This window comes from Amblyomma maculatum, chromosome 10 (genome assembly GCF_055883805.1).
Source record: "Amblyomma maculatum isolate TAMU_Amacu chromosome 10, ASM5588380v1, whole genome shotgun sequence".
NCBI classification, from domain to species: domain Eukaryota; kingdom Metazoa; phylum Arthropoda; class Arachnida; order Ixodida; family Ixodidae; genus Amblyomma; species Amblyomma maculatum.
The window spans coordinates 7,675,481-7,785,125 of NC_139353.1; the positions used below are offsets into that span (position 1 = coordinate 7,675,481).

Consider the following 109,645-nt stretch of genomic DNA (forward strand, 5'->3'; position numbering starts at 1 on the left):
TGCTTTGGTACCCGTATTATGCCCTCGCTAATTCTTCCAGATGGATCCTATCGTCATCGATTCAGTGGGTGTCATGAAGCTGATACAAGGTTTGAAAATTTTTTACTGCTGTGACGTGGATGAGATTAATTCAAAACTTTTGAAATACACTGAAGTATATTCGTCGATCATTTTGGCAAATATTTTTACGCAGTCTTTACAGCACAGCGCGCCACCACAGGAGTGGAAGGTGGGCAAGGTGGTACCGCTTTTCAAGTCAGGTAACACTCGTTCTTCCCTTAACTCTGAACCAATTTCATTAACTAGTATCCCTTGCAAATTATTAGAACACATAATATATTCCAACCTCATATCCTTCCTCAAATCAAATTAATTTTTCTCTCCATGTTCTCCTCTGTTTTACTTCCTGGATGCCTTTTACATGCTTTATCTGCCTTATGGTACACATGTGTCTTGTTGCTGCACCCCACTAGCCCAAAGGCGGCGCAAATACCTGCACTTAAAGCAAATGTGTGCACCCATCGAGACGCCCCACCTCCCTCTTGTTCACCACCCACCCTGGTTGTCGATTGCTTGTTTCCCCCTTTATTGTACGCGCATCCGCTTCGTTGTTGTGTTTGCCCCCTTTTTTTGTTCGCGTGGCGGAAAAATGCCCCTAGGTTTTCTGTTTTTTTTTTTCTTTTGCCCCTCTTGCCGATTTTTTCCTTCATTTTCTCTTTCTCTGCCTTCTGTCGCTGTCATTGCAATACATTTAAGAAGGTGCCTGAGCGCAATGTAAACCATTGTAAGAAAGGTCGTGCTACGACCGAAACGTCTAAATAAATGTTTCAAGTTTTTCAATGTGGCTCTTTGAACATACTACTTTTAATCAGTTGCCTTGAAAACATTTAATATCGCTAATATATATATATATATATATATATATATATATATATATATATATATATATATATATATATAAGTATATATATACTTACGGTAATAGTATCCGGTTCACCACTCAAATTTGCTGGTCAGACATCCTGTCGCAGATTGCAGAAATTGGTGTCGGCAAGTGGAAAAGGAAATGACAATGATATTGTCAAGCTCCCACCGCGTAGAGCACCGCGGGATTTGTAGGAGATGATAGAGGGAACAGATTTTCGTTGTTGCTACTGCACTTATAAAAGGACTACGCCTAAATTTCCGGCAAGAGATAATTATTTCCAGAAGTACGTGGTTGAGATTATAGCAGTAGCTTTGTGTTTGTTGACCGAACCAGTATGCAAACAATTTACTTCACAGCGCGATTCTGCCTTCAAATGAGCTCACAAGAAATCCGACGAACAGTTGAGAAACTCCAAATGCGTCGAACATTATACACATGAAATATATTTATCAGAATGCTCAATCGCAGTAAAAGAAATTGAAGGTTGCTGCTTGACGCAAAACGTGTCTCATTATATATACAGTCAACAAGAAGATCAGCATAAAGCATAAGCATTTATGACGACTGCTCGTCATTCGCATGCTCAAGTACAACTCGACGAAAACAACAAAACTCGGAGATAATATTTATTTAGTTCATTTAAAGGTCTCAGCTACAAGAAAGTTTACCTTGTGTTCCAGCCCATCGGGCTGGATCAGTGGTTAGGGAGCTCACCCACTGAAACCGAGCACATCGGATGAATCCCGGCCGCAGCGGCCGCTTTTCAATTGACGCGAAAAGCAAGGCACTCGTGCACTATGCGATGTTAGTGCACATTGAACAACGCCAGGTGGTTGAAATTTTCGGCGTTCATCGCCCCGGCGTCTCTCATACCCGAGTCACTTTTTTTGTAGGAACGTTAAACGCTTACAAAGCAAAGCAAAGAAAACTTATTGAAATAGTGGAGGTCAAAAGAAGATGGATGAAGAGTAGCTGGCACATGATAGTCGGAAATGTATGTTTTCATTATTCAGAAACATTATATGCGGCAGTGCCACCATTGCTACTTTCCGACGAAGCTCTGTATTCAGGTCTTTGGGAAACGTCATGAAGATGTTTTAATCACTGATAGTTAACAACTGACGCATCGAACATCATTCTGTGTCGCTAACAGCAGCCGCTAGGCGGCTGATATTCACGAAGCTCGTGCGCCCGCTGGAAGAGGTTGACGCTCTACTTCGAGCGATGACCGGGCGCACGTCGACGAGAACGGGATGGTCGTCGCTAAACATGCCATCGGCATGACGCGAATTCAGAGTTACGGGATCAGGTTGCGGCGACATCGAAGTCACACAATCATGCTGTGTCTTCACGGAGGGGTCTTCTGGGCCTCAATTGAGTTGTTCAGCGTCCTACTTCCCTAGGGTCACCGCCTTCAGTTCTCCCGGCCTGGACTTAACGACTGCCGCCTGTAGGTGCATCGGTAAAACTACGTAAGAGCGCACAAGAGTGGACGACTTTGAGCAGCCGGTCGGCGACTTTGAGGGTGCAGCTAAGATTTCTTCGACTTCAGGAGTGCATTCTCCAATCCAGGAAACCTGGGATTCACGTGAACAGCTCCGAAGCTAGATTTCAAGGCACGGCAACAACAATGCAGGTGACCAGGTTCTCCGCTCTACTAAGAGACAGGCCGTTGGCGACGAGTGCGCCAGATTACTGCCCTCCGGTACGCTGGTTTCATGGCAAGGCACTGCTGAGATGGCCGCTTGTAGGAGAGTGGCGGAAAGGCGAACGGTGGCTGCAATTCGAACGGGAGATTTTTCAGATTAGGTGGGAAGTGCACAAGGGCTTGTACATAAAACCTTTGCCCAAGAACATACATCCAATACATCACGAGGACCACAGGAAGTCAAGAGCCAAAGCTTTACAGGCTAAATACGGGAAGTACAACGGGGCAGTCTATGTAGATGTCCCCAAGTATAAGGACAAGAACGCATAGAGGAAGCGGCGATAGCACTAGCTATTACTGGTAGTAATGCTGACCTGAACTTCAGCGATTCAAAAACAGCCATCCGAAATTTGACGAGGAGTAGAATATCTGTCACAGCGGCGCGATTGCTGAATCGCGCCACGGGGCGAGGGACTACGGAGGCATAAATTGTCTAGGTACCTGCACACTCTGGGAACCCTGGGAAAGACACAACTCACATGAATGCTCGAGGTTTCGTCAGCCGAGTAGGTGAGCCGGACGTTCTGGGAAGGTCCACGAGAGATGGGCTGGTATCCTTTCATGACATCACTAATCATATCAAACTTGAGTGGAGGATTTACCCACCCCCGGACAAGCAATTGGTCAAGGTGCAGGAATGCGTCTGGCGACGATTACAGACTAGATGTTTCTTCAACCCATACGTGTTGAGCAAAATCTACCCGGACATTCAGCCGGAGTGCAAATTGTCAGGAATTGGCAACCTATGACCACATATTATGGAGCTGCAGCATAGCACCGCCACCGGCGGATATTATGCGTGATCCTTCCCTAGAGCAGTGGGAGGCCGTGTTGGCTAGCTCAGACCCGGTCGTCCAGACCAGGGCCGTGGAGCGGGCCACCCAGGTCGCCGTCAGCCGTGGCTTGATGGCCATCTAACACGGAATCGTCCACATATGCTCTCTGACGAAAATAAAGTTTTTCCATCCATCCATCCATGCGCGGGAGGCACCGAGGGCGGTCGGAGAACGGCTGCATAACTGGGGCGTGGCTCTGGCACCAGCAGGGGTGGCGAAAACGCCTGTCGGATTACCTCGCGCACGACTACAGTGTTAGCGGCGGCAGCTGGATCAGGTGAGGCAGATTGCAGCTTCAGAATTTCCTCATGAACTTGCTTGACAGTTCGGCTCACGTAAAGATGCACAAAGAGGCGGAGCTATTGATTGGCGAAAGATGCATAGAGAAGCGGAGCTATATTGACGGGTCGTACATATGACCTCCTCGCGTTGTTACCATTGCTGCAAGGCTTCCTTGAAGATGGTAGCCTCAGTTATGAAGGCTGCAACGATTTGGAGGATGCAGAAGGGGGGGGGGGGGGGGGGGGGGGACCGCGAACTAAATTATATCGAAGCCTTGTTCGTTCCTCCACCACCAGAGTGGCACAGCAGCCAAGGCAGCAAAATATTTCGACAAGCGTATAATACTGTATGTGCCATCACTTATAGTAACGAATCAAGGCACCACATCCTTAAAACGTCAAGTTGGGCTAGTTGGTAATTTCTTGTTGGAATTACCACTTCAGGGGCTATTTGGTGCTGCATAATACCCAGAAATGTGGCGCCACAAACACAAACACATGCGAAGAGACACCACACACTCGCACGCTACCGACTGTAATATGTATCTGAACACACTTCCTCTTCACCACTCCTCTTCTTCGACACCAAGTACATCTTCTCATCATCCTCTTCTTTGTCAAGGAGATAGCGGCACTTTCTTCCCCGCAGAACATAAAACATCGTCCAAGCATGGCAGTCACCATTTCTACACTCATGTACATCTCCACACACCTCTGCTTTGCCCAGCAGCTAATACCACGCTGGAGAGTCAAAACGTCCACCACATAGTCACACACTAACAACCAACCACCACACATGCGCAGTAGGACATGTCCATCCAAAACACATCACTTGTGAAGTCCTATGTAGAAAAGACTAACCTGCCAACATGTCTACGAAGCAAAGAAGTACATGAGAATGAGAAATATAATGTACTTGAGGGAAAAAGGATCAATAAACAAGCATGGCCACAATACTTGAGCGGTGTCTAAGAATAACAGCTTTAGGCCCGATAATAAAGTAGTTAGAGTGGCGCACTGCCTGCAAAAGGTGGCAGGTAGGTATAAGGTGCCATTTGTGTTTTCTGCGCCTAAGAAAACTGGGTGGGTTGTGTGCATTAATAGGGAGGAGAAAGAAAGCACAATGCGATAAGAAGTATGTAAAGAGTTTTATTAAATGTGTGGTGGGAGTAATTTACGAGATATACTGACGTGCGGTAAAGTATACATAGGGCAAACTGGAAGATATATCAATGATAGAAAAAAGGGAACATGACAAGTCCATAGAAAATGGGAAGGGGTCAAATTTACCCCTGCACTGTCAGAAGTGTAAGTGTGAGGCATTGTTTAGCAGGCTCAATATTTTAGGGAAGAGTCGGGATAAGATGGCGCGCGAAATTTAAAAGGCGTTCTGGATACAGAAGAAAGAAGGCAGATGAATTAATGAAGCCTCGCTGAGTTTACATAGAAAGGAATTTACTTTTATTGAGGAATCTTCTTGAGTAATGCAAAGAATCGAGTTTATTATCGGGCCTAAAGCTGTTGTTTTTAGACACCTCTCATGTATAGTGGCCATGTATGTTTATTGATCCTTTTTTTCCCTCAAGTACATGTACTTCTCATTCTGATGTACTTCGTTGCTTAGTAGACATGTTGGCAGGTTAGTTTTTTCATTACATAGGGACTTCACAAGCGATGTGTTTTGTATAGACATGTCCTACTGCCCATGTGTGGTGGTTGGTTGTTAGTGTGTGACTATGTGACTATGTGGTGGACTTTGTGACTGTCCAGCGTGGTATTAGCTGCTGGGCAAAGCAGACGTGTGTGGAGATGTACGTGAGTGTAGAATTGGTGACTGCCATGCTTGGACGATGTTTATGTTCTGCGGGGAATAAAGTGCCGCTATCTCCTTGGCAAAAAAAGAGGATGATGAGAAGCTGTACTTGGGTGTAGAAGAGGAGTGGTGAAGAGGAAGTGTGTTCAGATCCATATTACAGTTGGTAGTGTGCGCTTGTGTTGTCTCTTCGCATGTCTTTGAGTTTGTTGCGCCACATTTCTGGGTAGTATGCAGCGGTAAAGCGCTCGGCTGGGTATCCAAGAGATGGAGGTTCGATTCCTCGATGCAGACTATTTTTTTTTTTTCAATGAGCAGGAGTCGCGCACCTCTTAAGCGTTTCTAAGCAACACCGGCAGAGCTTTGCGAGGAGGCTGCGCAGCTGGCCTTGGCTGTGACGCCACGCGCGTGCGCAGAACTAGGCTACGTTATAGCGTTCTAGAATTGAGAAGTGCGCCGTCTGCCACCGAAGAGCTGGTCGTTTCAGCGATGACAGGATAGAGGGCACTGCGCGTAAGAGGAGCGCATGAGCGCTGAGCAAACAGCTTGGTGAACTGCTTCCGTCACCGCTAGTTCTTTAGACCCTGAAGGCCCGCAACAATGCATTGTGCCGCTTTAGCTCCCACACGCTTGTTTAAATGTAATAAACCGATTCTGGGTATAAATAAATGAGCTGGTTCCCTATAAAAGCGGCTTTCGTCAGGGCCCACATTAAAATAACTATTCAACAGCCCCTGACATAATTTCCGTCTCCAAGCAGTCTTCACATATCTCCATTTACATGTGGCGCAAATAATTAAAGTACGCTAGCCTAGCCTAAAACACCCTGCATTGGTTTTTCAGTCCACGAGAGCGTCGATGGGGGACCGCAGTCAAGCCCGCATAAACCGGTGCATCCGATAATAAATACCTATGTAATCATAGATATACGCTAGATTATCCTCATTGGATCTCCCGTTAACGTTTGAGAAATAAAGTACCGAATATGCTCTGGATATTTCTTACTGTTGCTTGTCAATTCGTCGGCAATCAGTACCTAACTCGACACCAGAAAAGCAGTCTTAAATACAATCCTGCATAGTCACGGTATGTTCTTGGATTCCTATCAGATTGAAATTATGACGGCACAGTTTGTTTTCAACACGTGATTCTCCCCAAGCCATTTCTGTGGGAGAACAAAGCCCTCGGATGTATGTGTCTGGCCGCTTATACATAAGTTGATACATATAAACAGGCAGTTGTATAAAACAAACACAAAACAATTAGCGGAAGCTCATACAAATTCACGAAATCCACAGCACACGACTTCAAAAACCAGCAGGGTAAACAATTCGCGACTTAAGTGAATATAAATAAATAGATCAAGAATAGGCTACCAACATATGAAATGCTACAGAATTATATGAAAATGTCACTGAACTAAGAGCACGTGAATGAGTTAAGTTGCTAAATTTTAAATCACACAAGACGCGGACAAGGTCATTGAATAGAGCCCACAAACACAATTATTTGCACCTCTTCAGTTTAGTGACTACTAGAAAAAATGGAATCTGACTTGGAAGTAGAACTTCACTATGCGAAGCGACATTTCTCTATCACGGGTAGGACATCCAGGTTCGGCAACCTCTGCGCTCTGAAATAAGAAAAAACAACGCGAAATCACGGATGCTGTTTGCATTAATCACCTCCAGCATGTTTACGACCTTTGTAAGCTCCGCAGACGGGTAAAAAAAGATCTCCGTTATCGAAGTTTGAAATGAATTCATTTTCTTCGTTTGATTTGCTCGAAATAAAATACGCAGAGCAAGTACTGCACTTTGATTTGTGCTTGAACTTTCAAGCCACATATACTGCAATATAATATAGTGACGTACTTATGAGCATCTGGAAGAAGGGCATTCAATGTAGCTTCGACATTCCCGAACCTTTCCTCGTGAACCAAGCGGTCAAGCTCATTAATCGGAAAGAGCGCGCAGTGAGTAAAAAAGCAAAAAAAAAAAAAAAGAACGACAAAAAGAGCGTTCAGTAGGGCGGTGAGCATGCTATCTGCTGACATGTGTTATCCTGCTTGACCAACCATCAAAAACATATCATAGTACGACAGAGAAGCAATGTGATGCAACAAAATTACCGCACGACACGAGCCACAGAAGCAGACGCCCCGAACCTACTCTGCGGCGCGCGCGCTTCTAACGCGCTCCAGTAAACTTTAGTGAGGGGCTTTCCGCTCCAGCGACTGACAGCGCCACCTACGCGTTTCATCGCTCCGGCGACCCCCTGGCTCCCATTACCGCGCACTGAAGACGGCACAAACCTCGGTCGCGCCATACGGCATACGCGAAGCTCGCCTCCGACCCTCGTAGTGAAGCTTATCTCTTCGAAACCGCATTTTAAGCAGGGCGCAAGAAAGCACGCGTGGCCTATATGGGCAGCGTGCCTAATTTGGCATTTCAGGGTCCAAGAGCCAGGGGTTTCACATCGCCCTCCAAACTCAATGCTGATTCCCAATCCCAAGTTGGCGACGCCTACCAACTCGACGATGTCATGTGATGTCGCAACGTCTCACAACCGGACGATAAGACAATGTTCACCCATACCACAAGAAGGCTAAATTGGGCAAGTTGGCAGAAAAGAAGGGAAACACACACGAGCGCTTTCTCACAACTAAATTACTTTGGAAACCATCACAAAATATATTGATTGCTTGATTTCTTGACCGAATTTCTAGAATTATCGCTCCATTTTGGGAATAGGCATGTATGTTGGGGTTACCACTCTAGATTCCTAAACCTTTACTGCATTTTCAGATAGATAGATAGATAGATAGATAGATAGATAGATAGATAGATAGATAGATAGATAGATAGATAGATAGATAGATAGATAGATAGATAGATAGATAGATAGATAGATAGATAGATAGATAGATAGATAGATAGATAGATAGATAGATAGATAGATAGATAGATAGATAGATGGATGGATGGATGGATGGATGGATGGATGGATGGATGGATGGATGGATGGATGGATGGATGGATGGATGGATGGATGGATGGATGGATGGATGGATGGATAGATAGATAGATAGATAGATAGATAGATAGATAGATAGATAGATAGATAGATAGATAGATAGATAGATAGATAGATGGATGGATGGATGGATGGATGGATGGATGGATGGATGATGGATGGATGGATGGATGGATGGATGGATGGATGGATGGATGGATGGATGGATGGATGGATGGATGGATGGATAGATAGATAGATAGATAGATAGATAGATAGATAGATAGATAGATAGATAGATAGATAGATAGATAGATAGATAGATAGATAGATAGATAGATAGATAGATAGATAGATAGATAGATAGATAGATAGATAGATAGATAGATAGATAGATAGATAGATAGATAGATAGATAGATAGATAGATAGATAGATAGATAGATAGATAGATAGATAGATAGATAGATAGATAGATAGATAGATAGATAGATAGATAGATAGATAGATAGATAGATAGATAGATAGATAGATAGATAGATAGATAGATAGATAGATAGATAGATAGATAGATAGATAGATAGATAGATAGATAGATAGATAGATAGATAGATAGATAGATAGATAGATAGATAGATAGATAGATAGATAGATAGATAGATAGATAGATAGATAGATAGATAGATAGATAGATAGATAGATAGATAGATAGATAGATAGATAGATAGATAGATAGATAGATAGATAGATAGATAGATAGATAGATAGATAGATAGATAGATAGATAGATAGATAGATAGATAGATAGATAGATAGATAGATAGATAGATAGATAGATAGATAGATAGATAGATAGATAGATAGATAGATAGATAGATAGATAGATAGATAGATAGATAGATAGATAGATAGATAGATAGATAGATAGATAGATAGATAGATAGATAGATAGATAGATAGATAGATAGATAGATAGATAGATAGATAGATAGATAGATAGATAGATAGATAGATAGATAGATAGATAGATAGATAGATAACATGTCATCCCACTCATATGCGCGTCTAGCAAACAGAGTGCTATGTTTTGTGCTTCATGGTGCCACAAACAACTACAAAATACCACGTGCTTAATATTTTACCAGACAGCTGGGTGGAACGGACTTGCTTGCGTGGACGAAAGAGGAAGTAGGATTTGTGGAATCATATGGATTCATTATTGTCCGCATCGGAACAAACAACTACTCTGCTAGCACGACAATGTTCAAGCACTTGGGCAACGGATCCCTCTCTACGATAGTGGAACACCCTCTTAATACAGATCGAATTCGAAGTTTCAACCTATGCCACATGCTCAAGAATGTTCGTAGCCACTTTCTCGAGCCTGAGCTTACGGATGGCAAAGGTGTCGGCAAGTTTGTGCAAAAGCACTGTGAGTACTAAAAACATTACTGGGAAATCGGCAAGGAATTTGACCAGAAAGCATGTGTATCCCTGAAACCTAGAGAATATGAACGTGCTGCGGGCTGTGCAGATATTCCCACCCCAAGTGATTGCAGCCCTGGAACACCTTCAAGGAAACTCGCACGGTGACCATGCTCTCTATATTTTCAAGAAGGCAAGCTCTTCGTTCACTTCATGAAAGTTATAAAAAAATTGGTTTGATATTCATGATACAATTTACACTGGAAGTGGTGAAAAGCTGCCGATTTCTAAAGAAGGGGAGAATCGTTTGACGTGGCTTGAAAATGGATTCTCGAGCAGCATGACCAACATCACTCAATCAAACACGTTTATTTCACATCAATGATGCAATGGGCGAGTACAAAATGCCTATGTGAGGCTTGACGGCGGTCCCCGCCGAAAACAGCAGCCTCAATGCGCACTAAATAACCAAAATTGCACAAGGCTATAGCACACGGTATGTTTGTGACGTATCTAAAAATAAACACAAAGCACGCACTACTCGTAAACAAATACACGTATTTAACGCATCAAAACTTCAGTTCGAGAGGGAAGGCACTACAGCGAGGGAATAATACATTATTAAAGCTTTAAATTTTCTTTGGTAACTCTATTAGAAATGAGACCATGCTTGCTTTCGTTCCCAAAAGCTGCGACATTCTTGATTAATTATTGTTTCGTCGCTTAATGTTATTCTACTTTCCTAGGCTTTCACTTTTACACCCTGACCAATTCCTCCAATTAATATGCGCCGCGTCCACTGAGGACAAGGACGACGATGACCGTTATTTGAACAAAGAGGGCAGCCAGTTCCGAAAGCAATAACGAGGACGAAGTATTTCTCTCGGCTCTTGACGATCCTCGCTGACGTGTTTCTCACCTATGGGTGAGTGTTCTGCGTTTTAATTCATAGAGGAACAGTTCAATCTTGCTTTTAATGGAACCTGATGTATCGCGACAGAAACCTGGATCATAGCATACTGCCCTTTACAAAAATATCTACATGGTGTGCGAAGAAATCTCTTTCGTCTATTAGCGTTCCCTGCACCGAACTGCTCTCTCTTCGCGCAGTTAAATTTTTTACCTAACAAAAAGCACCACCGAGCATCAAAGAGTAGATCAACCTTGAGAAGGCACGTTCTGTGATATGCCTTGGGAGGATGTTTTTCTCCCTTACACTGCCCCGACGGAACCTGCGCCCAAGACGGCTTAACTCATGATGAGGCAAGAGGCAGGAACGAGCGTATGGAAATCGCACGAACTTGCTTCCCCTCCCCTCCTCCTAAAGAAATTACAAACACACCGGTAAATCCTTTTCTAGAATACGTTTCTTACTGATCACTTTCTGTGTGATTTTGACTCGTAGCGTTGCATATGCCTGAAGTGCTTCCCGAGACTGTGAGTGTTCTATGAGCAGTACATTTTACCTGCAATGGCGGGTTTACTTCGTGTTTGAACTACCTGGATGTTTTCCGTTCTTGCTGTGTGCTCTGTGCTAAGCCATTATTGCACTTTCTATTCAAAGCCCGCTCAGTTGTTTAGGGTAACTGAGTGATTGAATAAATAAATAAACAATGCGAAAGGGATTTCGTCACTCGAAAAAAGCTTTAAGCGATTGTACTTCTGAAAACAATAGCCTCTTTGAGCCCGTATTGAGCTTCTTAGGTATTCGTTGTACTGATCACATCTGTTCTTCAAACTATATATATTAAAGGGGGCATGAAACGGCTAGAAAGGTCGCTGACAAACGTTTTCAATGTGTAGAATAAATGCTTCCGAGCATTCGTTCAAAGTAAAAGTCATCGGAAAAAATCCAGCGATTTATTATTAATTTTTAAAAACAGCGTTTTTTGAAATTCGAGGGCTGCGCCATATACGCGTGGCGGCAAGATTTGGGACTATTCTGCCGTGATTACCTACGTCACCAGTAACAGAGTGACAGGCCACGACAGGCTGCCATTGGCTGCAGCCGCGACGCCCTCTACGTCACTGACACACTTCCGGTAGCTGCGAAAGTCGTCTGCTCGAGTGCTGCAATGCATGCGTGAGCCCGAGCTTGGCGCTTCGGTTCGCGATGTGACCGAAAAGATGGTGGCGTCCGACTGAAAGTGCGAGTCGGTGCAGGAGTGCGAAAAGAGCACTAGCTGGTCCGATTTAACACCGTAACGATTAAATAGGCATTATCAACCTTTATGTACCGACCGACGGGGCAGCAGCGTACCGTAGTCCCGTCTCGTCTTTGCCGCATCGACCATTTGTGCGGCGTGTTAATAATTAAATGGAACGTGCTTCAAAAAAAGGTGTACCCCCCGCTTCATCGCGAAAGTACACAAATTCGCACCGCTCAAGTGCAGCATCCGATACCGCCAGGCGCGGGCGCTGCGGCCGACGGCACTCAGATCGTGCGCTGCTCCCTGCTCGTCACTAGGCCTTGTTTCGTTTGCACCGCAGCCACGGCGGACGGCATTTTAGAATCGTCCGCTTCGCTGCGTCTCTAGTGTAGTCGCTCGCCTGCTCCTGTGCACGATTCTTGTGTGCGTAGCTTCGGAAAACAGTGACAACCTCCGCTGCCGAACTGCATGTGGCGAGCTGCTTTGCTCATGTTTGCGCCGTTGTTTCTGGATCGGCCGATGCGTACACATGAGATAAAACACGCGTGCACGTTACGCATTGGCACTTCCCAAACTATGTGCGTCCGACTGAAAGTGCGCGTCGGTGCAGCAGTGCGAAAAGAGCACGCTGGTCCGATTCAACACCGTACCGATTAAAAAGGCTGCATCAACCTTCGTGTAAATGAAACGTGCGTCAAAAAAGGTCTGTCCTCAGCTTCATCGCGAAAGTACACAAATTCGCACCGCTTATGTGCAGCACCGGGTGTCGCCAGGTTACCGCAGAGATGCCATCCGCGGGCGCCGCGACCGACGGCACTCCGATCGTGCGCTGCTCCCTGGTCGTCGCTAGGCCTTATTTGCGTCGAAGCCACGGCGGACGGCGTTTTGGAATCACCCGCTTCGCTGCGTCTCTAGCGTAGCCGCTCGCATGCTCATGTGCGCGATTCTTGCGTGTCGGTGCGAAAATCAGTGACAACCTGCGCTGCCGAACTGAATGTGCCGAGCTGCTTTGCTGATGTTTTGCGCCGTCGATTCTGGCTCGGACGATGCGTACACATGAAATAAACACGCGTGCACGTTGCGCATTGGCACTTCCTAAACGATGTGCGAAAGAACGTAAAAAAAAAAGAAAAAAAAAAGACACTACACTATCCTTTTTGTTAATCTCAATTTTAAGATTCGCGGACGAATAATTCGTGCTCACCTGTCATCCGATATATCCAAACTCGGTAGCGATCATCAGTCCGTGCTCTCGTCGGTGATACGTCGTATACATTCCATTCGTTATGCACAAGAGATGCCTCTCGCCGACCACAATGAAAGCAGCTCCGGTCTAAAAGCAATGACGACATATGTTTGCACGCGGGCAACTCACACGCTCGATCGTCTGCCAGCATCCGTGCAGAGTCGATGCTATCGCGTCAACTCCGCGAGGGGTCACCGGCCGCCGTTGGTCAAACCGCAGAAGACGGTACCAAAGAGACTGACCCAGGCAGCGCGAGAGAAGAAAGCGGTCTTGTAGAAAGCCGTGCTCGGCAGGAGTGCACGCTAATTAGCGCTGAAAGGGGCAGGGATATGAAGGAAAGTGCTCCCTCCGCGGCGGCCGCCGGTATGTGTGGACTCCCACCTGCAGGTATGCGCTCGCGAACGACCCAAGTCGTTCGGGCTGCTGTCGCACACAATTTCGAGAGGTCAAGAAACTGAAGACACCGGCGGCCGAGGAAGACAGCAGACAAGGTTGAAAGCTATGCAAACGCAGACGGGACGGGAAAGGCAGAGACCGTGGATGCATGGGCGACGCTCGGGGGAAAACAGGCGCGACGACCGGAAGTCTGAGAACCGAGCGTCACCCGATGACGCTTCGTGGGCGGGGCTAGTCAACACTAGGTGGTGTTGGACTAGCGGGGCGGAGTTCCCGAGCTGTTTTCTTCGTTTTTTTTTTTTCTGGTGTCTCGGAGTGTTGAGTTGAGGGGAGCGAGGAGGAGCGCCATTTTTAATCGCCGATATCTCTGGTGTTAATGAAGCTAGCTAAAAAATTCTTGCGGTGAATTGACCTGTGAGGGAGTACCTATCTCTCGACCGATTTGCTTTACCCCGTTTTAGGCATTGCATGACCCCTTTAACGCGGAACGTTAAAGTGCTTGTTCCGAGAAAAAAAAAAAAAAAAGCCTGCGGGGTCAGGCGTCCGTAAGAAATAAGGCGTTTTATATTCTTAAAATCAAGTGAACAAATCAGAAAATCACAATACTTACCTGTTTGCCGTACAGGTTTTTTGCAATAGAGTAATTCAGAATATATATATATATATATATATATATATATATATATATATATATATATATATATATATATATATATATATATATATATATATATATATATATATATATATATATATTTCCGTTTTTTCCAGTGTTGAAGATCAAGCAGGCATTGTGCGTGCTGAGTGAACCGGCTAGGCTTGTTGACCCAAGCGTGTTACAGGAGGGCCTAGAGAATGCGTTGCGGCGTGTGTGTCGTACTAGCATATGTATGAGTACTGCGGTGGCATGCAGTAAAATAATATAGAAAGAAAAGTATGGAAAAGATGCTATCAAGCTTGATTCTTAAGGCGAACATTAACAGATTTTCAAGCTTTTCCATAAATGTATAACCACAGATCAACGCAGACACCCGCTATGGACACAGACCTCAGTTTCATTAAGCGCCAGAATTCGTAGTCAGGCAACATTGATTCATCACATGCATTGCTACAGACACGACATCGGTTCACGTAGGCAAAGAAAGAGCGACATTGATATATTTGTGAGACACGTTGTAGGTTATTGTGAACTTTTATTCGGCGCAAAAAAAGCTTGTACATTTTATTTCTTCTCAAAGGAACAAGCAAAAGCAACTTTTGCTCCTTGTTTATTGCGCTGTAATCGACGGTTTTTCGCGAGAGCCTTATACCAGCTGGACAGCCTAGGAGCCGAGCTTGTGTTATTCACGTGTGCACCAAAGGGGGCCATGTGATTTTGATTAGCCCAGCTACGTCCGATGGTGACTGGTAAAGGGAACTGTATTTCGATCAAAGAGAACTAAAAAAAATAGGAGTTTCAAATCCTAACACTAGGTTTAGGAATGAAATCTTTTTTTAAAAGTGTGTATACCCTTTAATACCAGCCAATAAAAGTGGGAATTTGCAATTTTGTGGCATTATTTGGGGACTAGCGATGCCGTTGCAATCGCTTGTTTCGGTTGATGAACTTTAAATAACGCCTGGTCAAATAAACTCTTTTTTACCTGCATTCTCTGCCTTATTTATTTTCTTTACTTAGATCTGACCACCGCACCAGGATTCGATTGCGGCTTCTTGTGGTTGAAACGCCACCCCTTTCAGACGTATATGTTACTCGACAACATATACAGCTCGTTCGGTCGCAAAGGCGTCGCTGTCACTGCACCCCATGCTTGAGAAAAGCCTGTCGCCACAAATATGCTTATGGCTTCGTGTGAAAACTGTCAGGAGGAGGAAGAGGAAGAAAAGTTTAATTTTATATTTCCTTATCTCCCTGAGTGGAGCCTTCAGTTCAGGGCTCCTTGTGCCACCTCGATCCTGCAGGCCCGCCAGAGCAGTTGTCGCTGGTCTTGAGGGTTGGTGCTAATGAAGCGGTCTCAGCAAAGAATAAATGCGTGTCAGTCCATAATACCATTGGTCACTGCAATTTTCTCGGACAGCTCGAGTAGCCGGCGTTGTTCGGTCGGCTTCATGCGAGACAAGGTATCTTCTCAAGAGAAGAGGGTGGGGTAAGTTATGGATGAAATGCCGCCGGGTGCATTTGGGCAAGCCCAAACAAAATGATATAGTGTAGGTCGATGTTGTTGGCCGGTGGGGCATTTTATTGGGTAGCGTGTATGGAAGAACGAATGTTTGTGGTACAGATTCGTATACGTATGTGTCTGCAGTTGACGCCATGCCACAGCTTCGGCCTTGGTGAGCATTGAGTGCGGCGGTGGCAGTGTCCTTCTCTGTATGGTAATATAATGTAATGTGAGTGTAAGACTGCAAAACTGAAACTGGTGTCCTCTGTATCTGCTTATTTACATGACGAAAAAGGTAGGAACAGCAAAATGGCGAGAGTTAAGAGTTCGTAGCAAAAACGCGTCTGAATGAGCCGTTTACCCAGGGCTCAGAGCATCATTTCGTGCTCTGCACCGTCCTTAAATTCCCTTATGTCCAGCCTCTCTCCGAAGATGCTGACCAATCAATTCCAGGGCACATCCTTCAGGTATCGGCAACCAATCGAACACATCACCGCATTTATGGTCTGTTGCACTGACTGTTCCAGTATTGTTTCATCGGGCGTGGTCACTTGTGTAGAGCGTGGAAAAGGCGAGGAGGTAAACTCCGCTTTTTCTGCAAAGATCTGCCATGAAGGTGCAGGCGTGTTTCCCTCTCAGAAGCACACGTATACGAGCGGCGCCAAGGAGACGGCTCCCAGCACCGTCAGGCTTCCAACTCTTTCCTGAGGTTCCTCGTAGAAGCCTCTAGTGCCGTAATCCCCAGGCTCCATTTTTCTCACGAACGTCTGCGGACGGGTCACTCCGATCGTCCATCGCTGACAATGGGCACCCCTCGACGGGAAGGGTTAACAGTCGAACGAAGCGTGGGAAAACAATTCGATCCGTTTTTCACGGAACGGTGTTTCTTTTTATTTTTCTTGAAGTACACTTCGTCAGACGAAACGTCGCCAACTTGGCAGTTATACGGTCACAACAACGTCTTAACGCTACATCTAGCGTTTTCCCTTCTATAGCTCTCTGCGTCTCCACGTTTCAGCCCCATAGGGGAGTACCGCTAAGATGCAACCGTTGTATACTTTCCTTTTGAGCGATACTGGGAAGCTGCTACTCATGACCAGCGAGTACTTTCCAGATGCGCTTCATCCCAATCTTATTCTCCTTGTTATTTTTCCTTCGTGGTCAAAATCTGTGGTTGGTACTTGTCCTGAGTAGACGTATTTTCCTACTAATTTCTGTGCTTCGCTAATTATTGCGAACTTCGGTTCCTTTCAGGTGCGTCGAACATTACCTTGGTCTTCTACATATTAATTTTTGGACTAACCGTTTTGCTTTTTCTCTATAGGTCAGCAATCATTCCTTCCAATTCGTCCCCTTAGTTACCTAATAGTGCAATGTCATCGGCAAATCACAAATTACGGAAGCATTCTCCGTCAACCTTTATCTCCAACAGCTTCCATTTCAAGACTCTGAATACTAGCTCTCAGCAACCTGTTAATAGTAGTGAAAAGATCATCTTTACTTGTCCAACATCTTTCTTTTGAAAACCTTTTTTGATGTTCTTCATCGAGAACTATAGTTGCAGTGCAGCCTCTATAGATATATTCTAGTTCTTTCACATGTGACTCATTTGGAGCATGATTTCGCAATGTCGGCGTGAGTGCTGAGCCTTCTACTGAGTCAAATGATTTCTCGTATTGAATGAATGCATTATATGTAGTTATGTTCAGACTAATTCTACCACCTGATTGATAGCATGAATATGATCGAAGGTAGAGTGCCCTTTTCGAAAACCTACTTTATTCAAACTGCAAAAAAAGACAGGAAAAAGGCAAGGAGACAACACGGTTGTCTTCTGGTTTTCGCCCATTTAAGCTTCTTGAATTTTTGTTGATTAAAGTCTAAGGTTGCCTGATTCTATTAGCAATTACCTTAGTGAATAATTTGTAGGTAACGGTTAGTGAACTTATTGGTCTGTAATTCTTCAAATCCTTAGTATCCCCTTTCTTATGAACTAATACAATGTTAGCGTTCTTTCAACTTTCCGGTACCATCGATGTGTGGGCAATTGTATGACTTCTAACTTATGCCATTCATTCCAAGTATAGTGTTAAACGCGATGTGAGGCAGATAATCGGCCTCTGTTTCCATAAAATTCAAACCAACCTATTGAGTTTAACACTTTGCCAAACTCTGTGCTACTCTTTCAATGCCGGTAATTCTCGGAATGAAAAGCCGATGTTAACGAACGCAATCGCCAATACCCTAGGACGAGGCTTAAGCGTCGTTCTACTTTTTTTTTTTCATTTTCTTCCAGTGGGAAACGCTCTTTTTGATTACGTTAGATTAGTTATCACCTCATTTCACTGCTGCATAAAGAGACTGCTTAGATATTCGCAATGTCTAAGGAGTCAGAAATCAACCATTTTATTTCCACTGGATCTTTTTGTACAAAAATATGTGCGGATTTTTTAATTTCCAATGGAAAATCGTACGGTCGTTAATAAGGCCTTGACCTCAAGTTTGGATTGCGATTCGGAACGATGTTTGCCTATGGGTGGCAATAAAAGGGGAGGAGGTATTTTATCCTTGAAACAAAAGTCCACTTTTGAACGTAAATGGTTGGTTGGTTGGTTTGTGGGGTTTAACGTCCCAAAGCGACTCAGGCTATGAGAATCTACTGGTGAACGGCAGAATCGCACACTCCCCTCTATGCTACCAGCAAAAGCTAGAGCAATGTGGTACAGCTGGCTCAAAGAAGTGCGCCCAAACTGCGTAAAAGTGCCTTTTCTACTTGCGACAGCTCCCAAACAATGATCTGCGCCTTTTTCTGCCAAATCAATTCAGGGAGCCGGAGACTCCACCCAGTGCCAACGTGGCACCGAAACGCATGGTTCCGAGAGCTACTTTCAGTCGCCGTGGCGTCAATGCGGGAGCTAGAAAGCCCATCACTGTCCATACTAGAGCCCTTTTCTCTCCAAGCTCCGCTGAATCTGTGTAACAACTGGCTGATTTGTTTTTGTTTCACATAGATACACAGCCCTATGAAAAAGCCTTGAGGGGGAAAAACAAATTTATTCTCTTTAATGCAATTATAGAATTGGGGCCTTGCATCCATAGGCTTCGGTTGCTACGTCTACATCTTATGTATCACATAAAGTTCTGCAAGAGCATCAGTACCAGAAACGCGAGTAAATTTCTCATATGAAGATCTTGTTGAGCTCTTTTTTTTTTTCGCTCACAGCTTCCTACGGCAAATCCGAGTTCCAGACCACTGCGTCGGCTTTCCACCGTGAGTATTGCGACATTTCAGCAATAATGAATAAACTAAATGTCTGAAAAGTTGGCCTTCTTATTAAGCCGAAAGCCTTTAACGGCTTATACTGTCGGCCACTATTCTGCCGCACTTCCGTCACACTTTAGCTAATGTGACGTCACATCCGGTTAGACGCCAATTTCGAAAATTTAGTCAGTAGGAGTCTGGCCAATCAAACTGACGAGGTCATCGACGAAACTCACTAATTTAGTAGTAATTATATGATAAAATTAAATTATCAATAATTAGTGAATAATTAGCAATTAATTTAAAGAATATATACACCTGCAATCGAACATCTATACCTTGGATTCAGAGCCGAGCGCTATAACTAACTGCGCCATGCCCGGGATCGTGAAATGTTGATCATAATTCGCTTTGTCTATCGTGAGGATGATAGTATCGATGACAATGACGCTGCAATTAGTGATAACGAAAGTGATGACAAAAGTGATGATAATCACGATACATTTAGTTGATATTTAGAGCAAACTTGATGCACCATGTGCACCAGTAATGCTCAGGCTTTCGCATTTCTGCAGTGTAGATCCCAGAGTGCTCTCAGAATTTCGGCTTTTTCATGAAATTGTAGAATTGGGGAATTGCATGCATAGGATTCAATAGTTAGGGCTACATCTTAAAATTCTACGAGAAATCACGGAAGTCATTCTCTGTGAAATATACAATAGACGAGTTGCAAAACCTACAAGTTAGCTTCCCTGTGAGGCAGACATTCCTGCACAATGGCGGCATAGACTTACTTTGGAATAATAGTTGGGAGCAGCGCTGGCACAGCGACTGGCGGCAGAGTAACTCCCGCACCCCTTGCCCATTCGTCACAGCATTCCGCACGTGGGTCGCCAATTCTAAAACTACTTTCCTCACCCAGTGTGGCAGTGCTCTCCCTTCGTTTATGCCCGCGTCAAGAATGTCCGAAAACCTGTTCTCGCACAATGGCCTGTGCGACGGGGACTGCATCCGAAGCTGCGTGGACTGTAGTAGATGCATGCACTGGACCTAACTATTGCCGCGGAGTCAGGTTCTACCGCCATTGTGCATGAATTTCTGCCTCACAGGGAAGCTGACTTGTAGGTTTTGCAACTCGTCTATCGGGCTCTCGACCTGCCGGTCAACACCGAACCAGCGCCTATTTTCCCTGGGGATGGTGAACACATTTATTAATGAGCCGAGAGAGGCACACAAGACTGTTTAAAACGCTGTCGTCGCCGCCTCCTCGCTCGACTAGAGCTCTTACATATCCCAATACAGTGGAGATAGGCCTTGCACGTACGCCCTCTTCCGCCCAACATGACACGAGAAGACCATAGTGGCAGACGCCCCGAACTGGTGGAAGCCTTGGCTCGCCACTACGGACACAAACAGGTAGTGTTCTAGTGGACGCCTCCGGCCCGCGCCATGGAGGCTGGTAAACAGCCGCGGTCTTCCACCAAAACACTGTAGTAAACGGGCTTACCTTCCGTGCACACATTACACACGCAGAAAAGGTTGCATTCGCGCTAGCCGCCGCAGATCAGGACTAGCAGGTCATCACAACCGACTGGAGGGGTGCCTGCCGCAATATCGAGCAGGAGCACATACTATACTTCGGCAGCAAAATTTTGAAAAACAGCGACTATTTCGGTATCTCCACGCATCGAACGATTATCTGGACTCCGGCTCACACTGACCTCGAAGGAAACGAAACGGCCGAAGCGGCCGGCCGCGCGCTCACGTTCCGGAAACCAACTTCGTCCCCACCGATCCCGACTGGCCGGGGAGGTGACCTTGCTCGGCTGCTCTGACCACACGGTGCAAAGAGCCTTGCCGATTGGGCCAGGGCCGCGGCTCACACCAATGGTCTCCCGTATGAGGGAGCCCACCTAGTAATTGTTAAGGACGTCCCCTTAAGGACCTCTGCCGTACCCTCCCTGTATATAAAATAAACGTTTTTCATTCATTCATACATCTCATGTATCACGTAAACATCTGCAAGAACATTAGTACCACATAGGCGAGTAAATTTGTCTCTCATGTGAAGATCTTGCTGAGCTCTTTTCTTTTTCGCCCACAGCTTCCTACGGCAAATCCGAGTTCCAGACCGCTGCGTCGGCTTTCCACCGTGAGCATTGCGACATTTGCAGCAATAACGCTTAAACTAAATGTCTGTAAAGTTGGTCTTCTTATTTTACTTAGTCCTGCCATCTCACTGGCTCGTGAACTATAGCTGTAAACATCTTTTTATTTGTGTTAATGCAGTGCGACTGTCTTGAATTCAATTCCAAGGGACACATTTTAAAGTGATGTAGGTGGCTTTCTCGGGCAAACTATGCAATGTGCCACCATCAGAAAGATTTTGCTGGGTTCGATCAATATTTTGACGGTTTCGAGGTCTGTTTCGGCACACCTGTTGTTTTTAATATTTATTCAATTCAATTCAGTTTATTTCCATCAAAGCGGCAGACCCTCGAACAAAAGTAAAAACACTTCACTTGTCAAGGTTCAAGCCCCTGTGTACAAGCCATACAGAAGTCGTACAATACAGCATACAGCGGTCGTAAATGCTTACATAAGCAGTGCATAATCTGCAGAAAAACCTTCTATAGAAAAAAAAATAAATGTGCAAGGACATTGCATGAACTGAAGTAAACATAATAAAATAAGAAAGCTACATTTGCATGTTAAAAAATTGCTTAATCAGTGTAAAGAACACAATACATATATACAGGATGTACAAAAAAAAAGAAAAAAAAGTGCATCATCATTATAAAATTATTAACTCTTATGATGCAAAAAGAAAAAATTTCAACGTTGACCTACTAACGTTTTCTACATTTATATTGTGAGTATGGAGATAATTAAGCAATGATGGAAGTGAAAATTTCAACGTTTGACGGCTAAAGGTTGTCCAAAGAAAAGGAACTTTCCAAATTTCTGGTGACCGGGATGTAGACCTACATTCCCATTAACTTAAAATTGCAATTGATATGATAAGGGCCTCATCGTTATGCAGATCTTGCTTGTATCTTCTGGCCAAGGTTAAAGAGTAAAGATTATTTATGGAAAGTATTTTAAACTCCGTGAAAAGGCTCTGGTGTGTGTATTTGTTTCTACACCTGCAATAAGTTGAACGGCATTGGCATTACCGCAGTACTTGCAGTTTGCGTGGTGCTTTCTACAGATGAGTGCATTTTGTGCGGAAACCGTCTTTTCAGTTTATCAGGTGCGACCAAGTAACAGCTTTACTAAGATGCTTGCTTGGTGTGCCCAATCGCAAACGAGCATTGAAAAATTCCAGGGGGCAATTAAGTCTCCTTACGTGCGATTATGCGAATTCCGAGGAAAGGCTGACAAGAACCAGCACACCCCTCATCCTGTCTGCCCATAGGTTGCCATGGTGACGCTCGCCTCTTATCCACATCATCCAGGTGCAGTGACGATTAATTAGGTGGCAAATTAATTGGCAAATTGCTACATATGATCCTTCAACAATTAGCGGATAATAAGGTTTCATCACATTAGTATTACTTAATTAGCAATTAGTGGTTAACTATCACAGGATGATACTTTCTGGTCGCGGAGATTGCACACACCGCCCATGAGCCACGAATGGCTTTCGCCTCAGGATGGTTTTAGCAAATTACAACCAAGACAAAACCAATTCCATTTGTGTTCGGTATTGATATCAGAATTACAAGACCATGAATATTTCAGCCTGTGGATTTTTCTGCCGTCAAGGAAAAATCGCATAATCACACCGAACAAATCACATAATGTAGATCATTGCTTCTGTAAAATATTTTTGAAGCTAAAGCTTTATTACGATATCTCATGCCACCATCGCTCACGTTTAGGTTTTCAACTTCAAGTGATCTTGACAGACACTGCGCTTTCTTTTCTTATAGACCAATTTACAATGGAAGCGAAAGCTGATTTATTTATAGGAAGGGAAAGGCGCGGTAACTGTCTCACTTGATTTCTGTGGAGACCGCAACCGCACCGTAAGGGAAGGGAGGAAGATGTTAGTGAAAGTGGAAAGGAAGAAAGAGGAGCCGTAGTGGAGGGCTACGGAGCAATTTCGACCACCTGGGGATCTTTAACGTGCGCTGACATCGCACAGCACGCGGACGCCTCTTCGTTTGTGTGCTGTGCGATGTCAGCGCTTCACTACACTCGTTACAGCAGATCTTCGTGTGACACTAAACTTGCCTTTCAAGTGACCTTGGCCTAATTAAGTGTGGACGCCCACAGATTCGTGGTGCTCATCCAAATGTATACTGCGCCTTCCTTTCCCCAAAACCTAAATTAAACGGACACCTCTTCGTTTCACCTCCATCGAAACGCAGCCGACCGCGGCTGCGTTTCGATGGAGGTGAAACGAAGAGGCGTCCGTGTGCTGTACGATGTCAGTTGTGGTGGTGATATCTTTCCGCTTTCGCTCCCACCTTCCTCTTCCCTTACGGCCCGGATCCGGTATCCACAGAAACAAGTCTGAAAGATACTGCACTATTCTCTTCCTGTGAACCGGTTATTATAATAAACGGAGAGGCAGCCTTGAGTTGTGCAACGTCCGCGCACGAAGACCCAGAGGTGGCCAAATTAATCCTTAACCTTCCACTACGAGACCTCCTTCCGCTTCCACTCCCATCTTCTTTCTCTCAGGTCTGATTGACACTGCGCCTTTCTTTCCTTATAAAACTGATTTATTTATAGGAAGGGAAAGGCACGGTAACTGTCTTGTTTCCTGTGGACACCTCAACTGCGCCGTAAGGGAGGGGAGGAAGGGGGAGTGAAAGTGGAAAGAGAGAAAGAGGGGCCGTAGTGGAGGGCTACGGAGTAATTTCGACCACCTGGGGATCTTTAACGTGCGCTGACATCGCACAGCACACGGACGCCTGTTCGTTTCGCCTCCATCGAAACGCAGTCGCCGAGGTCGGGTTCGAACCCGGGTACTCCGGCACAGTAGTCGGGCGTCTTACCACTGCACCACCCCGGTGGGGCTTTCCTTATAAACCAATGTACAATATACAAAAAAAATTTGAAAGGGTTTAGCATGGCTTGAGCTTGATAGAGCGAAAGCCGTGAGCGTTGCAGCGATAGCCTCTTTAATAATACCCGCTTTTCAATCCGCAGTTTATTTTCATAATATTTATTTAAATTAGTTTTTGAGAAAACAAATGGGCCTTATACTTTTTAGTGGACACCATGGAATTTTTTTTTCGTATTTTTTTTTCGTTGTGCACCTTCAGTAGCATTCATTTATTATAGCGGCTCTTATAGTTCAACTTCCTTAAAACTTCTGAAGAATCGGTATTGCTTATTATAACTTCTATATTTTATGTATCAAGTCAGCGCGTGTTAAATCTCTTAAATGCCTAGTTGTGACGCCATTTATCTTTTTCTTTTATATTTTCAGCAACCAGCTTCGGTAAGCAAATAAAGGCACCTATTGCGGTTATTTCTTGAAGCAGTAAAGCCAGCAATCAAGGTTAAGCTCTTCTGCATACGCATATGATTTCGCATATTATCTGCATACGCATACGCATATGATTTCGTAACAATAAAACGAACTGACAAAAAACGGAAGGGGGGGGGGTATTCAATTATACCTTGAATCTAGTTATACGGATGAAAGCTCTCTTAAGCACGGTTTTGCGTGGTATAGCAAGGCTGTTCACGGTTTACCGGTTTTAGGGGAATGCTCAAGTTTTGCTTTGAGATTAAACGCAATAGCGCCGTTAACAACACTATTTTTCTATTCCGCTATTCCGCTATTTTGTTACACCTTTTGTTTAAGTTGTTTTGTTTTTGGGTATGATGGCATAGCGTTTGTTTCTGCCGAAAAAAAAAACAATTCACTTTTCTGCAGACACCTACACCCAATTAGGTCAAAGTTACACCGACCTTTCTTTCCGCTGTTCCTCAATTGTTAAAGTTGCTTCTGGATGAAACGTAGGAGCAGCAAATCTTCACTCTAAGTCATTTCGCCCCATCTCAAAGCCATTCGAACCCAGCTCGAGGTCATTCGGACCTAGCGAGGAGAAATACACACAGAGTAGTATAGATTACGGTCTAAAAGAAGTGTCCATTGCGAGTGATATTGTACACTAAACAATGCGGTTTTTTTTTTTCCTATGACTTATCGCGGAGGAATTGGAAAAATGTACTGCAGAACCTTGCCAATGAGATTAACAGGTGTTTAAGTCGGCGTCAGCTGGGTTGGGCCAAGACCATTACCTCGATTTAAGATTGGTTTAGAAAGGTGTCAACAGCCTTTGTTGTGTATCTCGTAAGGACGCTTCTCGTCTTCCCCGCATTTGTTTGCTGAATATCTTAATGGGGCTTCGAATCTGGTGGACTTGACCGTCATATATATCGTAAGAGAGTATTCACAGCACCCACCCACCCCGTTAGATAACTTTCTGCGTGACGCTCGCAGTATCCTAGGATGTTTCATAAACCGCCTCTATGGTGGAGGTTGGCGCTGGCGAATACACTAAAGGATAGGTTACACGCGAACATTAAAAAACAATACTAAACAGCCTTCACCGTAGCTTAGCGGTCGAGTACCGGAAGCGAAAATAGGATGTCATTAGTTAGGACACACAGCGGCATGTGGTAGTTTTTATTTGTTTCTTCAACTATTACTTCACGATTCTTTATTACTTCACATTCATCACAAGCAACAAATTCTTCTATGCGTTTCTCTGCTCAGTGGCTGTTGGCTGAATTTGCTGGCTGCTAAACTTTGATAAGGCGTCTCGCGTCTTCATAGAAAGGATTTAATTTTCTTTTCAGCAACAACCGGACTAACAGGACTGCAAAGTAAGTGCTTCGGAAAGTCCACTAGCATGAACAACTTCTTTCCGGAGCCTTTATTCAATTGAATTTTTATTAAGGAAGCTTCTCTTGGCCGTTTCAACCTCCTCCCAGTTGCGCTAGAAAAGAAACAATGGCAGGGGAGCTGATGAAAAACTTCCTTTCTTTCTATGAGTGTACTGTCCTACTCATGAAAAAACCAAAGGAAGGAAATCAAATAGGCTCATACTGGCGAAGTGTCGACCAATATTGAAGGATTTTTCTATCTGTGAACGAATACCGGTCAACGGGTAAGCGAGAGTGTAGGTAGTGGAATGGGAGCTGGTCGTCAGCGTTTGTGGCTTCATAGCTGCTAACAAATGCAGTCATGGGACATGAGATTTGATCCCTGGTCGAATTTATGTGGTTTGTTTCTACCTATTCTCTTTTATTTATTTCCAGCGTTTGGTGCATGCTACGCCTATAAGTATTGGACGACTGGTTGCTTCACCCGCACACATAAATACGTTACACGAAGAACACGCGAGTTTTAAGGAGCTTCCAAAAAGAGGGGTAACTTTAGAGTGCCGATGTATAGCTGCTTGATGTGCAAAAGGTATTTACGTGATACGTTCATTGAATTTTTTGCTTTTTTACGATGTTCGTTACTATGGCGGTTCAAAGCTGAAATCACGCTGTTTAGCCTTCGGTGTGCTTTGCAGAGAAAGAGGTTGGTGTGCTTTTCCGGTGAAGGGCAATTTTGCAGTTTATATTCAACAAGATCCCTCAGTCCTAGTCTGACGACTTCCAGCTGGTCGGGGACCACTAAATATAATCGGCATGAGAAAGCGAGGAAAGGCGATAATTAATGCGGTGGAGAATGACGCTTTCATCCGCCGGGGCCGGCTTCAAAATGTTCTACCGCATTTAAAGAGCGCTGCACCTTGTCTCGCCCCTTGGCATTGTCCACAGCTGCTCTCGTCGCCTCCTATGCATGTTTTGTCTTGATGACATGGCATGTGATGATAATCATCACATGCCATTACTATAAGACAGTAACTGAAGAAATAGTGCTAGTTTGAATGTGCGGCATATCATTAGCAGAACTATCACATAGAACTGGTTTGTTCTTCTGTCTTGCCAGCTGAACCATTCGGTAAGCAAATTTTTTCTTACGTTTTTATCTTCTTTCGGGAATAGAGACATCCATAAGTATTGACTAAAATGAGCGTTTTAAACTCATTTATACTATGAGCTAATTTGGCATTTTACTGAAAATAATTATTCACTACTTAAGGGAAGACCATTATGTATTTTTTTTTTTTGCGCAATGAACTAATTTCTTCTTTCTTGCTTACCCCAGTATAGATTATTTGGGCCCGTGTTTTAAGCAATTTGTTCCGGGTTCAACTTCTAAGCTAATTTAGTCACCCTGTCAAATGCAGAGGGTGGTCTGTCAGCGCTGCGCACATCGCTGTCTCCCAGCCCGATGCACAAAACGTGACCGTACATTTGCAAAACATTTCGATAAAGCTTTTTGCTAAACAATTTGCGCAAAGTAACTAAAGCGTTCAGTGCAACTTTTTCATTTACGCTTTGTTGGCATTCGGTAATAAAACGTAAATGCTGCAGAGTACTTTCCGCGCTCTCAGTCAGATGGAGCTTTGTAATGCCTCGCGCCAAATTTGCTGCTCTATTATACCAGGTCTGACAAATGCCCTATGACGCCAAATGATTTGATTGAGGAGCTGGTAGAATAATAAGGACGACATTCATCTCTCTATCTCAGTCCACTTTAAAGGGCTGAAGCCTCATTTTGGCAATTGTCTTCGGCAGCTTTCGCACGCAATCATTAACTGCACCGTCGTTACCTATTTTCTCTCTTGGGTAATTTTATTTAACTTCCCTCAAACATAATATAAAGCGTTATGGCCTTACTTGGTTAGTCTTCCTAATTTTCGTTTCATTCTTTATGTCACGCTTTTTTACGCACAATCCTCTTATGTAAAGTGTAGTAATAAACTGCGATTTGATCGCTTGGTTTCGCTGATGTCTCTCCCAGATGTCTGCCTATAGCTGTACAGAGAAATATGCTTGATATGAATTGTCAGACATATTAAGCTAACACTTAAATCTTGTTCTTAGTCAACCACCCAGCAAAGAGGCTAGCGTCAAGGAAACCCGAAGAGGTTTTTTTTTTTTTCTTTTACCAGGAATTATTTACTTGGAAGTGAGGAATTTGAATAGGTTTGTATTTATGGAAAATAATGCAAGGCTTATCAGATGTCCCGTTGACTTATCACGTGTCACCAAAAGCCTTGAGTGCTTTGCACTAGCCTTCAGTCCAGTTTAGAACATGGAACCATTAGAAGTGCGCTTATGAATAATTAGGCAACAATATGCATGACTTATATTTTACGATGACCCTCCCCTCTTCCTTTCACCAACCAGCACAAGAGTAAGTAAATCGATCATTTTTCATGCATGTTCTGTCTGGCAAAGACAGCGTGGCTTCTTCACTCGACAGTCGATTTTATAAGCTTAGGCGCATAAAGAAGCACATAATAATATATTCCATGGATATTTACACTCTGGCCTGCAATCTGTAGTACACAAGGCGGCCCTGCTATCAGTTTACAGAAATTGCGCTTGCACGTAATGATCTCAACTAATCGCTATATGGCTTGCTAAAAAACTCTTAACAAGCTTCTGCAAAAAGAATCAAGTGTAGCACTACTTGAAATAACAGAGGAGCAGAGTAAATAAAGGTTACCGTGAATGTTTTATATTTCACACGTGAAATTAAGATCTTCGACTGGACATGCCCCTCAGTATTTGGCCCTTCTGAATAGAGCAATTTCGTAACTTGTAAACAATGAATGCTATTTAATTTTGTTGAAGTTGGAGATGAAGTTGAAAGTTTATTTTTGCATCAAAAAAACAAGGTACAATAAGGCATCTGTAAATAAAGGTACAATAAAGGTTATCCTAAAGCAGAAATGCATTGGCCATTAAAGAGGTAATTGATCTTAGTTGGAGAGCTTAGAGAGTTACAACAATTCTAAAAAGACTATAACATATAAGAGGCAAACATAATGAGATGTATAGCTGTTCTTTTGTGCCGGAATTAAGCTTCCCGTTGCAGTTGTTTTTAATGAGGTGTGAGTTAGCTCATCTGAATATTAAGTGTTTATTTTTGTAGATACGCCGTAAAGTACCTGCCCTACTGCTGAATTCTAGACTTGTTGCACGTTTTAAAGGCAGGATTTCTAGACAGCGCTGACTCGATACCTTCTTATGTAACAAACAAGGCTCCATCTACCATTTACCTTAAACTGAATTAAATTCAATAGAATGATAAGTGATTTGGAAGAGTCGTTCCTTTCTTGTCAAATTTTTTTTCCTGAATATTCGAAAGCTAGGTAATGCGAATAGTAGCGTGTGCTATTGTTCTCTAATGCAATGACTGCCAATTTTTCTTGCTCCCACCCTACCAAGGTAATTTTCTTTTGCATCCTTGACAAACTGAGATCAACATCAATTATTCTCTCAAAGGTGTCACTCCGTTCTCTTCTAACGCCGGCACGACGTAAAAGAGATATTCAATGGCGCATTGCTGAGATTTAGCGCCGCCTGAACTCGAGAAAACTGAAACCAGCCTTACACTGATGCTGCTAAACCAAATGTGACGTCACGAAGGTCATCAGTTCTAAAAGGATCATAATCACAGTTACTCTACAGATAATATTAATGTACGCCGAAATTGCGCCTCCAAGCATCATCTCCGACGCGAGTATTTCTTCAGGATAACGAAAAACCTCCCAACTATTAGGCGTGCACGCTGCTAATCTCTGCCCACTTGTCGTGCGCTTGCAGAACCGGCACCCCAGTATGGCAATGGTGGACCTTGGTCCTCTGCGCACTTCTCGTCATGCTCACCCTAGTCACCGCCATCGGGATCGCACTCGTACCGCCCAGAGGAGGTGAGGAAAATCAGCTCTCCTCTGACCTTTATAGGGCGTTGTTCTCGACGAGTGTTTTTTTTTTTTTTTTTTCCTGCCGGCGCTCAGTTTTTATCACGGTGAGGACCACTTTGAAATCAATATCATGCAAGCATCATAAACTTCTGTGGATTCGCGATGCCTGTAGGGCAATGTGAAGCACAGTAATCCTCTTGGTACCTAAGGAGCTGTACGGGAATCGTGCACGCGAGGTTGTACAGTTTTAACACCGTAGCGTTAAATGTCCCATTCAGCAAAAATCTTGCGTCGGCGTTATTGTTGTGAACGAAAATTGACGAGCATGGGACTGGCAGGCGTTAGCTGGCAGGAGACACGGCCGCTCATTGACTGCTAAAATGGGGTTGCTTGACGTTACACATTTGGCAAGAGCTACCAGCTCAGGCCTCTCCTTTCATATGGGAGGGTGATATCAGAATCAGCCTGCCAGTACCCTCACATTCACGCTATCTCTAGGCCATACGTCTGCGTTAAAGTGGGCCTTTATATGTGAGCTGGTAGATTACGCTACTGCGTCATACCCTTAAAGGCGAAGCTTAAGTGTTCCCCATATATATTTTACTCTTCTTGAGGTAACAGCGCGGAACGTGGACGGGAGCACAAGATTAGAAGACGACACAACGAGCGCTGTCACACACAGTTAGCGCTCGTTGTGTCGTCTTCTAATCTTGTGCTCCCGTCCACATTCCGCGCTGTTACCGCAAGATGCATAACCAACATGCCCAAGCTGCTATTCTAGCTAACTACATTTTATTCTTAATCGTTAGGAGTGTCAGCTCTTAATAGGTTGTTCTTCAGCATTGCTCAGTAACGCACCCATACCACGTTTGGCAGGTGACAAAGTAAATAATGCAAAATCACGCTCACCACATTTACCGGAGGCACGACGGGTGCCTACCGGCTTGGGAGGTTATCGCGAAATCGGGGAACGGCAATTTCGCCATGACCTCAAGAGGATGGCCGATGGAATAACACAGAATGACACTATAGCCGAATTATTCTCTTTTAACTAGCTTGTAGGTATGCGCAACCTGATAGCGCTGAAACGTTAAGGACCAAGTGGGTGGCTGTAGTGTCCAATGTGTGGCTTAAGTGAGAGCTTTGATACGCGCCACTGTAGGGCGGCTATCAAAAGGATCAACTCGGAAAGTGACTACAGTGCAACGAGGATGTGGTTTGTGGTGTGAGGCGATGTATGGGCCACTACAGCGTTACTACCGCCCCATGAAACTGGATGTTTTTTACCAAATAGGAAGGTGCAGTCAATGCAAGATCAGAGAAATGCCGATAACGAATGGGTCTGCCAGAGGAAAAAACCAATGTGTCTACGTTGCCAAGGAAAGAGAAGATTATGACGTGTTACTTCATAAAGATGCGGAGGATTTATGCTAACCAATGTTTCTATATAAGACGTGCGTGTTAAATTCCTTTGCTATGAAAGAAGTTCTTTTCAGGGCAGCGCTGGACAAGCTCATGTACACATCTGCATGCCTGCGTGAAAGCGCTAAAACAGAATGTGTGTGTGAAAAATTTGTTTTACTTCATAGCACAGCTAACGCTCTCGCATATTCCCATTATACCATTATACGCTCAGCCATCCTTGTAATGTATTGGACGCATTTTGGCGCTAAACTTGCAGCAGCAAAAACTCATAATTTTGTAAACATTACCTGTGATATCGACACTCGTTCACTGTGTGCCGTGCTTTATAGTCACTCTACTGTGCTTTGCTTTTCGTCCTTTCAAGGAGGACGCTTTCGTTCTTGTTTCAAAATCGACAGCGTAATAACTCAGTTTCCCTTCACTGTAATGGGGTTCTAATGTCAACTTTATTTTAAATACTTGATGACGGCAACACTCAGTAAACCCGCACCAAATTTGTCTCGTCCTTCTTCGAGGCTCAATAAAAGAAGTACTGATATTTTAAAAAATCCGCCTACAATGTTCCTATTATATTTTCCTTCTAGGTGTACATATATCCCATATATTTTGAAAGACGCAATTTTCATTATTCCCACATCAACTGCGCACTGCACACTAGTGTCTGGCTTATTTTGTTTCCTAAAGTTATTAGAGTTGATATTGTGCATGCTTGAGAAACTCTTTAAGTACCCCTTCCTTCTCTTGCCTTTGAAATAATCGTCTATAATGCAGAAAGCGTTTTCCTACTTAAAGCCCTTTTTTCCCCGCTTGATATGCTGCAACCACTGACAGCGTGTATATATATATATATATATATATATATATATATATATATATATATATATATATATATATATGTGTGTGTGTGTGTGTGTGTGTGTGTGTGTGTGTGTGTGTGTGTGTGTGTGTGTGTGTGTGTGTGTGTGTGTGTGTGTGTGTGTGTGTGTGTGTGTGTGTGTGTGTGTGTGTGTGTGTGTGTGTGTGTGTGTGTGTGTGTGTGTGTGTGTGTGTGTGTGTGTGTGAGTGTGTGTGTGTGTGTGTGTGTGTGTGTGTGTGTGTGTGTGTGTGTGTGTGTGTGTGTGTGTGTGTGTGTGTGTGTGTGTGTGTGTGTGTGTGTGTGTGTGTGTGTGTGTGTGTGTGTGTGTGTGTGTGTGTGTGTGTGTGTGTGTGTGTGTGTGTGTGTGTGTGTGTGTGTGTGTGTGTGTGTGTGTGTGTGTGTGTTATTTAATAGTGCGCTACTCTACTCGCTATATGCCATAACCATGACTGTGCACTGTCTAAAAAAACGGCGCCTCTTATTCCATCTCGCCACACCTAAATATTCCGTGCATTCATTTTTTGTTGTCTTGCATGCATCTGTTACGCGCGATATGAGTGGATATAAGAAATATAACTCAAGACCCGTATAGGTGCTACGTCTCTCATTTTCGTGCCGTTGCGTCTTCGTTCAGTGCTGGAAAACATGGACAAGCTTCGAAGTGATAGTTTCGATGAAAGTCGCTGTCTCAGAACGTTCCAACCACAGGAAGAGAGTCTACTGAATAAAATACCCATCCATGTCGTATACATATCCTATTCTACAGGCCATGACGCCCTCTTGATTCTCTCGTTGACATCTCAGATAGAGACGGTGATGACGACGATGATGGGGATTTCAAGGTGCCAGATAGACCTGGTGGAGGGCCCCCGGTCAACCCTGTACTCTACATCAAAGTGACTGCGGCTCCTAGGCCCTCTCGGCAGCAAGTGGTGCACCGTGGTACGTTATTTCTTCTTGTAGCGTCCCAAACCCTTCGCTCTTCCTTTTCTTTCTTCTATATTTTCTCTTCTGTCTGCACGAGGCAGACAGAATCCAAGGCGAACCAACGCGTCCCTGAAGTCTTCAACTCGGTACGGTCGAGCCTTCACATCACCATGCATGAAAACAGTATTAAGCACAATGCGCCCGGTTGGCAAACTTGGCAGAATCACCTGATACTCGTCAGCCGAAGCGTCACAAAACCTGCTTCCGCGGCCGGCTTGGGCCGCAAACGCCGCTCCGCCGGAGCTCATGCTTCTGCGTCCGTACACGCCGGTGGCCGGAAGTAGAAGTTCGATGCTTGAAAGCGGTACAAAAGCGCTTCTAGTGAATGCGGTGTTGCCTTAGAAACGTGCCGTAGAACGTTATACTGCGGTGTATATCGGTAATTATGAGCATGTTACTTACAGAAGTCGCAGTTACACGAGTAGCGAAGTACGTTTCCGCTACATTTCTTCTGCGCTCTGCGCACATGCAGAGCCATCTTGCGGCAAACACAGAAGAACCCCTCCTCGCAATATGCGGCGCTGCCCCGACACGTGGCGCGCCACTCGCCCCTGACGTTTCGCCGTGCACCCTCACGGGTTGTAGAATCAAGGTCTTTCCTTTCTTTAGATCACTATCTTCGCTCACCCGCTTCTCCCCTTCGGGCCGCGCGGGTACCGGTTCGAGAATGCCCCAATACCCTTGCGTTTAAGTTTTCTCGCTCTCTCCCCTTCCAACATCCAGCATGCGTCACTCGAACAGTGGTGTTTAGGCGACGCGGCTCCTCTTTCCGCTCACAGCGCGATTGCTAGGTGCAGCGTCTGATGCCGGACGCCTCTGACATGATCGCTGCGCCGTAGCGCTTCTGTTGGGAAAGCGTCCCTGCGATGTGTGCCGAGCTGCTTCCGAGGAATCATGCTTCTGCGTGGTGCTCCCAAGGGAGGTAGAGGACGATCCCATCAAGGCGTCAGCCCCATGATCGCGTCCGCCTTCATGGCGCGTCGCTGCCCGGCTTTCTCCCTTCGAAACACCGAGTTCTTTGTGCAATAACGCTATCGCGTTCCACTCTTGAAGCCGAAGCTTAAGCGTCCTCCAAATTTTTAAATCAGGTAATATAGCTTAGTTTGCTTGACATTGATCAAAGCTGTGGTGAGATAGGCGATATTTGGCAACTGTGTTTGGTTGTGTGCTGACCATTCAAAAGCAGCTCGGCGTAGCCAGGATATCAGTGGCACTCGTGACTACCGTAGTTAAAACACAGCTCGCAATCGCTATGATTTGACCACAGGCTTATCTGAATGGCAAAAGCTTAGAAAAAAACACCAGCAAGCAAGTCGGGAACAGGTAGCAGACATCTGCATCAGATATTTTTCATTCAACGCGATCGCGTAGGTCTTTAAAGATGACTGAAGCGTGCCAATAAATATTACAGCGTGAAGCTGCAGGTATTAATGTTTAAGGAGCTTCTCTTAAGAACAACAGTGAGGTCCGAAAAGCAGCCATACCAAAGACGGTAAAAAAATAACTTTTCGCTGACATAAACAGCGTTACAGGTAAGAGTTTTTTGGCTCTCAATACACCAGGGTTCCCATTCCCCCCCTCCCCCCCCCCCGTTCACCCGGAATATATTAGTCTTCGCCATTAAGGCAGCCGGGCAGCAGCATCATCAAGCCAGCAGAGAAAAGCACGGGGCCCTCTCCCAGCCAACCGGTGTCTCCCTTTTCGATAAACTGCACTCGCAGGGGGGAGGAGGGTGGGGGATGCGAGTTTGGAGGTTCAAGCCACGTCAGCTCTGCACCCTTCACTCTTCCTTCATTCTATCCTCCCCCAACAAATTAATGACGGTGTGCACAGCCGCTGGAACTTTATTTACAGTGTGGCTCGCGTTCGAACAGCGCTTATCGCTTTGAGGAGGGTGCTGGGTCGTTGCAGTGAAAAAGAGCGGAATAGAGACTGGGATGTGGCCGTGTTCGTTCAGTGCCTACATATGAGAAACCATGAGGCGATCAAGCCGCAGCCTCCTGATAATCCAGACATGCCAGTCAGCCTGATACGCTAAGCTGCGAAGATTCAATTTTATAATCAGCACGTCTAACGGGGTCTTCTTTCTTCGCAGTGTGTACTACGAGCAACTCCTCTGATACACGATTCTTCCCCGAGGACGGCCTGTGCGACTTCCTATTCTACACTTCGCTGGAGATGACGGCCACCACGAACGACTTTAGCATGCAGTCTCAATATCACTTGCAGCCTTTCATTCAACAGGCGCAGGCCGCTACGAACACTCGATATGGAATGTCCATCGATCTCAGGTTGGTTTAAAACCCATGCAACACTAATCTAGGGTCGAAATGCCAAATTTTCAGGGTGACTATTAGCAGGGCTCTCAAGTGCGCATGGCTGAACTAGTTCAATTGGGCCCCAATTTTTAGCCTTTTTTCTGAAGCCATGTGCAAGCTCCTCTTCTAAGCTTCACCATCAGACTGTTCCCGAAATAGAATCGACCATGAAAGTAACTTCCCCAGGATGTCTTTATTCATCGTGGAAAAAGAAATGGGGAGATAGCGTTAACCTGCTTAACCTTAGGGCAGTCATAAGGTGCCTTCGAAAGAGTGCAAGGAGCGATACACCTTGACATATTTCCATTCTACCTACATCCTCTTTATTTTCAGACGTTGATGATCTCATTACCCCGATTGCCCACCGTCAATACGTGCCCATGTTGTGTGGAAAACTACGTACTGAAACGTCCTGCCTTGCCTTAATTCCAAACTTTCAGTCACCCATTAACTTTGATTGTCTAGTAGGCCAAGTTGTGGAGGCGTAACTAAAAGGCAATCGAAATGCTGTTCCCTGTAGGAGGTGATGGAGGTAAACTCTAAATCAACCCAATACCTGGTTCCTGGGCATGTTAGCTACAATGCCCTTTTCATCGCTGGTGCACGGAGACGAGAGAGGCAGTTAACGAACAATCAACACTATGAGCATGCATGTGACAGAGCACCCAAATCGCGTATGCACTACGCAGACTGTTGGCCGATGTCAACATGACGGCAGCATCAGACGAAATCGTCTAGTGGCCACAAAAATTCGAGGATCGCAGATCTCGCAGTCGGCTATAGCCATCCCCGTTTGCCGGACTATAGCCTCCTATAATATCCTTCCCGGTCACGGGCGCCGAGATCAAAGGATACCAACCGTCGCGTTCAATGCCACGGTGGAAGACAAAAAAGTTCTCCGTCGGCGCGCCAGCGCTGCGGTTAGATAGCGGCCACTAGTGTGCGCCGATGGTGGTAGCACGTTTTTTAGGCTGCTATGTTTTCCGCCTATTCTCCTGGCGTTGCTACGTGGCAGTGACACGCGGGAGGTAATTTCGCATCCTCTGACAGCAGTAAAGTTATGCAACATACAAATATGCCTATGTTATACATATTGAAACGCTTATCGCGACGCAGTTAGGAATTTTTCTGCCATTTACTGTAAAAATCGCCTAATGTCCGAACACGAAGGCAAGCGCCGTGTGCTCGAGCAGCAATTTAGACGGCACTGAAGGAGCCTCCTGTGGTATGCAGCCTCGTCTGACAAAGAACCGTTTAATGACTTCGTGTCGCCGACACCGATTCGTCGTTGTATGATCGGCCGTTTAGCTGACAGATGAATGGCGAGGTCCACGGACCAATTCGCACATTTCCTTCGAATGCAACAAGACGGACACGTTGATCCTCTCTACTGATTTTGTGCATTTGGACATTGCAAGAACAACGTAGTTATGAGCTCGCCGGAAATAAGTGCTTTGTAAGGATCGCCCCTTAGATCCACTGCTTCCTTACCCAACACAAGTGACCGATGCTAGAAGAGCAAACTGATCCGAAATGAATAATTATTCCTTGTGCGCTGAGTTGTTAACACTGTATGCAGTCGCTGCTCAGATTAACACGAATATATACATGATAAGGGATCCCGAAAATGTAGCGCGACTAGCATTTATCCTGTATTTATCCCGAGACGGCTTAATCTATAGCGTCCACTTCTCAAAACTGCTCCAGTAGTCCATCCCTAGACATCACCGCCCTCGCGATCAGAGGTAGCCACCTCTGAGGTAGGAGCTCTGTGCCACCACATAAATTTTAAGCACAACTTATAGTCTTCGACTTGGCGGTGATAGCCCATTTGACCGTATCAGGCACGTTCATTCCGGTAATTTCTGGCCGAATGAGATAAATTTTGTTAAGGCTTTTTTCTTTCAGTCAGGCTCATTCAGGACCCAAACATTCGACGCTATAGCCAAACGGGCAGGCTGATGAACATGTTCAATGGCTAACAGAGGGAAAGTAACACAGAAGCAGAAGAACAACAGGACGAGCGCTGTTTGACCTGCCAAAATTCGAAAGCAGAACCTCTGCAGCGCCGATGGGTTATACTTGTGTACTGCTCCACTGACACGACTGCACGTGCCAGCAGGCGGTTCTCAAATAAGGCTCAAGCGTGCTGCGTTCACAAAATTCAGCGCCGTTCATGAAACGATTTTAATCAGCAAGCAGGGCTCCGTGGTTTGTGTGTGTGTGTGTGTGTGTGTGTGTGTGTGTGTGTGTGTGTGTGTGTGTGTGTGTGTGTGTGTGTGTGTGTGTGTGTGTGTGTGTGTGTGTGTGTGTGTGTGTGTGTGTGTGTGTGTGTGTGTGTGTGTGTGTGTGTGTGTGTGTGTGTGTGTGTGTGTGTGTGTGTGTGTGTGTGTGTGTGTGTGTGTGTGTGTGTGTGTGTGTGTGTGTGTGTGTGTGTGTGTGTGTGTGTGTGTGTGTGTGTGTGTGTGTGTGTGTGCGTGCGTGCGTGCGTGCGTGCGTGCGTGCGTGCGTGTGTGCGTGTGTGTGTGTGTGTGTGTGTGTGTGTGTGTGTGTGTGTGTGTGTGTGTGTGTGTGTGCGCGTGCGTGCGTGTGTGTGTGAGTGCTCGAGGTACGCATGGGTGTCTCTTCAACATCATACAGAGATAAGAACAAGGGATGCCCATTTATCATATCCGTCCCTACCGCTCCTGCACCCATTAACTTCACGTACCACATGTTACAATTGCTTTCTGGGGATTCTTGAAAATACTTTTGACTTTTTTTTACTTATTATTGCGGTTTTTGAAAAGCGATATTAGGGCGCGCCCCATACAAATACCGCTAAATCCTTCACTACATTTAATGGCAATGAAACTTCGGTTTAAGTTTCAGATAGGGATAGGGAGAGGAGCAGCCACTAGGTACGCCCTTGCCAGTCTGATGACATCAGAGTGATGCGGCTGCTGCTACTCTACCGCGGCCACCGGAGCGAAAAAATGTCTAAATATGCCTTTGAATAATGATAGTACCTTGGTGGTGCTCTGAATTGCAATGAATTTCGGGGTAGAGACAAGCAGCCAATTTAGCGTGGGATCAGACCTTGGAGATAGAATTTATATGGCAATAAATGCGTGGCATTCTTGTCGTGTTATGCATTACCTCATAGAAATGGGTTCTTCCGTGTGCCTGAGGCATGTTGTGCAGAAATCTGCGGCAGCCCAAGTGTCCTTGAAGGACTGTGCCAGGTATTAATACGCCGCCTGGTTGCAGCAATTGTAACTCGCGACTGCGCATCTCGATTCCTTGGTGTGGTTGTTTGGTCTGTTAAATACCTTATATTCGTCAGACCAGCTATCAGTTTCAGTGAGTGTGTAGTTCCAATTCAGCAAGCAATAAACAACCAGGACTGACCTTCACTTGAAATGACTTTTTTATGATTCCTCTGTTCTGTATATGTTTTAAACCAAAGCCTTTCTTGTCCCATGAGTAGTGTATACAAGAAGTCTCCTACAAAGTGTTAGCTAAAAATTCGTGGCACGATCTGACATTTAGCAAAAAAAAAAAAAAAAACATGCCACCGCCAGTAATCAAACTACCATCCATCCGCTCCTAAGCCAAGCGCAGAAAACGACTACGCAATGTCGACTGGGTAAAAACGCGTTTGTAATTCCCCTTTTATATCATAAGGACGCCAAAGGGCACTCAGAGAAAGGTTAAAAGTTACAAGAAGAAAAAAAAAATAATGTACTGAAATTCAAAAAACCCGTCCTAGATTATAGCTTATGACAGGCAACAAAAATGCTTCAAAATATGCGCATGCAAAATGCAAAATAAAGAAACTGAATATGTTAGACAGATGCGTTGCGCAATCGCAGGAGGTTGACACAAACCGCCACAGTACAGCAGTGTCGTGCATTATCATCGTCATCATTATCAACAGCCAGACTGTACCCACTGAAGGACGAGGGCCTCTCTCATATTCCTCCAATTAACCCGGTCTTGTGCTAGCTGCATCCCCTTGACCCCTGCGAACTTCTTAACCCCATCCGCCCACCTAAATTTCTACCGCTCCCTGCTACGCTTTCCTTTCTCTGTAATCCAATTTGTTACCCTAAGCGATGATCGGTTATCGTCTCTTCCCACTACATGCCATGCCCATGCCCATTTCTTCTTCTTAATTTCCACTAGAACGCAAATTAACTCGAGTTATTTCTCTGAACCGTTCTTTACGCTTCCTGTCTTGATTTTACACCTACTATTTTTCGTTCCATAGCCCTATGTATTGTCCCCCACTTAAGTAGAACCCTTTTCGTTAGCCTCCACGTTTCAGCCAAATAGGTGGGCACAGGTAAGCGGCAGCACTTGTATACCTTCCTCTTGAGCGATACCGGTATGCTGCTAGTCGTAATCTGCAAGTACGTGCAAAATGCGCTCCACCCCAAACTTATTCTCCTAGTTATTTCCCTCTCATCATCCGGATCAGTGGTTGCTCCTGTCCTAGGTAGACATATTCGCCTACCACTTCCAGTGCTTCGCTACCTATTGTAAACTGCTATTCCTTCCCGAGGCTGTTGAGCATTACCTTTGTCTTCTGCATACTTTTTCTTTCTAGGACATAAACCATTCTTTGCAGTTCATCCCTTGAGTTACTTAGCAGAGCAATGTCATCAACGAATCGCAGATTGCTGAGATATTCTCCATCAACCCTTATTCCTAACGGCTCCCATTCCAAGTATTTGATTACTTTCTCTAAGCAAGCTATGAGTCGAAGTCGTGCATCAGGGAGCAGCGAAAAAGTGGAAGAGAGAAAGACTTTCACCTTTCCAGATTTTAAGCATTCTTATGAGCAATATTGTAATTTTTCTTTCCCACAGTGACGTGTTGCCTATAAGCTTCAGTTGTTGTTTCAATACTTTCTAGTTTCAGTGGTACTTTTTCACTCACCTTATTGCATTCAAAAGTTATGACTTGCACGAAGCTATCCCTCGTTCTTTTCGAGAATAGCAGCTTGGGCATGTTGGTTATGCATCTTGAGTTAACAGCGCAGAACGTGGACGGGAGCACAAGATTAGAAAACGACACAACGAGCGCTGACTTTCAACAAGGTTGTTGAAAGTCAGCGCTTGTTGTGTCCTCTTCTAATCTTGTGCTCCTGTCCACGTTCCGCGCGGTTATCTCAAGGTTGTTTTCGACTTTAGCATCCACATTCACATGTGGATTTCCGTCTTCCTTTTAGGCGTTGATCGCATCTCCAGTCCCCGCTTATTTTTCATTCTCGTGGTATCATTGCACCAAAATCGAACCTTAGGAGAGTGGTGCTCTGTAATAACACCTAATGAGAGCGCGACCTACAGTCGCAAAGAAAAATATTTGTTTAGATCAGGAGTTTTCTCATAATAAGCGTGTACATACCATACTATGTGTACTTTAAGTATTGCACGTTACTTTCCCGGATGATGAAAATGAGACAAAATCAAGGCAGACCGATTTCAACTATCAGAGTTGAAGGAGGTGCTGTCGAGCTGATTTTCGTTACTCATGAAGCCTCAACATCCAAACGAAATAGGTCACAAGAATGTTATTTTACAGAGTTGTGACATAGCTACTTAACTAGCCAGTTTGCTCCTGAACTTTACTTTGCTTCTCCACTGGCTGGACATAATGTGCGGACATATGTGATTGAGTGATTATGTGTTCTCTGCGGCGAAGACATGCAGTTGGCTCGTAAAAACCAAAGTGACTAACCTCTGATCTGGTTGCCACAAAATCTCATGAACAATAGGAGAAAGGAATTCAACTATAATGCACTTTTCTTTTCTTCAGTGTTATCGAAGAATAGAGCCCAGTCAAAAGTGAACTTCTCTGCGTACACTGCGTAGTTTTCTGCTATCTTCACAATCCCAAAGAAACAGCTGAAAGCCCTTGCTAAATGTATTTCGTTCTTATGAGAGTCAAATTAGTCGGCATTTCGTATTCATTCTTCACGATCGGATGTAACTATAACATGCCATCGTTCCAAACTTCTTCACGGGCATGTAAGGAACAAGTATACAACACGCCTGTACAGTCGCCTTCATTACCTGCACCATTCTCCGCAGGGTGGCACGTAGACAGTACAATCAGCCCCGATGTTCTCACATTCTTGACATTTGGCACGAATTTGCTTTGTAGGTGGGCGGGCTCTGGGCGGGATAAGGGTAGATGGAGAATACCTCAGTAATCTGCGATTTGCTGATGACATTGCTTTGCTAAGTAACTCGGGGGATGAACTGCAAATATTGATTGATGACCTGGACAGGAAAAGTAGAAAGGTAGGCTTAAAAATCAATATGCAGAAGACTAAGGTAATGTTCAACAGCCTCGGGAAGGAACAGCCGTTTAAGTTAGGTAGCGAAGCACTGGAAGTAGTAGGCGAATATGTCTACTTAGGACAGGTAGTAACTGTAGATCCGCACCATGAAAAGAAAATAACAGTAAGAATAAGATTGGGATGGAGCGCATTTGGCAAGCACTCGCAGATTATGACTAGCAGCTTGCCGGTATCGCTCAAGAGGAAAGTATACAACAGTTGCATCTTGCCTGTACTCACCTATGGGGCTGAAACGTGGAGGCTAACCAAGAGAGTTCTATTTAAGTTGAGGACAACCCAGAGGGCTATGGAACGAAAAATGGTAGGGGTAACATTAAGAGATAGAAAGCGTGCAGAGTGGGTCAGAGAAATAACTCAAGTTACCGACATTCTAGTGAAAATTATGAAGAAGAAATGGACATGGGCAGGACATGTAGTGTGAAGAGAGGATAACCGATGGTCGCTGAGGGTAACAAACTGGATTCCAAGGGAAGGAAAGCGTAGCAGGGGGCGGCAGAAAGTTAGGTGGGCGGATGAGATTAAGAAGTTCGCAGGGGTCAAGTGGATGCCGCTAGCACAGAACCGGGTTAAGAGGAGAAATATGGGAGAGGCCTTCGCCCTGCAGTGGGTATAATCAGGCTGATGATGATGATGATGATGATGATGATGATGATGATGATGATGATGATGATGGGCTCTGGGAAATACTCCGGGAGGCAGTTGAAGTTCCTCTCCATGACGCGGAGCAAACATTTTAAAGCACCTAGTTGCCATGTCACAACCATATCTTCAATTTTCATTTGCCCACGCAAACAATGCCACTCGCTTCGAGTCGCTTTTCTCAGTGAGGCACTTGCAGAGAGTGACATGAAAAGCAGAAAATTGATCCCAGGGATACAGCACTTTCTCACCTTTTGCGCCATTCTTTGTCAATATCTAGCAAAATATCGCAAGTTTCTTCGTTTTTCCTATATGCGGGTGACGCCCCAAAGGCAGAGCAGGCCCCACCTAGCACATCATACCAGCACAACACAGGGCAGGTGGTGAAAGAATTTCAAGCGTGCTAGTAGATTTTCACGCTCGGAGAATGTGTAAGCATGCCAAATTTCGTGAAATGCCCAGCAAAACTTTGCAAGTCACCAATGATTTGTACATCTTCAAATAAAGTTAGACATCAATCAGGTCGAATTCGGTAGAAGTCAACTGTTGAGGGGTCCAGGGCGACCAAATTTTGAGGGTGGTCCACGTACATTTAGATGTCATGACTGAGTTGATCTTACTCAAACCAAGTTTGAGTTTGATACCAATATTTCGTGCTCGGATTAGGTTAATCATCAGTTTTGGTCAATTTCTGACAAAATGAAATTTTGACGTCCAGGAAAAAAATTTTGAGTGTGCGTGGAGGCACTTTCTCTAATGCTTTCTGCGGACGCGTTCAACAGACTCCTGTTGTGGACATTCTTTTTTTGCACCTTGAGCCAATTGGCACCCACGCATTAAAACAGTGCGGACTGGCCACGACACAACGGCAGCCGTCTACGCTGCTGGCTACTAAATGCCCTCAAAATGTACGCATCGCCAGAACACTGCCGCAGGAATCAGCGCACAAAGCTTCCTCACAGAGTTACGGCGGAGTGTCCCGACCAGAAACGTACTGAAATCGTACGTTTTGCGACAGTCTACCATAATTAGTGTTTTAGCTCGATGCTATCTATTTCAATATTTCTTGGACCCATTGTTACGGTGCGAACAGAGGCTTTCTTGGGTGGAAGCTCGGTGTTGGAACATTATGGTCGAAATCTTTGAGAATCGGAAATCTGAGGATATGAAGCTGTGCATTCGTCCTCGATGTGAACATTCGTACATTCCTGTGGATTTCAAGAGAATGTGATGCGTTTACGCCACTGTCAGGCTGTGTCTGTACACAAGGAGCGTAGCATGCGACACTTCGTGCCCAGCCATCGCGATAATTAAGGTGGACTAATTGTAAACATTAGTAACCACAGCTGAACTGAAGGCTTTATTCCCAGTTCAACGAACACTTGTAAAAGCTGCCGAAGAAACGATGCGAACAAGCTTTAGTATTTACCATAAAACTGCAAAACCTGTAAAAAATATATAAAAAAAATTCTGTGTTGGCGTTCCTTCACTTGGAGTCTGGTCCTTAAACTGCGCAATCACAGTCAATTCGTAAACGCAAAGCGCAGTGCACACGCCGACGGGTTGTGAACATTTCAAATAGGCCGCGCCATTCAAAACTCTGGCTGTTTGTTTAGATTGATCATCAGATGGTGTATTTTGAACCTATCTGACCACAACAACAGCGCATGTTTTCATCAGCTGTAGTTTGAATAAATACTAAGGCTCTTGTGTCTTGCAACATTGCAGGAGATCTCTCAACGAGTCGCTATAATTTCTGAATTTGTCACATTAAGAAAGATTTGAACAGATCGCAAAAAAATATATAAAAATTGTTTACCATCTCTACGCTTAGCCTCAGGGTGTGTATTTCTCTATGTTTTTAAACTCGGGTGCAAGAAACGTTTTATTTGCAGTTACTCCGTAGATGCATTTCACAGGCGAAAAATCGAGCCCTGTCATTTTCTGCTGCCAATATTATTTTCACTTTCTACAGGGACGTGAAAAGACTGATGACACAACTTGCTACACCGGAGGGCATAGCAGATTACGAAAGTTATTGGAGCGTCAACATTGCCGACTGGGGATTCTTGACAGTCAATGAATTCCAGTCGGAAGCGCAGTACAGTGATGTCATGGACGCGCTGAAAATTCTAAAGGTTCGTGCATCTAGTTCAAAGCTACGACCAAGATCAGCGCAGTGTTTCCACGTGATAGTACGCAACTCAGGTGGCAAATCTATGAGGCAATTTATGCCCCAACGCACTGAAATTTATAATAAGCCATTAGGAGGATGCAGAGTAGATGTGCGTGACGTAACTTTTACAGCTGCATATTATACCTCTGATCCTATTCTAGTTACGCAGTACGAAGGATTAATTGACACTTCACTGCTGTTCAGCGAGTCCTCCTGAAGCAATCGTCATGTTGTAATTTTAAAAATATAAAGCACGCCATTTTTTGTGCTTTCAGTCGAACTACTTCAGCCCAAATTGTAGCTACTATGCCGTAGCGTACTGGCCTTATTGTGCTGAAACGCCATCGCCATACCCTAGTTTTGAGAGGGAGCTTTCAAGGGCGAGTTAAAGACGTGGCGCTGGCTTGCGGCAACCATAAGAACTCCGAAACATTATAAGTATCGGCCAAGACAGACGGCGACTCCATATTCTATTGCAGAATTCCCGTTTACGTCGATTCCTTAATAGGGAAGCACCCCGGACTCCCACAAGTCGCGGTCGGGTCGTACTTCTAGAGACAATAGAGACAGCTCTATTACAATTGTTACGTTAACAAAATCCAATGGTGCAACATTTCGTGACATTCTTGTCGCTCTTTTGCATCTCAATGCATCTCAATGCATCTCAATGCAAGAATGCATCTCAAAACCTCTACGTTTTTGTGATGCATTCTTCTCCGTATCACAAATAACAGCCAGTTGGTAGCGACAGCATCATCGGTGTGAACGTCTTACTTTAACCTATTGTGTGTGTGTTGTATTTGTGTATAACTATGTAGCGCCAGAGGCCTTCGGAGTTGTTTGTTTGCCAGGAAAAGCCACAATTGTTGCTGATATATTTCTTTCGAATTTGAGGAAGTATTTTTGTCCGCCGCTTTGATTGAAACAGTTTTCCCCACATAGGTAGGCTGATGATATGGTACAAATCATGATGTAAACGTGGACTCCTTGATTGGTGCCGCACGGCGAGTGGTAAGCTCCACAGCAGCCAAGTTTCCGCTGGCCGGACCCGTGGCCTCGTTTACATCCTATTCCCGAGCTGTGCAGCGATGTCCTTTCGGCAAACGCCGGTCTGCGATTCAGCGGCCTCTGCAACCAAAGAGCGTGGAATTCTTTTTAGAGGAGAGGTTGCTTGAATAGCAGAACACCAAGAATGTCCGAGCACCGACGAGTGGACAGTGTCAGCAGCAAGCAGAGTTTGGTTTGAGGTCGCTGACGCCGCCAACCCACCGTCACGGTATTTGAGTGAAGTGTGCTACTATGAGCGTCTTTCGATGGTAACAAGTAATAAAGGAATTGTAGAAGGGATTGCGGAGCAAAAGAAAAAAAAACAAGTTCTGTTCAAGATTCCTACACCGCGCCAAGTTGGTTTTCAGCGGACCTATAATATCCGGTATATATCTCATATGGGTGTGATCGGTCGTGTACAAAATGTAAACAGGTTTATACGGGAGCGGTATAACGCTCGAAACGGACGTATTCCGGTATGAAGCTTATGCAGACAGATCATGTCCGGCATGTAAGTCAATCCGGATGTACCAGTCCGCAATGAAGCTAACAACAGAAAGACCATTTTCAGGATACATCTCAAACGGGAGATGCGGATCTGGTATGGACCTAAGACCGGGCAGACCGCTCCGGTGGAGCTCATATACCGCACAGACCATGTCCGGTTTAGTTTCACGCCAACCGAACGAACCCATCCTTTATGCAAATGATACCGGACAAAGTAGCTTCTGAACTCAAGCCAGACCGATTGTAATCATCAACCAGAATGACCATGCCGGAGCATGATCCTGCGTTAAATAGGCATAAAACATACACAATATACGTTACAAATTTTCTATAGATATGGTCGGGGTACACAACTTTTCACAAACACGTCGAACCAATGAAGCAATAGACCTTTCCAATAATTACACCGCGCCAGCGAGCGGCCGCGCTAAGCCCGCTGGGAAAACGGAGCGCCGCTGCGCTCACGTCTTTCCAACTCTGCCGGCCTTCACGCGAACCTTTCTCTGCCATCTCGGCGTCATTGCTGCGCTGCTCCTTTCCGCTGTTGTCTGTTATGTTGTGCCCACGGTTCCTTTGCATCGCTTTTCACGGTTGGGTGCTGCTTTCTAAGTCCAGTATACGTTGTGCCGACATTGTTAGTAGTGCGATTTGTTGACTCATTTATTCATGAGTAGTAATTGGTTATTAGTGAATGAAAGCAGCTATGTATAGAAATCAATCCCGTGTGTGTTTTGCTGAATTTGAACACGTGCTATGACCTGTAGCTGGTACTAGTGCGATAACGTCCTAATATTGGACCAGATGCATGTAATAGCTCGGGATCTTCGTTCGATTATGTGTCTTGTGATGATCGTGCTCGACGAAAAGGGAGAATTCGTGAGACGGATGTAGGGAAGGTAGAGAAAAAGCTTGGTATGGAGACAGCTAGACGGTTGAAGCGATGACGGTATACCGAAGTACGAATGTTAGAAACGGAAGACGAGCGCCGTAAATGCGCGGAAGAAGCCGAGCAGCAACGTCAGCATGCTACCGACGATCGTAAGCATAGGACTGAAGCTCAGTTGCTTCGTAAAGCCAAAAATGCCGAGCTGAGACGTCAGCGCCATTTAATAACAGGCAAAGAAGCGAGTGGGATCAAAGTAGCATCAGAATAGTACCAAATGAGGCCATGAGTTCTCATTGGATCGCGTCTACTCTTAAGCGAAAATTAAGCGTACTCCCAATTTTTTTATCTATGTCGAGTGGTCTCGCAGTGCGCTATCTTTGGAATGCTGCTTAATGATTATCTGTGAGTACAATGTATTTTATTACGGATTTCACGAGTAGGAAAGTGCCGTTATAGGAACGAGGGTCCGTAAGCGCAACCACAGTCGAGAGGCATTAACCTTTTCAGGCGATGCCTTAAATGGCTGCGCTTAAATTCCCCCCAATTTTTCTTTGATTCGAATATCACTACACGACAGTTTGCTTCACTGTATAATGTCCGGCGTACCTAATATGTGTGTAAGAACAGAATTCTAACTTAAAGGTCAGACTTATAGTGCGTCGCAAATCCTGCAGTTCTGATAATCTAGAAGATATCCAGCGCATGACTTTTGGACTAATGTGTAACACCTATATATATAGGACACAACTGGACATGTATAGTATACCGAATAGATATAAAATGTGGCATAGTAAACATCAAGAGGGTTTCTAGTTGGGCTAGTTGGTGACTGACATAGTTGGCTCTCCTGTGTCTCGTACCGTTTTCTACCTAAGTTTTTTTTTTTTTTTTTTAAGCAAAACGATGTTTGAACATGTCATAGTAAGAAAAGCAGCATGCTTCCATTTTCGGCAACAGACATTGCACCAACACCGAACATCGAAGAGCACGGTACCCGCCTACACGTTTCTTGGAATCTACTTCAAAGCCGATCTCTGCGAAATCATGGCCAATGATATCAGGTAAGAGTAATAAGATTGTCTTTCCAGTCTTCATCCGCGAAATAAAAGAATACTCAGTTAACAGGATCAACGTGAAGTTCTTATAACGCGTAGTTTATCTACGCATGAAAATTTCTACCGATCAAGACACGAAGCGGTAACAAAAACGCGTATATTTATATGCTAACTAAATTAAAAAAGATAACCTCTGGCCCGTACAGCGAGGGACAGAATGAAACAGAGAAGTTACTACATTCACCGGCGAAAAAGCAACGTTAGGGGCTAGGGGTTAGTTGGGGCATCATTTCGTAATTTCCGAAATTGCTAGCTACTCACAACTAATGGACACAAACACGAACAGGAATAAGCGCTTCTTCGTGTTCATGTTTGTGTCCATTCCCCTTTAATAGCTAGCGCTTTCGAAAATTACACAATCACCATTGAAGTAACACGGTTCAATAAAAAATTCGGGCGATACACTTCAGTCAACTTAAATGTGAAGAAACGAAAGGTTTGGATTCCCGCGGGTCAAATAATCTCGAGTTTGCTTTTGGTTTCTATTAAGTTTATTTCGGTAATGTATTCGGTGTTATGCGTTTTCGTATTGGACACAGACTATCAAGCTTCACACGGCGTCTGAATGTCGTATTCATCAAATTTTTTTTAGGGCATGCAGTTTGAGGTATACACATAATCGATTCAAATCCCTCTCGTGAAGTTATGTTAAAATTTACCGCTATATGCAAGTCAACACAACGAGGAATCTCATGACACCACTCACAGTGCTCTACGACGAGGCTGTGTGTGTTGATTGTTTTCTTGTCACCTAAGTAATTAATATTATCATGCCCCAATAGCAATATTTGTACTGTGTTGACAAGGCCTAATCTGTTCATAATCAGCATCACCACCACCACCAACAGCCGCACTATACCCCTTGTAAGGCGAAGGCCTCTCCCATATTCCTTCAATTAATCCGTTCTTTTGCTAGCTGCATCCACTTGACCCCTGCAAACTTGTTAACCTCATCCGCCCACATAACTTTCTGCCGCCCCCATCTACGCTTTTATTCCCTTGGAATCTAGGTAATTACCTTAAGCGGCCATCGGTTATCCTCTCTTCGCACTACATGACCTGCCCACGCCCCTTTCTTCTTCTTAATTTCCACTAGAATGTCAGTAACTTGAGTTATTTCTCTGACCCACTCTGCACGTTTCCTATCTCTTAAAGTTACCCCTACCATTTTTCGTTCCATAGCCCTCTTCGTTGTCCTTAACTTAAGTAGAACCCTTTTCGTTAGCCTCCATGTTACTATATATAGCTATATAGCTTGTTTAGGAGCATTGCGTTATTCAGGAAATTAGAAATGCTGCGAATGTGTAGTACATCCTCTCCCAAGAGCAGATAGAATGGACAGAAATTGTACAGAATATTTTCCCTCATTTTCTGTACATTAGTGCATGAAAGTAAGACTTGAGTTGTTAGTTCACCTCCACACTTTCACCTACAGGTTTACCTTCTTAAGAATGAAGCCATGAATGAGATGCGTGTATCCGATTAGAAGGAGAAATAAAGTGACTGTAATGAAGAATTATTGATGACTGCACGATTTTGCATCTACCGATGGTGGTTTGACAAAAATTTTCTTTTTTTCATTTCGTTGTTCAATGAAGCAAACCATTCGACTTTCAGTTTGCTCTTAACAAATTTCTTTATATCTTTATTTGGTATGTTGTCTAGCCATACCTTATCATTGCCGGCTGCTGTGCCACATGCATCAATGTATCATCGCTCTTTTTGCCACTGATTCCATCGTGGTTTTGTACCAAACAGAACTTAACTGAATGCCCCTGTGTTTCTGCAGCTATCATGTTATGTATAATGTGTCCATCTAATACTTATGTGACATTGCTAGGATGTAATACTGTGCTCACATGCAAATCGGTATAAATGATGTTTTCTATACTTTCTGTAACATTTTCTCTGCTGCCACAGAACTAGCATAGCATTCAGCAGCGGAAACTCTTGAGCACTCAGGCAAACCGTAGTATTTTCCCTCATTATTACAGCATTTCCAAAGTAAAGAGCTATTTTATAAAGACATGTATATAATGCTGCATATTCTCTATTTTTTAGTCAGTGCCAAAATCTCTTGCACTAAATGTTCGTTTGGGGTTTGTCTCTTGCGAAGGTATATTAATGCTTACAGAGGGAAATGGTGCCAAGGTGGCGGTGAACTGTGATTTCGGAAAAGCTTTGGGAATGCATCCAGCAGGTTTAATTATTCACATTTCTCATTATTATGGAGAACGAGTGGTTGGATTGCTCTTTGTTATTAAAGACTCTTATAGATGGGCTGTTCAGGACTATAGGGTAAAGGTGTATTTTCAGTAAGGACCTTATTTACAGTACATGTGGACATGAAAGTATTTTTCTCCTGTCTGCTATTGGCTATTAATTTATTTCAATATAATGGTTGATTACGGGAGACGTTCTATTGCGCCAGTCAGAGACGCAAACCAGAATTTTGAACTAAATTCAGGCGCTTCATATATGAGTGCATCGCTGCCCTCTACACTATTCCTCCATAATCTAAGGTGGAGGATGTACAGAATAAATGTGTAAGCGACATATCGTGTCGAACCCAAAGTGTTTTCGTGACAATACTTTGGGGATGTTGAGCGACTGGGATGCTATCTTACATATTATTGTTAGTGTGATTTCTTCTCTGTCTTCTCTTGGTGCATAAAGTTTGTCTTTCTTGTTAATTCTGACCCCGACCCTTACTCTGGCTTGAACCGGCAAAAGCAGGACCCCAAACGGCCACCTTCTTCTGTCACTACGGGTAACTTACTTTCGGCTAAGCTTGCCATACATGTCGAGGGCACCTCCTTTGAGATCTGAACAGCTACCCCCACACACTCTAAGCGCGTCTTGTAGTGTGCGCAACAATAGTGGTGCATCGTTAATAACTCATAAATTATTAACGGGTGACAGTGACACGTAAAATCACGGTTCAGCGCACCAGTTTACCTCTGCTGTAACGTTGTTATAACGTAATGCCCTGTTTACGTATGCTACGCAGGAGTATCTTCACACCGACTGGAATCATCGTCTTAGGACACATCTCCTACGGGGACAACAACCGGTCTGACTGCACTATTATGCCACCCACAAATCTCAAAAATCCCCGCTTCTACAGGCCAGACGTTCGCTACGGACACTCCATCGTATGTAATGCACGCACCGGCCTCTTTTTTTTTAAGCAGAACTATTTCTCTTTGCGTGTCCACATTTAATTATTGTTGTTGTTTTTTTCAATATTTCAATAACCGTTTTGAATTTCTTTCCGCAAGGCTAAAGGAATCTTTTGAGCTAAAATATTGAAGAGAAAGTAAGGCCCAATGCCCTTTTTGCGGGGGCGAAAGATGCAGAAATACCAAAATGTCAAAATACTTTTTATTTAATTTTTTTGTGTTAAAGCCGTAACTTATGCATTTCATTTTGGGAACTTCGTGCGAAGAAGGTTTTTTTTTTTTCCTTTGCTCATTAAAGGATATTTAATAAAAACTTAAACGGATTTGAGAACGTTCTGAACACTATTTGCGATATGAAGATTTTGCTGCCTCTTTACTGATTTCTTCCTCATACTCCAATTACTAACAATATACAAACGAAGTTAAACTAATAGTGCACTAACCTTAGTTGGACCGATAATCGAATATGGATAAAATGTCTGGAACCGTGCTCTAGTAAAAAAGGCTGGCTTAGACAGTTTACAAAAACGGCGTCAGCATGACCGATTGAAATGCATGCACTTGCTGTTTCGTAATAGAATATGTATCCGCAAATACGAGTACATACAGCCTGTACACAGACGAACCACCCTATCGCATCATAGCAAAAAAAGATTATTCCTGTCACACTGGAACCTTCGCTAACTCCCTCTTTCCAAAAACAGTTCGTGAGTGGAACCGGCTTCCAGCCAGCATTGTAGAGTTCCCTCCTACTGAAACATTAAATCTCTCCAGTTGTGACTGTCGAATATAAAGTGTTCTTACGACTGCTTCATGTGTTTTTGTGCGCATCCTCGTAACATATACTCTTGCTCGTGAGTACATCTCATTGGTTGTGAAAGCTGCTTGTTGTGCTTGATTGGTATTATGCATGTCCCATTGTTTTTCTTATCTCCCTTTCCTGCTTACAGCCTCACCTAGCGGTATACTGTGTAAATAAATAAATAAATGTCTAAGGGAAAGCAATAGCAGTACTCCCAATAAACGCACCTTAATAGAGCAGGGAAGACATTTTGTATTAGCAACGTCTATGTTGCCCCTTGTGCTCAAGTAAGGCTGTTATATATATGATTTTATAGTGTTATTGATTAATGCCATATATCCACCGCTCGGATAACACCCACATTGATATAGGCCGAAATTTAAAAAAAGAACTGCGTTCTATTCAAACTGCAGAGCGACGCCGTAGACGCGGCCAACTGCCTTCGGAATCGTGGCGTGCACACCAACTATTCGGTGTCAGTGACCATGCAAGGACGCTTTTACACCACCAGGAGTGGAGGGAATGTGCCGGACGGTGAAAGCCATCGTTACTTGTACCAAGACTGCAGCTCCAGCTTCCGGTATGAACAAAGAGGATCTATACAAGAGGTGAGCTCATTTTGCCCGAACGATAAGCCGTAAGTAACCACTAGTGCGAAGAGAGGATAACCGATGGTCGCTGAGGGTAACAAACTGGATTCCAAGGGAAGGAAAGCGTAGCGGGGGGCGACAGAAAGTTAGGTGGGCGGATGAGGTTAAGAAGTTCGCAGGGGTCAAGTGGATGCAGCTAGCACAGAACCGGGTTAAGTGGAGAAATATGGGAGAGGCATTCGCCCTGCAGTGGGTATAATCAGGCTGATGATGATGATGGTGGTGGTGGTGGTGGTGGTGGTGGTGGTGGTGGTGGTGGTGGTGGTGGTGGTGATGATGATGATGATGATGAACCAGTAAGCCTCTGTCAACTAAAACTTCGATTTTTAAGATTATGCTTTGTTACATATTTGTCGTCTAGAGCAATTACATCCACACTGGCCGCAGTTCCGAAAGATTGTATTTTACTGCAAACCATTCAAATCTTTATTTGTTATTTGTCGAAATTTCCGGAGTCTTCCACTACGGCGTCTCTCATAGCCTGAGTTGCTTTGGAACGTTATACCCAACAAACCAAACCAATCTTTTTCGACAGCCGCGCGCACGAGTCGATTCTGTATTCTTCGTTTGTTCATGCTCTTTGTCGCAAGACGCAGCCTTATAATTTCTTCTGTTGCTCAAAATGCGCCGGAATATATCTCGAAGATTCAAGATACTCGCGCAAGTTTCTACAATGCTCCAGGTTACGCTAGTCAGGAAAAAAACGTAAACAATGTGAAAAGCGAGTACATAATTTATGGGTCCTATATATATTTTTAGCGATGATATGCACAGTAAATTGGTGCATACAAAACTGACATGCTTATACAGCGAAAGCTAATGTTTGCGAAGATTAATTGTATCTGTGACAGATACAATTTCAACAGGAAGGTCATTCGATTCTGTAGAAATGTGGGGAGCAAATGACCGCAAAAAAAAAAAAAAAAATCTGTTTTTCGTAAGGATACGGCTACTTTGTGGAGATGATCAATGCGACGCAATATATTAGGGTCTCTGAAAGAAATTTTTGTGTAAGGTGGAATGATAATATAATTTGTGGGACAGGGTTAGATGACAATCATTTCGTCGTAAAGACAGTGATAGAAGACTGAGATTAGTTTTCATTTCTGGTATACTTGCTCCCGGGTTACAGCTAGAAAGAATGAAACGAGCAGGGTTATTCTGGACCTGTTCAAATGATGTTATTAAGTATTCATTGGCTTGGATCCCAGGCTGCTGTTGAATATTCCAGTTTTGGGCGTAATAATGCTTTGTAACAAACTGATTCAAAGTAAATGGTGTGCGAGAAATATTACGTCGAAGATAACTATAGCGTTTCATCAGCGTTGTTGACTACGTAGTTTATATGAAGCGTTCAAGTTAGGTCAGGTAAAATGTGAAGGCCTAATTATATAAACGTTGACGCTGGCAAGTGCAGTGACATTCACGTAGTATAAATACCGGTGACGAAGCATTTGTTGAAGTTGAGTTTTATCAGCCACTGATTGCACCAGTTAACTATAGAGCTAGGTCGCGCTGCAAAACGTTAGTATCATTACCGTTTTTAATCTCGCGAAAGATAGCACAATCATCAGCAAATTAACGTATGTTTGATGACACATAAGAATGAAGGTCATTAATATAGATTAGGAACAGTAGTACTCGGAGAACGAAATTCCGTGGGTCGTCTGAAAGTATATTAGCAGATGATGAGTTGTAGCCGTAAGCGCAAATAAATTGTGAGCGATTGGTTAGAAACCCTTGAATCCATTTGAACAAGTTAGGGCCAATATTCCGGAGGCCAAATAATAAACAAATTCGTTTATGACGAAGCATACAATGGCCGACGTTATCCAACGCTTTAGAGAAGTCTAAAATGATGTAATCATCTACAGATGATTTGGCCAATGTTTGGCCAATTAGTCTCATACGAATATGATTTGCGGAAACCATGTTGTTCAGACGAGAAGTATGAATTGCTCTCGAGAAAGTTCAAAAGAGTGGTGAATATATGTACAGCCTTTATCAAAAGTTTACAGACCTAAGCGTTTGCTTTTAAGCCGTATAATATGCCTTCTGTAATAATCGTGGAATTCCTAGCCATTGGAGAGGGTAAGACGAAAAATCTTCATGCCTTCAACAAGTATGAAAGCCTGGGAATGCCTTACGAGCCACGTAGTATCACTCAGAAGTAGACCCCCTGGGCTGTAAACTTTTGATAAAGGTTGCACAAGCAGTTTGCAATATGTGTTAGTTGTAGATGTGGGGCGATAATAAACAGGAGAGAAATTGCTCCCACATTTGTGAATTGGAATAACCTTACTAGTTTTCCGTTGTTTTTGAAGTGTGCCAGCGTCAAGTCATTGTTGAAAAATGTGCTTTAATATACCTGAGCTATAGGCACAAGTGTTTTAGTGCGTAGCACTGCCAGCCGCAATCATAGATTTCACCGATGTCTGTCCGAAGCCGCCCATTCTCTCTCTCTCTCTCTTCATGAACTTGAAGTGGAGAAAGACAAGCTGGCGACGCGCGCGTTGCGCTGCTCAGCATTGAGAAGGCGGAGCGGCCGCACAGCTGCAGCAGAAGCGTCTCTCCCTCTCTGTCTCTCTGTCCATCCGTCTCACCATGAACTTGAAGAGGAGGAAGAGAAAGTGGCGACGCCCGCCTCACGCGACTCAACAATGAAGGGGCGGAGCGTCCGCATGAAAGGCAGTGAGAGCAGTGCATTGTAAAGAGGTACATTGTGCCTGTTTTCGTTCATTTCTGAAGATGGTGCAAGAAAAGCTCAGGACGCGGCTGCGCAACACGTTTGCTTCGCGTCGCAATGGATGAAGCCGGGTCGTCTGGCACTGCGGCGCTGATTCTCCGCGCTTGACGTGCTAAAGTACAACGGTTAAGCAGTGCTACGCACCTACTTCGCCTTTGATTAACAATGCAAATCGGCCGTAAGTTTTTTTTTTTGTTTTTTTAGAATTGAACGTTAGCGAAAGCGTACCTTGTAGTAGAATGATCTTTTAATGTATGAATTACGCGAGAAACACAAGCTCATTAATCAACATGAAGTGCATTTGATAGGTCAGTATGTATACCTTTGTGAAAACATATTAATAAAAGCATCATTTTGTACTATAGCACAAATATTATTAACAACTGAGTCACCCAGCAAGTTTACTAAAAGGATGGGATTTTTAGCAGTAGGACTGACTACTCGCCTCAATTTTCTAGGATTTGCTTGTAGCATGCCTGGTAGGGTGTTAGATCATAAGTGGTCTGTATCATTTTAGGAGCGTTTTGTTTGCTTTTGAGGAAGCTATGTAAGCAGAACAACGTTTCGCAGTGCGATCAAGTCGTTTTTTCTTGTTTGATAATCTTTAATAGGCGCTGTATCTGGCGCAAGTGAGTTGGAGACGATTCTGCGAACTGGAATATATTTGCTTCCTAAACTTCAGCTGCAAAAATTTCCTAGTTTGGCTGAATGAACCGATCGTAGAAATTGAAAAGAAATATTCTATGAATGCGCATAGTTTGGTCTTTGTCATAATATTTGCTCTCTTATAACCATGTGTATTCTTTTCTGCCTTCGAAGGTTTGCGGAAGGCTGCGTTGAGGTGAAAAGCAGTTAATAAATGATCACTAATACCTGGAAATAGAGTACTGTTGGGTACAAAATCAAGTCTACCAGAATAAAATCAAGCGTGTTTGAGACATTGGGTGATATTCTATTTGGTTGTGTAATTAGCAGTGTCAGTGAGAACATCGAGCAACAGTTAATGAAGTTATCACCCTGCTTAAAGAAGGGATGCAAAATTGTTATTGTATTAGTGTTCCAAAGAATGCTCGAAAAAGTAGTCACCGAGTATAGGAGCAGAAGAGAATGTGGTAATTATTTTCATGAAGAAGTCATGGAGGCGGTGTAGATGAAGATTGGAGGCCTGTACCCAGCATTAATTTATGATTGTGAAGAGTTAACACCTACACCGTTTCAAGGCGACTGTTAATATTGCCTGATGATGGAATGTCATTCGATATAGCGAGTAGAACGCCTTTACCACGATGAGCCAGCTAATCACATCTGTGCGTGATAAAATTAGCTGCGCTATGAAATATTCCATGGCCTTGAACGTTGGGTGCGGGCCATTTTTACGTAAGAGCAATAGTGGGCGTAGTACAGGTATCAGTAATGGATAATAACGGATCATGTTTATTTAGTACACTCCTAGGGTTAGTAAATGTAATGGACAGTTGCTAATTGGACGAAGAATGAAACTCATTGCCTTCATCGCATGCCTAGACAGTGGCGGATGATGATGCATCTGAATTACTGCCAGTGTTATCTGGGCGTGTCCTCCTAAGTTATTGAATGGCACCCAAAGTTGCATCATATATGTGCAACCTGTCATTGATGGCCAGTTTGTCGCGTTTTAGTTTGAATTTCTGCGACTGAGGCTGATATTTTGCAGAATCTATTAGTTAGTTCTCTGCCGGATCGTTTAGCAGCAGAAAACTTCTTCTACAACATCTTTAGGTTTCACCTCATTGCGCAGTGACAACACTAAATCTCTGATTTTAAAGTTAGTAAACTTTGAATAATGAGGCGCCATTTGTTCGGAGAGAAATTGTCCAACAATGAACCCGCTGAAATGAGTAAGTGGGAAACAACTCGAACAATGCCTTAATCTAATTTGCTAGTTTTATTTTTTGCTATACAAGCAGTAAAAACAAGGCCTGGGGCCAATTGTGGCACCGATCATCAGCTTCTTGTTGCCAAAATTAAGCTTCGATTGAGGAAAACGTAGAAAACTAGAAGGCCTTTCAGGTATGATCTGGATCAAATTCCATTAGAATATGCTGTGGAAGTGAGGAATCGATTTCAAGAATTAGATCTAGAAGACAGAGAGCCCGAAGAGATGTGGACAGATGTTCGTGATATAATACAAGAAGTTGCTACTACGGTAGTTCCAAAGCAAAAGAAATGCAAGAAAGCAAACTGGTTATCTGAAGAGGCTTTGCAAATAGCTGAAAAAAGAGGATGGCAAAAGCTATGGGGGAAAGAGAAAGATACAAGGTTCTCAATGCGGATTTTCAGAAAATAGCAAGGAGAGATAAGAATGCCTTCCTGAACATACAGTGCCAAGCAGTTGAGGACAACAGCCAATTAAGGAACACAAGAGCTCTGTATAAGACAATCAAATATATCAAAGGAAGCTTCTGTGCTAAGCTGGGCGTGATAAAGGACAAACAAGGCAAGGACCTCACTGAAGCCTCAGAGATAAAGAAGAGGTGGCAGGAATACACAGAACTGTACAAGAAGGACCCGAATGTACAAACCCAACATAAGACGGTTGTGATTACTGATCTCGAGCCGGGCATCCTGAAGAGTGAAGTTGAATGGGCCTTAGCCAGCCTTGTTAAGAACAAAGCTAGCGGAATTGATGGTATTCCAGCTGAGTTGCTTCAAAACCTCAACCATGACGCTGTTAACATTCTGTATACATTATGTCAGCAAATTTGGACAACCCTGCAGTGGCCACAGGATTGGAGGAGGTCAGTTTACATCCCCATTCCAAATAAAGGCAGTACCAAAGATTGTTCCAACTACCGCACGATCGCGCTTATTTCGCATGCTAGCAAGGTGATGTTCAAAATCCTCCAAGTTAGGCTGCAACAGTATGTGGATCGGGAGCTTCCGGACGTGCAAGCTGGGTTTCTCAAGGGCAGAGGAACTAAAGACCAGATTGCCAACCTTCGCTGGATCATGGAAAAAACAAGAGAGTTCCAGAAACCCATCTACTTCTGCTTTATTGATTTTGCGAAAGTGTTTGACTGCGTAGATCACAGCAGATTGTGGCAAGCTCTCCAAGAAATGGGAGTTCCAATTCGCCTCATCTGTCTCCTCAGGAACCTGTATGAAGGACGAGAGGCCACAGTCAGAACTGGGCATGGTCTTACTGATTGATTTCCGATTAAGAAAGGAGTGAGACAAGGCTACATACTGTCGCCCTGCCTGTTTAACCTATATGCTGAGTGCATCATGAGGAAGGCCCGGTCTGGACGAGTCTTCAGCTTGAGTGAAGATGGCCGGGAAACGTATCAACAACCTTAGATATGCGGATGATATCACTTTAATAACAGAAAGTGAAGTGGAACTCCAGATACTTCTGATGCGCGTACAAAAAGAGAGTGAGAAGCTTGGGCTTAAACTGAACATTAAAAGGACAAAGATCATGGCGTCTTGCCCTATCAAGTCCTGGAGCATCAATGGACAAGAAGTGGAAGCTGTGACAGATTTTCTCTTCTTGGGCTCCAAGATTACCTCGGAAGGAGACTGCAGCCATGAAATTAGGAGACTCCTGCTTCTGGGAAAGAGAGCCATGGCTAGCCTTGACCGCCTAGTAAAGAGCAGAGACATTACACTGCCAAGATCCGTATAAGTCGTGCTATGGTCTTTCCAATTGTGATGTATGGATGCGAGAGCTGGACTGTGAAAAAGGCTGACCGCCGAAGAATTCACGCGTTTGAATTGTGGTGCTGGCGAAGACTCTTGAGAGTTCCTTGGACTGTCAGAAGATCAAATCAGTCGATATTGTCGACCATAAACCCTGACCGCTCATTGGAGGGTCAAATTCTAAAGTTAAAGCTCAGCTACTTTGGTCATCTGATGAGAAGAGAGGAGCCGCTGGAGAAAGATTTGATGTTGGGAAAGGTTGAGGGTCGCCGGAGAAGGGGTAGGCAGCAAACGCGATGGTTAGACGGCATCCTCGAGGCACTGCAGATGAAGTTATGTGATGTTAGGAAGATAGTGAGAGACCGGAAAGCGTGACGTGACATGGTCCATAGGGTCACGAAGAGTCGGACACGACTGAACGACTGAACTGAACTGAGTTTTATTTTTGTTGCTGTTTTATTTTTAGCCAGATTGTTGAGAATCGGGAATACTGTAAAATATTAGATTATCCCGACGAGATCATTTTTCTAGCTCGGTCAGGCGCGATTGTAATCGGCAGTTTTCAGATTTATTTATTCCACTGATGCCTTAGTCATTTGATTTCTTCTGGTAGATGGTCGAATAAGTCGATTTGGTCTCAAGATCGTCCAGTCGCTTGCTAATATCCCTGATGTCTAACTGTATAGATTTTTGCGGGTTTTAATGGATTTTATGCCAGCGGCCAACGCAGACATCGGCAGGTTTATTGCCATCATCTGCCTTTCAACCCGGTCGAACTAACTTAGCTCGGTGGCGTAGCGTGGGACACTCTGACTCGCGACCCGAAATTCCAAGTTGCATTACATCACTTGACCACCTTTTTTATCGATATCAACATGTGTGTGTTATGCAATAGCCATTTCATGGCCCTCTAGAGAAATCTTTTTTTTTTTTTTGTCGCGGCGATGAGCATATATTTGTCAAACGCTACGTAAAACGATATACGCAGGGGTAACGTGTTTCACTCGCTAATCGAGGGTCACAGTTCCTATAATTCATTTGACCACCATACCTTTTTTTTAGTTGACATCATGACGTATGACGCAATGTCTACTTCATGGTGCCTCTAGACAAATCAAGATGCTCTAGTGATATTTTCACTAGTTTTCGTTTTATCATGGTTCAAATGTTCTTATGTTATGTGCTATTCCCATGTTGCTTATTTGTGTAAAGTCTAGTACGACAGCAAAATCAACAAGGGATCTATAAATGGCTTCAATATTTACTAAGAAGTGCGATCTGTATTGAGACGTTAATAATTATTCTTTTAATTTCACTGCTTGTTTTACTGGTTACTGGTTAATTAAACAATTTGAGCCCAGAGAGTCAATCTGAGGGCACCCTGACACGAAGCATGTAAGCAATGACAACAAAACAAATGCTATTAAAAGCTTTGAATCGATTGCAGTGCATTCTGTGCTTTCAAGGAGCAAGGAGGCAAGCTGAAAACAAACTTTTGGGGAAAGAAATCTAAAAATAATAAACTACCATACATTGCCAATGTACAATACGTTATATAGTTATTTGTAGCACTTCATATTTGGTTTTGAATTTTGTTTCAGTACAACAGAGAGTAAGCGTTCAATAACACAGAAGGTTGAGCTAGTTGGTACATATTTTTAAGGAAATCTATCCTTGTCCTTTGTCTCCGCGCTGTTATTCCTTAAAAAGAGTAAGCGTTGTAGATGTAGAAAAGTTTCATTTGATAAAATCAACATTTTTTTTTTTTTTTTTGCAATTTTCCCCAACTGGTCCCCTCTTCTCCTCTTAGGACTGAAAATTAAATAAAGAGAACAGTGCATGGTTACCGTGACTCATTGCCCTGTGCAGACCGATGAGGGCTCGATAAATGTGATTGAATGGATTCAACGAATGTCTGGCAGTGTAGAAATCGCCCACGTAGCATTGGCAAAAACGTCTGCTTCGGCATTACACCGCACGTCTATCGCATGCTCCCTTTTATACCTTGACGAAGGTGCTACCACGCTGCGCTAATTCCCCTTCTTGCGATCTCGCCACTCGCGTATTAATGCATGTAACCGTTTTTAACCTCTCGCACCTTTAATTTGAGGCAATGAACTCCTCTGAGCTCTCGACGGCTGGACGTCTCTGTCGATGAGTGAAGCGTCGATGCCTCTCCCCTTTAGTTTTTCTGGAGGCTTCACCCGCTCAATGGCACTGTTTTCGAAGGGTGTAGTAGCTGCTGACTAAATAAAAATGTTTTGTTTAGATTAGTTGGGGAAAATTTGTCTGATTTCACTTCATTTTCTTTCTCTTTTTCCCGAAGATGTGTGACAACCAGAACCTTGGGTACGCGACAAACATTCGGTACGACAACAGCACCATGTCACTGATCACCTTCGACCGAAATTTCGGATATGCACTGACCTTTGACAACGAGCAGACACTGCGATTTAAGGTGGGTACGAAGAAATAATTGCTTGGCATAAATATCCTCCTTCACATTTCGAAATATTTCATTAGTACTTGCCTTCAGGATACTTTCATGCGTAACAAATTTGATATTTTCATCTGAATTTGACCGAAAATTGATATGACAGCTTTATTTCCGACTTTAATCATCATATCTTATAACTGGCAAAAGGAGTGCAGAGCAGTGAACAAAGATTGCAGTCAATCTTTATATTCTTATTTTCTTTAGAAAAATGTGTCGCTCCTTACATGAACAACCTTAAGACAAGGCATCAAATCTATCCAGATTGCATAATATAACTCAAGTACATGTTTTTATGTTTTTGAACAACTAACCAACTAGCCTCATGTAGGCTTTTGCTTACATAGAGATCTTATGGCACTGTCGTATTTTCCCCTTATATAGCGCTTTACGCCTGCTCTAATGGCGCAACAATACTCCACTGCTATCGTAATCAATGTAGCATAAATTTCAAGACATTCTCAGCTTTGCACAAAAACAGCAGAGCATGGCGTTATTTTTTGTGCGCGCCTCTATCTATTTGCTGTGATCAAGCCACTCAAACCGCTATCTCCTGATCGGCTTATATGGTACAAGGGAAGTTATTGATGGCCATCATAGACGAATCTTAGAAGAAATTGATCTTTCGACAACAATATCTCAACACTTGAGGTGCACACAGCTTTCGTTTTGCTTCCAAGTGCCGCAGCACACTTGTTTTCCCATATATTTCCGTCCTCACCATAAAAAGAGCCTGCGAAGCGCTTGAATGATTTCAAAACAACAGCGTCCGTTCGACCCGTATTCAACTACGCAAGGAGGCAGAAGCTTCCGCTCATGTGAGGTAGACACCATCCACATCACGCCGCGGCGCGCCTCCGCGACTGGAAGTTGCCATGCTCACCCCGCATTATTCTTCCTGTATAATTACGTGCAGCTCTTGGCTATAATTTGAGGCAAACCTAAACGATGTAGCAATGCCTTGCTTCAAAGCACAACTGCAGGCGACAGCTCTGCTATTCTCGCATTAAACATCTTTAACTTGGCATCGCTTACATTTTTAAGCGTCATGAACAGATTTACACTTGTGATTATTCAGAAGCAAGATGTTGGTTTTCGTGGCAATGCTACAGGCAGTAGCACCGTTTTCTAAATAAGCAATGCGCGAATTTCAATTTCACTGGCTTTCAGAAGCGTTGTTTTGATGCTCGGTATTCTGAACTACCATGTCTGCCAAGAGAACGTAGAAAAATATAATTTCCTGTGATGCTGGGGAGTTTTATTTTGTATTATGGCATCAGTTCTTAAACTCGGCAATGTAAAATTGCTTACATGATTTTAGTTAACTTATCGCGTAATCAATAAACCAAATAAAGTGCACTATATCTCTGTTGCTGTACAATCCATCTGCACAAACCATACCGAGGTATCTCCATAGTGTTGAAAATCAAAATCTGTGAAAAGTAAAAAGAATTTAATCTTTTATAAGCATTGAGATTGGTTTAAACGAGCTGATACGATTTTTTTTCTTTTTCGAGAATAAACACATTCACGGATATTAACAATCGCTGCCTACAATTTTATTATTTCCCGTGCAATATTCGAAAAATGAGGAGCCGTAAGAAGGCCTTTAGTTCTTTCGATAACAAAATACCCCATCTTTGTGCTCGGATGCCTGACACCATGCAAGACCTCTGGGCGGAAAACGCACGACGGTGACTGGCTCCTGACGAAAAGTGGGCTCCGCTCACTATGGTGTAAGCCTGCAAGCTTAAGCTATATTTGGGCAGAAATTCGTCTTCACGCGGCACGCTACAAGATGCTAGTTTGCAAGAAAATACTGAGCTTTAAATTAATACTGGCTATTTTTTCTAACAGCACCTACTTTTGCAACAAAACCAGTCTTGGGATATCATAGCAAACCAGTGGGGGAACAAATATGGAAAGAATAAGACATGTGCTCAATATTACTCCGGAGCTGCTCAGTACAGACTCACCCTATACGCTTCTTAGGGGCGTTACTTCCGATATGCCACTAAAGAATTCGTTTTTTTCTTAGAAATCGTTATGGTCATCCTTTATAGTCATTATAGTAGAAAAAAAAGTATCACTGAATTGTTTTGGCTTTATTTTACTCATTCTTCTGAGACATATCACTGCTATCAGCACGGAACTTTGATTGCTCTAGGCAAGATTTGTTTTTGTTTTTTTATGGAGTGTAACTTCCCAAAGCGACTGTGAATATGATAGACGCCGTAGTGGAGGACTCTGGAATTCTTGGCCGCCTGGGGGTACTTATTACGCGCTGAATTCGCACACCACACGGACGTCTAGCTTTTTGCCGCCGTCTAAAAGCGGTCTCCACGGCCGGGCTTTATCCCGTATTCTTGGGAAGTGTATGCGCTAAGAACTCAGCCACCGCAGCGGGGTACTCTAGCCAAGAACACCTAGCCGCGAAAGAAGCCTTATATTTTCTGTAGACCGGCAAGCTAGGATTTTACGCACTTGGGCACAATAATATACCAGAAAAATCTTTTAGTGCCATGCCACTAGCTCACGGGTAAATCGGAAAGACAAGATGTGTATCACAAGCACAGACCATTGAACTCCCCAGAAAACAAAAATCCGCCGAACAAATTTGAAACGAGGAATTTCTCACGGGAACCGAATGCGGAACTTTACAGTTGTCATTGCAGGCAAGCACGCCAGAAAATTAAATGTTATTCCCGCGCGGTGTACACTGTATTTAGTCGTCTTCATCATGCTGCATCCGTGCGTAATAGGTACAACTTTGTCACCTGAGGTGCATCGAGCAGACCCAAAATGCTATGGCGTGCTACCATTGAGGTGCTACCATTAAGCAACCAAAAGCTAAATGAAACCTCAAGTGCTTGCGAAATACTTGGGGCTTGGCAAACAGCTAAATCGGATTGCATTTTTTTAGCATTTTTTCGCTCAAGCTTTCACCTACGTAGCCTTTATTATACCACTGCTTTCATACTCGTTAGCCTTTCAAGACTAAAATAGCGCATGTCGTATACAGTGTCGTAGATTGATTGATTCATGGCCATGTATAGTGGTACAATTTATCTATCCAGTGAATTTTGGGAGGACACGAATGTGGCGTCGGTACCATGTTGACAAAGAAAAGGCTTACCGCCAATATGGTGGATGTTTCATGGCCAGCAGGTGCAATGCGTAGTAGCACGTAACATTTCCCGTGTGCATGAGAATTTTTTAGTCGGAGGAGCTACTCTTGCCCTCCCGCCTAATGCTGCACAGGCGAATGGTAGCGCTGAGTTTGAACAAAAATATTCTGTGCACTGGAAGACACGCCCTAGTTAAAGGTGGGAGTCGTTATAGAATGTATAGTGCCGCTTTAGAAATGCGCACATTGGAGGAGAGTGCGCAAGATATTTCTTACATGTTGTAGTCAATTGTGCGGGATTGCGTTGGCTTTTTATAAAACGATGTTTGTTACCCAACTTATATCTTCAAGGCAGTTTGATAGTGTAACGCACGCTGCCTTTTCTTGGCTATGCAGTCAAATTCTGGTAATGTTAAATTACGTGAAACTTTTGTCCAGGTGTGTGACGCGTGGAATGCTGCCGGCACGAAGTTGGGAATCGCGGTTTACGACGTCGATTACGACAGCAATTCAACTCGCTGCGACCCGCTGTGGATCAAGGGCAGCTGGGACAGACTACGCTTCCTGAGCAGGCTTAACGCTTTCGTCCGTCAAAACTACATGAAGCCCAACTATTACACAAGCTGTCTTGAGGTCACGTGATACCTAACGATAATAAAGCGCCGAAACTACGACTTATATCCTATGCAGTCTCCGCAGCACTGCTCTCATGCTTATTTTTGGTGCGTTAACATTTAAACCATCCTGTTTGAAAATGCCGTTAGCCCGCTGTCCCTACCTTGGAAAGAGGCGTGTGAAGAACCGGATATACCCCGCTACCCTATAGGGAAGAAGGGAGGGCAGGGTGGCAGGAAGAGGTTAAGTCGGGAAATAAATACAAACAAGAAATTACGAGGTTTAACTCTGCAATATTTCATAATAAGAGCAAAAGTTCTTTTTAGCATGGAGACAGTCAGACGTCTCACGAATGATGCACTCGCAGATGCAGAAGCGGTCAGCCTATAGCAGGCGCTTTTCATGTTACTTTCATTAAAATGCCAAGCATTCTATTCAGATGTCTGCAGTTCTCGTTTAGCATGTCGTATCCGCAGAAGTTTCGCACGACCAGCAATGTCAGCCGGATGATCAGACGAAGCCTGGCATGTGTATTGAACTGTTCATGAACTTGATTGAACAACGAGGGCAGGTGCCGCTCTCTATGCACGACTAGTTTTGCGGTCTGCCGATCTTGCCTTAGGAAGGAAGGAGAAGCCAGCGCACGTTCACGCCACGCGCTTGAGTGGCTAGTAGGAGACAAGAAGGGATACAGATTTGTAACACTGATCGCTTGGCCCTAACCTGAGAGCCGCGTGGTGATATCCGGATTCGGCCTGTCAGCGGCAGCAGCTGGTCCATTTTCTGAGAAAACAAACACTAATGTATGCTGTGTCGAATCAATAGTGGTGGTTGTTTATATATTTTTCTGTGCATTAAAAACTGGTAGTCGCAAAAGAGATTTCACGTAAATAAACGAATCTGCAAGAATCGTTATACAAATATGAAAAACGAAGCGACCAATTCCGAAGACTATCCAAACAGGTATTTTACAGAGCTCTTCTTGAGGTTACTCCTGCAGGATATCAGAAATAATTGACCTATTTACCAATAGTGTTCCGGGAAATGCCCCCATGCCGAAATATGCAGCCGATCTGGTAACTAGATTATTTTTTTAGAACAATAATAGTAACAATATCAAGTGAAACAGGAAAATTTAAACGATGCCTAGAGTACGCCAGCTGATAAGACTGCACAAGTGTTGCTCACTTGTTCTCTGTCTTATGCTCTGTCGATGTCTACACCTGCAAGAGTAGGACAATTGAATGGGCATCTGCAAACAACTGCGTTCCCAGGCCTACCTCAAATATCTCATTCTTTAACCCTAGGTTCATATTAGCTGAGACACCCGCTATAGAATACAGCCAGCTATGTAGTACATACGCGGGTTCATTCGTGATCGCGAGAAACATCATCCGTTGCGCCTCTGCTTTCAACAGCGGCGCAATTGAAAACCGTGCATCAAGCAACTAAAGGTGACAACAAACGAGTTCACTGAAAACTTTTCCTATCTCAACGAAAACAACGTTCTTGAAAGAGGAAACAGCACTAGACTGCATTTGGGAAATATTTTCCAAATACAGTCGCCTTCGCCTAGCTATCGACTGGTAGCGGGCTTATACTTCCACTCCGATTTTTTGCTCGTCGTATAACGCTTGAAATTTTGTTATGTATTGCCTATTTGAGATCACGACAGCACTTAAAGCATTATCAGCGTCCTAAATTTTTTGTGATCCATGCCGTACTACGAATTAAATCTATGGGTTTATGCTGATTGCATGCATTCGGATACAGGCGCGGGAATATGTACTACCCAGCAGACTCCCACAGGGCGGTTTTGAATCGACCGCTTAACTGCACGGTGTAAAGCCACGGTCTCTCTGCAAACGAAAGTGACCTTCAAGTCACCTTAACAGATACTGCGTCTTTCCTCTTTTATACACCAATTTCTGAAAACCAGTCATGGGCTCTGGATACAGATGTAGTTGGAAGTGAAGCAGAAGAAAGTGTAATAAGAGTGGCCGAGCCCAACAATAAGGAAAAGAGGAGACCCAGAGAGGAAACAACAAATAAAAAGAAAAAAAAGAAAAGGGGCGACGCCTCAGTTCGCAGGTCGAGCCAACGTTTCGACAAGTGGACTTGTCTTCGTCTGGGTACCATCTTCCATCTTCTTCCTCTCGCTCTACCTGGATCCCAAACAACATCTGTGCTATTTCTTAGAAATTCACGTCATGATTGCTTGGTTATCTCAATGAATGACACTGAAATCAATTGAGGGCAGATCGAAGATGTCTGTATTAATATCCTGCAATGCGGTACTTATTCTTTAGGCAGAGCTGTTACAGGCTAAAATGTGAAAATAAATTAACTGATTCGTTTGCAACCGCTTTTTGCTGGGAGTCGAAACTGTTTTGGGCCTGGATTGTGCAGGTTAGACTATAGATAAATTCACTTCGAATCGCTGATATCAGAATTCTTTTTCGTCTACACATCAAGAGTTTTCATCAATGGAAACTAAATTGTAAAAACTAACTTTTCATATTATCTTTCTTTTTTTCTTTTCTCCCATCTGCTTTTCTACCGCGTAAACGTCGACGCAGTTCAATAGAGTTGTGCAATAAATGTTGCCTAAAAACGCGTTTAGTGGCGTGTTCGGCAGTGTTTTTTTCATGGGTATTTTTAAAGCTATAGTAATTTATCAGAAATATGAAAATCCGAAGAATTTTTATGCTCTAATGGGTGAATACACGAGAGCATGAATCTTAGCCATCCACAGCGGCTAGCACGTTTGCCTCGATGTAAATGTCAGTATACCTTCAGAACATTGTACAACGGAAGGAAACCCAGTGTAATTTGCTTGAGGATGATGGTCCCAAGTTTACGAGACAGAATGACGGCTGCGGCGGCCGCAATTTAAAGGCGAAGAAATACACAAACACCAGTGAATACACAATATCAGCGCACGACGAGGAGCCCCTCCACTATATGCAGCCCTTCGAAGTAATTTGTCGATTGAGAATTTTATGCTTCATATAGCAAACAAAGGCGAAAAAATCTTGCACATAGTGTAAAACCTAGAGATCCAGATTTGCTTCCTACATTTTTGAAACAAAGCCCCCAGCTTCGTCATGTTCACGCAAAATTAAGCACTTCTCTGAGACTCCGTTTCGATTTCGCAGCACACTGTCCTGAAAACATATGCAGCACTAAAATATCAGATATTTCAGTTTTTTTAAGGTTTCAAGAAATTTTGAGTTAATGCAGCTAATTTGCAATTTCAGAATGTGTATTGGTGAAATATTGCTCATTTCGTGAGCTAGGAGTTGTTACGGATATTAAGTTACTTTATTTACTAGTAGCCTCAAATAGAACGATATTTCAGAAGAACGTTGTTACAAAAGCAAAGAGGTGAGCAAAAACAAACGAAATACAAAGTACAAGCGCCATGGGTCTGGTTATACAACTCCGTTTGAGGTGTCAGTACCCACGCCCGATAAGCAAACTAGAGAACGAGAGAACGATCAATGCATTTCTTATAAACATCAGCGTACAATGTTAGCCGAAATTATAAGGAAGCGAACGCAGATAAATTTTCTGTTAACATACGTTACAAATTAGATAAATTTTCACGGAATGCGCAGATTAACTTGAATGCTGGCTTTGAATTCTAATAGAAGCTTCCAGTCCTCTGATGTACGTCAGATCAAAAGACAGCGAAGAGGGATGTGTACGGCGTGCAATTCCGATTTTGTGAGCATGATCGTACAGGATGAGATGAAAGGCGGAAGTAGTATCATTTCTTCAGACAGATTAAGGCAATCATAAAAGGATTTCCGAAGTAAGCATAACCTTAAAAATGTTTTACGAGTACGAGAAGCGAAAGAGTGCGTTTTAAACGTGTTTTCTCTGGAGACGACAGCTGCAGCACTGTTGTTGATGAGCTTTAGACTGGCAGAGTTATCAACAATCTCAAGTGCTATAATTAGGTTATTGCAGCTGAGATTCGGAATTGCTGAAGCATATCATAATTGGTTGTGGAGAAGCATTTTGTACAGCTTGAGTTTTTCAAAAGAAGGGGCTATAGAAACATTGAAGGGGCGGTGACAGACTATTAGTTTTGTTAGGCTCTCTTGGAAAAGTTATCACATAAATACAATGTTGATATGCTAGGCACAAAGAAGAAATAAGTTATAGAGAAGTCGGAGAAGAGTTAATTTGAATACGAGAGATAGCCATATCACGCGACAGGCTCTAGTAGAGCGTCGTTAAGGTAACATCTAGCAGGAGGACATCATGCTCCAAAAACAAGACTGCATTTAGTAGGAAAAAGTTTCATTAATCAGATTATACCATTAAGATACAAAATTCAGATTAGAGTGCTGATTTCAGTAATGTCATTATTGCCTCCGTAAATCACACCGTCATCTGCGCCCAAATGAAAGTTGGAAGATATGCGGCTAGTTACGTCGTTAGTTTAAGTCAGATACTTTCCTAATACATATCCTGGGCACGCTAAATGGCAAGGGCTCAGTGAAGGATAAGCATTATTATAAAATTAACGAGAATGGTTACAAAATGTATTCCTGTCAAGAAAAGAGAGTCTGGCTTTAGTTTGCGTAGCTTCACAAGAAAAAGTGGCGTACTTTTACATAAGCCTTCGTAAAATCCAGCCACATGCAGTCGGCATCTTCTTGTGTTTTAAATCAAAACATCTAGCCTCTGTACACACGACATAAAACCATATGTTTTCGTAACATTGTCTCAGTCTGCATATATTGTCTGTTCCAAGAAAGGTGCAGTTATTATACGCGTGACTATTATGGTACAAACCTGTCCGCCTCTGGCACTAATCTGCACTTTACGACCTCCAGGTCCCTCAAGAGCCACACGTGCGCTTTTTGTTCATCTCTCCCGCCAACGATCTGCGTAGGTGACGGCAAGCCACTTCAAAGCATGACGCACCTGATTTTCCTGTTTTTCTTCTTTGTCACTGCCTTTTTTTCCTCATCCCACAACACAAAATGAAGCAATGAAAAGCGAAGGTCATGTCACAAGCTATATCTTCTCTCACACGAAGGCCGCGCAGACAGTCTGGTCAACGTGTCGTTTGCATCCTTCAACGGCCATTCCCACCCGTCGTTTCTCGGCTTCTGTATTGTCCATTGCTGGAATCTCGTGCAGGATACGCGATACTCTTGGCGCCTATTGCACGCCCACTACTGAATCATCCATCGCCGCTGACACCTCATCGCCGATCTTCATACAACGGTTAGTTACAATCTAGCGTATGATATGCTAGACAGTTTAAGAGCGCAATGCAGCGTTACGCCATCATGCATTTTTTTTTCCGCAGAAAAATCTATTTAGTAGTATATGACTGAAAAAAAAAAACAGCTAGTTAACCACCCAGCGATTAGTACATCGTAGAAATTCCTGTCCCGCATTTCTTTCTCAATTGATTACGGTGGCGTCTTGAAGGTTAATGACTAAAATAGAACGCATTGCTTCGTAATTTTGTTTATCCATTAAAATTCTAAATTATTTGGACGCGGATAGGACCACCTTCAACCTTAATTTGTTACCTCTCTTAGCTTGAGAGTTTAGAGGTCGCAAAGATTGAAAGCTGGTAGTGTAACTAAATCTTGGGCCTGTGCACAGTTTCCAGAATTACTGCTTTTTCTTTTGCCCATAGGAACGTCGGCCTTGACACTACCCATTTTCTTAACATGCATGAAGCGACCACTCTTTGAACGCGGGCACCGTATCTTCTTTAATGGTAACTCAACGAAACTTTACTGGGGGCACTTGAGAGTACTTATTTGCTCTGAATGCTAGATCATCGACGCCTCATCGTGATTCTACTGCTAGATTCATTTACCACACGACATTAATGTACACCCCGCATATATATATATATATATATATATATATATATATATATATATATATATATATATATATATATATATATATATATATATATATATATATAGTGGAGTTTTTGGCTAGCAAACCAAGAGAGTTAGGTTGGAAACCTGTATATAACCAATCATGTTTTATGCATTTAAATTATCACTTAATAATATAACTCATTTGAAACACTGCAGAATTTATTTCACACGCAATCTTTTCCACATTTTCATCGCGTAACGTGTCGTTTCACGTAGGAGATTGGGGTGTTTGCTACTTTCACACACAATTATGTGGTGAGACGTCATGAGATGCTGCTTTTTTATAGACGCTGGCTATCGTGCACGATAGGGCACCTGATGCCATCACATCACAATCTGCCGCATAAGGGTACCGCAAGGACATCTAAAAGATCTCGCGCAATCACTGAGAAATACAGTCGCCTATCACTATCCTAATGCAAACGACCATATTAAAAACAACCTGTCCTCGTGGAAAGGAAGATTTTAGGATTAGCTTTCATTATAGCCCTAGCACAGTAGCTGGTCGGTATTTGTTTTTTCGAGTTGCAGTTTTATTGCGTCAGCCCTATGACAGCTTCCTCCCAAGACGGATTGCAGAGCCGTTCGTGTGAAGCCATTCCCCCAGATTCCTTTCAAGTACAGAAATCTAGTAGAGCTCACGCCAATTTATCAGCTCAATATCACAAGGAGCAAACGCTAAGTATGGTACGAACTGCGTCCGCGTTTTGAGCAATCATCCGTATTACGTCGCACCGTACCTCAGGGCCTCGTGATTCGCGCTGCGTTGAGTCCTGTTCTAGCTCTGGTACCCGATAGACGTTGCCGGTATTTTGATTACAGGAGACATTACGGCACTACGAAGAGCCCGGCGGGCTGAAATCAATGGCTCACGCGACAGCGGTGAGGGTACAGCCAGACTTCAGCATTCAGTGGTGTGAGTGGCAGAAGCGGTAATTACGAGAAATATAAGCAGTGCAAGCAGCCCCATACACACGAAAACCGAAGTGCAAGCGCTAGAAATTGCTGTAGCTCATTGAAAAATTAACCGCCACTTTTATTTTCCCTTTGCTATTCTGCCTGCTGAGGTTAGCATTCACGTGTAACTACCAGTCAAAAGACGAAGGACCAAGAGGAAGACGAGGCACACACATCGACTGGACAGTCGATGTGGGTGCCTCGTCTTCTTTTTTGTTCTTCGTCTTTTGACTGTTTTTGTTTTCAAGAACATGTACCAACTAACCCAAGTTTCAACTCTGTTACGTGTAACTATACTGTGCTAATCACACTTTGAATATTCGTGAAAGGAGCGCCGTGTGGAATGGGCGCACCCGAGGGTTGCGTCTCAGGTCGTGAAAAAGAGATGTTGGCATGCGCCCGGTAGACTTTTTCGATGATGTTTTGCTCGCAATGCATCGGAAGGTTACTTCTAAGGCTTTGAATCATCAGCAACGCGGAGGTTTTTGAGCGCTTTGTAAGGACGACCGTGCCACGAGCCACGAGCACTGCCGCGGAAGAAATTTATTGACGAGATTCACATGAACTCTTGAATATAACCTCGCGCTCCTACTCTCTGCCTTTTGTCTTTCGTTATCGTCTTTCTCTGCAGGGCTCTCTAGCTCAGCGCAAACGTTCAAGACATAGTGCTTCTACGCAAATGCGTACTCCGACAATTGCAAAAACTAGTACTAGATGCAAGATTTATTTGCTTATTTTCATGATGAAAACCCTCTGAAAGTGATAGCTATCCACAGTGTTGCAAAGGTGAAAAACTGTAATAACGATTACATATTAGGAAGAAAAAAATTATGAAAAGGTAAATAAAATTAAGGTCATTTAGAAAATTTGAAAAAAACATAGGAACACGTTTGTAATCACTGAACTCGCTGGAACGGGTCCATGCCTTGAACGCAGAAAACAAGTGATGTTGATATGTCGAATTCTGTACTTATTTAACGTGCACTCGTCCATACTGTACCAGAAGAAAAGATTGCTGCTTGTGAATCGGATACGTACTACTTTAAACCCGTCATATTTATCTTTATGTATAGCAACTATTGTGTCACATTATTGACTATATTGAAAATATAGCAGTTCCAATGAATATATATATATATATATATATATATATATATATATATATATATATATATATATATATATATATATATATATATATATATATATATATATATTTCTTCTACTTTGTGTTAATTATCTTTCCCCTAAACAGATTACATTACTAATTTCTGTGATTATCCAAGTAAACATTAAAAAAAAAGACAAAGTACCATCCCCAATGCTTTCCTTGGCCTCGCCGACTGTTGGCTTCTTTCCTTCATATATACATATATATATATATATATATATATATATATATATATATATATATATATATATATATATATATATATATATATATAACGCCTGAGCTGCTGCGTGGCGAGACACATGATAGCTGACATCAGTCTTGAGTATATATAGAAGCGCGCCGCGCGCCTCGGCAGGAGATATCGCTTCACTAGGTTTAACCTAAGCTAAACTACAAGCATTTTTTTTTTCGCACATTACGTACTTCTTCCACCGAAATGTGCGTAGCCAGAAAGAATAAAATGCTATAAACAGGGCCACCATTAAACTGTGACAAGCTTGTGATGTTCAGACCCACTGACACCGTCCCACAACACACAAATATTCCTGCATGAGTGGCCACAGATTTTCTCTTTAAAAGACGGAGAAGTGAAGCAACGGCATATGCATGCGTTGTTGCATCAGAACTGCACTCCATTCACAGAAATGTTGCATTGTTTCAAATAACGGGCGTCGAAGCGTTTTAATGTTTTCTTCCTTTTTCATGTGCCTAACCATTAAAGTATACATTTAAATAAAGATATTCAGTTCTGTAAGATTTGGTGATATGTATACATCATCCAAATTTTTTCCACATTCTTTCTCTCCTGATAGCAAATCAATTCCATATGCAGCCTACCGTAACTCAGTCTCCAGACCTCAAAAAGCGGGGGTGCAAAATATCTACAATAAACAGAGGAAATCACCTCCCAATCCATTTGGTCGGAAGGAGAGCCCAATATTGTCGCTACCTGTAGAAGGTTGCAATTGTTTCAAAACAGTTAGTCGGAATAAGTCTAATATTAATGCTGTCAAGCAGTTCAGGCCTTTAAGATCCCCCGGAAGGAGCCAGTAGATCAAATCAAGTAACTAGTGCCTCACCATTCCGATCGTTTCTAAGGGGACTATTATTACGTGACGCTCTAAACACCCATTTGGTCGCAGAATGGTCACCTCCCTGAGTTTTCTTTTGTCATAAGAACAAAATGCTACTTCAGTGACAGCGTCAACGTTATAAACCGTTGTTGGCGCAGTTAACGCTCTATAATCTACTTTACGCCATTCTTCGGCACCTGAGTGAGCGATTGAACTTGAGAAGAGCTTGCAATCCCTGATATTCCTTTGAAACTCGGCGGAGGGCAAGATGACTGTACAAAACGGCGGCAAGCGCTAACTCTGGCTCTGTCGGCGACTCGCAGCTGCGTACAAGCCATGGCGTCGCCTTTCGTGTTGGCGCTGTTCCTGGCGGCCGCTTTAGTATGCTGTGAAGCCCAGGAGACCCTGCCGCTCTTTGGAGGCTGGCAAAAGCAGAGCGCTGACGGAAATGAGCTCTACAAAGAGTTAGCGCATTTCGCCATCAGCAAGCAAGTCGGCGACAGGGAGTTCTTCGACACAGTGCTAGAGGTCACCGACGTGGAGAGCCAGGTACGTTTTGCTGATCTCACGTGAACGAGTATATGTTTTTAATGGAAACTAAACAGAAAATTTTGTTCATCATTATCATCAGCCTGATTATTATTTTGTTACTTAGCACCAAAAACTAAACTCATAAAATCAAGCACTGAATATTTACCTCCAACAGCTCACGACATGTAGGTGCATCTAATCTTGATCGCCCTGTTCTTTTTAGAAACGAAAACTACTGCGAGATCACTTTTGTTGAACCAAAAATACATGTAAAGAGAAACACTTAAGCCACGTTTTCAGCATTATCTTGCCATTATTTAATATTACGAAGAGGCCTACAAAAGCAAGAGAATATTTCATTTATTTATCGATACTCCTGTACAATCATAGCAGGGTGGGAAAGTAGCCGAAATACAAGCATTTAAACAGGTTTAAATTTATGACGTTTGCAGCCACTTTTCAAGTATTAGTAGAGAATTCTGGTCCACACTCTCGCTGTTAAGCTTGCTAAATTTTGTAAGTGTGTACGGAAAATAAGAAGCAATTATTACGTACGTTCGAAGGGGTTATTTTTACTGCTCGCCTTTGTTTTGTGTTACAGCATGAGGATTAAGGAAAATAATTGTAAGTATTAGCATTGTAGCGAAATGTTACAGTCTTAAAGAGAAACCCTAACCGGCAGACATGATGAGTTCGCACACTGCGAGTAATCGATACGTTTCACGAGCTCGCTGAAAGATACATGGCCTTATGAGTTAATAGAATCTTAACCTCATCATATATTCGCTTTAGCTAGGGATTGATGGTTGACATGAAACGGTCCCAGATAATTACCTCATATTATAGCACCCGGTTAGTGAAGGAATTATACTCTAATAGGCGAACAACAGGGGGGATGACTTCAGTGAGCACCTCAGGAAAATGGATTTGCACGTTGAATTTGCTAGAAAAGTATTTCACTGTTTCTCCGATCTGAAGATAGATTTCCAAGACTGCTCCTCGTCTGGTTACTGGAAAGTGTTTAACAAGTTACACATGTGGAAAAACGTCACACATGAGTTTCCGCATAATAATGGTAATGAATATATTACCTGCTGTGATCATGTCTTCACGTTACTGCTCTGCAAGAAATCCTCAACATACAAAGAGACATTATTTGACGTTTGGTGCAGTTAAGGCACGAAAAGAGCAGCGCCAATAGCAGCAAGCGTATTGATTTCCTCAAACACGTCCGCTAGAACATGGTGCAGCCAGCAAGAAAATCTCGAGGGTAGGAACTACGCAATATCCCATTGAGGAGGTATACGAGTGGAGGGCATTTCGAAGCAACTTTTCTCTGTATGGCATACAATTCATTTCAAAATTGCAAGCTGACTTGTAGCGGGTATAACCGGAACATTGAACATCAAGTCCGTTTGGATGGGAACGAAGCTGCTAAAAAGGTAGGAAATTCAATACGGTGATATATCCAGGCTGCATGGCTAACCTAGAGGTCGAAATCACTAAATAACAGCTTGAGGGGCTAGTTGGTGCTGCATACTATTACGAAATGTGGCGCAACAAACACAAACACAAGAGAAGAGACACAACACCCACCGTTGTTGTGTCTCTTCTCTTGTGTTTGTGTTTGTTGCGCCACATTTCGTAATAGTCGAAACCACTATTCTGCAGCAGTTCATAAAAACCAGTGCTATTTTAGCCTGGTTCATACAACAGCCGTGTGTTATCAGTACAGTGCACCTATGGGGCAGAAACTGTCACGGTAACGCAAAGGGTTTTCTCTAAATCGGGGACAACGCGGGGGCTCTGGACCGGGAGATGGAAGGTGTATCGTTTAGTGAAAGAAAACGAGGGTTGGTGGGCGAAAAGGTGAGCTAATATCGTCCTGTTCGAAATTCGGAACAAGAAGTGGGCATAGACAGAGCAACTCACGTGGGCAATGAAATTAGAATATTTGCGAAAATAAGCTCATGCCACAGTCCAAAGTTCATTTTAGAGATCTGGGGATGTCTTTGTTCTGTAGTGTGCGTAGTTAGAGCAACGGTAATTGTAACGGCGGTTTAAGCACACATGGCTGTACAAAGGCTGTGTAGGCATCCATGAAAGAAGGTTAGTGTGAAACCATTGCAAAGTAGCGCAAAACATGTGCAGTGACATAAAATGTTTTATGCGCTCTGTGTGATTTTACCCCAGATATTGAATCGACTTTATAAGCTGTTTCATACCATGTACTTTTCCTGCACTCTGCTTCAGTTGCTCATCTGCATTTTATGTACTCGTGTCCTTAGGCAGTTATCGATATTTCCGTAACTTGCGTTTCTTCAGATTTCGAGGTAACAAGCAAAAATTAATACCTTTTCAATTACATGCCTTATTTTATACTACTTTCGCCACTCCTGCAAATCACAATACTAAGTTTGCTTTTTCGCATGCAAGCGGTAACGGCTTTTATAAACAGCAGTCAAATAGCCCCCCGTCCAAATTCTTTTTTGATGTGGACTCTGTATTTCCTGGAGAAGATTTCTACTTTTGCGTTAGCTTCCCGTGCATCTTCTAGAGTATGCCAAAATCAAATTTCCCAACAAAAAGATGCATCGACAGCCTAAATCGCTCACATGAATAAAGGCCAAATTACAAAACACACAACCAAACCACACTTACGAAGAATTGGGAAGCATATAAGGGGAATCTATTGCTTCCCTCCAGTTAGAAATCCCCATAATACAACTAGAAAGCAGAACGCGTTTTCAGAACATGATCGCAAATAACAATACGCTATGAAAAGATTATAATATAAATTGTCTGAAACTGAAAACTCCCAACGCTCTTTAAAAAAGAATCTATATTCTGTGCATGATCTCTTTATTGTAATTTGCTTCTTTGAGTAACGCAAAGAAAAACCACATAAAAAAACAAATCAATTATTATTTTTAGGACCACAGAATAATGAGCAGTAGTGAACAATTATTGCAATCAGCCAATGATGGTTTTGATGCACATGACACGTGTGTGAGGAAGAATATTGACTCTGAAAAATACTCAAGCGCCTTTCAAAGGACCACTGCGTACAATGATAAATATGAAACCTTATCCCTTGAAGCCCTTCTTCTAGAACACGGGTCTGTGAGCCGTGGTCTCGCTGACGAGTTACTCACCCACAGTCTGCATAATAGCACTGGTTTATTTTGGATCAACAAAAGGTTTTAAAAGGCACATCATACTCAGCAACGGAGGAAAGCATGCGGACGAGACTTCCGACAGTGCAATGCCAAGGTTAAAACATAGCTTTGCAGTGGCAACAAAAACCACACTGCGGCGTGAAAAGGGCAGCTTGACGTGAGAAATGTTCTCGGAGTCATACAAGCAACAACAATTCACGCGTGACAGCAAGTCGGGCTACAGCCTTCATCCATCTCCGGAGATACCGTTTTCGTCCTCCGTCTTCATCCTAGTAAGGTGCCGAAGCATCGTCCGTCTACATCCGGGTGGCTCGTGCTAGTCGCCGACAGGGAAATCACGCCCCAGCAGCACTCCCGTCGGAATCCCCGTGTCTGATTTTCACCACTTTTCTATCCCGGTTGCCGCGTGACAAACAGTTCGCGCATGCGCAGATGCTCTGCATCTGTAAGCATCCAGATAGAAGGGAAAGAGCGCGTGTTGATTGAAAAGATTTAAGGCTCCGTGAGAGCCCCCGGCTCGTCAATATTCAGTGTCACGAACAATAAAATTGGACAGGAGGATTGAATCCAGCACCTTCTCACCAAAAAGCATTTTCCAATCATACTGTGTATGTAGCCCAATGCAAAGCATGCAGCTATGCCCGGCCCTGGCGGCCGCTTTTCTATGGACCCGGAAATCTCGGCGCCTGTGGGCTATGCGATGTCGATGCATGTTTAAGAACCCAGGTGGTCGAAATTTTCGGTACCCTTCACTGAGGCGTCACTCACAACCTGAGTCGTTTTAGGGCGTTAAACCCCACAAACCAAACCAAACCAGAAATGAACATTAGCGTGAGTCCCCCACCGTCGTCTATAAATTCATTGCCTCTCATTTTGGGACGACTAGTGCTCCTTAAGTTCAAATGCATTTGTGCCGTAAGCAGATTCATTTTTCCGGCAATATCGTGTGTAAGCACAGAACTTTTCGTGACCATGAGCTTTCTCTCTTGTTAACATGTATGCATCAATGCTTATTCGCTTGTGTTTTTAGCCGGTCACCGGATTGAAAAGTGGCCGCCGCTCAAACTCATGCCATGCACATAAAAATGTATTTGTTAGCGAAATAATTCTTCATTTTCTTGGCCTTTCATATGTGTGAGGTCCTTAATTTAGCCTTTCAGAAACTTTGCGCTGGCTGCGCAAAGCAAACTAAGGGCTTAAATATGACTGATTGGCAACACTGGATGAAACATTAGAGCGGCGCTCACAGTATTAGGATATTGACGTTTGAATGGAGTGCACCGGATTTGTAATGAAATTTTTGTCTGAAAACTGGAAATCAGAAGGCTACAGACAAGATGACAAACATGCACTCCTTACATCAAGAATACTTCTAATATTTTGGCTAACGGGTTCTTAGATCATATCGATTAACAACAGAGAATCTTTTACTAGTCTTGAAAGTTGAAAGTAAAACTGTCCCCCAGTCCTGAAGGCTGATAAGAAGAGCACCTTTCTAATCATGCCGCGATGTGCAACATCAATATGCTGAAAATGTTATTTAGGAAAGCTCCATGCAAATGCATTTACACGCATGCGTGAGGCTTCACAACCGAGTGACGCCCTATACATGTTAAAAGGTAAAGTGGAATCCCGTAACAAAGCCCCACTGTTATATAACTGCACTTCCATTTTCGTTTATGAACATTTTTACATTCGTTATATGCTTGGAATCTCTTTCGTTTTTGCGTTTTGTTGGTTTCAATTAACGCAAGAAAAACACGGACAGAAAATGCAGGTTGCTATGGTCACCGATTCTTCGACACGTTCGAAGCTACGTTTCTTGTAGCGCGTGTGTTCCTATTTTGTTACGTTTCAATTTGATGCGATCAAATCATTATTTCTGTTATCTGTTCTTGTTTTATATTGTTTTATGAGCAATACCACTTTCTTTCTGGTTACAGAAAGAAGTACGTAATATATGCCTCCATCTTATTTGTACCACCGCATACACTTAACCTCGTGCTTGTTAGGAGTATTCTTTCTGTTGATTTTCCTCTCAATATATCGCCTTGCTTCACGTTCTTTAGGCTATGGGAGACGCCATAGTGGAAGCCTATAGGGTTCTTTAACGTGCACTGAGATCGCACAGAAAACTGGCGCCTTGTTTATCGCCTTCATTCAAAAGCGGCCGCGAAGGCGGGGATTCGATCCCGTATCCTTGGGAACAGTAGTCGAGCGCCGTAGCCACTGCGCCACCCCGGCGGGGCATTTATGAGGGACTAGGAGCGCGGAAAAGATGCGTGAGACGGCTTGCATATACGTGATGCACAGGTGCGGACATAAGTAAACAGAGTACACTTTACCGTTCAAATTAATGTCACGCCTTCTGCGCTGGAGATAAGAAAATATTTGTCCAAGTGAAAGGGCGCTGGCGACTACTACCGGTTTGCACATACCGCGACTGCCAGTTTCAATTGCGCTACGAGTGAAGAGTTTTATGAAGAAATAGCGACCTCCGTTTACATTTGTCCACACCGGTACGTTCTGCTTGGATGGAAAACCACCTCTAATATTGCACACGCGCCTTACTAGCCAAGGCCGCTGGGCGCCATAATTGCAGGCGTGCCGTGTTTGCCAGGTGTCAAGGTTCTTCCACGAACGGGTTCCGCGTCTTTTCAGGGCTCATAAAGTGGATGTAAATCTTCCCGCTTGCTTCAGAACGTCTACAAGGCTTTTATAGGCATTGCAAATTAGACTGCGTTTTTTGTTTCTCTCTCCTTTAACGTAATTACTTGCAATCGTCTCATCAATCTGGCCACCGTCCCACTTAAGAAGAAGAAACACAATTTTTGCACTGTGTGAAATACAACCACAAGTTCGACATGTAATTTGATTTTCTTTGCCTACAAGCGACGGCGCCCAATTCAATTCTCTTTATTCTTTCAATTTTCTTTATACTTGTGCTTCACTAACTATGCGCGTGGAGGCTGACCCCTTTTCATGTACGTATTATTGGCTTCAAGGCAAAGAGCATTTCTCCTTGCATTTCAAATATTACATGGTGGTTCACAGCAGCTAGGTGTAACTTCGGAATCATTATGAAACACAATCCTTGCTCCCGGTATGGCATGTGTTTGTGACGATGGACATTAGCGGATACGTTAAGTGGAAGAGAGTGATTTTGACCACAGATGTGGAACAGCATGTGCGGAGTGTGGTGCGCAGCGTCGGCTGAAAGAACAATTTCTTGTCTTGATACCACGCTTCGATCAGTCTACTTTCGTATTACTGCCATTCACTAAATCAACACCGCTGACTTTTCGTCGCAGGAGATCTGCATTCGAGCCAGCAGATAGTTCGACATGAACACATAAAAAAGATAGATAGTATGTCTTACCTAAACAACCTGAGTTTAGCCTCAAAGTGGGCAAAACCTTTAATATATCCTTGCGCTCATGGCTTCATTCAGGTCACCCATATGATAGCTCCAAGATTAAATTCTTTTCGAACCATGTTGCTCGCTCTTTCTATATATCACGGAACAGATGGCTCTAATCCCCCACGCATGGTTTTCCCGTCCAACACATAGACAAAACATGGTGGAACCCACCCTCCCCATGCCAAAAGTGGCCACGTTAACAGGAGAATTCAGAATTACCCACTTCATCCGCCAGCTATCTACCTCTTGTTCTTTTACCCCGCCCCCTGCCTAACCTATTGTTTCCAGGTGCGAAATTCAAAAAGGAGGCACAAAAAAATACAGGATTGCACTCAGCTTCAATTAGCTAGGAGCTTAATGGTCAAAGCCTTTCTTCCTTCTTTTCTTCTGCCTCTTCTCTTCTACCATTGCATGTTTTGTGTACTTGTTATACTTTTATTTATTTCTTTTCTCTGGTTTCGTCGTGGGTGACATCGGTATCTCAGGATTCCTCTCCTCGACATGCGAAACTGAACTGATTTACAAATAGCCCTACGGGGCTTTTTATACGTACTAGGCCTAACTAGCCGAACGGGAAGAGTATATGTCAACGTCAGAATTATTGCAACGTCCTGACCAGGGAAATTATATCGGCGTCAGAACCTTTTGCGTCGTCTGCAGGACACATATCGTGGAATCTCGCGCACAAATATCGCGGCAACTCGCGGAGAAATCTCGCGGACGTGAGATTTCACCATAAGCCTAGAAAGGATTTCTCCTTAAAATTGTAAAGGTGGCCAAAATGGAGTAGGCAACCTGCAACCGGAGTGGCTTTGCAGAGGGGGAATATTTCGAAGTGTTCTCTGGGAAAACAGCTCCGCCAAGCATTAAATGAACACTGGTACAAGAAAGATTTATTTAAGTTTGAGACATCCCCTTGCACAAATCTGGGGTAAACATTTGGCTCGTAATTATAGACCCATTTCACGAACGAGCATTACATGGAGATCATGGAACATGTCATTTACTCTCACCTTGCATTTTTACTACAGTAAAACGTCTTTTTTACTAATCATCAGCAAGGATTTTTCAACTCATTTTCCTGTGAAACACAACTTTTACCGTTCGCACATGATCTAAATTCCATTCTTGACAGGGGTTTCATTGCTGACTGTATATTCCTAGATTTCGCAAAAGCGTTTGACAAGATCTCTCATGAGCTGTTTTTTCTGAAACCAAGTAAACTTAACCTTGATACTAACGTTCTTGCATGGCTGCTTTCCTTCCTCACTGACCGTTCGCAATATGTCACAGCTAATAATATTTCCTCCTTCACTTCTCCAGTTGACTCGTGGGTGCCACAAGGTTTCGTGCTGGGACCCTTCTTTTTTCTAATCTACGTAAACGACTTACTCAATAAGTTATGCTCATCAATTAACCTTTTTTTTCAGTGATTGCGTCATATGCCGCAAAATTAACAATGATTCTGACGTAAGTATTCTTCAATTTGATATCGACCATGTTCTTGATTGGGTTAACACGTGGAACATGGAATTAAACACTAATAAATGCAAGTAAATGCACGTTTCCTGCCGTAATAGCACATTGCCGTCATGTCATCTTAACACTTGTAACCTGGAATCTGTGCCTTATTACGAATATATAGGTGTATTGATTTCTTCGAACCTTTCCTGGAAGATGCACGTAGACCAGGCAATCAACAACGCTAATCGCATGCTAGGATACATACGTCGCAATTTTCAGCTTTCTTCTAGTCCTATAGAATTACTGATTTACAAATATTTAGTTAGTACTAAACTGGAATCTTCTGCATCTATCTGGGACCTTTGTCAAGAGACGCTCATCCATCAACTTGAATCTGTACAGAACCGGGCAGCTAGCTTCATTCTCTCTAATTATCATCGTAACTCCAGCGTCACTGCCGTGAAAGCAAGCTTATCATTACCAGTGCTATTACAGCATCGAAATACATTCCGTCTTTGCCTATTTCATAAGATATATCATGGCCACCCCATTGTTACGAATAAACTCCATCTTGTTAAGTTTCAGCTCGCATCGACCATCGTCATAAGGTTGGCGTTCCTTCATACCACATCAATCATTTCTACAATTCATTTATCCCCAACACATCAGCAAGTTGAAATCACCTTCCCCGATCTATTGTCGAAATATCCGATAATTTTTTGCTCGCTCCATGCAGGTTGTCGCCGGAATGAACTACAGGATCACATTCAAGACCGCTGAATCCACGTGCCCTGTGACCGAGGAGTACAGTAAGGAACAGTGTCTTCCCAAGACGCAAGATGTAAGCATAGATACCAACTGCTTTCTCTGCTTGCTTCAGCCACCACAGGCATGAATTTTCACAGTTAGACTGAGACTTCAGCAGCATATGTGATACTCAAAGTTGGGTCGGTGTTTGGTATCCCGGCCTTAGTACATCAGTATAGCTATCTGCATGTCCAAGAGAACGGGAAGTCGAGTGCACATTCTAGGACTTGGGAAGCATTATTAAAGAGAAAAAATATTTTCAAGAAAGTGATATTTCTCCTTTCCATTATTTGCCCCAGATAAGAATTACTCTATTATGTAATGAAACACATTTCAATATATAGCTCTTTCCACTAGTTTATTTATCAAGGCGCTTCGCCAGAATATTTACAATCGAGCTTGGGAAATACGGTAGCACTCAAGAAAACGCTCATGTTTTCTTGCAGTACCGCATGAATGCAGTACCGCCTATGTTAGGTTCCGTTTTGAATCGGTCATAGCTGCACTGAAAGTTCTACCTTCTTTTTTCATTCTATGTTTAATAAAAATAACGTCTTGGACTGCACAGCTCGTGACCTATAATGAGGATTACACTGCACTGAAGCATGACGTGTACAATATGTGGACCCTAGAAAAATGATTTTATTTTTTGTAACTAGCGTGAACTCAAAACACTAAACCAGCCATGCCTATTGGCATTGTGCATGATTTTTTTCTACGTCTAAATTCTGATCATGGCATTATGGCCAGAACTCAGGAGAGTTTAAAGCTACATTTACTGAATCCTTGTCGTCAACTTGGCGTCGGGCTTTGAATGACCAATGATGTTTGGACGCGGTGCTCCTTAGTGAGCTTCCTTTCTCTTGTCAGGAAGTTCAAGTACGGTCTACCAGAATTGTAATTGTTTTCAGTGCACGCCATTGTATTATTACGCACAGCGTATACAGCTCATTCGGATGAAAATCATTCACCGTCGGCTTTTTCAGCGTCTCAATATAGTCTGTTCATAAACTTGTCGGGAAAATATGCACGTGATTCCGTATCAAAACTATGATGAAGCCGTTCTCTCCGTAGCATTAAGGGCGGTGCCATAACTTACAGCTTCCCATTGGCGACCCATCTTTTAATCAAGTTGGAACCTAGTTTTCGACAGGGACTGAAAACGACGTCATATGCACATTTAATTGCATGCCCTTCATTGTAAATGTGGATTTCCACCAACCAATAAATGAGGCAAATACTTCTAGTTTCTTTTCCCAAAAGAAACTAGCTCAAGATCTTGGCAAACTCTGTGCTACTCTCCCAACTCCAAAAATCCATACAAATAAAAAACAGTATTAAATGCGCAATCTTGCGCATTCTCAAGGCAAAGCTTGAGCGTCCACTTAATTTTTCTGTCCGTCGCAGTCGCTGCTGTAACGTCGCACTTATATTTAACTCTATACAGAATAAAAGCCCGACTTCGACTCTCGACATAAGGGCCCACGCATTCAAGAAAGCATTTCTGTCCCAAAGATTGCAGTGCCGCCTATGTTAGGTTCGGTTTTGGGTCTTTCACAGCGGCATAGAAAGCTGTACTTTCTTTCCGTCCCCTTCCATGCAGTGCTTTAATGTGAATGCGGAATGAAACGTCATAGCAATTTTTTTTCTTCCGCAGGTTAAAGACACCTGTACCGCGGAAATCTACGACGTGCCATGGCTGAAGCAGCGTTCCATCACCTCATTTACATGTGGCTCCGCGTAACCCTGCCGACGTCGTGTCGGACATATACAACAATGTAAAAATCCAATGCCTTCTCTTTTTTTTTCCATAGCATGCAAAATAATTGGAGAGGTAATTTTCTGCCAGTTTCTTTATTTGTATGCGCATTCTTATGATTGCAGTGAATATGCATTTGCTTTTAAGGAGCATTTAGCGACCATTAAAAGTGTAAATATTAAATTTTGCTGAAAGCTTCGGATGAGTTCCCCCGGGCATTCCAATATATCGTTGCGTTTTTTTTCACCGCCAATTCTTGTTCGACCAAATAAAAAAATTACCCAAAGAAAACGACTTGTCAAATTACTCTGTGAATATAAATATTTCACATTCTAATAAATAACTACCTCTAACATCAATACAGGCCGCTTCTGATTTCCAAAAGTGAAGACATCAAAACTGGCACGACTCCTCAAACAGGGCGCCACAAAAACCTATCCTAGTAGTAGTGTATACCTCAACGAGTGCCAACATTTGAAAATCAACGCCATCAAAAGTGGCCTTATTAATCACAAAGTAGCCCAATACAATTGTATTCTACACGTGACATCACATCTAAAGTTGTCGTGATATAACCACGTGACAAAAATGGCGCCACCTCAAAAAGTTACGTGATTTTCCCGACATTACGATTCTCCTCAATACGAAGTTTCATCCAAGCTCTTCGCCTTTTTCTTTTTTTATAACCATGAGTTCATGACAAAACAGCCACCTACACGGGATCGCGGGAGGCAGTCTTTGTAACGTCTGGGCGCATTTAAATTATGGCCGGTATACCATAGCACGCACGCTTAATTCCCCTAATTCTCTTCTTCCCGTCTCCCAATATTATAAGCATGCATTACTTTTCTTCCGGTAACCTAATTCACAGTCATAAATTTAATTTCAACGGCTTGGAATATGCCCTATCTTTATATCCAATGGATTACTTTGTGCAATATAGAGTAGTGCAGAAAAATAAACGTCCCTCGAGTGGTACCCGTAACCAATCCAAATGCATTCCCTTCAAATATCCTCGGAGGGCAGGTTTAGCCACTTCATAAAGTCATTTTTCTCCTGCCAATTTATCAAGATCATAAAAGAGTTCCTAGGGTCATAATCCCGTTTTATATTCGTATCTAAAGTCCAGCTTCTTGCGTGCCTGCGGAACCTTCACTTTTACAACATTTGCTTTGTGGAACTATTTGCACGTTATTCCTGTGCCTTAAATTTGACGAAAGAACCCAAATCAACGAAAGGATGTTTGAGCTCACGCGACGCGATCCCGCCTTCATGATTTAACGTGGAAAGGTGATAACTACGTTCATTTGAAGTGCGTTTGGCGCAGCGTATTCAAAAAAACCCTCTCGTAATAAGGCAGTAATTACTGACATCCACCCAAAAATCTTCTCATTTCGCAATAAGAACTTCTATTCCTCTGTAAAGAAAAAAATACCTTACAATACCAAATTATCATTTCGCTACGTCATCCAGAAAGCGCAATATTTTTTTCACACCTCTGCATTAATTAATTAAGCTGTGCCCCAGTATTTTCCTAAGCTCGATATATGAAGCTTTAAAGAGCGTGGGGCCACTTTGCATTTTGATACCTGGGAAGAATGTTCGTTAATATTAACAACAGGAACTCGACTCATTCCTTTGCTGGCTCAACCAATGTTTTCTTTTCTTCTACGACAAATTCTTTGGTCAATTTGAGATGCTCCGGAAAAAATCTGAAACCAAGATGTCCTTTGAAGCTATGACCCTTCAAAGCTGTCAAACCCACTGACTGCGTTACTCTCAAAAACATCTAAAGCTTATGTTCTTTCATCCTGGGCCTGGAGCTGTAGTCGCTGATAAGTTAGCAGTCGTCTTGAATCTGCGTCGATCCCATTGCTTATAAAAATATACATTGACCAGTGCAGGTAAAGCACGTGACTTGTAGCTACAAGTTAATATTGTCTTAGACATGATTTAAAATGAGCTCAATGGAAGGCACACAAAAAAGACGGAAGGTTAAAGAAGGAACTGAAATGAGACAACTACCCCCCTTTCAATTCCCGCCTCGACAAAAAGGCAGTATGCAATTAAAGTACATTCGAGAAGAGCACACTGGTGGTTTGTTAAAAATATTTCGCTATTCATGCACAAAAAGAAATCAACGATGAACGTTTTTGTTCATTACTGCAATTTCATTTTGCGTTGGTGGCAGCCTCTTGTTGACCATCCCAGTGTCCCTGCAAAATTCGACCCCCTCCGATATTATTCTCCAATTTACTGGAAGGTATAAATAAGATGTCACAGGATTGTATGTTATGGTATGGGGCAGCAAATTATTTTTGAATAATTACGTCATTGCTAATTTGTTCACTGGCCTCAATTTGCTGCTAGGTCTGCACAGCACGTCGCCGTGCCTCGAACGCATTTGTCTTTATGTAGGCTCCCCTACCGCACTACCTCCGCAATGACTAAACTCCGGCCTTGGCCAACCTTGTCTCGTTCTTGCATGAATTTCGTGTTGCAGCTAATGCCTTTTTATCGGTATTCGCGTCAAGTACGGGCTAGGTTAATTTATTGCCGGCACGTACGCTTCGCTTTAAGGACATTTTATCAGGCGTTAAAACGCTTCTTTTGCCGTCACTCATTCGCGTGCTCTTTTATTTATCAATTCCTAATTTTTCTCCTGCAATAGCTCATACATTCTTATTAGCATGCAGTGCTCCGCTACCTCGTTATTCAGTTATCGGCCATAGGCGACCACGCGACACAGAATAAAACAGTGGCTTAACTATGCTGTATGAACGTGCCTGCGTATGCCAGGAGTAACGCGCCACCTTAAGGTATCCTAGGGAACTGGAAGGGCATTCTTATCCCGCTCTTTCACCTCATATGAACTACCTGAGTTGGAAGCTCCTCCGCTCCCAACTTGGCAAATCATACGGTCTCGTCAAGTCACACAATATATCGAGGAATCACATTTCGGCCGTGTAACCTGCCTTCTACCTGTGAAGTAATAATTTTTCCGAATTGTGACAAACTGAAATCATTTTCTAGCGTTATAAGACAGACACAAAAGAAGGCGACAGACATGGACACGTGCCTGTTTTGCGGCCCCGCGACAGGCAATGTGTTCGTGATGAAGAGCACACCGCACGCAAAAAGGTGATGCTCCGCAGCAAACTGTCAAGGTAGAAATTGATGCGTTAATATCAGGCTGCCACGGTTGTGCGTTAAAGTCACTGTGATACTCCGCATGCGATGCACTTGTCACTGTAAGCTAGTGGTGCACAGAAATGTGTCATGACGCCTGTGGCGTGAGATGTGTAATTTTGATGAATTCTTGGCAGTGGGAACGACAGAGCCTCTTTTACTGTGAATTATGTGCATTCACTATTGCCTGAAATGGCTAAATAATAATGGGTTGTCGAGACAGCATCAGAGTAAATGATTATCGGACGATTGCTGGTGAAGTAATGCTGCACTAAGCGCTCATTTCGCAATGCCTAATTAAGACAAAAATACGATGCACAAGTCAACTTAGCACTGAACGTTTTCGATAACCAGTCTGCATTTCCTCTACATCGCTCTATAAGTTCGCAAGCGCTTTGAAAAAAATCTGTCGGCCTTTACCTCGCAAACGCTGCCTTCAACGCTAATGACGCTCGAATGTTACTAAGCGTTGGGATGAGCTAACGGCGACTGAGAGGTTTATTTACACAGTGTTAACTGGACGGTATATGCCGCCGTTATAGGGTTTTTTATTCCTTTTTAATGTCATAGGTTATGGAAGAGCATATTCTATGTTCCTTGTCATTATCAGAGCTTTTACAGGGTTTTGATGCTCATGCAAAAATTTCATACTGTGCACTGCGAACAAAACTGACTGTAGTGAAGTCTGTTGAGGCTTACAAGCCTTCACTGGTAGCCTTTAAAGCAGATATATTGCCTGAATGTTCCCGAACTCACTCACTACTTTAGTCTTCACTTTCTTCTGCACTTTTTTGGACTTCCTTGCTGCGTAACAACTTCACATTGTTTTATTTCATTATTAAATCTGAACTATGTGTAACGTGCTGAACAGTTTGCACCTCTCTTTTAACATTTTTTGAAAACTGGAAACTGATAGATCATAATCTTCGCATCTGAATGTTAGAAAGATAACATCCGTGTTTGGTTTCCTGAACGATTAAGATGTAGATAAGAATTATTTTCAGGCATAACAGTGCTATGTCCGGCCCATAAACTGTAGTTTCTCGTTTGCAGGTAAACGGAAAGCAAATAACGGAGTGTGCCATTCCTGAGAAAGTCGCGTCATGATTCGTTAGTTACCTTAATGAACGACAATGAAGGATAACTGAGCGCAATTTGAAGATTTCTGTAACAATAGTTTACAAAACGCATTTTCTCTGTAAGCAGAACTGTTATATTGCCACGTGCCTAGCAACGCGCGGCCTCGCCGCTGGGCCGCAACGACGACGAAGTGGTGGTTGGAGCGTGGAGAGCGCTCGCGCCGGACCTTGTTCGAAGAACGCTTCGTGAACGCTTGGAGAACGTTTCGTGTGTCTGCCTGCACGTCGCTCTGCGTCCGCTCGTCTGAGGCGCTTTGGGTCGTAACAATATATAGGCTAAACAATGAATAGGAATTAACTGCTTGTGTCGCAACTGCTTACTTGCTTGCTATGTATCGATGTGTTTTTTTTTTTTTTTTTTTTTTTTGGAATGGATCCCAGAAGTTAAGCTAGAATCAACTCACTTCGAATCGTTTGAATAAGAAGTCTTCTTCATCGACACCTCACGAGTTTTGATTAAGGGAATAAAAATTTAATTAAAAATGAACGGTTCTCATTATTAAACGTCTTTATCGTCGTCATCATATCCATACCATCAACCAGGTGATAGAAAAATGCTCGGAATATAACCAGCACTTATAAATAGCATTCATTGATTACGAAAAAGCATTTGACTCGGTTGAAACCTCAGCGGTGATGCAGGCATTGCGAAATCAGGGACTAGACGCACCGTACGTGAAAGTGCTGGAAGGTATATATAGTGGCTGCACAGCAATCATAGTTCTGCATAACGAAAGTAATAAAATTCCTATAAAGAAAGGTGTTAGGCAAGGAGACACGATCTCCCCAGTGCTATTGACAGCTTGCTTAGAGGAAGTATTCAAAGACTTATAATGAGAGCAGGAAGGGTAGATGGAAGGGTAGATGGAGAATACCTCGGTAATCACCGATTTGCTGGTGGCATTGCCTTGCTAAGTAATTCGGGGGATAAACTGCAAATAATGATTCATCACCTGGACAGGATAAGTAGAAAGGTAGGCTTGAAAATCAATATGCAGAAGACTAAGGTAATGTTCAACAGCCTCGGGAAGGGACAGCAGTTTACGTTAGGTAGCGAAGCACTGGAAGTAGTAGGCGAACATGTCTCTTTAGGACAGGTAGTAACTGCAGATCCGGGCTATGAAAAGAAAATAACAAGAAGAATAAGATTGGGATGGAGCGCATTTGGCAAGCATTCGCAGATTATGACTAGCAGCTTACCGGTATCGCTTAAGAGGAAATTATACAACAGTTGCATCTTACCTGTACTCACCTATGGAGCTGAAACGTGGAGACTTACCAAAAGGGTTCTACTTACGTTGAGAGCAACTCAGAGGGCTATGGAACGAAAAATGGTAGGGGTAACATTAAGAGATAGGAAGCGTGCAGAGTGGGTCAGAGAAATAACTCAAGTTACTGACATTCTAATGGAAATTAAGAACAAGAAATGGGCATGTGCAGGACATGTAGTGCGAAGAGAGGATAACCGATGGTCGCTTAGGGTAACAAACTGAATTGCAAGGGAAGGAAAGCGTAGCAGGGGGCGGCAGAAAGGTGGGCGGATGAGGTTAAGGAGTTCGCAGGGGTCAAGCGGATGCAGATAGCACAGAACCGGGTTAATTGGAGAAATATGGGAGAAGCCTTCGCCCTGCAGTGGGTATAGTCAGGCTGATGATGATGATGATACCTTCAAAGATGTCGACGCATATTTCTGCCTAAAAACGCAAGTTGAATAGCATTACCAGCAGTGTTTCTTTCACAGATATCTTTAAAGCTAATGACCGTCCGGCAATATGAAATTTCTCAAAATTTTTATAACCCGTTTAGGTGAACAAATGACAGCCTGAGCTTCATCCACACGAAGCGGCTAGCGTGGTTGCATCAATAAAAATGTCAGCACATCATCAAGAAATGCTGACACTAGGGGAAGCCCAATGCATCTTTTCTGTGGATGCTAATCTCAAGTCTGTGCGACAGAACTACTGCCACGGCGGCCGAAGTTACATGGAGGCGAAATGTAATATCTACTGTGAATATGTAATATGTCACTGCACGGCAAGAGACTCGAGGTGGTGTGCATTATACCCCATCCATGCACTTCGTCATTGTTTAAACTAATACATCACTGCGGAATGTTATAGACTATGTACTGAAAACAGCTGGTGGCATAAATCCAACACATAATATAAAACCAGGACATCATTATTTTCTTATGGTCTACCGTCCTTGGACAACTCCCGCAACTTCGTAATGTTCAGTATCCAAATAGTAAGCACTGCTATATGAGACTACACTTCGGTTTCAGAGCGTTACCTCATACTACTTACGGTTACACATTTCGTGTCCGTCAAAGGTTTAAGATGGCAGCCGGGTATATATGTGATCAATTAACATTTCCAGTAATTCCGCCGCGCCACCTTAGCAGCCGCTCACAGCCCCCTGGGAAAACAGAGCACCACCGCATATCGCTGCTCTCACGTATCTCCATCCGTCTCTCCGACTCTGTCGGTCCTCAGGTGAACCATACTCTACATGTCGGAGGCATCGCACCGCTGCTACTTGCCACTGTTTTCTGTCATGTTGTGCCTACTGCTCCTTTCCATCGCGTTTCAGAGTTGGGCGTTGCGATCTAAATCCATGGATCATCAGCTGATACGCAAAGACCGGCATTCGCGGAAGGCGGGAAGGGGGGCAGCTCTTTGTACCGGCACGCGCATATGCAGTGCGGGAACAATTCTTCTTCTCCTAACTCCAGCGGCGCATATGCTGAGATGCCGCTACCTTACTCTTCCTCTCTGTAGCCAGCACAGCGACGGAACACCTGTGTAACGGCGCTGCTCGTTTTCATGAAGCTCTCGCTTCAAATTCAGGATATAAATTGCAGGAAAACTAGCAGCTAACCATAAAAGCAGTCCGATGCTTGCTGCATTTTGTAAGAAAACACCAACAACGCGCACCAAAAGAAGCGTAAAGGCAGAAAGCAGCGGCGCAGCACGCCAACACGTTTGCCAGAAGTCGACATGGGAAGCGATCGCTCAGTTCTCCCATCATGCTTTGCGCTGATCCGCCAGGGGATAGCGCTGTGCTGCAATTTGCGGGAAGATCTGTTGCCGTAGCGTTGCTGCCAAGTGTTACGTCATTGCAACCACGTGACCACCATCATGTAAGCTAAGGTGAAGGCGGTGCGCCACCATAAGTATGAAATCATTCACAAGTGACCACTAGATCGACCGGACGTAATCACGTCATCACCACACCCTTTAAGCCATAGAAGCTCAGCCCTTTGTCTATGACGTCATCACACAATGGGCACCTTGGTGGCGCAGCACCATAGCTATGACATCATCACACCGCATGACACCAAGCGAAACCGTGAGGTGGCGCGCCACCATAATGATTAGGGTGCGACACAGGCGCCAAATTTCGGCCACTAAGAGCAACCATTTCTGTCAAAATTGTTGCCCATCCGTTCAGTGCAGAGGATTCGCTTGGTGGCAAACAATCAGATAGGACATGGAGCACATAATTAATAGTCGAGTTGAGACCTAGCATGTGTGATAGATTCGCACCGACGACCCTTGTTCCTCTAAACCCTAATAGGGGATGACGTTCGGAGGGCCGTCGGGACCGAAACAGTAGTCGCAGAGGGACACCAATTCGTCGCTTCGTGCTGAACACGTTGGCCCCCTAATGTTGTGTAAGTGTTGAAATAGTTTGACGCACAGTCCTAAGCGTCATTGCAAAATGTCAGTGAGGAAGCGTTTAAATCGAGGGTCGTCAAGCGTTCCAAATATCAGCGTTGAAGAACGTGAAGCAAATTGTAAAATTGTAAAAAATTGCAAGTATTTAATAATACAATGAATAATTGACGCTGACGCTCTTCAGGCGGTGCATCTTTTTTAATCACAGTATCGAAAAAACATGTACAGTAGTAATTAATATCACACAGTTGCAGTTCTTTTTTACTGAGAAACTCAATTTTGAGAGCACAACAAATTTAAAATTTATGAATATATCATCGTGCAATAAGACGATTTTTGTCAGCTAAGACTTTGTAAGGACATTGTGTGGTTTATTTCATAGCACAATCAAGGGTAAAAACATATCAGCGGGAAGTTGATACAAAAAATAAACAGAAACAAACGACATAAAAAGTACAAGCGTCATAGTTGTGATTATAAAATTGGGTTGAAGTCAATAGCACACCCGGTAAGCAAACTAAAGAACGAGCGAACATCTATACGTTCCTTATAAGACTTAGCATACAATGTCAGCTGGATGTTTGTGAAAACGAAGATGAACACATTTGCTGTAAGCTTACTATACGACATCAGCTAAAAGGTTACGGAAGCTGAGATTGTCATGAATGCTGGCTGGCAATCCACGAAGGGGGTTCCAGTTTACTGATGTACTACGTAAGATAAAAACAGCGAGTAAGCTACGTCTGGTAAAGCTATGTGTTCTAAACAGAATGAGATGAAAGATGGAGGTGGTATCATTTCATCGCAATCGGAAGCGAATTTCCGAAATAAACATAACCATGAAAATTTTCAGCGGGAGCCTTAAGACGACAGGTTTAGCGTGTTCTTCAGTGAGGTAAGCATTGAAGTACGATTATGGTTAAATATGAAACTGGCAGAGTTATGTTCTACAATCTCGAGTGCAATGCTCTGGTTATTGGAGCTGAGATCTCCAATTGCTTAAGCATGTTATAATTTGCTGCGGAAAAGTGTTCTGTACAGTTTTGATATAAATTGAGCTGGTGAGAGAGAAATTAATTTAAAAACAAAGTCAGTAATATTACGTAACAAGCTCACGTAGAGCACTGTTAAGTGGACATACAGCGGGAGGTGATGGTGGTCGCCAAACAAGCAAAATATTGCATTTAGTACAATCAAGTTTCCTCATCATCGGTTACATCATTCAGGTGCAAAATTTATATCATTTTAGAGCACTGATGTAGTTACTGCCATTAATGTCGACCAAAATTATTCATCTCTCAAGAAATTTATGTTAGAAGATATGCCGCTATTTAGGTAGTCAATGTAAGTAAGAAACGAAAGAGGCCTAATACGGATCTTTGGGGCACGTCATAATGGACGGAGCTTCGTGTAGAAGTGGCATTATCAGCAGAAATGAACTGATAATAGCTGCAAAAGAAGTACTAAAGGCAAAGAAAAAAGTCGAGTAAGTTATTGGTTTGCCTACATTAGGAAGAAAACGTTTCTGGCGTGCTTTTTCAGACGCTTTCACGAAATACGGAGCTATGCAGTCGGCGCCTCCTCCTGTTTTAAACCCAAAATGTCGAGCCCCTATACACACACACCACATAAAAACACATTATGTCGTAAATCTGTCTCAGTCTGCATAAATTTCCTGCTCCAAGAAAGGCGCAGTTATTACATTATGGTGCAAACCTGAGCGTCTGCTGAGTAACTTTGGCACTAATATGTACTTTATGGCTCCCATGTTGCTCAAGAGCCACACGAGCGCTTTTTATTCATCTCTCCGTAGATGACGGCAAGCCACTTCAAAGCTCGGCGCGCCTGATTTTCCGGTTTCTCTTCTTTGCCTGCGCCTGTTTTCCTTATCCGACTACACAAAAATAAATAGTCAAACTCGAAGGCCGTGCCACGAGTTATATCTTCTCTCAACCGAAGGCCGTGCCGTCAGTCTGAACAACGTGTCGCTTGCACCCTTCAACGGTCACACCTACCCGTCATTTTTCAGCTTCGTGTTGTCTACTACTCGTGCCTCGTTCCGGAGAAGCGATAACCTTAGTGACGGCGCCTACTATAAGACTACCTCCACTGACACTTTACCGCTGGTCATCACACAACGGTCAGTGACTATGCAGTGCATCATGTTTTATAGGTTTTGACTCTAATGCAATCATAGATAAGCAATGCATAATTTTTACAGCAAGAGAATACATGCATCTATTAGTATATGACTAAACACACTTAACTCTCTTGCGCTATGAGTATGGCTGAAATTCCTGTCTTGCATTTATAAATATTTTTATTACGGCGACGTCAGAAACGCTGCATACTCTAATCAAAGGCATCACTCCGTATTTTTTTATCTCAACAAATTATGTAAAGGAGATATAGTCATCCTTTCTCTTAATTTACATCCCCTCTAAGCTTTAGAGTTTCAAGTCTCTGGAGATTAAAAGTATAGTAATGCTACTAAAATGTTGGTTTTATACGCAGTGCTCCTAGATATATTGCTTTTTGCGCGAAGCGTATACATCTCCTAAGTCGAAAAGGCGTCGCTGTTGCTGTAAACCAAAATTGAGAAAAACTGGGTAGAAGTACGCGCGTGATTTCGTATAAACGTTGTGACGCAACGGTTGTTTGTGCAGCGTTCAGGGTGGTTTAATTTCATTTCGCTTCCCATTTAACATCTATCTGATAATTAGGTAAGTTGCAATTAGTTGGCAACAGCAATTTGAACGTACGACATACGCACCTCAAATGAGTAGGTGTCAAATGAGATCTGAGACAGATATTACACCGTCCTTTCCCCAAATATCAATCTAACTACAAATCTATAAAGGTATTCGTGGAATGAAACACGGCATTAAAGGGGCCATCGCGTGTTCTCTTAAGGCGGAGCCTGAGAGTCGTTCTAATTTTTTCTCCAACATTTAGGAAAGTTGGCCTTAAGACTGCATTTTCTTAATAATGGAGTGAACACTCCTCGAATACAGGTACCATTCTCCCCTTCATTATAGATGTACCTGAACCGAATAGATATTGACGGAAGGGGGGGGGGGGGGGGGAGGGACTTACTTGCTGTGAACGCGAATGCATGAATGACTCGAACGTCGCGAGTTCTGTCGCGAGATTTAGTGATCATAGGAGATATATATAAACCCACGCATTTTACCAAACCGCACGATAGTCAGTTGCAAGGCTGGCGCCCTTTGATCTCCCGAATCACGTCTCTGGCCATCTTCAAACTGCCATTTCGGCAGAACCGCTTGTCGCTGGACGTTCCGAGTGGTACACATTTCGCGCTGTACACATTGCTATCCTTGATTTGGCTCGCAGCTGCCATTTCTAATATTGCCGCGAATTGTTTAAATCTATCTGTTCCTGTTCGACAGCCGCTGACATGCGGCCTTATCACTGTAATTCTGGCACGCGTATCAATTCTGTATCCCGTGTTTGTTCATGTTCGTTGTTGCGATACGACGCGTTATCATTTTCTTTGTCGCGAACGGTGCGCCGAGATCTGTCTCGAAGATTCCGATCACTTGCGTATGTTTCTACAATGTTCCAGGTTGTGCTAGAAGCAGTTTGCGACGTTATCTAGATTGTTCTGAGCAGCCTTTAAATTGAGCGTTGACGAGTGTGACAGGCATTCTTTATTCGGCAATCGACGAGCACGTTTGTTGCTATCGCCGCCGCTGAGTTGCTTAGTTCTTTTGCGGGCGCAAGTCAGCCCCATAGAGAGTTTCTCCAGTGCAACCACCGACTCTTCATTTGTGTTATCGACCTTGTCACCACCACGTGACAATATAACGAAGGCGTATACCGGATATAAACCGTGTGAACCAGATATAAACAAAGTTAGTACAGAATATAAGAGCAGAAACTGTTCACTAGAAGGGGCTACTTGTATTCCAACAGATTGCATTATGCGTATTCTGCCTTCTTCGGGTGTATATAAATGACCTAACGCATCGCTTCTCGCTGCAACGCCATGATGGAAATTGAGCTAGGCACTAGGCCATGTGCATCAACATCATATCGCTGCCGCGGGGCAGCTTCTTATGATCCAAACTAGCGATTTCTGCGCGAGATTATTGGGCTTTACCTCGATATCTGATCGCTGCTCAGCGTAAGGTCATTTTTATTTTTATTTAGTAAAGCAGTTATAGTCTTCGAATTCACTCGCAAAAGAGGCAAGAGTTCTAATCAAGTACCTGCAAATTCTTCGCCGTCCGAATCACTTGTTTCGAGGACTAGCGTTACGCAGGGTTATTAGTGGTAACGTGATTGCGAAATGGCTCGCAGTGCTTTCTATTGCCACGTGAATAAAATACTACTTCAATGACTAGCGCCAACGCCGCAAATCTTGGCAGGCGCAGTTCGCGCTTGATAGCTCACTTTGCGCCGTCCTCGCCACCAGCGTAATCCAATAAACTCGAGAATGGGTTTAAAGCCTTATTATTCCCTAGAAACTCGGCAGAAGGCAAGATGGCGATATTAAACAGCACAAGGGTTAACTCTTGTCCTGTCGGTGACATGCAGCTGCTGGTGGAGAGCAAGCCATGACGTCGTTATTCGTGTTGGTGCCGTTCCTGGTGGCCGCTATAGTATCCTGCGGAGCGCAGGAGGACGTGCCTTTTCCTGGGAGCTGGCAAAAACAGAGCGCCGATGGAGATGAGCTCTACAAAGAGTTAGCGCATTTCGCCATCAGCAAGCAAGTCGCCGACAAGGAGTACTTCGACACGGTGCTCGAGGTCACCGATGTCGAGACGCAGGTACGTTTCTCTGAGCTGACACGAGCGAGCGAAATTTCTACGCTTCAACGATGTATTACTTGTGGCGGCGGTTGGACTTGATGACACTCTCTTTTTTTTTTTCGGAGAATAAAAAATATAAACCATATTCGGTTAGCGAGAAATCCGCCATAAAGAAGAACCTTCTGCACGGCTCTACTTTTTGCTTTAAAGGCCGCTTTTTTGGCATTAGTGAGGCACCTGCAAAAGCAAGAAGGTGTGTTGCTCGAAGTCTGCTATTTCTCTGACCTAAAGAAACGTTTGTCAGGGACTGAACTTCGTATTCTTAGGAGAAAGGCATTTCACGGCAAATTGCACGCGATGAGCAGAACCTGGGTCGGTGTTGCCCTCACGCAAGCTGTCACTAGGACGTGGTGTAACTCCGACACTTATATCACCGCCCAGGGTGCCCGATCTGTAAAACCGAAAATGTTGAAGCAGACATTCACCACTTCTTGTGGGACTGCCCAGCACTGAAATCAACACGAATCCGGCACCTGACGATAGTTGGCCTGTAAGCAACTAATCCTGCCTCATATATCGCTTGGACGCAGGGACCTCATCATCGGTCACCCCTGAACTTCATAAAGTCAGCCAACCTTTTTCAATTCATTTAATCATTTATTCATCCTTCATCTCATATGCTACTGATACCCTGAGGCAAAAAATATCGATTAAAAACGCATCATCGTAGTTTCTGCAGAGCCTGAAAGAATGGTAATGTAAGTATTAATTGCTGGGATTATTTGCCCTTTCGCTATCACTCAGCGTAAAGTCTTCAGCGTGCAAAATCAATTTGGCGCAAAGAAGGCATTAAAAAACAGCGCCAGAAAATATTAACGTCTTCTAGAAAACGGTAACGCAGTCGAGAAAACCTGAAGAGCTGGGTTACCAAGATACTTCGTTGGGCGAGTTGATACACATTCATTATTAATTTAAACAGCGCGAACACGAAGACAAAGGACAAGATAAAAGAAAGCCACAGTAGAAGCGCTTCTACTGTGGCTTTCTTTTATCTTGTCCTCTGTCTTCGTGTTCGCGCTGAAGCTCTGAATACTGAAAAGCTGGGACTACGCGAGGTCCTCTTGGAGGAATAAAAGAGCACTCATCTAAAGAAGCAAGGACGCTTGGCTGTGCACCGCATTTCGACTAACGAGTGAGCTTCTAAGTATGGCACACAATGACCTATAAATATTCATGCTGACTTGTAGCGACAATAACCGGAACGTCACGTCCACTCGATGAAAACGGAACTGCAGAGAAGGGAGTTCAATACGATGATGTTTAGAATCTACACACCTACCCTAGCTGTAGAAATCATCATACAGCAGTGCACAAAAACAGCGCTACTTGAGCGTGAATAAATTGCTTATATCATCATCATCAGCAGCAGCAGCAGCCTGACTATACCCACTGCAGGGCGAAGACCTCTCCAATATTTCTCCACTTAACCCGGTTCTGTGCTAGCTACATCCACTTGACCCCTGCGAACTTCTTAATCCCATCCGCCCACCTAACTTTCTGCTGCCCCCTGCTACGCTTTCCCTCCCTTGGAATCCAGTTTGTTACCCTAAGCGACCATCGATTATCCTCTCTTCGCACTACATGTCCTGCCCATGTCCATTTCTTCTTCTTAATTTCCACTAGAATGTCGGTAACTTGAGTTATTTCTCTGACCCACTCTGCACGCTTCCTATCTCTTAATGTTACCCCTAACATTTTTCGTTCCACAGCCCTCTGGGTTGACCTCAACCTAAGTAGAGCTCTCTTGGTTAGCCTCCACGTTTCAGCGCCATAGGTGAGTACAGGTAAGATGCAACTGTTATATACTTTCCTCTTTAGCGATACCGGTAAGCTGCTAGACATAATCTGCGAGTGCTTGCCAAATGCGCTCCATCCCAATCTTATTCAAGCAGGGTTTCGGAAACGGTACTCTACTATCGATCATATCCATACCATCAATCAGGTGATAGAAAAATGCTCGGAATATAACCAGCCCTTATACATAGCATTCATTGATTACGAAAAAGCATTTGACTCAGTTGAAACCTCGGCGGTGATGCAGGCATTGCGAAATCAGGGGGTAGACGAGCCGTACGTGAAAGTGCTGGAAGATATATACAGTGGCTGAACAGCAACCATAGTTCTGCATTAAGAAAGTAACAAAATTCCATAAAGAAAGGTGTTAGGCAAGGAGACACAATCTCCCCAGTACTATTCACAGCTTGCTTAGAGGAAGTATTCAGAGACTTGGAATGGGAGCAGTTAGGGATAAGGGTAGATGGAGAATACCTCAGTAATCTGCGATTTGCTGATAACATTGCCTTGCTAAACAACTCGGGAGATGAACTACAAATAATGATTGATGACCTAGACAGGAAAAATAGAAAGGTAGGCTTGAAAATCAATATGCAGAAGACTAAGGTAATGTTCAACAGCCTCGGGAAGGAACAGCAGTTTACATTAGGTAGCGAAGTACTGGAAGTAGTAGGCGAATATGTCTACTTAGGACAGGTAGTAACCGCAGATCCGGACCATGAAAAGGAAATAACAAGAAATTGCTTATATAACAGTTACATATTACCGTTACTGTGCACCTAGGGCCCAGAAGCGCGGAAGGAAATGAAATGGTTTAATATATTTTGGGAACAATGGCAGCAGGGTATAGGGCCAAAACTTATATATGTTGCGCTGACAAACTGGAAACCTGTAGAGGTAATGAGGACAAAAACTGGAATTATCGTAAGCGTAGTTTAAATTCCCAGAGTGCATGGGCAGTAAAATTAGGCACATTGGAAGATAAGCGTACCGCTGTTGCCATAGCACAAGCTTTATTGTAAATATATGCAATGTGTATTTTTCATGCTGTTTGCATGATGAAAAAGATATTCATTGTGACGGTAATAGGGATTGGGACTAGACTTACTCCAAATGATGAAATATAAACGGGGAACAATTGCAACGGTGTTAGTAAACCAAGTATTCACCCTTATGATTCTTTTTTTCTACCTGGTCGTCGCATTTATTGAATGTTCGTAAAAATGATAAGCATTCGTGACTAGAAGCATAGATAGGAGGAGTATGCGGGCTTGCCTGGTACTTCTAGCCTATAAAAGAGCTTCTAATATTGTGGACATGCGCTTCGAGTCAAGACCTCTAAACCCCGTAACTACAGGCGTTCCGTGTTTGTCAGGTATCAAGGTCTTTCCACGAATGAGGCTCGTGTCTTTCCAGCGCTGAGAAAGGGCACGCAACTCTTCGTGCTGGCTTCAGAAGGTCTATAATGCTTGTATCTTATCGGGGGATTCCAAACACAGCCCGTGTTTTTCATATTTCTTCGCTTCTAAGCAATTAGGTGCAATGATCTCGTGAAGCTGACGACTCGATTAAAGGAAAGAAAATAAACCTGCAGAGTGTAAATATAGCACAGCCTCAAGCACAACATTACACTCTTTCGTTTAGCGTACAACAGCATATCCGTAACCGCTTTTCCATGATATAGAAAAGAAAATGGCATGTTTTTTTAGTACTTGTGATGAATATGGCGCGTCGATTGTGACCATTGTTGATGCACATAGTTACTGAGCGCTTAATTCTAAACAAAGTTCAAGTCCATTTGTCCTCTTATTAAAAATATCGCGTGGTCATTCGCAACAGCTGTCTCAACAGATTAAAAATCGAGAGGGCGGCAGAAAAATGTGTGCACTGCTACTGTTGTAGATATAATAGAAGCGTCATCATTTTTTATGTTTTATTTTAAATTGTTATATTTACACATAGTAATTTGCATTTTACTTTGAATTTGTGTTTTATTTTACATTGTTCATTGTATTTTTCCCTCAAAATACGCCCCAGCATCCTCACCTTATAATCAATGAGAATTGCGGACACGTTCAGAGCGTAAAGGCAATAAATACACGAGACCTCGACCTCGGCGATATAGTAGTGGTTAGCGCGCACAGCTGGGACACGGAAGGATGGTGATTCGAACCCTGGCCTAGACACGATTATTTCTTAAATGTCAGTTCAGCGTTCTTACATTACGAAAGAAGAATTATGGCTACATTGCGTAGAACGTTTGCCGTGTTTATAAGCGGTTCCTCTTAGGAAAGGACAAGTGAAACTAACCTGTTTCCTAGCCTGCGCGCCTGAAGTCTTGGTTCATTCCATTTATTCGTACGACAGTTAGTTAAACGCTTTATATTCAATAGAGATGCTAAGGTCCCCTTTTTACGTGTTGTGATTCAATTGAGAGTGGGCAGAGTTTGCACAGATTTGTCGTTAAATACCGTTGTATTCAAGCCACCATTCATGGGTATTTCAGAGAAGCGGTACGAGCTTGTCACTTTCTTTAAACGTGGTTAAACAGCACGAAACGATAAATAAGGAGCTCCAATGTAAGAGCATTTTTGAACAACTTTATATCGGTTATAGATACTAGTGTCGCAGGAGGATGGTTCCAGTCAATAATTGAACGCGGGAGGAATGAATTATACAAGGCATTTGTGCGACATGTTGAGGATCCAGTTTTACGACGATAGTCCACACGAGGCCATACGTAAGAGGGACGCTGAAGAAAATTACCATGAAGTATACTAAGATAGTATATTTTATGTTGTAGACATAGTCGGAGTATATGAAGTCTCAGTGAGAGAGCACGGAGGTGTAAGATGTTTTTCATGCTTGTTGTGCTGGCACCACGATGGTAATTAATCAGTAAATAACATCTGATTATTTGATTATCTTAATATCTTATACATCTTATTATCTTAGTTATGTGACAAGAAAAACCTTAGCAGTGGTACATTGGTCTTACTGTTCCCTCTATCATTGTATATGGCCGTGTACACTGCTAAAACTATTTGAGGTGTGGTAAAGCTACTTCAAAAACTACACATAATCCCTGGACAGCTTTAATTGCAATTAAGAAATGTGTTAGGTAAAGAGACACGATCTCCCCAGTGCTATTTACAGCTTGCTTAGAGAGTGTATTCAAAGGCATGCAATCGGAGCAGTTAGATATCAGTGTCGATGGAGAATATCTCAGTAATCTTCGATTCGCTGATGGCATTGCCATGCTAAGCAACTCGGGGGATGAACTGCAAATAATGATTCATGACCTAGACAGGAGAAGCAGAAAGGTAGGCCTGAAAAATCAGAATGCAGAAGACTAAGGTAATGTTTAACTGCCTCGGGAAAGAGCAGAAATTTAGGTTAGGTAGCGAAGCACTGGAAGTAGTAGGCGAATATGTCTATATACTTATGGCAAGCAATAACCGCAGATCGAGACCATGAAAGGGAAATAACTATAAGAATAAGACTGGAATGGAGCGAATTTGGCAGGTATTCGCCGGTGAGGACTAGCAGCTTACCGGTATCGCTGAAGAGGAAAGTATACAACAGTTGCATCTTAAGTGTACTCATCTATGGGGCTGAAACATTGAGGCTAACGATAAGAATTCTACTTAAGTTGAGGGCAACGCAGAGGATCACGGAACGGAAAATGGCGGGTGTATCGTTAAGAGGTAGGAAGTGTGCAAAGTGGGACAGAGAAATAACTCAAGTTACTGACACTCTAGTGAAAATTAAGAAGAAATTGGTATGGGCGGAACATGTAGTGCCAAGACAGAATAACAGATGGTCGCTCAGCGTAACAAACTCTGTTGTCCCATGTTGTTTGTTTACTAATTATCGTTTTACAACCTATATATTTACTTGGTAAATTTTATACTATACAAACTGATTAAATTTTATTTCTTGTTTCGCGCAGCTTGTCGCTGGCATGAACTACCGCATCACTTTCAAGATTGCCGAATCCACGTGCCGTGTGACAGAGACGTACACCAAGGAGCAGTGTCTTCCGAAGACTCAAGACGTAAGCACACATACTATCCGTTCTCTGTACTAGTGCTAGCCGCCATATGTATATATTTTCACGACTTAACTGCTGATTTAGTTGCTTACCCGCTCTCAGAGTTGGATCCACGCTTGGCACCACAACATGAGCTCATCAGCATAGTACTTTCATATTCAAAAGCAGCAAAGTCTCGGGTACCTTACGTTTTGCAGACTTTAATGGAGAAATGAAATAATTATCTTCGTTATATTATATATTATCTTATATTATCTTCTTTATTTACATTGTTTACCTCAGACACCAACTATTCAGTCATATCACAAAGTTCAACTTCCTTACGAGCCACACATCTTCCTATTGCAGAACTAGTGGTATAAAATGGCTAACATGCAGTATGAAAGAGAACTGAGCAAGATTTGATTTGGATACTCAGTTCGCACGAATAGCCAATGTCTTGATAAGGGGACTTGTCTTCGTCTGGGTCTTCGTTTGGGCACTGGCTTCGGCTGCGGGAGGTTACGAGTTCGATTCTCGCTGCCACCGTCTATTCATGCGGTCAATTCAATTGAGACAGGCAGTCCCCGGCCTAGTCCTCGGCTTTCAAGGGGTGCATGCACCGTTTGGGAAGGGAAAGAAGCCTGTGCCTCAAATTACCGTCGCTCGTGGGCGACATATCTAGTAGAAAACTTAAGCAATGCCACGTTAACGTGCAACGTGCAAACCAGACAAAGACAAGTTCCCTTGTCAATGAGTAGTCTTGGAATTCCAAGAAAGGGTCCCCCTCAGCCCTTGTTCGGTTCTCCTTCGTACCTCTTTCTACTAGTTCTTTTATTTATTTATTTATTTATTTTTTGTCGAGGTGCTCTACTTGCATAGATACAAGACAGTATTGGAAACATAGCTGCAGTCAAAAAAGCGTGAGCGCGATAAAAAAAAGTCGCTGTACTCATCGTATTTGGTTCTATTTTGGGTCATTCGTGTATAGCTGCACGCAAGTTGTTTATTTTTGATTCCATTTCAACTGAAGCGCATGTCATGAGCAGCACAGCTGAGACCAATATGAGAATTACGCTGCACAAAATATGACCGGCACAATATGAGGGCGCTAAATATACAGCTTTCAGCATAAGCAAGCGTGCTGAATGCAGTGAATAATAAGTGAATTATTGCTTTTGGTTGATTCCTTATATTGCGATTACAATTATTTTCACAGTTTTCATCCGCCTGGCTGTGTATCTCATGCACAAAAACATTTGTGTACTGATCATAGTAAATTTAAAATATCCTTATTAAAGACTATTTTTGAGCACCTTGCATATTGGTTTGGTTTGGTTTGCGGGGTTTTAATGTCCCAAAGCGACTCAGGCTATGAGAGACGCCGTAGTGGAGGGCTCCGGAAATTTCGACCACCTGGGGTTCTTTAACGTGCACCGACATCGCACAGTGCACGGGCGCTCTACTTTTCGCCTCCACCGAAAAGCGGCCGCCGAGGCCGGGATTCGATCCCGCATCCTTGGGAACAGTAGCAGAGCGCCGTAACCACTGCGCCACCCTGGCGAGGTTCCTGGTATATTGATTAAATTTCTTTCGGAATGCGATCCAGTAGACTTTGTCAAGAATTAAGAATTTGATTGGTCACTTTAGGAAGAAATTTATTTATTTATTTATTTATTTATTTATTTATTTATTTATTTATTTATTTATTTATTTATTTATTTATTTATTTATTTATTTATTTATTTATTTATTTATTTATTTATTTATTTAACAAACACTACAAGCCCTAGCAGGACGGGCAGAAAGAATACAATGCAGTTAAATATGAATTGATCAAAAGTAACATACTAAACACAAGTGACAAGCAAATTACGATGAGGCATGTTCAACACTAACAAGAATATATACAACATTATAAAACATGACTATGGTTAAAACGCCAGCGATTTAACAATAGATTCAATGGACATTATTACATCAGAAGGCAGCTTGTTCCATTCTTCAACAGTACGAGGAAAAAAAGAATACCTAAAGGCATTGATTTTAGCTTGATACGGAGTTACAGATGGTGCGCGATGATGTCTTGTTGGACGTGTTATAAGAGGCGTAAGGTAAGGTTCAGGGCTCGTGGCAAGTTTGTTGTTTTTTTAGCAAAAATAGATATTTTAGTCTCTGAATTTTTCTTCGTATTTGCAATTGTGGGATGGAGTTTTCATTCATTAAAATGGAGGGAGAATTAGATGTGCGTCACTTTGAAAACATGAAACGTGGCTTTCCGCTGGATAGTCTCCAAGGCAAAAATACTATTCTTGGTGTAAGGGTCCCAGACTGTGCAAGCATACTCTAGTTTGGGTCTAATGAGTCTGTAGTATGCTAACTGATTTACCTTGGAAGGAACATTTTTAAGTTTGTGGTGAAAAAGGCTAAGTTTTTTGTAGGAGGATGAGCATGTATTGGCAATATGACTGTTCCAACTTAGATTGTTAGTTATGGTAACACCAAGGAATTTATATTCTTTAACTTCTACAAGAGGATGCGATGAGAGGGTGCACGGAAATGAACGTACTAGTTTGTTTTTGTTTTTTTCGCAAGAACAGATTTTGCGGCATTAAGCTGCATATCCCAATCACTGCACCATGAGTGAATTTTCTGGAGGTTAGAGTAGAGGAGAATTTGATCAATAGTTTTTGTGGCCTAGCTCATTATTTACATAACCTTTCATTCATATTTACACCGCTTGTACAAACAGTGATGGGATATCTGTTAAGAATTCGAAGTGAAAAATTTATAAATACTGAAAAAATTGGGTAACATGATATACCTATGTGCCCTAAATTATTTCCGTTTTTAGAAACCAAGGCTTCTCATTGGCGTAAATGGCTCAGAGTTTTTTTATTTTCAGACAAATAGGAGCAGCCTCGGGTTCGATGCCCTTGGTATTTCATGGTAGCAGAATATTGCACGAAATGAATTTGATTGACAGGCGCCTTAAGCTGTTATTTAAAAAATAAGTAGTTGGTTTATTTATTTCAAATCATCTGATTTATCTCCTGTCTTTAAGGGGGAGCGGAGATGCTATCATCTGTGTTGGTATTTCAAACTTTCATTTTGTAATATAATCTGTCACTGAAAAACATCTACCCATCAATACAAGGTATAAAACAACAAAATAAAGCCGAATTCCCACTTCGCGACTCTGCATTGCTTAGTGATAAAGTTACTTTTGTAGCCTTTCAAATTAAGGGCATTAAATACTGAAAGCTTTTTTTTTTTCATGTGAATTAAGAAGAATATTTTATTACAAAAGTATATCCTTTATTTTTCGTCCGCAGGTTAAGGACACTTGCACAGCGGTCATATACGACGTTCCATGGCTCAAGCAGCGTTCCATCACCTCATTCTCGTGTGGCTCTGCGTAAGGGCGTAAAACTGGTGTCGGACATATATTCAACAACGTGAAGCTTCTGTTCAGTGCTTATTTGTCATAGCATGCAATAAAGGTATCGGGTTTTTTTTTTTTCTTGAAAAAAGCTTACAATTTTCCCATGACTACAGTGTGTCCTAAGAGTATATTTTTATTACCCTTTGGCGATCATTAGAATTGAGGAAAGCAACTTTGTGATGTAAACTTTATCTCTGATGAATTCGTAATAAATGCAATGACTGGGAATCCATTACGTTGCTAAAACTTTCTCACGTCCACTAGTTTCTAGAGAAATAAAATTTGTGGCGTGAAACCTACCTTCGAAGGTATACTGTCAAATTACTTTGTGCTGATAATCTACTTCGCGATAAATAATTACTTTCGAGATCAAGGGACGTCGCCTCTGGCTTTACCTTCAGCAGAAGATTATATTCTTATTTGTCGTGTAAAGCTTCTATGTGACCAACACACTCTGTCCATGTTGGTGCAAATGACATACCAAAAAGCAATCACCATGCAAAATTGCTCGCCGAAGCGACGCCACCCCATCTGTCGCAGCAATGTGGCTTCCCCGTTTTGTTGCTTATGCCTGAGCGAAATTATGAAGAAAAAGTAAAAGAAGAGAAATAACACAGTTTCATTGCTTCCGACATCATTACTGCACTCAGATATGAAAGTGTCCATTCTTGAAGCGATTCATAATGCAAAAGACTTATACGCCCAACAAGGAGAAATTCGCAGCGTCCTTCAAAGGTAACATTTACCAAAACGTTGTGTGGCAAACCACCTTTCAAAAATGGTGGCATAAAACTGGTGGCAAGCTGCAAAACATGGCGGCATAAAACCAGCTGCCAAAAGTGGCCTAACCTCACAAGGTCAGGCAGCACGTCCGTACGGCTTGGTTAAAGTGGTGTTTCAAATCTACATCTCTCCTGACAACACGGGGTGGTTACATCACGGCCCTTCTGCCGAGTGAATCCTCTGGGAGATGCTATTGTGCACGTGACTTGGTGGGCACTTGTTGACTGGCGATTTGACTTATTGACTTATTGACTGGCAACTTTTCCTAAAGTTGCTTGTCGTTCTGTTTTATGAATAAAACATATGCGCGACGTCAGTAGAACGTGTGTGTCACGTGGTTCAATCTTGTAAACTTCCGTGAAGAGCCTGAAAAATCCACTCTGCTTTGAGATAAATGATATGACATAACACGCAGCAGAGCAGGCAATGACACAGAAGAAACCTACACAAAGACGAGGACGATGCTGCACTGACAAGAGAATTATTCTAGACCCGCGGACTTTCTTGTCTCTTGCTTTCATCTACCTGCAGCTAAAATTTTTCTTAATTCGTTGTCCTGCCGGTGTGCGTAGGAATTCCGTTACCTTCTTCAATAGAAATACGGAAAGCGAAAAGGTATACTATGCAGTAGAAATTGCGTCCGAAGAACGAAATGGACTTCCTACGAGTACCGGCACGACGATGAAGCCAAGAAAGAAGTTAAGTGCAGGCAGATGAAGTGAAGTGAAACGTACGTACACAGGCGAGAAGACTTTTCGATGGAGGCGAAAAGCAAGGCGCCCGTGTGCTGTGCGATGTCAGTGCACGTTAAAGAACCCCAGGTG

The 109,645-nt window shown here is 43.2% G+C and overlaps 3 protein-coding genes across 3 annotated transcripts; all 3 read left to right on the plus strand.

The window, feature by feature from the left end:
- The first annotated feature begins 27,085 nt into the window (after nt 1-27,085).
- On the plus strand, nt 27,086-65,684 carry LOC146175500 (uncharacterized). The gene is made up of 10 exons (XM_084580785.1): nt 27,086-27,205; nt 29,926-30,032; nt 33,112-33,249; nt 35,390-35,585; nt 44,576-44,738; nt 48,174-48,277; nt 51,342-51,486; nt 52,729-52,923; nt 61,716-61,847; nt 65,449-65,684. The coding sequence occupies exons 2-10, from the start codon at nt 29,981-29,983 to the stop codon at nt 65,650-65,652; spliced, it is 1,329 nt and encodes a 442-aa protein (XP_084436911.1). The 5' UTR covers nt 27,086-27,205; nt 29,926-29,980; the 3' UTR covers nt 65,653-65,684.
- A 9,389-nt stretch (nt 65,685-75,073) lies between these two features.
- Nucleotides 75,074-86,201, plus strand: LOC146175501 (cystatin-2-like). The gene is made up of 3 exons (XM_084581896.1): nt 75,074-75,308; nt 84,091-84,195; nt 85,819-86,201. Exons 1-3 carry the CDS (start codon nt 75,096-75,098, stop codon nt 85,903-85,905), a joined length of 405 nt encoding a protein of 134 aa, XP_084438022.1. The 5' UTR covers nt 75,074-75,095; the 3' UTR covers nt 85,906-86,201.
- A 9,729-nt stretch (nt 86,202-95,930) lies between these two features.
- On the plus strand, nt 95,931-108,297 carry LOC146175502 (cystatin-2-like). The gene is made up of 4 exons (XM_084581897.1): nt 95,931-96,068; nt 98,492-98,724; nt 104,513-104,617; nt 107,929-108,297. The coding sequence occupies exons 2-4, from the start codon at nt 98,512-98,514 to the stop codon at nt 108,013-108,015; spliced, it is 405 nt and encodes a 134-aa protein (XP_084438023.1). The 5' UTR covers nt 95,931-96,068; nt 98,492-98,511; the 3' UTR covers nt 108,016-108,297.
- Nucleotides 108,298-109,645: the final 1,348 nt, after the last annotated feature.

Bases quoted from the DNA above. Each gene is read 5' to 3' on its own strand.
- LOC146175500 (XM_084580785.1), top strand. From the start codon at position 29,981: ATGCTCACCCTAGTCACCGCCATCGGGATCGCACTCGTACCGCCCAGA. The intron at 33,250-35,389 runs GTACGTTATTTC...CTTTCTTCGCAG, and splicing joins GCAGCAAGTGGTGCACCGTG to TGTGTACTACGAGCAACTCC. The intron at 44,739-48,173 runs GTTCGTGCATCT...TTTCGGCAACAG, and splicing joins ACGCGCTGAAAATTCTAAAG to ACATTGCACCAACACCGAAC.
- LOC146175501 (XM_084581896.1), top strand. From the start codon at position 75,096: ATGGCGTCGCCTTTCGTGTTGGCGCTGTTCCTGGCGGCCGCTTTAGTA. The intron at 75,309-84,090 runs GTACGTTTTGCT...CGCTCCATGCAG, and splicing joins TCACCGACGTGGAGAGCCAG to GTTGTCGCCGGAATGAACTA. The intron at 84,196-85,818 runs GTAAGCATAGAT...TTTCTTCCGCAG, and splicing joins GTCTTCCCAAGACGCAAGAT to GTTAAAGACACCTGTACCGC.
- LOC146175502 (XM_084581897.1), top strand. From the start codon at position 98,512: ATGACGTCGTTATTCGTGTTGGTGCCGTTCCTGGTGGCCGCTATAGTA. The intron at 98,725-104,512 runs GTACGTTTCTCT...TGTTTCGCGCAG, and splicing joins TCACCGATGTCGAGACGCAG to CTTGTCGCTGGCATGAACTA. The intron at 104,618-107,928 runs GTAAGCACACAT...TTTCGTCCGCAG, and splicing joins GTCTTCCGAAGACTCAAGAC to GTTAAGGACACTTGCACAGC.